The sequence below is a fragment of the Stegostoma tigrinum genome, chromosome 19 (assembly GCF_030684315.1).
Source record: "Stegostoma tigrinum isolate sSteTig4 chromosome 19, sSteTig4.hap1, whole genome shotgun sequence".
NCBI lineage: Eukaryota > Metazoa > Chordata > Chondrichthyes > Orectolobiformes > Stegostomatidae > Stegostoma > Stegostoma tigrinum.
This window is the reverse complement of record NC_081372.1, coordinates 51,683,951-51,828,129: the sequence shown is the minus strand read 5'-3', so window position 1 is coordinate 51,828,129 and position 144,179 is coordinate 51,683,951. Positions and strand designations below refer to the sequence as shown.

The 144,179-nt window shown below is 41.5% G+C and overlaps 3 protein-coding genes and 1 long non-coding RNA gene across 10 annotated transcripts; 1 reads left to right on the top strand and 3 right to left on the bottom strand.

The window, feature by feature from the left end:
* Positions 1-4,857: 4,857 nt before the first annotated feature.
* Positions 4,858-19,319, bottom strand: LOC125461509 (troponin C, skeletal muscle-like). 2 transcript variants are annotated; one of them, XM_048550369.2, is made up of 6 exons: positions 19,211-19,319; positions 10,893-10,950; positions 8,062-8,205; positions 7,828-7,942; positions 5,399-5,535; positions 4,858-5,289 (listed from the first exon to the last, which is right to left on the bottom strand). In XM_048550369.2, exons 1-6 carry the CDS (start codon positions 19,211-19,213, stop codon positions 5,258-5,260), a joined length of 489 nt encoding a protein of 162 aa, XP_048406326.1. In that variant the 5' UTR covers positions 19,214-19,319; the 3' UTR covers positions 4,858-5,257. The 2 variants fall into 2 exon arrangements, with proteins under 2 accessions (XP_048406326.1, XP_048406327.1); XM_048550370.2 differs by lacking the exon at positions 19,211-19,319 and adding an exon at positions 16,860-16,937.
* A 48,977-nt stretch (positions 19,320-68,296) lies between these two features.
* On the bottom strand, positions 68,297-76,617 carry LOC125461281 (uncharacterized). Of its 3 annotated transcripts, XR_009446947.1 has the most exons (4): positions 76,230-76,617; positions 72,224-72,283; positions 71,102-71,229; positions 68,297-70,504 (listed from the first exon to the last, which is right to left on the bottom strand). It is a non-coding gene; the product is annotated as an uncharacterized LOC125461281 (long non-coding RNA). The 3 variants fall into 3 exon arrangements; XR_007249462.1 differs by having other exon boundaries at positions 68,297-71,229; XR_007249463.1 differs by having other exon boundaries at positions 68,297-71,229; positions 76,234-76,617.
* Positions 76,469-114,911, top strand: snx21 (sorting nexin family member 21). Of its 4 annotated transcripts, none has more exons than XM_048549848.1 (4): positions 76,469-76,848; positions 77,686-77,951; positions 107,227-107,378; positions 114,019-114,911. In XM_048549848.1, the coding sequence occupies exons 2-4, from the start codon at positions 77,699-77,701 to the stop codon at positions 114,688-114,690; spliced, it is 1,077 nt and encodes a 358-aa protein (XP_048405805.1). In that variant the 5' UTR covers positions 76,469-76,848; positions 77,686-77,698; the 3' UTR covers positions 114,691-114,911. The 4 variants fall into 4 exon arrangements, with proteins under 4 accessions (XP_048405805.1, XP_048405806.1, XP_048405807.1 ...); XM_048549849.2 differs by lacking the exon at positions 76,469-76,848 and adding an exon at positions 77,152-77,304; XM_048549850.1 differs by lacking the exon at positions 76,469-76,848 and adding an exon at positions 77,400-77,490.
* A 5,023-nt stretch (positions 114,912-119,934) lies between these two features.
* Positions 119,935-142,730, bottom strand: acot8 (acyl-CoA thioesterase 8). Its single transcript, XM_048550069.2, has 6 exons — positions 142,543-142,730; positions 138,321-138,457; positions 136,004-136,229; positions 134,635-134,792; positions 129,234-129,425; positions 119,935-128,082 (listed from the first exon to the last, which is right to left on the bottom strand). Exons 1-6 carry the CDS (start codon positions 142,716-142,718, stop codon positions 127,964-127,966), a joined length of 1,008 nt encoding a protein of 335 aa, XP_048406026.1. The 5' UTR covers positions 142,719-142,730; the 3' UTR covers positions 119,935-127,963.
* Between the last annotated feature and the right edge of the window lie 1,449 nt (positions 142,731-144,179).

Below are 144,179 nucleotides of genomic sequence, written 5' to 3'. Positions count from 1 at the left end.
AGCTCATTGAAGGAAAAAACTGCACAGAGCAAAATTACAAACAACACAATTTGGAGTCTCCTAACATCGAGAAGACCAAACACACAGACTGGAAGACCATTTTGCTGAACACTTCAGCGCAGCTCACAAAAATGTCCATGAGCTTTCAGTGACATTTCATTCTAATGCCCTACCGTGCCCTGAGGCTGACATCGACTTGGCCTGCTGCACTGTTCCACGGAAGCTCAACGTAACAAACAGTGCCTTTTCTTCTAATTAGGCATTTTAAAGCCTTCTGGACTCAAATATTTCACGCCATTTTGCAGCGTCCTCTGTTTTGTTTCATTTGCTTTGTGTTTTTATTTTTTGCTTTAGGCAGCAGCACACTTGTTCTAGACACATTTTTGTTTCTTTTGTTTTCTTGCCCCATCTCAATTTACTTCGGTCTCCTGAGACTGACTGTTCTGTCATCAAGCTCCCCTGTCTTCCAATGTATCACAGGTCTTTCTTGAGTCCAAAAAGAGGACAGGGTGGAGTATGAAAGTGACAAGCCACTGAAAGTTCAGTGAGATGCTTGTGAACTGCGCTGAAATGTTCAGCATAATGGTCATCCAGTCTGTGTTTTTTTTCTCCAATGTACAGGAGACTCTATTTTGAAGACAAAATACAGTGGACTAGATTGAAAGAAGTATGTATAAATCAATCCTTCACCTGAATGAGATGTTACGGGTCTTGAACAGTGAGGATGGAGGAGATAAAAGGCTAGGTGTTATATCTGCTGCTTTTCTCTAGAAAGGACACATGGGATTCGAATGAGCTGTTGGAAGTGTCTATAGACATCCTTTACCCCACTTTTTGAAAAAGGCAGCAGTGTAAGCATTGTTTACAATGACTTTCAAGAACTTGATATTTAAAAGTGCAGAAATGTTTTCCACAGCTCTCAGCTGTGAAACAGTCCTTTCCCCAATTCAATCCACAAACAAATATAAACTACACTAAAAGATAACAAAATGTGTGGCAGGATGAACACAGCAGGTCAAGCAGCATCTCAGGAGCACAAAAGCCACACACTTTGTAATCTTGGATTCTCCAGCATCTGCAGTTCCCATTATCTCTAAACTAAAAGATACTGTCTTTACGACTTGTGCAACAAAGGTTCATAGAGGAAGCCCTGATGGACAAAAAAGCAGCAACTGAAGGAGTTCAGATAACAGCAGGCTACTCTGACCTCAGGCAGATTAGAAAATGAGCTTCAGAGAAGCATCTTTCTGGTCAAGAAGAGGCCAGAGGAGCAAAGTGAGAAAATGCCAGAGGAAAATGATTCCTTTTGATGGCAAATACATCACCATTTTGTCAGCTGTTTGCAAATGACCATTCCTTTTCTTTTGAATACTGCAGAATTCCAAGATGATGGTTGTGGAAATCTGTGTTCTGATGCAGGATGACTTAATGCCGCACAGATTCCATAGAAGTCTTCTTACTTGAGCCTCCAAGGTCATTAGTACCCTGAAGTTTTATGCAAACAGATTATTCCAAGCTTCGAGTGTGGACCTGGGTGGCATCTTGCAGTTGGTAGCTCATCACACCATTAGACAGGACACAGATGGCCTATTTTGGGGGATGAGGTTAATCGTAATAGTCATGGGTTTAGAAGGTTCAACCTAAGGAGCCTTGGTGAATTTCTGCAGTGCTTTTTGTAGAGGATGCACATTATCGCTATTAAGTTATAGATTGAGGGAATGAATATCTGTGGATGTGGTCCCTAGCAACAGACTGCTTTATTCTAGATTATGTGCTGCTCCCTGTGCATTGTTGGAGCTGCACTCATCAGGGCAATTGGAAAGTATTCCATCATGCCTATCTGCTATAAGGCAGGTTATGGAAGTTCTGGATTATTTAACTACTGCCAACATTTGACACCTAATATTTCAACAATAGCAGAATTACAATCCACATGAGGTTACAAACCACTGGGAACTGGCTTTGTAACAGAAGATGACAATGAGGCTCCCAGAGGACATAGTGACTGGGCAAGGGGGTCTCTGTCAGACTAGGTTGGATGGTTTGTAATGGAACTGTATAAGTGTTATGGACCAGACCAAACACCCCTAAAGTATAAACCTAGGTGCCAGATTTTCGAATTTTTTTTCTGAAAAGGCAAGTGAAAGGCACAATGTTCCAGATTTGATTTGATTAGTCCACCACTAAGCTTTAATCAAAACGCATTTTAATCTTACAACACATTTAAAATACAGCAAAAAGATGAATTGGCATAACTTTACTCAAGTGGACTACTTAATTAGATAAGATATTATTGATCCCCTATTCATCAGTTGGTCTAAAACAGGCAGCATCCCAAAAACACACCCATGTCAAAGGCAATCCATCAACGCAGTTATTATTCTCAGATGCTGCCTCTCTCCAGTCTACTAGAAAGAAATACTGAAAGAAACAAGTCAACACAGTGTGGAGCTGGAGGAACATGGCAGCTGAGCAGCATCAGAGGAACAGGAAAGTCGACGTTTTGGGTTGGGACCCTTCTTCAGAACTGAGGAGATGGAAGGCCGCTGGGAAATAAATAGAGGGAGGAGGGGTGAGGCTGGGGGAAGGTAGGTGAGATGGTAATAGGTTGATGTAGGTAGGGGTTATTGGGGATTGGTCAGTGGGAAGTGTGGGACAGATAGGTGGGAAAGAAGGTGGATGGGTTGTGTCAGGTCGAGGAGATGAGAGGGAAGAGAGATGGGGCTAGTGGAGCGGAGGTAGGATGGAGATAAGTGGATGCAGGTGGGGTGTAGTAGGCATTAGTCAGTGGGAAAGGTGAGCTGGGGAAGAAGATATACGAGTTGTGTCAGGTCAAGGAGACTGGGATGAGAGGGAAGTTTGGATACAGGATGAGATCAGGGGTGGGGTGATTTTAAAACTGGTCAATTCTATGTTCATGCCATCAGGCTGTCAGTTCTCCAGGCAGGAGATGAGATGTTGCTGCTCCAGTTTGCATGTGGCGTCATTGTGGCTCTGGGAGGAGGCTCAGGATGGACATGTCATCCAGGGAGTGGGAGAGAGAGTTAAAATGGTTAGCGGCTGGAAGGTGTTGTCGATTATTGCATCCAGAGCACAGATACTCCACAAAATGGTCCCTGCATCAGATACATTTTATGTTTTATTTTTATACCTCTAAGTAACCTGTTCTGACATGACATGATAATTCCACTAAACCCAGAAATATGGACATGTGCTACAAGAGCCCATGAATCCTGCTTTTTTTTAATGACCCTTCACCGAATTAACTAATTAAAACAACAAGTAACAAGCCAAAGCTCATCAAATGCCAAATCTCAACTTTTTTTCATTAATGAGTCCAGCCACGTTATTACATACATCTGGGGTATTTGTGACTTGAACCCTGGTCTTCTGGGTCAGAGTAAGGGACAGTACCACTGCTCCGGAAGTGCCCAGCTCTTGAAATTGTGAATCGACCTCTTTAGAAATGTTATGACACAATCTGGAGCAGATGGAATTGAATCTGGGCCTCCAGGCTCAGAGATAGGGATATCACCACTGTAGCCTGCCACCTCTTCTTTATTACAAACCTGAATCAAATTATCCATTTATTCTGGCTTATATTTTCTGAAGTAAAACAACACTAAATTACCCATGACATTAGTTAAAATAACAAGTTAGAAGCATTATTAGTAATCTCATGGTTAAAAATCACTGAAAAAAAAGTTTTGTAATGTAATTGAATTCCACCTTAAATTATTTTCATTCTTGTTTTGCCAATGTTCAACTGAAATGTTGAGTAAATGTGAGGGGCCACGTAGTTTATTGCTCCACCTAGGCTTTACATTTTTGCACTCATTAATGAACACACACCTTGTGGATAAAAGACTACTTTTCTGCTGATTTGCAATCAAATTTGTCCTTAGAAACATCATATAATTATGATTTTTTTTCCTTATAATTCTTGTTTTATAATTTCATGGATGAGATTCACACTATAAATTGGGTGAGGAATTGCCATGTTGTCTTTGCCGGCAACAATACGGACAGCACAACAGTTAGCACCACTGCCTCATCACTGCAGGGAGTTGGTTTCAATTTCATCCTTAGATGACTGTCCCTCTGTCTGTGTGAGCTTCCTCTGGGTGCTCTGGTTTGCATCCACGGTTCAAAGATGTGCAGGTTAGGTGGATTAGCTGTGGGAAATGCAGGGTTAGAGGGTAGGGGGTGAATGCTCTTCAGAGGGTTGGTGTGGACTTGATGGGATGAATAACCTGCTTCCACGCTGTAGGGATTCTATGATTAAACATCATTGCATAATTGTTAAATAAGTTGAGTGAACGTTCACCAACAGAAGCTTCCTGTACTGTAGGCTGAGCTGCGGCTCAGTTTGAAGCACTCTTGTCCGCGAATGAAAACTTGCATTTTCTAGTCTGACACGAGGGGCTACTGACAAATGGCCAGTGTAATACTGAGGGAATGTTGCACTCTCAGATACTTTGTCTTTTGGATGACAGCTGCCATAATGTGGATCCTGGGACATGATTTAAAAGAACAGCAGGAGAGGCCAATATTTATTCCTCATAATATCACAAGAATAGATTATCTAATTCTGTGGAATTTGCCGTGTGTAGGTTGACAACTATTTTTCATTCATGAAACACTGACTATACTTTAAAAATATACTTCAATTGCTATAATACCTATTGAGATATCCTGTGCTCATGAAAGATGTGCCATATAAATGTAAATAGTTTTGGTGCCAAGATATAAACCTCCTTTGAATGATGTAACTGAATGCTGTCGCCTGCTGAAAATAGAGAATAAAATGCCAAAGAATCCATATCATTCACCAAATGAAATGTAACATCAACTGGCTGAAAAAGATGACGTTAACTTTATTAGGAAAGGGTTTTGAATGAATTGTGCTGTGTTCTATGCTGGTAACAAAATCATTAAGAGTTTCATGGGAGGTTGCTTCTTCCTCACAAACAGAGAACTGTCGCAGCTACGAAGCTCTCAGCTTCTAGTCTAGTCCTGTCAAACAGATTTTGAGTTCTTTGCAACCAGCATGTATATTTCAGATGTCTGATCAGTTGGCTACAGACAGAGGGCAACAACACACTATTCATTAAATTGGTGAATGATTTATGCTTGCTGATCTTGGATGCAGGACCGAGCCTTAAGACAATAGGAGTGATCGATTTTGTATTGGAGAGGTGCAGGATGTTTCTTTCAGAAAGGAGAGGGTAATGGGTTGCTGAGGAATGTTGGTCACTTATTGGACATTCTCCATCATCTTCACCCATTCTGTAATAGAAAGAAGATATCTGATTTAAAATAAACTTATTTTAAATACTCAATAGTAAACCTTATAATATCACCAATGAAATTTATTCATTTTATTATTTGTACATACCATCAAAGTCAAGTTTGCCATCATTGTTCTTATCCCCCTCCCTTATAAGTTCATCAATTTCTTCCTCTGTAACATGCTCCCCAGAATACTTGATGGCCTGAATCAGCTCATCACGATCGATGAAACCGTCAGCATTGCTAGAGTCATCAAGAAAAGTATGAATGTCTCCAATCCAGCAATGCTATATACCTTATCAAAATAGAAGTTACTACATGAGAAAAGATCACATCCATCTTATTTTACTTTGTTTCTGCCTGGTTTCATTATACAATCTAACTTTAGTAGTTCATTTTAATCACAGGTGTGCAACAGACCTAAATATGATGCATGAACATCTCAGGAAAGAGCTTCAGACACCCTAATTCCAAACTAACCTGTTCCATCTATGCTTCCCACACAATGTCTCAAATTAACCAAGATCTGAATTGAATATTGTGTCCTCTAGTCTGAAAGCAATAAAAATAATCTGTTATTGTGACCTCCTATTCCACTCAGTCTTATTTAGCTTCCCTTTAATTGCAATCATAATCTTTAAGCATTCTCCCTGTTGTTCCACATTTTTGATCATGAAAGCTTTTCTAAATAGCTTCTATTTATAGTCTCTAGTTACGTTGCCCATAGCTTTCTACATGGTTTGGATGTTGATAACAAGGACTGCATTGTTGTCTATGCCTAATTGCTCTTGAACAGAGTTGCTTGTTCAGCCATTTCAGAGTGCAGTTAAGAATCAAACACATTTCTGTTGGTGGGGCATCACATTTAGGCCAGCTAAGTGAGGATGATACGTTTCTTCCTTAAAAGGACCCGAATGAACAAGATCAGTTTTCACAACTGACGTTCATCACTGGCACTAGTTTTGTGATTCCAGATTTATTAATTGAGTTATCTATTTCACCAACTGACAGGATGAGTTTTGAACATTTGTTCTTGGAGCATTGGCATGAGTCACTGGCGAGCTAGTCCAGTCACATTTACATTATGCCATCGTCTTCCCCAACTGTAAACATTGTCTGCCTACTCTATCAGGATGTGACAGGACTGCAGAGCTTAGGCCTGATCCATTGGTTATGGGATGGCTCAACACTGTGAATCACTTGCTGCTAATGGTGTTTGACATGTAAATAGTCCTGTCTGGTAGCTTCACCAGTCTGAGACCTCATTCTGGGACTGGATCTTTGGTTTAGGGGTAGGATTCTTGCTTAGGTTATTGTACAGTGTTGGCATGCAAGAGGTCCCAGATTCAACTCCCGGATGAGGCCAGGGTTTTTAAATCAGGGCAGCATGGTGGCTCAGAGGTTAGCACTACTGCCTTAGAGTGTCAGGAACTCAGGTTCAACTCCACCCTTGGGCAACTGTATGTGCAGAGTTTGCACATTCTGCATGTGTCTGTGTGGTTTCCTCCAGGTGCTCTGGTTTCCTCCCACAGTCTAAACATGTGCAGGTTAGGTGGACTGGCCAAACTAAATTGCCCATGTTGTCCAGGGATGTGTAAATTAGGTGGGATATAGGGGGATGGGTCTGGGTGGGATACTTTGAGGATCAGTGTGGACTTGTTGGGCTGAAGGGCATGTTTCCACACTGTTGGGATTTTACAATCTATCAAACAATTTCTTAATTTTACGTATGTCTATGGATCACCACTTAGTCTTTTTTGTTGAAAAGAATCTCGATGCAATTGTTTCTCCTTTCCTGATGAGCATACCCAGGAATTTCTGCTGCCTTCTTTGTAAATCCTCCAAGCACCATCTTTAGTGCCTCTATATTCTGTTCATAAAATCATGAAAGGTACTGCATGTAGATGAACCAAGGTTCAATGCATATTTGGCAGTTCTGCTTAAAATGTTTCTAGAGCAAAATATTTCAAAATTTCTACCTTTGTTTCTGGAGAAGTTATATTGGACTCAAAATGCCAGCTCTGTTTTATTCTCTCTATAAATGGTATTAAACCTATTGAGGTTTTTATTATTTCAGTTTACCAGCTTCTGCAGTATTTTGTTTGTATAATAGACGAGCTTCATTGCTAAAGGAGTTTAGTTACATTAGTTTAAGAGTAAAGTCACCATAGTCTCACCACTTCATAGGGCTGTTTTATCATTAGTCAGAGATGACTGGTGGTGAGTTTAGCCTATGAGTCACCATGCCTCAGTTGAGCATGCAGAAGGAGAGCCATTTATGGTAACCTGAGCTGGTGTAGGAATTAAACCCACACTGTCAGTGTCACTCCGCACTGCAAACCAGCTCTCCAGGCAACTGAGCTAGACAGTCCCCACCATACATTTAGCTTCAGGTAGGTGTGGTTTTCTGTTTGTTGTGCTGATCTTTGACCAAGTTCTTTCATGTCACAATGTGTACAATGTTGAAACTACTGCCACAAAATGGAATGTCTGCATAGTCATATTTGTACCAACATAGTAGAAGGTCAAACTCACCAATCAAATACACGAAAGAATTCTGCCAACTCTTCTTCAGATTTTCCTTTTGCCTCCTCTTTCATCTGCCTCACCATCATCACCAAGAACTCTTCAAAGTCAATGGTGCCGCTTCCTAAGTTAAGAGCACACCGAAGTATAAGCTCTGTCCATTGTTGACCATGAATATTTGAGAATGAAATGATGTTTGAAAAAAGTGAAATTGCTCAGTGTGATTGAGATATGTTTTCTTACCATCTTCATCCACTTCCTCAATGATGGCATCCAACTCTTCTCTGGTTGGGTTCTGACCCAGGATTCTCATTACTTGACCCAATTCCCTGGTGCTGATGTCACCACCACCATCAGCATCAAACATGTCAAACGCGGCCTTGAACTCTATTAAAGAAATTTAAGTAATTGCTGTCATGTTATCATTTAGTTTATTTTGTTTCAGAGGATTGTTGGCATCTGGTCAGTTAATGAATGCACATCTTTGCATTCACAAGTAGACTATGTGACGACAGTGCTGGTTTGGAGTTACAGTTTACTGTTTTTAAGATATACCCATTCAGTTCAACATCTCAATCCAAATGTGAGTGTTTTTTGACAACAGTTGCAGTCTAGATTTGACTACTATTAGGGAAACCCAAGACATCAATCATGAGTGCATTGGTAAACTATTGTGTACTAATTGATGAAGGTGTGATTTAATATCAGTGGAAGGGCTACTTTACCTACAGCACTTTACTTCACTGCTCCAGAAGGGCTAGTTGAAGAAATAACATCAGAGATTAAATCTACGTACAACACTCATTCACAAAATTCTGGATAACACTATCTTTAGGGAGATCCTGCCTTGGGTGCTCAAAAATCAATTGGTTGCGAATGACCTGATTAGCCACATGAAGACCCAAGGCAAAAGCTTCCAACTTCATATAAGTGTCATTCTCAAACTGAGGTATGACCAGCGATGATGCACTAGCCCAGATCTTTGTTCTCCAGCTAATATGAGATAGGTTGGCCTCTTGAGACAGGTCCTGCCTGGTTGTGTGGGACTCTAAACAAACAGTGTCATTCTGTGTATGTACTGTTGCTTAGTCATGTTACAAAGGTGGACCACATCAAGTAGAACTGTATCTAAGTTGTTGTAAAGTCATTGATATTCGGGCTAGTACCTTTAGATCAAAGAATTGATTTTACAGGGTGTAGTGAAGTTCATATTGTAATGATGCAACCAATTAAAGCTCAACAAAATCCAGCAATGAGACAATGTTCACATATCCACATTTAGAGATACTGATAGAGGGTAAATAGTGACCAGGACATTGGAAATTATAACCCTGCATTTTTGTGAGTAGTGCCATAGTAAATGTTTGCCAATATTTCATTTGACAGATATTCATTGCCTCAGTACTGACTGCAGTATTAACTCGGGTGATGAGCTCAATATCCGAGAGTAAAACTTATGACTCAGAGGTGAAAGTTTTGTCACTGATCATAACCAGAAACAATAAAAGGTATCAGGCTTGTGCATTAATTTCAACAAATCTAATGTCTGATACAAAAACAGAAAATGCTGGTTTAAAAAGAACCTCTGCAGGATAGGAGGCAGCATCAGTATAGAGAAAGAACTGAGATAACATTTCAGGCCTGTGACACTTCATTGGAAAGGAGAGACTAGAGATAAGGACAAAAGAAAGATCTGTGATACAACGGAAGAATAGAGATTGATGACAGAACAGTCAGTTTTACAGGGCCAAAGGAAATTGAGATGGGACATGAAAATAAACTAAGAAACACAAATGTTCCTGGAGCAAGTGTGCTGCTGACAAAAACAAAAATTACAAAAATGAAAGAAAAGGAAACAAAACAAGCAGCAATGTGAAATGGAGTGAAATGTTTGAGTCCAGAAGGATATAAAATGCCTAATTGGAAGATAAGACACTGTTTGTTATGTTGAGCTTCTTTAGGAAGTGCAGCAGGTCAAGTCAATGTCAGGCTAACTGCATAAAAAGGACAAGCCACTGAAGGCTCAGTGAGATGTTTGTGAGCTGCACTGAGGGTTCAGCAAAATGGTCATCCAGTCTGTGTTTGGTCTTCCCAATGTACAGGAGACTTTACTTTGAACAGTGGAAAAGATTGAACAAAGTACACATAAATCAATCCTTCACCTGGAGAAGGCAATTAGGGCCTTGAACAGTGAGGAGGGAAGAGATAAAAGGCTAGGGGTTACACCTGCTGCATTTGTCTGGAAAGAAGTCCTGGGAATGGAATGAGCTGTTGGGCATATTTGAGGTTGGATTATCATGAATAAAATCCCTTCAAAATGTTGAAAGAGGAAGCGAAGATGCATTTTGTGATGGCATCTTGCTGAAGGTACAACAAATTCTGGAGGATGATCCTTTGAAGTCAATGGGGTAGAATGAGAGGACCAGGGGAAATCCTACCATGGTTCTGAGAGGGAAGGAAAAGACCAGAGCAGAACTGCTGGAAACGTAGCAGAAGCAGTGGAGGGCCCAGTCAACCACAGCTGGTGGCAGGTTAAGGGGCTACCCTCAGTTGAGGAAAAAAGCAGAGGACATCTCAGAAGTGCTGTGGGAGACTACATCATCAACAGTGAACTGGAAAAATGGAACAGGGTCCTTACAGGATGCGAGCAAATATGGTACATGTACTGTGGATTTCAAATGTTGTTTAATTGATCTTAATACACCTCAAAAATTGTGAATGCTGAAAATCTGAAACTAAACCATAAAATATTGGACAAACCCAGCAGGTCTGGCAGCATCTGTAGAAAGAAAACAACAGGGTTTACATTTCCGGTGCAGTGACGCTTTGGATTCCTGGGCTGGACTCATAACATTTGTTCTGCTTTTCTCTCTTCAAATACTGCCAGATGTGCTGAATTTCTTCCAATGCTTTCTGATTTTGTTTTGACGAATCTTAGTTGGTAACCTACACTGAAACTGAAATCAAGGACTTTACAACAATCAACTCATTCCCTGAAAATGAGTAATATGTATTTTGAGCCTCCCCTGAGTCATACACAACTCCATCAACTGGAATAACCTTGCTGCACTCACCAGCGATCATTTCCTCGCTGAGGTAAGACCTCGCGTCTGCTTGTTGTTCTGTCATCGGCTGCAAGAGAAAAGGACTGGTTTAGTAAGTGGTCTACAGAGGTGACCAGGAAAATATAATTCAGGCTTTTCCTGCTGGGCAAATAAAAGACTGCATATACAGGGTGCTTCCCAGCAAGATGAAAGAACATAAACACACTTACAAAAATCACATACACTCTCGGCCATTTCAACCTTTACCTGCAGTCTGAAATCACACCGCTGTTTAAAGGGGCCAGATCAAAAATCACACAACACCAGATTATAGTCCCAGGGATAATGGGAACTGCAGATGCTGGAGAATCCGAGATAGCAAGGTGTAGAGCTGGATGAACACAGCAGGACAATTGTGCTCCTGAGATGCTGCTTGGCCTGTTGTGCTCATTCAGCTCTACACTTTGTTACACCAGATTATAGTCCAACAGGTTTATTTGAAAACGCAAGCTTTTGAAGCTCAGCTCCTTCCTCAGGCATAGTGTATGGAAGGAGCTGAGCTTCAAAAGCTTGCGTTTTCAAATAAGCTTGCTGGACTATAACATGGTGGCATGTGATTTTTGGCTTTGTCCACCCTGATCCAACACCGGCGCCTCCATGTCATAAAAGGGTTCATGCATCAGAGAAACAGACATTCTCCAGCTGTGGATAAGCTAATTTGAACATTAATGTTGTCTTTAGGCCTCTTGTGACAAAGTGATAATGTCCTTCTGTCTGAGCCAGGAGAACTGGCTTCAAGTCCCACCTACTTCAGATGTGTGTCTTAATGGAATTGAACAGGTTAACTAGAAAATATCAATGCTGTCTATAAAAGGCACACACTTTAGAGGCTGCACTGAAAATACGCTGTGTTGGCTTTGTGTCATGGCTGGTAGAAAAGTTGCCAATGTTGGCCAAGTCGGACATCACAGCTGTGGGTGAGGTGGCCTCCAGTACCTTCAGCCTATTATTGAATAACCAGTGCATTCTCTGTGTGCCTTCACCCCCAATGTCTGACAGACAGTGCGCCATGCAGCCTCAAACCAGTAATCAGATGAAGTTCAAATTCTGAACTGCACCCGTGGTATGCAATGGCGCCTTGGGTTTGAAAAGATAGTGATGAGGCCTGTTGTGGAGTCATGTTTGAAGGGTTTTTTTATATGTATATTTTAGATATCCAACAAAACAAAATCAGGAAGAGACTGTTCACGCTCTCAAGCACCTTGCTGTATTTGGTGTTCTCCTTTACCATAACTGATCCATAACTTAACTGCATCCAAGTTTACAGCATGTCTCATTTAGCAAGTGGACCCAGTGTTGTACCAATCCATTCCTATGCTTCTTTGGGGTTCATTTCCCTAGATAGTTCCGTTAACTGCTGCTGGGACAGCATTTAGATAAACACAGCATAATGCCCACTTGTTGGAAGTATTGCTCTTCTTGTCTTCCTTAGTTAGATAATGTTAACCAAGAGTAGCTATTTGGAAGCAAGGTGAACCCCTTAAAGTATTCAAACTATAGTTTCCCATCCAGACTGCAATCTATACTATCCAGTTAATTCATGATGGGAGAACTAGCCATCACATATCCTTTGACAGAATGCAATTCCCGACTAAAATTTAGTCAGAGTCAAACGTCCTCCTATTTTCACCATCTAACTTGTGTTTTCTTTTAAAACACAATCTTTCTTGGGAACTGAGTGTCCTTGAGACTGGTCATGTCTAATTGGTCCCAAGAAAGTCTTAAAGGAAACTTTTCAACTACATCTCTGACTTATGGTCGACATTTTTGTACTTCAAGGCAGTTTTGAACCCTAGCAAATATCTCAGCCAAAACCAGGATGTTACTCAGGCTAACAAGCAGGAAGACTGACCGAGATCAACTTGGAAGTTTCTGTACCCAGGGATGATGTTACTTTCATCGAGGTCTGATGTTTACAGTGTTAGCCCATTCCCCAATATGATGTAGTCTTATGTTGTAGCCTTCTCATTCATTTTCCACTTTACATAAACTTAAATGCTTTAGTTTCTTCTGAAGTGGATAGTTTTTAATTTTCTTTCCTTATTATTATTGGAATGATGCTTGACAAGCTCAACCAAGCAATGTTGTCCATATTCAAAGCAAGCTGAGAATTATCAAGGTTGGCCCTTAAGACCTCTTAAAATGTAACTCTTAAAGTTAGGTTTCCTGTCTAGGCAGTGGTCATACCTAAAATCAGAACATTAAAAATAGGGAAAAAAGTGGATGAAAGAAAAGGAAATCTTTTATTTCAGAACTGGGAGATCCTTTCTATGTGTTAATTATCTTGATATTATATTGAGAAGTACTTCAAGCAAGAAACAGGTTTAAGAATTGGGATGAAATGATGCTAATGCTCTTCACAGCTGTCAACTCCAAAATGAAAACAGAAACTGACTTTTGTATCTAAATCTAGTATGGATATGCAGCTCATCACCAAGCCATTCAGAAAGAACAGAGAATCATAAAGTCAGTGTCATACAGCATGGACAGTCCAAGCAGTCCATGTTGAACATAATCCCAAACTAAACTAGTCCCACCTGCCTGCTCCTGGTCTATATCCTCCAAAACTTATCCAAATGTCATTTAAATATTGTAATTGTGTCAACATCCACCACTTCCTCTGGAAATTCACACCACATGCTAACCACCCTCTGAGTAAAAAAAATGCCCATCATATCTTTTTAAAATCTCTCTGCACTCACCTTAAAAATATGCTCCCTAGTCTCAAAATACCCCATCCTGGGGAAAAGGCACTGACTATTAACCCTCCCTATACCCCTCATGATTTTATAAACTTCTGTAAGGCCACCTATCAACATCCTACGCTCCAGACAAAGGTCCCAATCTATCCAGCCTTTATTTAGTACTCAAACTTTCCATACCCGGCAACATCCTGGTAAACCTCTTCAGCACTCACTCCACGTTAATAATATCTTTCCCAACAGGCACAGAAGCAAAAGGTTGATATTCTGTTTATAAATGTGATTATATCAGTGAAATTCCTATCAGCTTGACACACAGGTTTACAAAAGTGAAAATAAGTCTAGGGTCAAAGCAAGCTACAGCCATAGCTGTTGGGCACATTGATGAAGGCCAGCAAAAGCCTTGTTGTCATGATATTTGAATCAGATGCATTGCTCTTGGCCAGATCTTGCAATGCTCCTCAACTGCTTTATAATTCCCAGCTATATTACTTTAAGAAATAATTCTGTCTTGTCTCCTAAAAATTCTAAACTCACTCACATGATTTATGATTGCACCGTGGTGCCAATGATCCCAACTTGTACAAAATCTAGAGCCTAGAACCAGCTTTCCAATTGATAAGACAGTGTTATTAAGGCTTAGTAGCAATAATAACCCTGATCCATTGAACTAGTAGCCTACTCTCATTTGCTTATGTACTGTATAACCAGAGTCAAAGAGACTATCTTTCTATAAATAGTTATTCCAACAGAGCAATCTTAAAAGGTTACTACTAAATTTAGCACAGGTCATTAAGTTGCATCTTGTAACCTTTTAAAGGTCTCAAACTTCTCTTTCTCTCCTTTAGGCAATCTTCTGACACAGCCAGCTGCTATGTATTACATTATGCTGGCTTAATTCCAGCATAATCCAAACTGTTCCCATCCTTGTTGAATTTCAGGTCAAAAAGCCGAATGAAAAGATAAATAAAGATAATACAGGAGTTTAACTGACAGCTTTATGTTACATCACCTCCAGTAATTAGATTTAAATAGTCATTTTAGGTAATATGTGTATTTCCAGACACATTAGATTTCATTGCCCAGCCCTAGTTGCATATGAAAAGATAATGTTCTTTGGCTGAGTGCATTTCCATAGTGTTGTTATGTAGGTGATTTCTGCTCATTTACCTGCCAATAATGAAGGACCAATGTTATATGTCTAAATTAGAATGGCATGATTTGGATGTGATACTGCGTCCATGTAATTGTTGTTGCTACCCTTCTGGCTAGTACAAGTTGCAGGTTTAGGAGACAATATGAGTGTCTACAGTGTACGCAATAGAGAGAGTATTATAGTAACATTCATCCAAGCAAGCGAAAAATATACCATCACACTCTTCTTTCCTATGTAGTGGAAAGGCTTTGCGGAGTTAGGACTTGAGTCACTTGCTGCAGCAAGAGCCATGGCATCTATGAAACTGAACTGTGTCTGTTGTCACTAGTAACTCTACTGTGTTCACCCATGCAAAAGAATGACCGCATTCATTCTTTCGTCAATTTAGTTAGTGGTAAGGATTTGATCCCTTACTACCTACTTTTAACATTGCTGCTTGTGGGCAATAGGTTGTCGAAATATAAACCCAGACAATCTTGTAGTACCTTTTTGAGGTGCACTATGCCGTGACAATTTTGTCTAACCGCTCAAAAATGAATGGACTGATTCTCCAATTTATGCACAATGTAAAGTGCACAAGAAAGGGGAAATTCCAATCATGTTTAACATCAAGAACAGCAAGTGGTCATTGTTAAGGAAGGGTAAAAAAGGCAGTGAATGTGTTGAATAATTGAATTATAAAAAACAGTGGGGCACCTTACAGGCCTTCATTCAGTTAGGTCTGCATCTCAACTTCTCAGATACTGAAGCAGTCTGTGTCCATATGCAGCAACATCTGGACAACAGTCCAACTTCAGCTGATGAAGTGGCAGATAACATTTACACCACAAATGTGCCAGCAATTACAATCTCCAATAAGACGGAATCTAATCATAACTTCTGGATTTTTAATGGAATAACCATCACTGAATTCACCAGTATCAACATCCAAAGAGTTACCAGTGACCAGAAGCTGAGCTAGATTAGCCAAGTATGCTCTGGGTCAAGTCAAGTTAGCTTGGAACTCTGCAGTGATTAATTCACATTCCATCTTCCCAAAACTCCCTTTATTATTTATAGGTCAGGAGTATGATGGAATACTCTACTTTGGCCTGGATGAGTGCAGCTCCACCAAGAAGCTTGACACCATCTAAGGCAAAGAAACCAGAGAGTCACCACATCTACCACTGTCACCATCAATACACACTGGCAGCAAAGGGTACCATCTTCAAAATGCACTTCATGATCTCACCAGCAGCACTTTCCAAATTCATGACCTCTACCACATAGAAGAACGAGGGCAGCAAATACATGGCAGCACCACATGCAAAGTCCCCTTCAAACAGTACCCGACTTGCAACAGTTCCATGTGAATGGGTCAAAATCCACGATTTTCTTTCAGCACTGGGGGGGGGGGGGGGGGCGTGCCTACGATCTCACGCTTGAAACCTCACCTTAAAGCGCGTTAACAGTTCATTTGGGAAAACAACGAATTCGAAGAAATGAATTACTGCCAGAAGAGAAATGGGGTGAATAAATGATATCAGAACATTTGAGCATTTTCGTTTCATCCTCTCATGTTTACCTCGTCTCGGGTCTCCAATTCTAAACAAACAAAGCAAAATGATTATATCACATATCCGCTTCTTTCAACTCGGATTTCAAGACGGTGGCCGAATTGAAATGGGTTGGAAAAGTTCTGTCTTGAAGCAAAGTCATAGTTGGAGTAACGGGCAGGTGGGGGCTTCTCGAGTCGGCACTGAAACCCAATGTATCTCAAGCAGTGGAGTAGCTCAGCTTCATCTTCGCTCAATTCACACCAGTTATAACGCACATTCACAGAAACGATCTGCACTACGACTGAAGTAGAACTTTGCAAGGCTTGCCACTTCTTGGCACTGATTTCAAATAGACAGAACATGTTAGAGATGTGCAATGACTTAGCTAGCTGCAGGAGAATGATGTGCTCCGCAGTGAAGTACAATGCAAATAGCCTCAAAAGGCAGAAAGAACGGTGCGCATTTGAGTTCCTGTGCCACTTTATTCCCACCCTAACTCGACTGATTTCGACGTACACGGATTGAAACGAACGGTTCTTACCTCGGCTTTTTTTTTGGACAACCTATACTCCTGACTTCAGCGGTGGCGACAGTATGGATGCCACTTGGTCTGTAAATTTACCTCGGGAATCCAGCCGACGTCGGCTTTCTCCAACAGCAAATCAGATTGCGGTAAGATAGGAAGGGGGGGTGGGGTTGTTGAGGGGAGGGAGAAGAATTTTGCTGAGAGCGCAAAAGAAAATGTTCAGGAAGTAAAAGGTGAAACGGAAAACATCGGGATCATCCAATGGGGGCGGCGGGGGCTGCGGGATGGTGGCTGGTGTGATTTTAACTTATTCTTCGGAAACTGACCAGATCCGGTGGAACGCCGATTTTACGCACCACCAGTTCCGTTCTATTGGTATAAATGGAGAGGAATATTGGGCGAGACTTACAACTCGAGTCTCGCCTGATTGTGCGGGTTCCTCGCCCATTGGCGAGTTGTCAAAATTACTGTTGAGTATCGCGTTGAACAGTTGAATCAAGTTTCGCTCGTCTGCAGGTTTATATCGAAAAAATCTTTGTGACTGTGAGATGCAGAACATTTGAAATTGGTTAACGTTTTGCAAACCACATGTAGCTCATTTGGAATGCTTAACTGCCATGTAAAATTTTAAAGCCAGAACTCCCAGAATATTGGACGAGAGAATTTTTTTTAAAAAAGGTCTCGTTTAAAATTCTATGTTTAAACGAACGCACGGCGTTTGTTTAACGTGCCCCGTTTTTATGATTGAGGTGAACGGATCAAAAACTAAATGTCTCCAATTAGATACAGACCAGATTTGAGGAATCAGTGGGTGGCAGTAGGTACCACGGAGAGAAGGTAAGTGATTGGCATAGACGAGAGATCTTATGATGGAACAGAAGATGAGATATTTTTAACTGCTTGAAGGGGTTCTTCCCAAAATGGGGAAATCAGTCTTGTCTGAAGACTCCTCCTGTCAGAGGTTTAAATTAGCCAGGAGAGAGTGTGGAGTTTGAAGACATCAGCAAGTTGAGATGGCTTGGCTGTACTCTTCGGTTCACTCGATACACTGTCACAGTGAGTGGTTCAAATATCTGACTGAACTCATTAAACAGAAACAACCAAACACCACGATGCAAATAATCATTTCACTGCGCATTCTACTTTCCCCTCTAATACAAATAAAGGCGATTGTCAACAGTTTTTAGTCGGAGTAGTGCACGCGCCTTGTCATCTAAAGTCGGCGACAGTTTGTTCGGAATTATTCCCGGGAGTTTGAGAGCTCCGGGTGACTCTGCACACGCTCCGTTGAAACACATACGTGTGTAACCTGGGAACGTGTGTCCGCGTTTCTCCTCGTGCTTTGCTGCAAGCATTTCCAAATCCGCCAGCCCATTAAAGGTCGAGAAGGCGGAAAACTCGGAGCTCCCTGATGAGCGACGGCCTTAATCCAGAAACTTTAGCCACAGGAATGTGCCTCGTAAGTGAAGAAGACCCCCTTTCACTCTATTTATAACGCGAATCTTCCGCTTTTTATCCGTTTCGTTCCCTCTTGCAGGTACTAGAGGTCGGCGAGAGCTCTTGAGGAACCGTGCTCACAATTCACGGAGAAATTCACAGAGAGAAACAAACAAAAACGGGAAGCGATCTCTTACTTTGTAACATCATTTTGCTTGTTTATTTTTGTTTGTGGCAGTTAAGGCGTCGACAGTAGCAACGTTGATTCGCGAGTTGTACTAATCTGAAGGTTTATTTTGTTTACTCTGGTGGCACCTGGCGTTTTCACGCTATAGCTGTCAAATGATGTTAGCAAAAGCATATCCTTAAAATAAATTTCCCTTTTTTATACCAGATAGCTACATCTCTGAATTTTTAATGTATTTTTTAAAGAAAAAGGTGGAAGGCACATTGTGCATTTTCTTCCCTTTGCAAACATTTTATATCATGACTATGTCCAATTGCAAGGTATTGTTTTTCCACCTCTAAAACAAAACCCCATAGCAATATCCAGGCTACTTTGTTGAATTCTCGCCGTGAGTCCCTGCTGTTTCCGCATTTGCTGGTTTTCCGGAACTCGCTAGCAGGTAATATGGTTTTGTTGTTGAAGACGCGCGACACCAAGTACCGTGTACCGTTACTTTTTGTTTTGCTTCGTTTGGCTATAATGTACTTTCCACCTTTTATTTTAAAGTAGCTGTTGAACTTTAAAAAAAGAAATTGGACATCTCGAATTGTGCACGGAGACACTGTTCGCCGATTTAAATATATATATATATCTTACTCTATCTTATTATATGCGCTACAGGAGCGAAGCGGGATGATATCAGCATGACGCTGGAATTAATGAAACAACACATTGGAAACATGAATTTAATGTGTATGCTTACCATTGTCCTGGCTTATTAGGGCGCCACAGAAACTCAGGTTAAATTGAAACGCCTCTCCTCCACAACTCCTACTAGAAAGCTAATCTTTTTTCTCCTCAGCTTTTAACTTGCCCTCTTTCTTTAATTGGCCGAATATCCAGTGAGATTTCAGCATCTCTGACCTGGCTTGTAGAAAAACCAATAGTGAGATTGCGAGGTGGGCACGTGTCCTCTTTTTACAACCGGGCGAGGGTGGGCTCTGTCCGAAACAAGCTATATAAAGGGACTGATCGAGGCCCCTCAGGTATGCGATAGATCCAGTTTGTTCGTTAACTGCCCGTCATTATTTAACTACAAAACATTTGATGATAATAGCTATTCTCGGGGCCACGTGGAGCACTGTACTCATCCTGAAATGACTCAGTATCTTGGTCATGTACAAAGATCGACCCCACTTCGGGCCCCGAGATCAACAGTGTCCCGGATCAATCGCTGGTGTTTGAACCAGATATCTCAATGATAGGCTTTTCTTCCCGTAACTAAATCCTGGAAGTAGCAGTGTTTGAATGGGCAAATCGACACTTCGATCTTTTTATTCCAATAACAATTTTGAAAGCTGGAGAGAGTCCTTTTCTAGGGGCCATTCCAGGTTAAACCTTTACTTTTCTGTTGGATCGTTCATACCCATGCAGCGGCCGTCTATGGCTGCGTTTAACAGTTGAAAGAATTTTAATAGGAATCCCTGCGATTACGTAAAGTCAAAATGCTGTGGCTGCTGGAAGCCAGGAACTGCTAGGAATTCTGAGCGGCTCTGGCCAAATGTTTGGACAATTGGAATGAGTTTCAGGTCCTGCTGTCACGAAATCGGCCTGTTTAACAAATCAAATCAGTCATCAGATTCAAAACGAGCCAAACAGTATCCAAATGCAAACGAAGCCCAATTCTTCCTCAGCATGGAATTCAGGGTGAGTAAGCGAGATTGGAACAAGTCCAATCCTATGAAAATGCCACGTCGGAGCTGGAAAGGCACCTTAATGGCGACGTTTAAATAATCATTTGCTATATTGCTGTATTTGCCTTCAACCAATAAACGTAGCATTTGCATCCATACAGCACATTGCTTGACTTCGCAAAATATATTGATGCACTGTACTTTGGAAGCACAGTTAGTGTTGTAATTTGGGAAAGTGGCTATCAGCTTGTAGAAATCCCACAAACAAGAAGATAGTGATATTGATAGTGGAATAAGGCTACTGGAACAAATCACAAACAAAAACAGAAATTTCTGGAAAAGCTTAGCAGATCTGGCAGTATTTGTGAAGAGAAATCAATTTTAGGCCATTCCTCAGAAAGGTCATCAGACCCGAAACGTTAACTCTGATTTCTCTTCACAGATGCTGCCAGACCTGCTGAGTTTATGCAGCAATTTCACTTTTCATTTCTGATTTATGGGATCCACAGGGTTTTTTTTGGTTTTTATTTACTGGAGCTAATTCCCCTGCTCTTCACAACAACAGTCAGAAGTCACACTACACCAGGTTGAAATCACAAGCTTTCAGAGCCTAGCCCCTTCATCAGGTGATGTGAGAGAGTAGCACACAGTCACAGAATTTATAGGCAGAGAGATCGAGGGTGGAGAGATCAAATAATCATATAAATGGCATGAGTGGAGGCTCGAGTAATAAGTCTCTGCAGATGATCAAAAGTGTCAGACAGTCTGAGTAATGTGTCAGCAGCTGAATAATAAGTGAAGGGATGACTTATAATCCAATTAAATGAGGCAGAGATATAATTACAAAAAAAAATTAATATCAGGTGGTGCTGGAGACAAACCAAATGACTGGAAAAACATGATAGGTATAAGAGTTGCATGCCGCGGGTGTAACCAAATTAATAAGTAATCCAAAACTGTACAGAATAATTAAGGTAGAGAGAACATAACAACTTATTAAGGTGATGGTGTCAAAACAGCAATAGGGTCACCAGGCCCAAATGTTAGCTCTGATTTCTCTTCACAGATGCTGCCAGACCTGCTGAGCTTTTCCAGAAACTTCTGTTTTTGTTTCCAGTAGGGTGTTATACATTCACTAGAGGTGGCAGCCAGATTCTCAGTGTAGAATCTCATCTGAAAGAAAGCAACCCCGTCACCACCTCCCAAACATTGCTCTGGGGTATCAAATTGATTTTGTGTTTTATATTAAGGATCTGAAATGAGATCTGAACCTTGAACCTTTGATGCAAAGGTGAATGTGCGACAAACTGAAGCTGAGCTAACACCAAAGCAATGAGGTTTTCCACAGAATAGTACTGAAAATTCAAACTGTCAGACATGTTGGGTGAAATGTAATTTTTTGTTTGTGTGGAGGAGTCGGGGAGGGCAGTTGGGGAAATGGCAGTTGTGGTGGTTAAGTATAGCATGCCCATCATATGATTGGTAAAAATGTTGCTCGTATTTATTTTACACATTATCATTTTATGTTTCAGAACCAAGCCAAAGTCTGTCTTTATATTGAACACATTTTTCTTACAAGATATCGACTCAATTCTTTAAATTTCAATACTGTTTATTTCATTTCAATCAGTAGTTCATGTCCCTTCACATACATGCCCACACTTTTATTAACTGTTTAAAAGATCAGAAGAAATCTTAGATAATTGTATCATTTTTGCATTTTGTGCATTGACATTTTCAAATCCAAATGAAGAAATCACCAACAGTCTCTCAGATAGAAATGATCCCATTACGGGTGTATTTGTATATATTTGGTGTATCCTATCTTTTCTTCTATGATGGGCAAACTTATATTTATCCATTGCATATCTGTATATTGCTGGGAATGTCTTATAAGGGTATATCTGTTTGATATATGATACTTATGCCTAAACTTGTCTTTGAGGAGTTTATTTGCACATTTTTATTAGGAATATACCTGCCCTTGAGCTTTTGTTCATTCATGGAATGAGGGCGTCACTGGCTAGGCAGCATTTATTGCCAATTCCTAATTGCCCAGAGGGCTGGTAAGAGTCACCTACATTGCTGTGGGTCTGGAGTCATGTGCAGGCAAGTCCAGGTAAGGATTGCAGTTTCCTTCCCTAAAAGACGTTGGTGAACCAAGGGGTTTTCTTTCAATGGATTCACAGTCATCATTAGTTTCTTAATTCCAGATATTTATTGAATTCAATTTCCACCATCTGCTGTGGCGAGATTCAAATCCAAGTCCCCAGAACATTATCTAAATCTCTGAATTAACAATCTAGCGATAATACCACTAGGCCATTGCCTCCCCTATGTGTGGCAAATATAACTAACTATATCTGGCTGTGAAGATTTTTTCTGCATTAGATAGTGACAGGTATATTTGTAATTGTAAGTAATAAGGATTTCAGTGCATACCTGTAATGGACAGTTTTAATAATTTTATGTGGAAGAATATATCTTTTTTTCTGTTATCTGTAAACTGTGTTTGTCTGATTTTGGGTATACGTTACCTCTCTAAGATTAGCATAATTTTACTTCTCTATGGCTAGTGTACCTGTGTATGTCTATGTTGTTTTTTGTTTCATGTCTTTACAGGTGTACCTGTATTTGGCTGTGATAGATATACCTACATTTGCTAACTGCAAGTCTACCTGTATATTTCTGTGATGTATATATAAGTATTTGTCTTTGACACAGGTACATGTTTGTGATGGGTATGTCTGTTTTATTTGTGACAGGGTAAACCTGTATTTATGCATGACATGTGTACCCCTAATGTTCATTATAGTCTGATCTATATTTGTCTGTAATGGGTTCCTGTATTTCTTGTAATAAATTATGTTCCCAGATCTGCCAGTTATGGGATCTATAGATGTGATGTGATGGGTATATTTGTATTAATATTGAGGTGGTACCTATGTTTTTCAGTGGTGTGCACATGTATTCGATTATGACATGCATACTACTTTCTGTCTTTGGCTATACTGCTAATTGCCTATGACCTGTTTGCTTGTATTTGATATTGCAGGTTATTTTGTATTTTTGTGTGAATTTTTACTTGTTATTATTCCTTAATTATATGCTTGTATTTGTCTATGACATGTATGCCAGTACAGGTGTATTTGCATTTTCCAACATGTTTGTATATATATATTTGCTGCTACGTTTGTATGGCTTTTTTTTGGCTGCATACCTGAATTTTCCTACTAATGGTGTGATTGTATATGCATCAAAACAATTATAATTGTACTTGTGGTCTGATTTTTAAAATAACATTACATTACAGCCAACGCAGAACAAGAGTAATCAGGTTGTTCCCACTCTTGAGTCTCAATCTTTACATTAGACAGATGTCAACTCAAACATTTCTGCATAACAAACAAAATAATCTTTCTGCAGAATATTGCCATAACTTTACCACTTAGCACACAAAACGATAATAAGTGAACAAACAATATCTTGACTTTCATCCTAAGACAGGAAATTTAGTCTTTAGTTTAATCAAATTAGATTACAATTTATGTATTTATTGATCCAGTACTTTCATGTGTGAACAAGATATCAGGAACTAAAGTCAATTTTCAAGCCTGGTTTCTTGTTACAAGCAGCTGCCATGCATTTTAGAGATACTTTTCAAAGGAGATAAGTCCGGAATGTTTGAGAGGACAGGCGGTGAGTGAAAGGGAATTCACTGCTGACAGTGTGATGGTTGATGACAGCTGGGCCATGAACAGTGAAGGAGATCAATGCCTGCTTTTCTCAGCCACATTCACAAAGTTCAGTTCATGTATCTTTTTTTTTCAAAGGTACCTATGTTGCATTCAAAAAATTTACAACAAAAAGATAAGAACAAGTTATGTTATATAAAACACATCATTAAACATCTTATTTTATTTTATTTATTCATGGGATGTGAGCATTTATAGCAAGTTCAGCATTTTTACCCATCCTGAATTGTGGTTGAGAAGACAAAGGTGAGCAGTTCCTTTTTGAATATCAAAGTACCTGTGGTTTAGCTAAATCCATGTACCCTTAGGAAGATAGTCCCAGGCCCTTGAGTGAAGATTAGTAAAATAACAGTGAGATATTTACACATCAATATCGTGCATGGCTGAGAATACAACCTGCATGTTGTGGTATTCTCATATGCTTCTTGTTCTTGTAGTAGTAGAAGTGATGGGTTTGGAAAATGTTGTTGAGCGAGCTGTGATAGTTTTTTTTTCTAAACTGATTCATGGGATATAGGTGTTGCTAGCTAGGCCAGCACGAGAGAACATCCCTGATTGCCCCATCAGAAGGTGACAGTGAGTTGCCTCCTTGAACTGTTGCAATCCATGTAGTGCAGGTACAACTAATAGATCTTTTTGGGGAGGAGTTCAAGATTTTGAGCCAGCAATAGTGAAGAAACAGTTATATGTTTCCAAGTCAAGATGATGCAGATAGTGGCACTCCCCTCACCCCTGTATCTGCTGCCCTTGGACTTCTAGATGATAGAGGACAGAACTGTGGAAGATGCTGCCCAGGGAGCTTTGATGAGTTGTTGAAGTGCATCTTGTAGATGGTACACACTGCTGCCACTATACATTAGTAGTGAAAGGAATGAATGTTGAAGTTGTTGGACACAGTGATAATCAAGTGGACTACAATGTCCTCGATTGTTGAGGTTCTTGAGTGTTGTTGGAGCTTCGTTCATCAATGATTGACCTCCAACAAGCACAACCATCTTCCTTTTGTGCCAAGTATGGCTCCAAATAGTAGTTGCTGGCCCCTGCCATGCTCCCTAATTCCCATTGACTTCAGATTTGCTAGGGCTTCATGATGCAACACTTGCTTAAATGCTGCCTTCATGTCAAAGTAATCACTGTCAGTTCTCTCCTTAATTTTAACTTTTGTTCATATTTGGACCAAGGCTGTATTGATGTTAGGATCTGAGAAGATCTAATAAAATCCAAAGTTATTATTGAGAAAGTGCTATTATACAACACTGTTGATGACAGCTTCCATCAACTTTCTCATGATTAAGAGTAGACTGATAGGTTATGTTTGGCTGTATTGGAACTATCCAGCTTTTTATGTAGCAGACATACTTAGGCTATTTTTCACACTGTGGAGTAGATGTTAGTGTTGTAGCTGGACTGGAATAACTTCACTGAATGAGTGGCTAATTTTGAAGAACACTTCAGTTCTATTGCTAGAATGTTGTCAGTGCCTTCAACTATTTTTTGATATCACATGAAGGTGACCACAGGAAGATGCTGAGATGGATTGTGAACTCGGTTTTCTAGTTCAAGATAAATATAAATGCTTCAGCCTTGTCATTTGTACTGATGTGCTGGGCTCCCAAACATTGGGGATGAGGATATTTAGGGAAGACCATCCTCCCCTTCCTCCAGTGATGTTGCTACAGTGTGTCAGGTAGATGATATAGACCGCTGCTAATGTGTCAGTGACAAAAGCAGTGAGTGGATGTGTTGATATATTGAATTATCCTGTTCAAGCAAGTTATGACACACCTCTGCTGCAGATAGGACTTGAACCCATACTTCCTGACCCAGAGGTAGGAACACTGCCACAGCACTAGAAGAGGCTTAGAGTGAATGTATACAATGGTGAATGGAGTGTTCATCATGTGGACTGCTTTTAATTGTCTGCCTTCTTGAGTGTTTTTTTTTAAATCAAGACGTATGAAGAATACACCATTACCATCCGAGACTGTGCCTTCTAAGTCATGGAATAGCTCTGGAAAATCAGAAAATGAGAGAAGGTGGGTTTCCTGCCACAGAATTTTCAGCCTCTGCTCTACTTTTGTAGACAAATAATGTATGTAAAGGCTAGAGACTTGTTTAGTGAATGGCGACCTCAGAATATTAATAGTTGGGGACTCAGTAACAGTAATACCATTACACATCAAGGGTTGACTCATTACCTGACAACTGTGTGGTGCAATTGTAATGTGCCACAACAATAATTGTTGCATGTGATCATCAATTGCTTCAGTATTTGAAGAGTTGTACATGGAAATTATAACTGTACAATCATCATCCCATCTCTAACCTTATGATTGAGGAAAGGTCATTGATGAAGCAGCTGAATATAATGTGACCTGGGATATTGCTCTCCTTCATCAGGATAACGTCCTTCTATTAAGATACCCCCAAAACTACAACCATCTTCCTTTGAGCTGGGCATAGCTACAACCAACAGAGAGTTGAATTCAGTTCCCTTGATGCCACACCCAGTTGAATACTGCTTGGGCGAACAAAGGATATACGCTCAAGATTCTGGAATTAAGCTTTTTTTGTGTGTGTCTTGGGAGTTAGAAGCCACATTTTAATGTAATGATGACAGAAAATGCTGGAGAAACTCAGTACATCTGTCACCGTCTATGGAGAGAGAAGAACAGAATTGACTTTTTGAGTCTAATAATTCTCCTTTGGCACCGAGAAACTCTAATGGGTCTGTTTTTATTTCAGATTTCCAACATTGGAAGTATTTTGTTTTCATTCACACACTTTAATGTGAATGATCTTGTATAGCAAATTTAATTGACGATGTGACTCCGTTTTCCACCACTAACTCTGATCTGGTGTCTTTGTTGCTGATAGTTCTTCTTTGCGGTGAGTGCCTTGTAAGAGGTAACTTTGGGCAAAACAGAACGACTTATTCCTCATATTTTTATCTGATGGTCCAGACCCGAAACGTCAGCTTTCCTGCTCCTCTGATGCTGCTTGGCCTGCTGTGTTCCTCCAGCTCTATGCCTTGTTATCTCTTATTCCTCATATAAGCCTTTCACTAGTGGCCTCACAACTAATCGTAGTTGTACTAATTTATGCTTTCTGGCTTTCTTAAATGTTGCCAGGACTTTGAATATTTGTAGATTTAGTCAAATGGCTTTGCCTAATAACAAAAAAGTTTCAAACTTCTCCAAACCGGCTCAGAACATGAAATGTTCACTGGCTTGGGATAATAAAATGTGAGGCTGGATGAACACAGCAGGCCAAGCAGCATCTCAGGAGCACAAAAGCTGACGTTTCGGGCCTAGACCCTTCAACAGAGAGGGGGATGGGGAGAGGGAACTGGAATAAATAGGGAGAGAGGGGGAGGTGGACCGAAGATGGAGAGTCTTCAGGACATGGTCTAGCAGTTTCAAGGCCGAAGAGATTACAAGAGAGTTGCAATGGGAGAGAGATTCCCTGAGGTTGGTCCGGACGGAGGAGGGTAACTTCTTCAGTTTAGGCATCCCTGGAAGAGGCTTCGCAGTGAGGTTAAAATAGTATCAGAGATAATGGGAACTGCAGATGCTGGAGAATCTGAGATAATAAAGTGTGAGGCTGGATGAACACAGCAGACCAAGCAGCATCTCAGGAGCACAAAAGCTGACGTTTCGGGCCTGGACCCTTCATCAGATAGGGGGATGGGGAGAGGGTTCTGGAATAAATAGGGAGAGAGGGGGAGGCGGACCGAAGATGGAGAGTCTTCAGGACATCTGGCTTGCTTCGCTGATTACTGAGGTTTCTAGAGACAACTCGGCAGCCGAGAGCCCGCCGTGTTCAGGGAAGGGATAAGTCTTGTGTAAATTACCTGGTACCATCACTTTCTCAATATTTCTTCAAATGTGCTGGGAAACATCGTTCGACATCACTTTTTCTTTCCTCTACAATACTTCCTAGAGTTCTTACGGTTTGCCTGTTTGGTCTGACCGGTTCGTTTACAGGTGGGAAAAACAAGGTCTTTTCAGGATGAAGCAAAACCTTTCTGTTCAAAAACAAAGCTGCTGGAAAAGCTCAGCAGGTCTGGCAGCGTCTGTGGAGGAGAAAACAGAGTTAACGTATCGGGTCCGGTGACCCTTCCTCAGACCGTTCTGTTGTTGGGAGCCAAAGCTGTTAGTTTCTCTAATATTGGAGTCGTTGTCAGCGTCTTCAGCAGATCCGTACGAAAAGACGGAGAAAGGATACAGAAAAGTTCACATCTTCAGTATTAAACTAGCCACGTGAGTATCCGCGACACAGCCAAATTAAAACATGCAGTCCATTGAGCTGTCTAGAAAGCGAAATGTATACGGAATCATCATTAATATATCCGAAATATGAACATAAAAGTACAAATCTACAGCAAAAAACGTATACAGGAATGCAGTGTAAACTGTGAATGGTATCTCCTTGGCTTTGAGATAAATCTTCGTGTAAATATATTCACAACATCCCTCGTGTTACCGGATTGCCTCCGGTGATTTAGTTCTGTATTCATGATCACTAGCAATGGTTAACTTGAAAGGAAATATATTTCAATTCCTCCAGATGGTTGAGAGAAAAAGAGACAGTTTGGCTTGAAATGAGGGGTGGGGAATATTTCTGGTATTTGGGGGCCAGTGGTACGTGGAAGAAACCAATTAACCCAACAGAAAAACCGCCAATTGAGATTTTATTTGGCGAGAAAACTGAAACATGCATCTCACGCTGTTTTAATGCGATGGTGGGGAGTGAGTAGTGAGGGAGCACCACGCTCTCTGAGGTCCTGTGCTTTGGATAAAACCCTAAGGAAACGCCAGTTTGGATGGTTGTATAAGGCCCCATGGCGCAATCTCACAAATAAATTGTGTCATGTTCAATATTCATCCCTTCAGCAACATCACAAAAAAAATCATTTGGTCATTATCACATTGTTAACCGCCGTCCATTTTTTTTAAAGTTGGTGAAATGTGAATGTTAGTCCGTGATGGGTCATTACCAAGGCAGAAGCAGAAGGAGTGGTTGTGAGACCATTCGCAGGTTTTGAGGCAGAGAGGGCACGTGGAATTCACCAAGACTTTTGACGGTCTCACGGGGCAGACTGGTTAGGGAGCTAAGACCTCATATGATCCAGGGCAATCTGGCAAATTGAATCCAAGATTAATTTAGTGGCAAGAAGCTGAGTGTAATGGTCAAAAGGTGTTTTTTTTGTGATCAGAAGCATGAGTCCAAGGGTAGACTGTGGGGTTAAGTCCTGAGCGCCTTGCTGTTCCTTGTATAAATTAATGATCTAGACAAGAATGCAGGAGGTTTGATCAGTAAGATAGATGACACAATAATTGGTGGTGTGATAAATACTTAGTTTACTGGATGATGTGTATGGGCTGGTCAGATAGGCTGAACAGTGACAAATAGAATTTAATCCTGAAAAGTGTGAGGTGATGCATTTTGGGAAGATTGAATGTGAGGATCACCGAAGAACAGAGATACCTTGATGTATATATCCATATGTCCTTTATGTCAATGGGATAAGTCGATAAGGTGGTTAAGAAGGCATAGAAGATACTTGCCTTTATCTGTGAAAGATGGGGGTAATGATTGTGTTGTATATCATGTGTGTTAGGTCATTGTTGAAGTACTGTGTGCTGTTCTGGTCGCTACACTATAGCAAGGATGTAACTGCACTTCATTTGTGCGAAGGAGATTCACTGGGATGTTGCCTGGGATGGAAAGGTTGTTTTTCTGAGAACAGAGAAGGCTGAGAGGAAGGTAATCAAGGCATGTAAAATTATGAGGGATGTAGACAGATGTAGACAGGGAGAAACATTTCCCACTAGTAGAGGGGGCAGTAACCAGGAGTACTCGAAAACCATAAGCACTTGAACATCATAGCATACAAGGCTAAAAACCAAAAATGGGATTATAATAGATAAAGCTTGATGATCTCTTGTGACATAATGGGCAAAACAGTCTTGTATATATTGTAAAAATGTCTGTGATTGTGCAACAAAGTATCATCTGTGAACATGAGAGAGCCATGGGAATCAGGGAAGGGAAGGATTAATGTTTCTAAGACTAAAGTCAAGAGCTACAGGACAGGGTAGACAGAAAATGTACAGTGGAATCTTACCTTGACAGCAGTGACCAGTTCTTTCACTTGGTCTCTATTCACTGCAGTAGGCTTTTGCAGATACTGCTGGTAGCTTTCACATTTTCCAACATCTCTCTTCACATGTATCCACTGATTTTTCATCATATGGTGCCCAAACTGTCCACAGTTCTTCAGCAGAGGTCTGTCAAGTGACTTGAACAGTTCACATCACTTTCTTGCTTTTCTATTCTATGCCCCATTTAATAAAGCCAAGAACACTGTCTGTTTTATTAACTACTCTCTCCATCTGTCCATCCCTCTTCAGTAGTCTTTGCACAAACACAAGCAGATTCCTCTGCTCCTGCACTCCCCTTAGAATTGTACCCTTTATTTTATACTTTCTCTCAGTATTCTTCTGAGCAAACTGCAACACCTTATTCTCCTCTACACTGAATTTCATCTGCCACCTATCCATTTAGTCCACCAACATGTCAATGTTCTTTTCAAATTCCACACTTTCCTCCTAACAGTTCTTCCAAGTTTAGTGTCATCGATAACCTTTGTTTTTTTTTCCATGCAAACCAAAATCCAGATCACTCATATATATCAGAAAAAGCAAGGATCCCAATACTGACCCCAAGGAACACAACTACACGCAGCTGGAAAATTGACCATTACTCTCTGCTCCCTAGAACTCAGCCAGTTTTGTACCCACTACTCTTTTATGTCATGAGCTATAACTTTCCTCGCAATTCTAACATATGCCACTCTATCAAACAATGTTAATATAAGGGTACTGCTGTAGATTGGCAAGCTAGACTAGATGCAGAAACAGGCCATAGCCTGAAGGCTGCAAAAACAGAAATTGCTGGAAAAGCTAAGCAGGCCTGGAGTCATCCATGGGGAAAAATATCAGTGTTAATGTTTTGGGTCCAGTGACTCTTCCTCAGAAGTTATCTCTGAAACATTAACTCTGATTTTTTTTCTTCACAGATGTTGCCAGCCCTGCTGAGCTTTTCCAGCAACTTACTTTTTGTTTCTGATTAACAGCATCCTCAGTTTTTTTTGGTTTTTATTTAGCCTGAAGGCTCCTCACCCCTGCTTCAAACAACTCAATCAGATTCCTAAAAAGTCACAGACTATTGTGTTAATTCAGAATTACAAAATAGGCTATGAACCTGCTTGTGATATCCACCTTTGGCATAGCTACAGAATGACAAGTTTACAGATGAAGTTCCCATTCTAAATTAGTTGTAGGGATTAATTTAAAATGGAAAAGGCTGACCCTGGAATGTAGCAGGAACGTAACAACAGTAATTAAAATTTCTAGATTTTGCTGAAAACCCTATTATAAATGGCTATCAATAAATTGGGTAATATAAACTGTTTATACCTGCGATTCTGAAACATTTTCCCATTGTGTGCCCCGTTTTTTCACTCGTTCATGGGACAAAGGCTTCACTGGCTAGGCAGCATTTATTGCCCAACCCTAAACATCCAGAGAGCAGATAAGAGTCAACCACATTACTGAGAGTCTGGAGTCACATGTAGGCCAGACCAGGCAAAGATGGCAGCTTCCTTCCCGAAAAAAGCATCAGTGAACCAGATGGGTTCTTCCAACAATCAACAATGGATTCACAGTCTCTTAATTCCAGATATTTATTGGATTCAAATTCCACATCTGCCCTGGCAGGATTTGGACTCAGGTCCCCAGAATGTTACCTGGATCTCTGGATTAATGGTCTAGCAAAATACCACTGGGCCATCGCCTCAGCATCATGGCCACTTGGTGAAAACTGGGAGGTGAAAGTAGGTGGGAGAGAAGTTCTACAAGAGCAAGTGCAGGGGGAGCAAAAACCTGAGAGACTGAGGGAGTGGTACTACCAATGCTGCCTTGGAGTTTATGGTCTTAAAATTTCATCTCACAACCGAAAGTGGGTCCGAAAGAATACTTTTTAATGTTCTGGTCAAATTATCACCTGTGATTAAAACAATGATAATTTTTAAAAAATATTCATTTAGGGGATATGAGCTTTGCTGTTTTTGCATATGTTTATTGCTCATTCATTTTGCCCTTGTGAAGATGGCAGTGAGCTGCTTTCTTAAACCACTGCTCTCCATTTAGTGCAGGTACATCCATAATACTTTTAGGGAGGGAGCTTCGGGATTTTGACCAGGCAAAAGAACGGTGATAATGGAAACATAAAAATGAGTGAAGGATGTATGATTTTCTAACGGATACTGGATTCTTAGTGTCTCAAAAATCAGTTATCCTGTTCTCTAACAGGGATTTGTCTAAAGGCTATGGTTGGCTTTGATTATGTGTGTGCAATGGATAAAATCTTACATCTGTGTGCAATTTTTACCTAAACAGCTTCTGCCCAGAATTTACTGAAGCCAATGAACAAATGGCACCAGCTGTTTACGAGGTTTGGCTTTGCCAATTATATTACACTTCACACTGTGTCTGCGCAGCTTTGTTGGTAGCTCCGTTGCTGGTGAGTCAGAAAATTAGGTTTAGATCCAACTCCAAAACATAACCATAAAAATCAAAGATAATGGGAACAGCAGATGCTGGAGAATTCCAAGATAATAAAATGTGAGGCTGGATGAACACAGCAGGGCAAGCAGCATCTCAGGAGCACAAAAGCTGACGTTTCGGGCCTAGACCCTTCATCAGAGAGAGGGATGGGGAGAGGGAACTGGAATAAATAGGGAGAGAGGGGGAGGTGGGCCGAAGATGGAGAGTAAAGAAGATAGGTGGAGAGAGTGTAGGTGGGGAGGTAGGGAGGGGATAGGTCAGTCCAGGGAAGACGGACAGGTCAAGGAGGTGGGATGAGGTTAGTAGGTAGCTGGGGGTGTGGTTTGGGGTGGGAGGAAGGGATGGGTGAGAGGAAGAACCGGTTAGGGAGGCAGAGACAGGTTGGACTGGTTTTGGGATGCAGTGGATGGGGGGGAAGAGCTGGGCTGGTTGTGTGGTGCAGTGGGGGGAGGGGACGAACTGGGCTGGTTTAGGAATGCAGTAGGGGAAGGGGAGATTTTGAAACTGGTGAAGTCCACATTGATACCATATGGCTGCAGGGTTCCCAGGCGGAATATGAGTTGCTGTTCCTGCAACCTTCGGGTGGCATCATTGTGGCACTGCAGGAGGCCCATGATGGACATGTCATCGAGAGAATGGGAGGGGGAGTGGAAATGGTTTGCGACTGGGAGGTGCAGTTGTTTGTTGCGAACTGAGCGGAGGTGTTCTGCAAAGCGGTCCCCAAGCCTCCGCTTGGTTTCCCCAATGTAGAGGAAGCCGCACCGGGTACAATGGATGCAGTATACCACATTGGCAGATGTGCAGGTGAACCTCTGCTTAATGTGGAATGTCATCTTGGGGCTTGGGATGGGGGTGAGGGAGGAGGTGTGGGGACAAGTGTAGCATTTCCTGCGGTTGCAGGGGAAGGTGCCGGGTGTGGTGGGGTTGGAGGGCAGTGTGGAGCGAACAAGGGAGTCACGGAGAGAGTGGTCTCTCCGGAAAGCTGACAGGGGAGGGGATGGAAAAATGTCTTGGGTGGTGGGGTCGGATTGTAAATGGCGGAAGTGTCGGAGGATAATGTGTTGTATCCGGAGGTTGGTAGGGTGGTGTGTGAGAACGAGGGGGATCCTCTTGGGGCGGTTGTGGCGGGGGCGGGGTGTGAGGGATGTCTTGCGGGAAATACGGAAGACGCGGTCAAGGGCGTTCTCGATCACTGTGGGGGGAAAGTTGCGGTCCTTAAAGAACTTGGACATCTGGGATGTGCGGGAGTGGAATGTCTTATCGTGGGAGCAGATGCGGCGGAGGCGGAGGAATTGGGAATAGGGGATGGAATTTTTGCAGGAGGGTGGGTGGGAGGAGGTGTATTCTAGGTAGCTGTGGGAGTCGGTGGGCTTGAAATGGACATCAGTTACAAGCTGGTTGCCTGAGATGGAGACTGAGAGGGCCAGGAAGGTGAGGGATGTGCTGGAGATGGCCCAGGTGAAGTGAAGGTTGGGGTGGAAGGTGTTGGTGAAGTGGATGAACTGTTCGAGCTCCTCTGGGGAGCAAGAGGCGGCGCCGATACAGTCATCAATGTACCGGAGGAAGAGGTGGGGTTTGGGGCCTGTGTAGGTGCGGAAGAGGGACTGTTCCACGTAACCTACAAAGAGGCAGGCATAGCTGGGGCCCATGCGGGTGCCCATGGCCACCCCCTTAGTCTGTAGGAAGTGGGAGGAGTCAAAAGAGAAGTTGTTGAGTGTGAGGACGAGTTCAGCTAGGCGGAAGAGAGTGTTGGTGGAGGGGGACTGGTCGGGCCTGCGGGACAGGAAGAAGCGGAGGGCCTTGAGGCCATCTCCATGCGGAATGCAGGTGTACAGGGACTGGACGTCCATGGTGAATATGAGGTGTTAGGGGTCAGGGAATTGGAAGTCCTGGAGGAGGTGGAGGGCGTGGGTGGTGTCACGGACGTAAGTGGGGAGTTCCTGGACCAAAGGGGAGAAAATGGAGTCCAGATAGGTGGAGATAATGGGAACTGCAGATGCTGGAGATTCCAAGATAACAAAATGTGAGGCTGGATGAACACAGCAGGCCAAGCAGCATCTCAGGAGCACAAAAGCTGACGTTTCGGGCCTGCGATAGGGTTAGGGTTAGATGGGTCTAGGCCCGAAACGTCAGCTTTTGTGCTCCTGAGATGCTGCTTGGCCTGCTGTGTTCATCCAGCCTCACATTTTGTTATCCAGATAGGTGGAGATGAGTTCGGTGGGGCAGGAGCAGGCTGAGACGATGGGTCGACCTAGGCAGACAGGTTTGTGGATTTTGGGAAGGAGATAGAAACGGGCCGTGCGGGGTTGGGGAACAATGAGGTTGGAGGCTGTGGGTGGGAGGTCCCCTGCGGTGATGAGGTCGTGAATGGTGTTGGAGATGATGGTTTGGTGCTCGGGTGTGGGGTCATGATCGAGGAGGCGGTAGGAGGTGGTGTCGGAGAGTTGGCGTCTGGCCTCGGCGATGTACCCCCTCGGAACCCCGCCCACGGCCGACGCTGGCGAAACCCCGCCCACGGCCGACTCCAACGGAACCCCGCCCACGGCTGACGGAAACCCGCCCACGGCCGACGGAACCCCGCCCACGGCCGACGACCTCATCGCTCCGCCCACAACCTCCACAGCCAGCAACCCCAGAGAAGACAGCCACACTGAGCCCTGCCGCATCTTCACCATCCCCCCAGACCTCCCACTGACTGAGGACGAACGGTCAGTCCTTAGCAAGGGGCTCACCTTTGTCCCCCTACAACCACACATCAACGAATACCAGTCACGGTTGGACATAGAGCAGTTTTTCCGCCGTCTTCGCCTCCATGCCTACTTCTTCAACCGGGAACCCAACCCTCCTTCCACTGACCCCTTCACCCGCTTCCAACACAAGTCCTCCTCCTGGACACCACCCCCAGGCCTCCTACCCTCCCTCGACCTCTTCATCTCCAACTGCCGTCGAGACATTAACCGCCTCAACCTCTCCACCCCTCTCACCCACTCCAACCTCTCCCCCGCAGAACGGGCAGCCCTCCGCTCCCTCCGCTCCAACCCCAACCTCACCATCAAACCCGCAGACAAGGGTGGCGCAGTGGTAGTATGGCGCACTGACCTCTACATCGCCGAGGCCAGACGCCAACTCTCCAACACCACCTCCTCCCGCCTCCTCGATCATCACCCCACACCCAAGCACCAAACCATCATCTCCAACACCATTCACGACCTCATCACCACAGGGGACCTCCCACCCACAGCCTCCAACCTCACTGTTCCCCAACCCCGCACGGCCCGTTTCTATCTCCTTCCCAAAATCCACAAACCTGCCTGCCCCGGTCGACCCATCGTCTCAGCCTGCTCCTGCCCCACTGAACTCATCTCCACCTATCTGGGCTCCATTTTCTCCCCTTTGGTCCAGGAACTCCCCACCTACGTCCGTGACACCACCCACGCCCTCCACCTCCTCCAGGACTTCCAATTCCCTGGCCCCCAACACCTCATATTCACCATGGACGTCCAGTCCCTGTACACCTGCATTCCGCATGGAGATGGCCTCAAGGCCCTCCGCTTCTTCCTGTCCCGCAGGCCCGACCAGTCCCCCTCCACCGACACTCTCATCCGCCTAGCTGAACTCGTACTCACACTCAACAACTTCTCTTTTGACTCCTCCCACTTCCTACAGACTAAGTGGGTGGCCATGGGCACCCGCATGGGCCCCAGCTATGCCTGCCTCTTTGTAGGTTACGTGGAACAGTCCCTCTTCCGCACCTACACAGGCCCCAAACCCCACCTCTTCCTCCGGTACATTGATGACTGTATCGGCGCCGCCTCTTGCTCCCCAGAGGAGCTCAAACAGTTCATCCACTTCACCAACACCTTCCACCCCAACCTTCAATTCACCTGGGCCATCTCCAGCACATTCCTCACCTTCCTGGCCCTCTCAGTCTCCATCTCAGGCAACCAGCTTGTAACTGATGTCCATTTCAAGCCCACCGACTCCCACAGCTACCTAGAATACACCTCCTCCCACCCACCCTCCTGCAAAAATTCCATCCCCTATTCCCAATTCCTCCGCCTCTGCCGCATCTGCTCCCATGATAAGACATTCCACTCCCGCACATCCCAGATGTCCAAGTTCTTTAAGGACCGCAAATTTCCCCCCACAGTGATCTAGAACGCCCTTGACCGCGTCTCCCGTATTTCACGCAACACATCCCTCACACCCCGCCCCCGCCACAACGGCCCCAAGAGGATCCCCCTCGTTCTCACACACCACCCTACCAACCTCCGGATACAACGCATTATCCTCCGACACTTCCGCCATTTACAATCCGACCCCACCACCCAAGACATTTTTCCATCCCCTCCCCTGTCTGCTTTCCGGTGAGACCACTCTCTCCGTGACTCCCGTGTTCGCTCCACACTGCCCTCCAACCCCACCACTCGGCACCTTCCCCTGCAACCGCAGGAAATGCTACACTTGTCCCCACACCTCCTCCTCACCCCCATCCCAGGCCCCAAGATGACATTCCACATTAAGCAGAGGTTCACCTGCACATCTGCCAATGTGGTATACTGCATCCACTGTACCCGGTGTGGCTTCCTCTACATTGGGGAAACCAAGCGGAGGCTTGGGGACCGCTTTGCAGAACACCTCCGCTCAGTTCGCAACAAACAACTGCACCTCCCAGTTGCAAACCATTTCCACTCCCCCTCCCATTCTCTAGATGACATGTCCATCATGGGCCTCCTGCAGTGCCACAATGATGCCACCCGAAGGTTGCAGGAACAGCAACTCATATTCCGCCTGGGAACCCTGCAGCCATATGGTATCAATGTGGACTTCACCAGTTTCAAAATCTCCCCTTCCCCTACTGCATCCCTAAACCAGCCCAGTTCGTCCCCTCCCCCCACTGCACCACACAACCAGCCCAGCTCTTCCCCCCCACCCACTGCATCCCAAAACCAGTCCAACCTGTCTCTGCCTCCCTAACTGGTTCTTCCTCTCACCCATCCCTTCCTCCCACCCCAAGCCGCACCCCCAGCTACCTACTAACCTCATCCCACCTCCTTGACCTGTCCGTCTTCCTTGGACTGACCTATCCCCTCCCTACCTCCCCGCCTACACTCTCTCCACCTATCTTCTTTACTCTCCATCTTCGGTCCGCCTCCCCCTCTCTCCCTATTTATTCCAGTTCCCTCTCCCCATCCCCCTCTCTGATGAAGGGTCTAGGCCCGAAACGTCAGCTTTTGTGCTCCTGAGATGCTGCTTGGCCTGCTGTGTTCATTCAGCCTCACATTTTATTACCATAAAAATCAAGACTGACTGCACTACTGAGGGAATGGTATACACCTGATTTAATAGAGCAACTAGCTAGGAAAGTAATTGGAGTTATATGACTAATTACGCAGGTAGCTATATGAGGTCCTGTGGCACTGTTTTGGTGCCTCTACATTTAACCCAGAAAAACTTGGTTCAAGTCTTATCTGCTCCAGAGGGATTTCTGAACAGGTTGTTTCAAACTATCACTAGATAGCTATAAAGGGCAAACATAAAATACTGGTGTGTGGAAGAGGCTGTAATACCGAGTAGTTAACAAAGTCGGAGGTAGAGGTTCTGGAGTCTGTTTCACCAACTAGTTTGGATTTCTCTGAAGGAGGATCTAAGCCCGAAACATCAGCCTTCCTGCTCCTCTGATTCTTCTTGGCCTGCTGTGTTCATCCAGCCCTACACCTTGTTACCTCCGATATGTTGAAAGTGCTGTCTTTTGGCGGAGAAGTTAAACTGAGGCTCTGTCTGCCTTCTCATGTGAAGGTATAAGATCCCATGGTATTATTCAAAAAAGTACCAGGACACATATCCTCGATAACCTGGCCCACATTTAACTACTAATTAACAACAGAAAGGCTGTTATCAAATTGGGTCTGTGGGAGCTTGCCATATAAACATTGGGTATCATGTTTGCCACATTCCAAAAGTCACTCATCTTCAAAAGTATTAATTGGTTATGAAGCGCTTTGGCGGCCTATAGTCATAAAAAGCATTGTATAAATGCAAAGACTTTGGAAGGAATTCCATGAGGAGGAGGAAATAGCACAACATCGTCAGCCGCATATCCCAGATAACAAAGTGTGGAGCCGGATGAACACAGCAGGCCAAGCAGGATCTTAGGACCACAAAAGATATCCCAGGTCTGTGTAACTCATTAATTAACCAACTTGAAATATTAAGAATTCTTCAGTATAAGTCTGTATGTGGAAGAATAAGTTAGATTCTGAAATTTAATGTTCAATATTCTACAGAACATGAAATAACTAGAAGAAAAATATGAGGAAATTGGGAAAGGAAAAATTGAAAGTAGTATTTTTTCAAAATTGTCCTCAATGAAGTGCTGAAGGAGTGAGACTTAGCCCACATAATATGTGATTTGCAGTGCCAGAGCGATTGTTTGGTAGCAACTAAAACAACACATTATAAACAGGACTTGGTCTCAAAATGGACAAACTTTAATATAAAGTGTTGAGTCTCATATATATCTCATATAGCAAGACACGTATTTTTTTGGAAGTAATGAGGAGAGCAGTACTTTTGTATTTAACCAATGTCTACTCTTGCTTGCAATTTCTCTGTAAGATGCCTTTAAGTAGCAGTGCCTTTACATAACTATTAGTCTCATCATTAAAGTTTAGCACTAACTTCTGACCCAGTGTTTTTCATATATTTTGTTTAAACACTAATATCTATCTTCCATCAATTGTATTTTACTGTTGCACTTTTTCAAGTTCAGCAAGTAATTTTTAATCTCTACAATTAAAAGGGTGTAGATTAGGAGACACCACATTATTCATACCATTGGTGGTATTAGATACACAAAAAGTGTTCCAAAAAGGAGGGAAACTGCTGTGATGTCAGCGATTCATGCATCTGATGAAAACTTTACTCTGATTTATACGAGCATAATCATTGACCTAACTAGTAGGTTACTGGTTTAAAAAACAGCTCACAAACTTGCCAATAATTTTCCCAATTCCATTTTCCAATCATGTTATGATTGTCCTCCACTCAGGGCAATATAACATCCTTGAACACAAATCAATCTTCCTCCTACAACAGAATGACCATACATGCCCATACCCTCCTCTTTAGAGCCACAGTTAGGCTCAATATAATGAAAGGTTGATGTGAAAAGTGAATCCAAGCATCCAGTTTACCAACTGCAGGAACATATTCATGACTTTCTGTCTCCCTGTACTTTAAGTATGAGTGTTGAAAATTCCAGGTTTTCACCACGTCCCTATTCTAAGATGCTGTGATCAAGCAACAATACAATCTTCCACTGGGTAACTTCTGCACCTAACACCGTAGTTATAACCTTACCTCTCACAGATCTGTTCCAGGCAGTTGCAGATCTACCATTGCGTCCAACATAGTTTTTGATCAAGGGAGACACTCGCAGTTGCTCATTGCTGCAAGGAAAGGATGCAGCTGGAAAAGGTTTATGTGTAACAAAACAGAAATGTGTAACAAGAAAACACAAAGGTAGGCAGTGATAAATTTAGGAAAGAAAAGAGGACCCCAAACCTCTCAGTATCTAGATTTATACTGAATGATTCAAAAGCAAAGAGACTGGTGAACTCTCCCTCAATTCTCCAACGTTCACAGGCCAGAAAACAAAGAAAAAACTGCCTACAAGCATTTCCATTATAAACAATGCTTTTGAAATGAATTTGATATTAATCTTTCAATCCTGAGGACCACCCTAACAATCTTGTATTTACACAGACTGATAAGCACCTGCATGTCATTGATAAGAAATAAAACAGCATCATTAGTCCATGATAAACAATGGTCAAAATCAATAGCAAATAAACAGTACCAGCTATTCATTGTACTTGCTATAGGATTTTGCAATTGACCATATTGTAATTTAGAGAGACAAAATATTGCAGTTTCCCCTATTGACAACCTGTGACTTCTATGAACAAGGCATCCATCTGTGTATTTTCTTAGCCATTGGATTGAGGATTTGTTAATGAGAGGCACGGAGAATGTGCTCAGAAGTGAAAAATGGAACATTGAATTCAACATCCAATCAGATACATTAAGCAAAATAAACAAAGGAAAATGAGACTAATAGGTGAACAATTAAATTATACAGATAAAAATATATTTTGTTTTTTTTCAGTTTTTAATAATAATGACAGTCTGAAGGATGAACCTTCACAATTGTAAAAAATCATTTTATGTGCCAGCAAGATTGTTTAATTACAGTGGAATGGATAACATCTATCATTTTCTTGTGAAGTTAACGAGTGCCTCGGAGTCTACAGCAACATCACACTCTTCCATGTATTCGAATGCTGAATTAGTTACTCAGTAGAATACAATTAAAGCACATATTCTGCAGAGAAAACTTTTCAGTAGGCATCACCTAACTTATTCCATGTTTAACGCCACATGTTTAGTCACCAGAAAATTTTGTCCTATTAGTAATTGAATAATTGTGAACACTGATAGCCACTTCATTAATGCTACAGCAAAATCTGCTCCAGTATACAAAGAACATAGTTTTCTATAACTTAAAACCACTCATTGCAATAATGTAGGAAATCCAGCACCAACGGATATATGTGAAGGCTTTTTTTCCCCCATAATACACCAAAGTATGATAATAGCTAGACGTATTATACTCCAGTCAAAATAGGCAGGTTGTACACTTCAGCTTTGCAGTAGTTGAATTTCTAAGCTGAACACAATATAAAATAAAATTGGAATACAGATTGTTACTAAGTTATAGAGTCGTGGAGTCATAGAGGTATACAACACACTTCAGCCCAACTCGTCCGTGCTGACTACGCTACCTGAACTGAACTAGTCCTATTTGCCTGTATTTTTCTTATATCCCTCTAAACCCTTCCTATCCATGTATTTGTTCAAATGTCTTTGAAATGTCATAATAGCACCCACCCTTACCATCTCCTCTGGCAGTTCAGTCTATCTACGCACCATGCCCTAAATGAAAAAGTTGCCCCTCTGGTCCCTTTTAAATCTTTCCCCTCTCACCTTAAACCTATGCCTCTTATTTTGGACTCCCCTACCATGGGGTAAAGAATTTATCTACACCCTTCGTGAATTTATAAAGATTTATAAAGTCACGTCTCAGCCTCTTACACTCCGGAGGAAGAAGTAGCAGCATTTCAAGTCTCAGTCACATCCTCCTTCTAAATCATTTTTACACCCTTCCTACTTTAAAAACGTATGAGATGACTGTTTTTTTTTGGCCACAAAACAGTTTGTAAATTGGTAATGAATTCAGAATGACAGATATTTTGCAGTGGCAACATAGGATTAACATGAAAGGAAACTCCCATGATATAGAACAATATAAACTGCCACATTAAATGAATAGGCCAAATTAATTAAATAGATTAATTTATTTCATTGTGGACTGTCATTTATATTTAATTACTTTACTATTGGAAATTATCCCAACATCATTACTGGGAGGTCTCAAAATAATGAAAATGAAAACCTTCTTTTCAATAATAATAAATATACTGCACTATTTTTCAAGCTGCATGACAGCACCAACTTTATAGAACATCTGCAATCACAACTTAGTTGTTCTTTTTAGCATTTTGAATACTTATATACTTAAATTTCAGCAGATGCTGAGTAATGGAAATCTTTAAAGTCAGAGGTTTACAGGTTCATGTACCACAGTAAATAACTAATGCTGATTGGAATATTAAATTGAAACTCAAATTATACTTTCAAACATATTCGTAAAGAGCCAATGACACTTTCTGAATTCTCCCTAAGGTGCTGGCCATTATTTATCACTCAACCAATATTATTTCAACAAACTATCTGAGCATTTTCTCAATTATGTATATAGGGTACATATTTTGAGCCAATTTATTTACTATTGCATGTAAAAAAAACTTGCCTGTGAAGTGCTTTGAAATGTTTTGTCGCACAAAAGGTATGACATATAAATGCAAGCGTTTTTTAAAAACTGTCAAAACTCAAAGTACATCAGAAGCTAACGTTTGCCTTGATTTTTGGATTTTATTTCCACAAAGGGCACTTGAAAGTGGAACCTTTGATCAAAGGAGAGCTCATGGATTTAAAACTAATACATTGGCATTGATGGAGATTGTGTATGATGGACAGGAACACAAGAGTGAGACAATGGCAATATTGTGGTAATAATATGGCAGCATAATGGCTCCATAGTTAGCATTGTTTCCTCACGGCGCCGGTGACCAGGATTAAATTCCACCCTCGGGTGACTGTGTGGAGTTTGCAGTAGGTTGGTTCTTGAAATGAGTGGTCCAACCTATGATGAGAGGCTGAGTGAATTGGACCTGTTTAGGAGAATGAGAGATGATCCCATTGAAACAAACAATTCTGAAGAGGCTGGACAGGATACTCTCTGAGAAGAGTTTAGAACATTAGGTAGCACGGTGGCTCAGCGGTTAGCACTGCTACCTCACAGCTCCAGGGATCGGGTTCAATTCCATTTTTGCGTGACTATCTGCGTGGAGTTTACACATTCACCCCATATTGGGGCAGCACAGGGACTCAGTGGTTAGCACTGCTGCCTCAAAACACCAGGAACCTGGGTTTAATTCCAGCCTCAGGCGACTGTATGGAGTTTAAACGTTCTGCTTTTGTCTGCGTGGGTTTCCTCCGGGTGCTCCAGTTTCCTCCCACAATCAAAAGATGTGCAGGCTAGGTGGATTAGCCATACTAAATTGCCTGTAGTGCTCAGGGATGTATAGATTAGGTGGGTCATAGGGGTATGGGATGCTGTAATGGTTGGTGTAGATTTCTTGGACCGAAGGGCCTGTTTCCACACTGCAGGGATTCTATGATTGGGAGAGCCACAGTTAATTTTTGGATTGAAACACGACAGTTCTCCACTGAGAATGTTGTGAATCTTTGAAACTCTCTATCCAAGAGAGTTCTTGGGTTCATCATCATCAAAGTTGAGCAAAGCAGATGTTCTTTGGGGGAATTAAGGGGTCTAGCAGAAGGCAGGATTGTGGAATTGAAAACAGAGGGTTAGTCATTGAAGGTATTGAATACTGGATTATTGCTGGACATTAGCCCTAAGGTCTGTGTCTGTTTATATTTGCTTCTTATTATCTTCAGAAAGAGAAAGAAGGAAAGGAAGAAGGAAAAGTAATACAGGAGAGTTTTAAAGTGCAACCTATTTTGGGCAGTCACTATATTTACAATTATCTAGGATTGAAAATAATGACACAAACAGAAGGTGTTGAGCATAGTTGAGTACGCATGGCAATATCCGTGGGGACTGAAACAGGCTTAACATGCTTCTGCTCAAGGATTTTTGACCTGAGTCATCAACCTGCTTTCTCTCTTCACCCATATTGTCAGGCTTCCAGCAATTTCTTTTTTAGATGTTCAAAAAGGCAGCTCACCACCACCTTCAAGCACAACTAGGAACGGGCAATGAAAGCTGGCCCAGCCAGGAATGCCCATATCCGACAAAATGAATAAATAAGAAAAATCACACTTCCAGCACACAAAGCATTTTTGATTTGTGAAAGTAATACAATTTACTCAAGATGGCCTATTCTCCAGCAAAATCCTCAGCAGGGAAAGGGAAAGTGAGCCTAACTCCACTGTTCCTTTATCTCCTGACGGATTTATCATTCCAGTTTGTGAGGTTTGTAATTTCCGGCTGACATTAGGTGTTCTATGTTTCATGTACCAGCTGCCCATTCAATAACTGGAGTGAAACTGTGAGCTTGCCACCCCTGCCGAAGCGAACACAAACCACCACACCGCGAGGACTACCACGAACTGCAAAGTCTGCCGTGTCCTTAATACTGGTTTCACCCTGTTTTAGGGAAAGGTACTTGTATTTTGATCGCTGGGACTTATTTCGCTGAAGTTCTACGGGGAACGTGTAACCGGCTGCATCTTACGTCTTTTAGCCTCGCTTCCCACAAACAACATTACTCGGCCCATTTGATTCCGTGGGTTCGCTCGACAGAAGGTGCTGCCTAAGCAGAAGCGATATATCTGGGTTATTTATTTTTAACTGAACGCTCCTCTCCGTGACCATATAGGGAAACAGGCAAGTGCCCCGTGCGATGACATCTGCAGCGGCTGAGCGCAGTCCTGAGATGCTGTGTAACACTCGAGACTCACAGAAGTCTTCGAGATCCTCAAATCTAATCATAGACGTTCCCAAAAAGGAAGGCATTTGGATCAGCGGCGTAACACACAATGATCCTCTGCAGTCTGGCTCCAATTGGCAGTCAATTTGTCCTGCAGCTACCAAGCAAATATGTAATTCCACCAATTATTTTTATTCTTTTGTAGGATGTGGATGTCGCTAGCGAGGCCAGCATTCCTTGCCTATCCCTAATTGCCCATGAAATGAGTAGCTTGCTAGACCATTTCAGGGGGCAGTTAAGAGTCAACAAACCACACTGCTGTGGGTCTGGATTCACATGTATACTAGTCTCGGGTCAGGATATCTGTGTGCCTTCCCCAAGTGCATTGCAGAACTAGATGTAGATAGAGATAACAATCATCATAGCAGAGGCTAGCTTTTAATTAGAGTTTTTAGCTCTTCTCATGTGTTATGACAAACTTCCACAGCACAGTTGGCTTGAAGAGAGTTGGCTAGAGGTAGTGGCACTACAGCTGCACCACAGCAGCCGTCAATTCCAGATCTTCTTAACCAGGATCCCGACAGTGTGGGAACAAGTCCACACCGACCCTCAGAGGATCCTACACAGATCCATCCCCCAAAGAACCCACCTAATCTACACATCTCTGAACACAACTGGCAATTTAGCATGGCCAATCCACCCAGACTGTGGGAGGAAGCCAGAGCACCCGAAGGAAACCTGCACAGACTTGGGGAGAATGTGCAAACTCCACACAGACAGTCGCCGGAGGGTGGAATCGAACCTGGCTCCCTGGCATTGTGTGGCAACAGTCCTCACTACTGTGCCACCCTTTATGAACTGAATTCAAATTTCTCCAGCTGCCTTGGAGATCTCTGAACATGTGTCTCCTGATCGTTAGCCTGGACCACCATCTCCTCTAATTTATCTGGATTCAGATTTAAAGCCTTCATTTTTGTAACTTGAATATTTGATTTTGTAAGACCTCTAACAGTCTATTGGTCAAACCTCCGTTCTTATGAGTCGATAGTAACCTTTTCCTAGAAGTTCCCAAAGACAGTAAATTATCACTCAGGACACAATACTCATCCATATGTTGTATTATGAATCCACAAGCTGGGATGCATCCTTGATGAGGAATGGATTAGTGTGGCTAGGATGAAGTAGTTCATTCATTGTCTGACACTTATCAACTGTCAAACCCCCATGGCTGCAAACCTGACAAAAAAATTACATAAACATCATTAAACTTATATTCATTTCACATTGCAAGATACTGTTAGGTATTGTATCGATTGAATTTGTCGTAAGGTCAAAGAAAGAGTAGGGCCGATCAGGGATAGCATAGGGAACTTGTGTGTGGAGCCTGAGGAGGTAGGGGAAGCCCTAAATGAGTTTTTTGCTTCTGTCTTTACGAAAGAAACCAAATTTGTAGTGAATGAAACCTTTGAAAAGCAGGTGTGCATGCTGGAATGGATAGAGATAGACGAAGCTGATGTGCTGAAAATTTTGTCAAACATTAAGATTGACAAGTCGCCAGGCCCGGATCAGATTTGTCCTCGGCTGCTTTGGGAAGCGAGAAATGCAATTGCTTCGCCACTTGCGAAGATCTTTGCATCCTCGCTCTCCACTGGAGTCGTACCTGAGGACTGGAGAGAGGCAAATGTAATTCCTCTCTTCAAGAAAGGAAATAGGGAAATCCCCGGCAATTATAGACTGGTAAGTCTCACGTCTGTCGTCTGCAAGGTGTGAGAAAGGATTCTGAGGGATAAGATTTATGACCATCTGGAAGAGCATGGCTTGATCAAATACAGTCAACACGGCTTTGTGAGGGGTAGGTCATGCCTTACAAACCTTATCGAGTTTTTTGAGGATGTGACTAGAAAGGTTGATGAGGGTCGAGCTGTGGATGTGGTGTATATGGACTTCAGTAAGGCATTTGATAAGGTTCCCCATGGTAGGCTCATTCAGAAGGTCAGGAGGAATGGGATACAGGGGAACTTAGCTGCTTGGATACAGAATTGGCTGGCCAACTGAAGACAGCGAGTGGTAGTAGAAGGAAAATATTCTGCCTGGAAGTCAGTGGTGAGTGGAGTTCCACAGGGCTCTGTCCTTGGGCCTCTACTGTTTGTAATTTTTATTAATGACTTGGACGAGGGAATTGAAGGATGGGTCAGCAAGTTTGCAGACGACACAAAGGTCGGAGGTGTCGTTGACAGTGTAGAGGGCTGTTGTAGGCTGCAGCGGGACATTGACAGGATGCAGAGATGGGCTGAGAGGTGGCAGATGGAGTTCAACCTGGATAAATGCGAGGTGATGCATGTTGGAAGGTCGAATTTGAAAGCTGAGTACAGGATTAAGGATAGGATTCTTGGCAGCGTGGAGGAACAGAGGGATCTTGGTGTGCAGATACATAGATCCCTTAAAATGGCCACCCAAGTGGACAGGGTTGTTAAGAAAGCATATGGTGTTTTGGCTTTCATTAACAGGGGGATTGAGTTTAAGAGTCGTGAGATCTTGTTGCAGCTCTATAAAACTTTGGTTAGACCGCACTTGGAATACTGCGTCCAGTTCTGGGCGCCCTATTATAGGAAAGATGTGGATGCTTTGGAGAGGGTTCAGAGGAGGTTTAGCAGGATGCTGCCTGGACTGGAGGGCTTATCTTATGAAGAGAGGTTGACTGAGCTCGGTCTCTTTTCGTTGGAGAAAAGGAGGAGGAGAGGGGACCTAATTGAGGTATACAAGATAATAAGAGGCATAGATAGAGTTGATAGCCAGAGACTATTTCCCAGGGCAGAAATGGCTAGCACGAGGGGTCATAGTTTTAAGCTGGTTGGTGGAAAGTATCGAGGGGATGTCAGAGGCAGGTTCTTTACGCAGAGAGTTGTGAGAGCATGGAATGCGTTGCCAGCAGCAGTTGTGGAAGCAAGGTCATTGGGGTCATTTAAGAGACTGCTGGACATGTATATGGTCACAGAAATTTGAGGGTGCATACATGAGGATCAATGGTCGGCACAACATTGTGGGCTGAAGGGCCTGTTCTGTGCTGTACTGTTCTATGTTCTATGTTCTATGTTCTATGTAATTTTGAATCTGAAATATTTTGCTCTCAGGTTGTATGCTTGACATGAAATATACATTGTACATATTAAGAATATTACAGAGATAGTAGGAACTGCAGACGATGGAGAATCTGAGATCGACAAGATGTAGAGCTGGATGAACACAACAGGCCAAGCAGCATCATAGGGGCATTTCTGAAGAAGGGTCTAGGCCTGAAACATCAACCTTCCTGCTCCTCTGATGCTGCTTGGCCTCTTTTGTTCATCCAGCTCTACACCTTATATATCTTAAGAGTATTACAATTGTTTTGAGTCACCTAACAGTGGACTGTGCTGTAATAGGACAAGTGGAATTTTATTGCACTTCCTGTATTTTCTAGTTCAAAATGTTACATTACGTGCTTTTACAAGTTTAATGAATAAACTATATTTTTGGGAACAAGACTGACAGCACATGGTATCAAACTCTCACATCAGAGTCCAAATAAAATTTTTTAAAAACCTACCTTCAATATTTCTTATGTCTAGATTGTGCAGATGGAACCATTAACAGCATCTAAGCATTGAAAATGCAGTTGTAACGAAATGAGGCTCTTTGCAGTTGTGCAAAAACAGAAGGGCAGATGTATCCTAGGCAGTTGAATTTCAGTTCCATCTGATCAGTGTGAACAAGGTGCTGAAAACAGAAAACACGGTAAATGATCTGGCAGCAATCATGAAGAGAGCAAGTTAACATTGCAGGGCAATGTTCTTTCACCGTTTCAAGAACAAACTATACTTTTCTAATCATCGCTGGAGTCTAAATGCAGCCACAGAATTTCAGAAGAAGACTGGTGTCGTACTGGTGTGCTTTACTCTACCCTGCTCAATCTCAATGTCTTTGCACATTCCATATGCATGAAATTTAAAAATCAACACTTATCGGTTGTGCAGTCTGCCCCAGATTGTTCTTTTGTTAAGATGCAGGTGCCATTTTCACCCAGTTTGCCTTGTGCTGTCATGTCTTTGTCATCCCTTTTTGTCATTTATTCACATATAACCTCCATTCTTTCAAATCCCTTTTTTTTGCAATTTTCTTTTCCAACTTTCACAGGCCTCTGTTTGTTGAAAAGCTGTTCTTCTCATTCCACTGGAATGTAATTACCCTGAAAAAGTTAATCTTGTTTCTTTCTGTAGGGATGTCACCTGAATAGCTGAGCATTTCCAAAATATCCTAGTTTCTTGTTCAGATTTTTAGCTTCTGCAGCATTTTGCTTTTATATTATTTGCCCTGAATATTATCAATATGTAATCAAAAACTTAACATTGTCGTGAAATTGCCATCCATTATAACTTATTAAATGTTAAACACTCTTGTCACAATATCTTGGATTTGGACGCAAAATGTCTTTGTTTTAATTTCAGGCAGAAGCTGAAAAACGAAACTGGAGACTTTAGGCAAAGCAGGCATGATGAACTGGAGATAACAAGGTGTAGAGCTGCATGAACACAGCAGGCCAAGCAGCATCAGAGAAGTGCGAAGGCTGACAGTTTGGGTCTAGACCCTTCTTCAGACGTGGGAGAGGGGAAGGGTGTTCTGAAATAAATAGGGAGGGGAGGGAGGCGATTAGAAGATGGATAGAGGAGAATATAGGTGGAGAGGAGACAGAAAGATCAAGTGAAGGCTGACAAATGTCATGCATAATGACAGAATAACATTCATGTCATAACTGATTAATCTTTGAATCCATCCCAACATTCCATTTGCTGTTGTTATCACTTCATGGAATGTTCCCATCTCTAAGAAACCTACATGCTAGAATGCTCAAAGCTCTTTATTCTCCCCTCCTACTGTCAAATCAATGGGTCAGAATTCCAAAGTGCTGTAGACATCTTTAGCACCTTAATTCCAAAATATTTTTTTCTTTAAAAATGGCCTGCTAAAGATGCAATGTAACTACAGGCATAAAAATTCTATCTGCGACAGATGCATTGTAACACCTAAGGGTGTCAAAGAAATATCAAATAGATTAGATTGTGAGCTGTCGGCAGTACAAAGATAATAAGGGGCTGATGACCCCTGCTCAATAGCAAATGCTGCATGTTATGTCCTATACTGCAGACATATTTTATGATTTGCCCATTGAAGAATACATAAGTACACATGTTATAAAAGACAGGTTCAAGTTTACTAGAATGGACCAGTGGGACTGAATACTTCCATGTGTACCATTCTGCATTCAAGGCTCAGTGTGCTGTGAAGGTCATAGTCAAAGAACTATCCTCTGGTCATCCAGTGTTAAAGGGGAAAGCAGACCTTCTCACACTTTGAATGCTGCAAACCAGTTTAAAGAAGTAAAATCGGAATAAAGGAATTTCCATCAACCTACAAAACTTAAGATCTCGACAACAGCCTGTGTCACTGCCACAGACATCGCTTCTAGTACAGCCCGATAACAGCTAAATCATCATCTCACCTGCTCTTCATAAAACAGTCCAAAGATTGATCTGTATGAAATATCATTTTTACTAGTGAGTTTTGAGAAGATTTGTAGCTCAGGTTGAGGTTCTGGATGTGAGTTTGCTCGCTGAGCTGGAAGGTTAGTGGATGACACCTTTGTCATCACTAAACAAAACAAATTAGAGGAAACCTTCAAGACCAGCAATAATACCCTTACTGGCATAATATTCACAAAAGAGGAGGAAAACCACAACAAACTGCCATTCCTAGATGTCACAGTAGAGCGAACAGTCAATGGGGAACTTCAAACCAACGTCTACAGGAAAACAACACATACGGACCAAATACTGAACTACAGGAGCAACCGTCCCAACGCCCACAAACGAAGCTGCATTAGAACATTATTCCAACGAGCCACCACACACTGCAGCACAGAGGAACTACGAAGAGCAGAGGAAAATCACCTATACAGCATATTCAAAAAGAATGGGTACCCTATGAACACAGTCCGCCGATTCCTCAGCAACAAACCCAAACAAACAGACAAAACGGGCTCAGAAACCATAACCACGCTCCCCTATATCAAAGACATTTCCGAAATGACTGCCAGACTACTCGGACCTCTTGGCATCAGGGTAGCCCACAAACCCACCAACACACTAAAACAGCAGCTAATGAACTTAAAAGACCCTATACAGACAACAAACAAAACAATCGTCATCTACAAAACACCTTGCAAGAACTGTGACAAACACTACATTGGACAAACAGGCAGAAAGCTAGCCACCAGGATACATGAACATCAACTAGCCACAAAACGACATGACCCACCATCACTCGTATCCTTACATACAGATGAGGAAGGACACCACTTTGATTGGGACAACACATCCATCCTAGGACAAGCCAAACAGAGACACGCTCAAGAATTCCTAGAAGCATGGCATTCCAACCGGAACTCCATCAACAAACACATTGATTTGGAGCCAATCTACCATCCTCTGAGAAAAAGAACAGGAAATGACATCACCAATGCAGGAAATGACATCACCAACCCAAGGAAACCTAAACACATAAATAGAAAGCGGGACATAACACCAGTGCTCCGTCGGAGGCTCACTGATGATGTTACCTAGAATGGTGACAAAACATCTGGGGACAAACCTTACAGCTCAGTGAACCAGCTTACATCTCGAACACAATAAAGACCCACTCTCTTGTGGACTGAGAGGACGAGAGTGCTGTCTTGGAGGTGAAAGGAGGACGTCGGGTTGGCTGTGCACCCTTACGACCAGTGGATCTTAATGCTGGCTTCGGCCTGACGCTGGTTCAGGGGAGCAGCCAACCTGCAACGATGGCTGCGGCAAGTGCTCGTGCCCCAGGTCAGGGGGTCCGGAACACCATCCGTGTTTCTGTAAAGAAGGTGGATGAAGGTGCACCTGTGGACCGCACCTTCTTTGTGAAGAGGGTCCTGTTGGACTGTTGTGGGTTCGCTGCTGCGGACATTTACTGCCTGCAGGATTTCCCCGGAGGAGGTTTTTACGACGTGACCTTCCGGAGTGCCAAGCTTTGCGAGCGCTTCCTGGAGGTTTTCAAGGAGAAAGGAGGTGAGGGCCCCCTCTCTGTATTGACCGCTGTCCCACTGTTTGTGATGCCAGCGCAGAGGAGCCGTATGGCGACTGTACACATGTACAACCCGCATGTGCCAGCAGTTGATGTCCTGACCTTCCTCGGAAGGTATGTGAAGGTGGAAGGGGACCTAACTGACATGGTGGACCCCTTTGGCATCTGGACGAGTAAGAGGCAGGTCAAGGTGACGCTGAGGATGGGCGCAGACGGGAACGTCGCACACCCACCGTCCAGCTTCGCGATCGGCGGAAGCAGGGGCTACCTGACCTATGCAGGGCAACCTAAAGTCTGCCATGCTTGTGGTAGGTCAGGTCACATGGCGGCCGACTGCAAAGTCACCATCTGCAGGAACTGCAGGGAGGAGGGACACCTTGCAAAGGATTGCCCACGAGAGAGAAGCTGCAACCTTTGCGGGGAAGCAGGCCACTTCTATAGGGCATGCCCGCAGCGGGGTACCACCTACGCCCAGGTCGCCGGCAGGGGAAATGCGGGGCCAGCCCCCCCGGAGGAGAGGAAGGCACCAGGGCCCAGCAAGGACCCCACTAATGTGCAGGAGGGCCAGGCCGTGCAGGAGGGCCCAGCCCTGCAGGATGGGCCCGAGGCCAGCAAAGCACCCCTGCAGGCTCCGATCCCCCCAAACAACCCGGAGCCAATGGAGGCGGCAACAGGCGACCCAGGGGAGTGGACTACAGTCCGGAAAGTGAGGAGGAAGGTGCGTCGACGGGCCCAGGAACCGCAACAATCAGGAGGGAAGAGGCAGCTACAGGGGGGCTATAAGAGCTCCTCTGACGAGGAGGATTCGGAGAGGGCCCACCCGAAGCAGAAGTTAAAGGTCTCGAGGGGGAAGGAAAGCAGCACCACGCTTCCAGGTGACGGGAGGCGTCCTGAGGCTCCCTCTGACACCCAGTCATGTGCCGCTGGGGCACTGGAGGGCCCCCCGGAACTTCCAGGCGGGAAGGAGGAAACAACGTGTCCCCAGCCTGACCCAGAGCTGGACTCTCCTGCCTCCGCACCCCTGACGGGGGGATGCCACCCGGAAGGCAGCACAGACGGTTTCCTGAGCCCAGAGAGCGTCCAGCAGTTAGCCCGGGCAATGGGCATGAAGGGACAGATGGAGGGGCTGGACCTTGGACTTGGGGAGGGTACTGCGGTCACTGCCCACAATGGGGGTACGAATTGCGAGCATTAATGTGCGCAGCGTCAAGTCAACCGCGAGATGTGTGTCCACGTTGGCCCTACCTGACCACCATCAAGGCGGACCTCCTGTTTCTGCAGGAGTGCGGGATACCGCACCTCGGCAGGTACGGGAAATGGTCCGGCGCCTGGACCTGTGGGCCTTCGATCTGGTCGGGGGGTAACGACTGTCGCTCCTCGGGCCTGGCTATTCTGCTGCGGGGGCGCAACTTCACCATCTCTCAAGTTCAGGAGGTGGTGGGGGGGGCGCCTCCTAGTGGCTGACATCACCTACAGGAACGCTCCCCTGAGGCTGATCAACGTGTACGCCCCAGCGGTACGGAGTGAGCGGTTGGCCGTCCTGCAGCGGCTTCCACCTCTGCTGGCTACGTCCAGGCCGGTCATCCTAGGCGGAGACTTCAACTGCATCATTGATGCAGATGGAAGATCCGGCGTGGGGACAGCGGGTGGGGGGATTCAACTGGACGTCACTTCCAGATTCCTGATGGGCACGGTGAAGGACGCCAAGCTGCTCGACGTCTTCAGCACCCCTGCAGACGGAGCGCAGCGGAGATACACCTGGTCGCGGCCAGACGGGTCTATCCGCTCAAGGATAGACTTCCTGTTTGTGTCACGGACGTTCTCGGTCAGATCCACTGGTGTCGAGCCGGTGTTCTTCTCTGACCACTGCCTCCTGTTGGCCGACTGTCACTTACAGTACGACCAGCCGGCCGGCAAGGGGACGTGGAAGCTCAACACGACTCTGTTGACCCCAGAGAACGTCGAGGAGCTTAAGAGGGAGTACACCGGTTGGAGAACCGTGAAACCCCTCTTTGAGTCTCCAGGCGACTGGTGGGAGACGGTGAAGGAGAACATCAAGAGGTTCTTTGTCCTCAAGGGTGTTCAGAAGGCAAGAGAGAGGCGGGGAAAGCTGTCGCGACTCCAGAAAAGGGTGCAGAACCTGCTCCTTCTGCAGTTGATGGGGGTCGATGTCACAGAGGACCTCCGCGAGGTGAGGGGCCAGCAAGCCTCGCTCTTCGCCGCGGAGGCCTCCAGGATAATCTTCCGGTCCAGGGTCCGCTCCGTGGAGCAGGACGAGACGTGCTCGCGTTTCTTCTTTCAGAAGGTGCACAAAGAGAGCTCTGTGCTTAGCCGGCTGAAGGAGGACGACGGCTCGGTGACGTCGTCTCGGCCCGACGTTTTGAGGATCAGCAGGTCCTTCTATGCCGGACTGTACGACACGAAGCCCACAGACAGCATGGCCTCCGAGTCGTTCCTGTCGTCTATCACGGAGGTCTTAGACGACAGCACGAGGGAGTGGCTGGACCGGCCGATATCCCTGGACGAGCTGGCCAGAGCCCTCAAGTCCTTGCAGAGGAATAGGACTCCCGGAAGTGATGGCTTACCGGTCGAGCTGTATTCCGCTCTGTGGGACCTGGTCGGCCAGGACCTGCTGGAGGTGTACGATAGTGCGCTTCGGGCAGGGGAAATGTGCAAGTCCATGAGGAAGGGCATCATCACCCTCATTTACAAGAGGAAGGGGGAGAGGGAAGAAATTAAGAATTGGCGTCCCATTTCACTTTTGAACGTGGATTACAAAATCCTGGCCAAGGTCATTGCCAACCGGGTCAGGTCTGTCCTGGAGTCAGTGATTCACCCTGACCAAACCTGTGCTGTGCCGGGCAGGAAGATCGCTGAGAGCCTCGCGCTCATCAGGGATACGATCGCCTACGTACAGGACAGGCGGGTGGACACCTGCCTCGTCAGCCTGGACCAGGAGAAGGCCTTCGACAGGGTCTCTCATGCTTACATGAGGGACGTCCTCTCCAAATTGGGGTTCGGGGAGGGCATCCGCAATTGGATCCGGCTGCTCTACGCCAACATCGTTAGCGCAGTCTCGATCAACGGGTGGGAATCAGACAGTTTTCCTGTTAGATCTGGAGTCAGGCAGGGCTGCCCGCTCTCTCCTGCCTTGTTCGTGCGCTGTGTGGAGCCCTTCGCCGCCTCCATCAGGAAGGACGTGAGCCTGAAGGGCGTGACTATCCCAGGCAGCGGAGGCCTTCAGGTCAAGACCTCCCTGTACACGGATGATGTCGCCGTCTTCTGCACCGATCGTCGGTTGGTGAGTAGGCTGTTGGACATCTGCGGCCAGTTTGAACTGGCCTCGGGTGCCAAAGTCAATAGGGGTAAGAGCGAGGTCATGTTCTTCGGGAACTGGGACGACCGCTCCTTCATCCCCTTCACCGTCAGGACAGACTACCTGAAGGTGCTGGGTGTTTGGTTTGGTGGAGCTGGGGCATGCACTAAGACTTGGGAGGAGCGTATCTCCAAATTTAAGCAGAAGCTGGGCAGGTGGACGCTCCGGTCCCTCTCCATCGCGGGTAAGAACCTGGTTGTCAGGTGCGAGGGGCTTTCGGTACTGTTGTATGTGGCGCAGGCCTGGCCTATTACCTGGACCTGCGCCGCTGCGGTCACCCGGGCCATCTTCCACTTCATTTGGGGGTCGAGGATGGACCGGGTCCGCAGAGATACCATGTACAAAGACCTGGGAAATGGGGGAAAGGGCGTACCGAACGCCACCCTCGCCCTGACGGCTACCTTTGTGTGTGGCTGCATCAAGCTGTGCGTAGATCCTCAGTACGCAAACACCAAGTGTCACTACTTACTGAGGTTCTACCTGTCCCTGGTGTTGCGAAGGATGGGCCTGGCCTCGTTGCCGCGGAACGCTCCGAGTAGTTGGACCGTTCCGTACCACCTGTCCTTCGTGGAGAAATTTTTGAAAGGAAACACCTTTGACCACAAGGCCGTCAGGCAGTGGTCAGCACATAGTATCCTCAGGACCCTTCGGGAAAAGGAGAGGGTGGATCCCGTCGTGTGGTTCCCCATGCAGACTGCCAAAGTCGTTTGGCAGAATGCCTCATCGCCAGAACTTTCAAACAAGCACAAGGACGTTGCTTGGCTGGCGGTGAGAGGGGCTCTGCCAGTGAGATCCTTTATGCATGCCCGGAATCTCTGCACCACCGCACGCTGCCCTCGAGGTGGCTGCGGGGGGGACGAGACTGTTGATCACCTCCTTCTGGAGTGTGCCTATGCGCAGGAGGTCTGGAGGGGGATGCAGTGGTATTTGTCGAGGTTCGTCCCGAGCAGCTCCGTGACGCGGGACTCCGTGCTCTACGGGCTGTTTCCGGGGACGCACACCGAGACCAACATCAACTGCGCCTGGAGGACCATCAATGCGGTGAAGGACGCTCTTTGGTCTGCCCGCAACTTGCTGGTCTGCCAGCTGAAAGAACTGACCCCGACCGAGTGTTGCAGACTGGCGCACTCCAAGGTCCAGGGCTACGTGCTGAGGGACGCGCTAAAGCTTGGGGCAGCCGCCGCCAAGGCGCGGTGGGGAAAGACCACCGTATGAGCCCCCTCGTCCAGAAAAGGGAAAAGAATCCTATCTGGTAACTGGGCCCAGCTGGCGCCTTCCCCAACTGGTCAGGGGGCCAACTGGGACTGTGCGGGGTGACGACTGCCGGGGCGGTTTCTTTGCTTTGTTTCTTTTTTCTCTGTTTTGTTTTTTTTTCCCTTTAGTTGGTGTACGTACCCCCGGGTAACCCGGAGTGGCTTGCATGACTGGGTAGGTGTATAAATGTTTTATTTTTTGTACATTCTATGAATAAAGTATATTTTTTCAAATTAAAAAGTAAGGTGATGAAACGTCTGAAAACTAAGCTTCCAGCTCAGCGAGCAAACTCACATCCAGAATCATTTTTACTTTTAAATTTTTGGACTGACCTCGTTTCTAACCATGTGTGTGTGTGTGTGTGTATGTGTGTGTGTGTGTGTGTTTTGCATTGGCATTTCTTTTTTAATGTGGTAATTCATAAACTCATTCTTTTTGTTAATTCAAGAAATGCTAGCTAAAATTTGGCTACTCTTGACCAGTATTTTTATTTGTGTCTGGAGAAAGGTATCCACCGTGGAAAGGATCTTCTGAAAATTAACTTTGTTGGATTCAAACATGGGAGTGAGTAAATAAAGATGGGGGCCATTGCATCCCTCTCCACCTTGTAGCTCGTCTATAACGATAAGGAATCAGGGAACCCAAACTGGGACTGGTTATATCACTACAATGCTTTTCCTTGAAGAGTATATGAACATGAGTTACACCAGTGCACCTTTGCAATGGATTTGTCCTTCCACAAACATTTAGATCTTTGGTTTTTCTGTTTCCATTTTTTATTGGAAGACATGAACTATGTTTTGTGAAAATTAAAATGGCAACCTTGAATTCCACTGAAATACTGGGAATCTTTTCAGTTGTGACTTTTACATGATTTAAGTTACACTAACTGATGCACGGTGGTCTCATGCAAGCTGCTCATGCACATAATCACTACATTGGGAGCAAACTCAAAACTTTATTGGCACAATAATATTCATGCCCAAGCCATCTCTTCCCGTTGTTGAGAAGGTAGTCACATAGCTGGCAAAAGGGACATTTTATGTGCACTTTAATGTCCACAGCATATAACAGATCAGTTTTCATCTCTGAGATATCTCAATGTATTCTGTAGCCAAGAAAATACTTTTGAAGAGCAGTCACTACTTTTTTTTTAAGAAACACAACAGCCAATTTTCAGCCAGTGACATCCCACAAACAACTATGAGTTTAATGACTTGTTACGCTATTTTAAGAAATACTGATTCATGGATAAGTGATACCAATGGAATGTTTCTGCTCCTCTCCTTATAGTATTAATGGATATACCTCCAACAAAATGGCACTCCTTTGAAACTGTGCTTATTGTATCAAACAACATTTCATGCTCAAATCCCTGTTTATTAACGCTGTATGATGTAGGAGCAGAAGTGGGCCATTCAGCCCATCAAGCCTGCTTCATCATTCAGTGAGCTCATAACTAACCTGATAATCCGCTTTTCTGCCTTGCCCCCATAAAACTTGATTCCTTTACTGATTAAAAATCTGTCGGTCTATCTCAACCTTGAATATTCTTAAGGATATAGCCTGAAAAGCCCACAGACTCACTACATTCTGGGACAAGAATATCCCTCTCTCTGTTTTAAATGCATGTATCCATATTCTGAGATTATGCCCTCCGATCATAGATTGTTCTACAAGGGGAAGCAACCTTTCCACATCTAGCTCGTCAAGTGTCCGAAGAATTTTGTATGTCCAGTAAGGTTTTTTGTCATTCTTCTAAATTCCAATGAGTACAGGCCTAAACTGTTCTACCAGTGACCCAGACAATGTTCTTGGGACCCAGTTCAAATCCTTCCACAGCAGATGATGGAATTTGGTTTCAATAAATATCTGGAATTAAGTATCTAATGATGACCGTGAATCTATTGTCAATTGTCAGAAAAACCCATCTGATTCAATTATGCCCTTCAGGGAAGGAAACTGCCATCCTTATTTGGTCTGGTCTACATGTGACTCCAGACCCATAGCAATGTGGTTGACTCTTAACTGCTCTCTGGGCAATTAGCGAAGGGCAATAAATGCTGCCTCGCCAGCAACGCCCTCATCCAGTGAATGAATCAAGAAAGAAAAACCTCTCCTCATAAGAGAGTCCCTCTGTACATGGTACCAGTTTAGTGAACCTTCTTTCAACTGCCTTCAACACCAGTATATCCCTCCTTACAAAAGGGGCCCACAATTGTCCACAGTATTCCAACAGTGAGCAGACTAATGCCTTATATAGTTTTAGCAAAGCCTTCCTACATGTATTTTGAAATAAAGGCCAAAATCTATTTGTATGCATATCACTCACTAAACTTCTATTCTGGTTTTCTATTATTCATGCATGAGGTCTCCAAATCCCCCTCTTCCACAACTTTCTTCAGTCTTTCTCCGTTTTAAATAATATTCAGCTCCTCTATTCTTGCTACTAAAGTAAATGGCTTCACATTTTTCCATAATTTACTCCATCTTCCAGTTAACTTTTCTATATCCATCTGCAGATCCTTTGTGTTATCCTCACCAGTTGCCATCCATCTATTTTGGTATCGTTGTCAAACTTGGCTATGGTATGCTCATATTGTCCCAGTAAAACTTGAACCCTCTAAAAGGCAAGAGTGACACCAGTGGGTCAATTTCATTCTGTCTAATGAGATAATAAAAACAAAAATTGTCAATTATTTTGTAGCATCAAGATGGAGAAGCTATACAGATAAATTCAATCACAATTAGTATTTCTGGAAATTGTGTTCTTTAAATTGATTCTATTTTGAAACCAGACTTAATTTTCCCATTACTATGACAATTCTTGGTGAGTCAAATATATCAATGATCCATTTCTTGCACTCAAAGTCAGCAAGGGGAAAGATATAAAAGGGACCTAAAGGCTGTTAGAGGAAGTTTTGGAGGCTGGTACAATTACAAAATATAAAAATAATCTAGATGGGCATATGAATAGGAAGGGTTTAGAGGAACATGGGCCAAATGCTGGCAAATGGGACTAGATTTACATAGGATATTAGGTTGGTGTAGACAAGTTGGACCTGTTTCCATGTTGTATATCTCTAGGCGTCTATGACTCAGTATTTATTTATTCCTTCTCCCATCATTCAGTGCAAGTGGTGGAAGATGTAAAGTTATCTTCTGTTTAATAAGTAAAGCAAAACTTGAGAAATGGCAGAAATGTATAAGGTTCACCATTGCAACAGCAGAATAACACGTGAAAATGCAGTAAAACTGTTTATGGTAGTGTAATAACACAAATTCATGGCACGTAACAAAGTAAAATTGAGACCATAGAATCATCGAGTGGTTAGTACTGCAGGTCAAATGCAACTAATTCAGGGACTTGAGTTAGTTTCAGTCAAAGGAATGGAGAGGGAAAGAATGCAACATGGTCAGTCCTGGGGATTTGAGCATTATCCATCCTGAAGAAAGTGGAAAATTCCAGATCTGGAATTGAGTGTATTGGAGGGAATGATTATAGTGAAAAGGCGCAATTCAAGATTGAGGGTGGGATCTCATAGAGCACAGGAGAACGTAAGCTGAGAAGGAGTGGGTGACTTTCACAAATCACAATGATTCTGGCCCTAAGTATTTAGAGAGAGTTATGGCCAAAAGGGACTTGGCAACTCACAAGGCCACGGGCTCTGGGGGTTACTTGTATACATTAGTCATATAGTATATATCAGTGATATAATGTGGTAGAAACAAGGGGAGGCTGAAAGTTCAAGGAGGATGCTAAGGCAGTAACATAAAAGTGAACATGAAGATGGAGGGATAATTGTTGAGAATGTGGAGCTCAAACCTTACAATCCATTTGTCAAATTCAGCTGCTCGACAAGGAGAATCCAAATACTCCCACTTCATGCAGTGAGCGTGGAGTGAGTTGCTGTTTTTCCTTCGGGGGGTGGGTCAGGAGTGGAGATGTTTGGAATACAAATCTTTACAGGTGAAGCCCTATCGGTGCAATTGTATCCAGTGTGCATCCACAAATTCATAAATTGTGTTATTTGTCGATCTCCAATTAATGTTGTCCATGGCATTTTCATTCTAATTTCCAACAGTTGATCTGTGGCCTTCTCTATGCACCATCACACCTCACCTCCACCAATCCATTCTGTGTTACAATAATGGCTGGTACTCACTTCTCACTAGTGATGCAATTCCTCATGATTACTTCTTTTTTTGGAAAACTCAGCATTTGGCCATTTTCTCTGATTGGAAAACCCGATTCCATTATTTCCTAACAAGAATGTAAATGTCTGGATGGGTTCAGCAAATCAAGTACTGTATGTGATTGATGTTTTACCATGAGCAATGCTGGAGAACTTTGAGTTGTTGAGCGGGTTGTGTTACAGTACATTGATAAAAATGGGATCAATCTTTTGGATCATGATCCTTGTTCTCAAGTTACCCTTAAGGACTATTTCATTATCTGAACAAAACTATCTGCCAAATCAGTTGTGACTCAGTAATAGGGAGCTGAATGCCTTTTTGCTTTATATGGTCTGTAAACTCTTGTGATATAAATCATGGACAATTATCATGAACAACTCATTCTGGATAGTCAAACCTCACAAATCTCACATGGCTCCCATTCATTCAATGATTTTCTGTGAAGGTGTCATCTTCGTGATAGTAACTTCAGGCCTGAAGTAATGTTAGTATATGTGTCATTCACTTTGATAAAGATTCAACCTTAAATGTCCAGAAGTAGTCAACATAGATTCTGTGTCATGGTCTTTCTGGCCATTGCTAATGGCACAAACGGAGGTAGGTTGTGCAAGAGTTCACAATCTGCACACATTCCCACCTTCTCCTCAATTATTGAGTCAAATCCTGACCACCAACAATAGCTTCTGGCTGTTACCTTCATTCTGGCAATGCCACAGTGACCTTCATGTAGGTGATTTAACACACATTTCATTGGCTATGGTGGAATGATGGCCCTCATTCTCTATAGGACATACCCTGTTTGTATGGATAGTTCATGTGACAAGTGGGTTCAGTTCTAGGCCCGTTTTTGTAATTTTGTCGTATTGTGCCGTGTCCATCACTGTTAATGGGAGTGGATCATTTTTCGTGTATTTCTTAACCTGACTGTTACTGGAGTGTTCTGTATTGGTTTCAAATAGAAAATGTCTACACAAGGCCTGTTTGTAGTTCTCATTTAGCAAAGATAATTGAGAAAAACGATCAGAATTCCCACATAAGTTGGATTGCCAGTACTTCATAGAATCCCTACAGTGTGGAAACAGGCCATTTGGCCCAACAAGTCCACATCGCCCCTCTGAAGACCATCCCACCCAGACCCATTGCCTTATATCCGATTTCCCATGTCTAATCCACGTAACCTAAACATCCCTGGGTACTATGGGCAATTTCACATAGCCATTTCATCTACTCTGCACATCTTTGGACTGTGGGAGATAACCAGAGCACCCGGAGGAAACCCACGCAGACACAGGGAGAATGTGCAAACTCCACACACACAATCACCTGAGGCTGGAATCAAACCTAGGTCCCTGGTGCTGTGAGGCAGCACTGCTAACCACTGGGCCACTTTCTTTCCCTCTTACTTTTGTTGATCACATTCATATGTTAGCGCATTTTATTTATTATGGCAAAGCCTACAGCACAAAGGCATTTAGCAGCCATATCCACAGCCTGCCCTGAACACACTACTCAACTCTGCAATGTGGCTCCCTCCTAGAATTGAATGGATCTCTGGTAGATGGTCTTGCTTTTTAAATGCCACCATCTCTGTATAAGTGCCACCTCAGTGCTTGTGAGCTTTGTGATTTTGCCTATTTATTTAATATAGTATAAATTAATGGCTTAACACCTGTGTTATATTTAATTCCTGGATAATTTTATACATCTGACATAAAGGGGAATTACCCCCTACCAGGATCTCATCTGCAAGCAATGTACACACTCAATGAATCTCTGACAACTTTTTAAATGAGTGAATCCACACAGCTTATTTCTAAACTGATCTGGAATTTGAAAGCAGAATTCTTTCCGGATCCCTGAGATTATCCTCCAATAATGAGAGCTAGGGACCACTTTGTGATCCGCCATAATGATGAAAGTAGCGCTGGCCATAAATTTTCAGCAAATTCAATTATAGTGAATTTGACAACCTTGCAAATCATGTAATGAAGCACCGCAAGGTTAACATGTTGGGTAGAAAACTTTATGTGGGATTGTAACATTTAGATGTAGATAGGTTGGCGACTTGGGCACAGAAATGGCGGGTGGAGTTTAATCCAGACAAATACAAGGTAATGCATTTTGGAGGATCGAACTTAGGTGTGAATTATACTGTAAATAGTAGAACCCTTAGCATACAAATGGATCTGGGCATGTAGGTCCACAGTCCCCTGAAAGTGGCAACACTGGTGGCCAAGGTGATTAAGACAGCATATGGCACATGGCACGCTTGCCTTCATCAGCCAGGTCATGGAGAACAAGAACTGGAAAACCATGTTGCAGCTATGGAAATATTTGTTAGGATGCATTTGGAGTATTGTGTGCAGTTTTGGTCACTAAAATACCAAAAGGACGTGGAAGAGAGTGCAGAGAAGGTGCACCAGGATGTTGTCCGATCTCGAGGGCATTGGCCATGAGGAAAGGTTAAAAAGACTAGGATTGATTTCACTGGAAAGATGGCAGCTGAGAGGAGATCTCAAAGATCTACAAAATTATGAGGGGCATGGATAGGGTGGATAGTTGGAGGCTTTTTCCCAGGGTTGAAGTAACAATTACACGGGGGCACAGGTTCAAAGTGAGCAAGGGAAAGTTGAAGGGAGATGTGTGAGGGAGGTTTTTCCATGCAGAGAGTAGTAGGAGCCTGGAACATACTGCTAGAAAAGGTGATGGAAGCAGGCGCATTGGCAACATTTAAGAGGCACCTGGGTGGTGACACGAGTAGGGAGGGAATAGAGGGATACCAACCGAATAAGGGCAAAAAGTTTGTTTTTTTTTAAGTTAGGGCATGATGATCGGCACAGGCTTGGAGGGCCAAAGGACCTTTTCCTGTTCTATACTTCTGTTTTGTTCTGTTGAAATTTTATGTGTCTTGACCTCGGCTGCATTTCTGACCCCTGGGATGTATTTGCTAAACATGAAGGCTGTGTAAAACCAAATCCTGTAATGTTTAAATGAAACTGTTTTGTAATGTTTTTGTTTGCAAATTTCATGAATAAAAGCATTTTTTTTTCAAAACAATCAAAATGTAAAGCAAAATACTGCAACTGCTGTAAGTTTGAAATCCATGTAGATGTTGTTGGAAACACATGGGCTCAAATTTAAAATTGCACTCTTGCGGTATATTTTAATTAGATGCTTAGGTCATGCTCCTTTTCAGAGAATAAATAGAGCAGAAGGTTTTGTAAGTTTTCACAGCATATATAAGTCTTCCTTTAACTTTATGTAGGTTTTCTGTTCCGTCTTCAGTAAAGGACAGCTGATCCCAGTCAAGCCGGTCTCCAATACTTTTTCCTCAATCTAGCCTCCATTTTCAGAGATGTTACTTCACACTTCTAGAAGAGACAGGAATTGAACCTGGACCTCCTGACCACTACTGCACCAAAAGAACCCTTATGTCATTTTGGCAGATTAAAATTCCACAATGTTATACAGTTGCATAGGAACAGTAAAAGAACGATTGGAGCTTTAATTGTCTGCCTATATTGTCTTTACATGTACATGTCTTTGAAAAATGCAGACCAGAATTATGTTATTTTCTCAGACCAGTTAAAGAATGGGAAGCAGTCCTGATGTAGATCATATGCCAGCACAAAATTTCAATTTGTAACTTTGTCATTCATTGCAAGATTGTTAACACTGAATCTAACTGATAACAAAGCATTATTTTAGATGTATAAAAATAAGCTGCATGCCGTAAAGTTTAAAGACAGATGATTATTACTGGGAAGCTTATGTATCATTGACGTCTTTTTTCAATCCACTCATATAAATAACAGGCTACTAAAATGTATTGTGGTTTAAATTAAAGGTCTGTTACTTCTTATTCCAGAGAGAGCAACCATGATGGTCAAAGGTGACACACCAATCATGTGATTGATCAGTTGAGTGTTGAAAACATTTGACTACAGATACAATTTCAAAGGCATAGTAAAAAAAATCAATCAACACTCGGGGTCAAGTTTCATCTATGAAATCAGACACATCTAGACACTATGTATATTGATGCTTAATTTTGTTCCATCCTTGAGTAAATGAACAAATGCAAATATGAATTGTATAAATTAATGTGTGTGCAGTGGGCTGGCACTCATTGAATAATTGCATAAGCGTTTATAAAGTGAAACTTAGGAACACTGGTGATACGTTAAACATTTATAATTCTTACTATTTGACTAAATCTAAATGTCAGCAGCAATTGACTACTGGTCCCCTCCATCAGCTAGTTGTCATAGGTTTATTGGCAAATATCTATTCAGTTTTCGTGTTGTATGATAAAGTAGCACATTTGGTGTGTGGAAGCACATTAGCTCACTCACAACAAAACAAATGCACTGGATTTTGAACACACTATGCTGCAAAGTGATAGCATTTGACATGTGTTCATGATGTCCCACACTTTGCTGTTGAACCTACTTAAGGGTAATTTGTCTCTGACTTTAAAGAGAGTGATCTTCAAACATCTAACAATGTCTGAAGCACATTGAAGTCACATCAGTGCTGATTTACAGGGTATTAATGAGAATTTGTGAAGTTTACTCCTTGAGGGAGAGGAAAAGAGTGTGTGACTACAGTAAGTGCTTGCATTACACCACAGATTTCTAAATTGCTTGAACTCTCACCTCTTAGAATCCCTACAGTGTAGAAGCAGGCTATTCAGCCCCTCGAGTTGACAATGACCCTCAAAGAGGGTCCCCTGTACCAGAGTTCCTAAGTTTCACTTTATATATGCTTATGTAATTATTCAATGAGTGCCAGCCCACTGCGCACACGGCATTAGTTCATACAATTCATATTTTTATTTGTTCATTTATGCAAGGGTGGAAAAAAATTAAGCATTAATATACACTGTGTCTAGATGTGTGTGATTTCATAGATGAAACTTTTGTTTTTCTGAAGAAGGGTGCAGACCAAAAACATCAGCCTTCCTGCTCCTCTGATGCTGCTTGGCCTGCTGTGTTCATCCAGCTGTACACCTTGTTATCTAACAATGTCTGTGGTGTGGAAACAGGGAAGTTAAAATGCTTCATTATTCTACACTGTTAACTGACATTTATTTTATTCAGAAACTTCACAAATGTGTGAAAGTACAAACTAAAAGTAAGAATAAGTAGAATTTTAAAAAGATTTTGTTTTAAAATGTGGAAATAAGAATTGAGAAATGATATTTCACAAATCTAAAAGTAGCTTTTTGGGGACAATAAGGATACTTCACAAGAATTATGCTATTAGCATATTATTAAAAAACCAACATACCAAGGCAAAACTTTGTCAAGGCTTTTACAGCAAGACCAACCATAGAAACAGAAGTCTTCTTCAACTCATGATTGCAATTGAGAATATTTTCTAGGAAGACTTCAACCATGCACATTAATGAAGGATATTGTCAGTTTGAGTGGTGTGATGACAAATGCTGACATTACCAAGCAATTATATGGGACAATTGTTTAACAGAGCACATTTAATGTGTGAACCAAGAAATTCTTCAAAAGAAAAGCTGACTTGAATACGTGAATGAACGAACCATTCTCATGCAGTTAGTGTTGGAAGGTTGGGAAAGATGTTCAGCAAGGACAATGAGATCAGAAAGAGAGACTTTTAACAAGTCAGCTAGTCTTACCCACAAACAGCCCTTTTCCTAAAGAAATGAGACCCCCCTTCACATTGCTTGAGAAATTCAGCAGGGTCTGGCAGCATTCTGTGATCGTTTCAGATCCCACTGTATTTTGTTTTTATTTTGAGATATGCTGTGCAAACAATTTGAATCTGCTTGCAGACAAATGTTTCACAATTTCTTTTGGCAGTACCAGGGTAATTCATTCCTGCTGAGTAGAGTAAAATCTTTCTCTGTAAAGGTGATTCATACATGCCACCTAAATATTACCATCTATATCCAACCATGCTGTGTATATATAGAACATTGTTAAAAAAAAATCTGCATTATGAACTCTTGTCGGCTGCGATTCATCGATAACATTCCTGATACTGAGTCAAACTATGGTGGGTTCAGGTCACTAATTCACTGAATAAAACACCTAACCTGACACTTAATGGATCAATGAAGAGCTGCTGCATCTCAGATTGAAACACCATCTACCCTCTCCATCTTTGTTTTAATTTTATTCGATCGGTACCTTAGCAGTTTCTTTTATACTCTTTGGTAAATCAACAAAACAATTAAAACAAATTCCCTAACTAACAGCCCAGTATATCTGAAGAAGAGTAGAGGCCCGAAACATCAGCTTTTGTGCTCCTGAGATGCTGCTTGGCCTGCTGTGTTCATCCAGCTCCACACTTTGTTAGCCCAGTATTGGAGCACTGTTTCGGATGTTAAATCTTTGACCAACAAGTCACTATATGGGACTAAAGCCCAATTTTCTCACGCAAAGATAGGAGTACTACCATTACCAGTAAACCTCTTGGCCTACCCTCTCCAGAGGATTAAACAATTTCATGCTACCATTTTGAAGCAGAATAGAGCAGTTACTCTGGTCCCATGATCAATATTTTTACCTCAACGAATAAAACAGACAGATATTGCTTGGTCATTTTCACACTTCTGTCTTTAGACGCATGCTCTGTGCAGGTTGGCTACCAATGTTCTTACATTATAGCACTGAATATATTTTAAAAGTGTTCCATTGGCGGCACACTTATGTGGGATGTGCTGAGGTCATGAAGGTGCTGTAGCAATGCAAGTCTTTATTTTGGTGCTGTTTCTGTCATCACATAATGCCTTACAGATCCTTCACAATTCAGAAGAATGTATTTTTCACGTATGTATTCATTTAACTGTATTATTCACGTACATTCAGCACCACTCTAATCAAGGAAATGCCGTGCACATGATGATCAAAAAGCAATCTTACAATCTGTTTTCCAGCTTATCATACACCAACAGGATGCAGAAAAGTTCGTGCGTATCATGTGAATATAAGTATTGAAATCAAATGCCCAATGATGGTGTCTCGGGTGCTCCTTTGTAACATGCTGATTAAAACTCAAACAGCCACTTCTCGACTCCCAATTTACCAAATGCGACTAATGCATTTGGTAACACGGTCGGTGCAGCAAAGTCATTGTCTTGCTGCAATAAAAACCACCACCGGGGGGCAGCAAAACAAATTTACATCTCCAAACTATTTTACGCTCTGATTCTTATTTTAATATTCGCAACGTTACTTGATAGGGTGTAATTTGTCAGCAAGTTCATAATATTTATACCTCTAGCCACATGCACACAACCAAGGTTTAAAAAACTAGGTCAGTGTTACATGTTACGTGGGGATCAATGGCACTTTTGACCACTTTAACACAAGATACCGTTATGGCCTGATCCGGGCGATTTATGACAGCAAGAAAAAAGATACTCCAAACTATTAAAGTCTCCGATGAGGGGGAAGATGAATTAGCCCCCTAGTTATCCCTCAGTATTCTCAGTTGGTTGCAGTAAGGCTAATTCAAAAACGATCCTTTTTCTTGTCGATATCCTTTTACCAGACCTAAATGAACTTTTGTTTAAGGACGCTGTTTAACCAAGCTTTCCTGAAATTACCAAAATAAAAGTGAATTTACTACACTGACACCTAGTAATCTTAAAAGTTCAACAGTTGGGGTTCATGTTACACCTGCTCCAGGGGCGTGTCATAACAGACTGATTAAAAATATCTAGTTTCAGTTTTGAATGCAGTCACAGTGCACTCCCAACAGGGTCAGAAATGATTTTCGTTGTCTTTCAAATTTCCAAACCAATTTATTTGCCAATCATTTGATGTAAAGTCTGCTATGAAAAGAGACAACTTGGCAGCATCTTAGAACACCATTTTTAGAAATGAGAAAATAAGTCGTAAATTTGTACAATTTTAACTATCTGAATATAGGCTTACTGTAAAAATAACCATTTTTAATCAGTGGTTAGGGCATCATTAGAAACCCAATTTCAAATAGCTGGTGTTATTTTAATACTTCACTGACTTATTTATAACTTGTACTAATCAAGTTCTTCATAATTTAAGACCTTTTAATTTCAAAAATATACATTACTCAAAATATATTTACATACGTATAATCACTAAAGCAGTTTGTTTCTTCATATGCTACTGTACAGAACCAAACGAAATATTTTAAAATAAACCTATTCTTACAATCTAAACATTACATTTTAAAGCCTTCGGTGAAGGCGACTGGCTTTCCAAGCAAGGTGACATGTTCTAGGCCAATACATAAAGACCGTAGAAACACGATTTGTGCAGGAAGTAATTTGTGCTAAAAATGTGGCGATCTTTTGCCTTGGCTGTGCTGATTTCGGTGAAATGGGCTGCCTGTTGAAATCTGTTGGATCACAAATCATGGGAAATAGAATCCACATTCAATTGTTTCGACTGGAGGAGGAAACGGAGCTAATATCTGAACAAGAAAGAAAGGAGTATGTCGCAAGTGATAAACTCAGCCCAATATTAACACTAGGCTAGAGGCTTTTCGATAATACCGCATTCTAGCGATTTGGGATAATCAGTCCCGAATGAACGCAGCACTGTTAGAGATGCTGTATTTCAGATGAGATGACAAAGCAAGTTGATACTTGTCCTAAAACAAACCAAAGCAGAAATAACGGAATGAACAAAGCAGCATCTGTGGAGAGAAAGCAGAGTTAATGTTTCAATCCTGCGACCCATCCTCCACAAGATTCTGAAGATGGTCACCGGTTTCGAAATGTAAACTCTGTTTTCTCTCCGCAGATGCCGTCAGACCTTGTTGTGCCTCTTCAGCAATTTCTGGGTTTTTTTGTACGTTTTAGATTTCCAGTATTCGCAAATCTGGTTTATTTCAGTGATATTTTAACTCTCACGTAAATGATCTCACAGCATGATTTGAAAAGTGGAAGTAAATTGGTGTCCTGATCATAATTTATATGCAAACACCTAATTATACATTGTATAGAGATGTTTGTTTTGATTTTGTAAGACTTTACAGCATGAAACTGGTTGCAGGATTTATAACTATGTTTGCTCTTCAAAAGTACTTAATTGGTTAGAAAGTACTTTGGGATATCCTGAAAGTCATGAAAGCTGCTAAACGAATAAATTACTACTTCCACTTCTGGGAAACACCTGCCAAATGCGTAGTCGGAAATGTGGCGCTAGGATCCAGCTCATCAGCCACCCGGACGCACAGAGCCCACGGCCATGGACTTCTACTGGTTAGCAAGTGAATGCTGACAATTGCTTACATACAGAATTTATTTATACACATGCAAAGGTGAACAGTATGAGCAGATTCAAAGGTTTTAAATGACCTTAGAATTTGTGCACTTCGAAGAGAAAGCATGTTAACAATGGCAACAGGAAGAGGATCTTTGGAATATCCACATTATTTTCAATCTGTGATGCTTGTGTATTGTAGCAGTGTAACAGTGATCTGTGTAATGGCTGGTCTTCTGCTAATTTCTCCATACCATGCGGTCTTTTTCTTTCCTTGTTTGTGAAAGCAGCCCATCAAGTCCGCACCGGCCCTCCAAAGAGCATCCCACCCAGACCTCCACATTTATCACGGCCAGTCCACTTAAACTGCGTATGTTTGAACTGTGGGAAGAAACCTCACAGACACAGGACAAACAATCAAAACATGGGGCAAACTCTACACAGACAATTACCCAAGGCTGGAATTGAACCTGGGTCCCTGGTACCATGAGGCAGCGGTGCTAACCACTGAGCAACTACGCTGTCCCAGTTGATCTCTCCAATTGATGTGTCCCATCCTTCTCTGGAGAGTCTGTGGAGGTCTTTTTGGCAGAGGGCTGTTGAGGCTGGGTTGTTAAGTCTATTCAAGTCTGAGATAGACCAATTTTTAGTCAGTAATGGAATGAAGTGTTATGGGGAAAAGACACAAAAGTAAAGTTGAGGATTGTCAAAGAAGTCATAATCTCATTGAATAGCAAAGTAGATTCGATGGACTAAATAGCCTACCTCTGCATCTACATCTTGTGAACGTAAAAAATCACATTTGACAACTTTCTAGACTATCTGCTTTTTCTTAAGGTCAACATTTCAGCCCCATGCAGAAAGGTACACAGCCTTGACAATTATTTTTCAGGATTGTTACTCATTCATGTGGTGTGCAATTCTGTGTTTGCAGAATGTATTCTTGCTAAAAATGTCGCAGCCCCCTTTCCTTAATGATGATCTGACAAGATGCTTCCCAATATTGATCCCAAATTGTTGACCATTTATCTTGATCACTGCTTTTCTACCGTTGTTCTTACAATATTCATGACAGTTCAGGCATACAGGTTAAATGGCCTGTGATTATCTTTTATACATTAATTTCAAACTGAAAACATTCCCTGATTTAGTTCTTCTGGATGAATCAATTGCAGACCACTAAAGGAAGAAAGCAGTGAAGCCCTAGCTTGAGATGGCATACTCACAATCATCAGGTGTTTAGTGCTAGTGGAGGGACACCAAGAAACCCGAAACAACAGAGATTTGCAAGAATGCCAAGCAGAATCAAAGTGAATTCTCAAGTGCTGTGGCACATCTTGGTTTAGTTCAGATCCTGAAAAAGATAGAGGAAGGCTTGAGTTGAATGTAAATAGAACATGGAAAGATCCTTTGATAATTTTAATTCATAATATTTAAGACCATAGTGTTAAGAACTTGGTATTTTCTTATTCCTGTCCAGAAACTTGTTTAAACATGTAAAATCTTGTTGAGTAATTCTTACAGTTAATAACTGGGAACCCAAGATAATAAAGTGTGAAGCTGGATGAAGACAGCAGGCCAAGCAGCATCTCAGGAGCACAAAAGCTAATGTTTCAGGCCTAGACCCTTCATCAGAGAAAAGGATGGGGAGAGGGTTCTGAAATAAATAGGGAGAGAGGGGGAGGGGGACCGAAGATGGATAGAGGAGAAGATAGGTGGAGAGGAGTGTATAGGTGGGGAGGGGATAGGTCAGTCCATGGAGGACGGACAGGTCAAGGAGGCGGGATGAGGTTAGTAGGTGGGAAATGGAGGTGCTGCTTGAGGTGGGAGGAGGGGATAGGTGAGAGGAAGAACAGGTTAGGGAGGCGGGGACGAGCTGGGCTGGTTTTGAGATGCAGTGGGGGAGGGGGAGATTTTGAAGCTTGTGGAGTCCACATTGATACCCAATTGCTTTTTAAAGCTAATGGTCTCCCTCAAGGTCATAAAACTGCAGATCTTCTGCTCTACTAGCCACAGAAAAAGATCCAGCTCTTACATTAAGAACTGCAATAAGTCCACCATACATGACAATAATTTGTACAAGAGTTTCATTATAGTCAGAAGAAAGGAATCACATTGTGACCATTGAGCCTTAAACAATGGTCTTATACAATGATGGGGAGGCGATGGCCTAATGATATTATTGCTATTGTATTAATCCAGAAACTCAGCTAATGTTCTAGGGATGCAGGTTCGAACCCCACCATGGCAAATAAAAATACCTGGAATTAAGAATCATTGTTGATTGTCAAGAAAAACCCTTCTGACTCACTAATATCTTTTCAGGGAAAGAATTCTGCCATCCTTACCTGGTCTTGTCCACATGTGACTCCAGACCCACACCAGTGTGGTTGACTCTCAACTGCCCTCTGAAAATAGCAAGTCAAGTATTAATCGCTGTGAAGTTCAAAGAAATGAAACCAGACATACCACTTCACATCGGCTTAAGTATTGGATGATGTTTGGCCTAATTCTAGAAATAGTTCTGTCAACTCTGCAAGTCCACCTTACTAATATTTAGGGGTCTGTGCCAAAATTGGGAGAGTGGTCTCACAGACTAGTTGAGTGACAGCCTGGCATAGTCATCTTCACAGAATCATATCTTACTGACAAGGTTCCAGACACCACTATCATCCCTGGATATAACCTGTCCCACAGACCCAAAGGTGGCAGCACAATGGTATGCAGTTGGGAAGGAGTCACCCGGGAAATCCTCAATATTGACTGTAGACACCATGAAGCCTCATGGCTTCAGATTAAACATGAGCAACGAAACCTCCTGCTGTTTACCACGTCCCAACCTCGCTCAGCTAATGAAATCAGTACTTTTCAATGTCAGGCAACACTTGGGAGGAAGCAAGGGTGACAAGGGCACAAAATGTACTCTGGGTGGGGGATCTTAATGTCCATCACTGAGAGTGGCTCAGCAGCAGTACTGCTGATCGAGCTGGTCGGGTCCTAAAGGACATAGCTGCTAGACTTGGTCTACAGCAGGTGGCGAGGGAACCAATGTGAGAAAAACATACATGATCTCATTTTTACCAATCTGTCGGCTGAACATGCATCTGTCCATGACACTATCGGCAAGAGCAACCACTGCACAGTCCTTGTGGAGACAAAATCCTGCCTTCACTTTCAGAATATCTTCCATTGTGTTGTGTGGCACTATCACCGTGCTAAATGGGATAGACTTCAAATAAACCTAGCAACTCAAGACTGGGCATCCATGAGGCGCTGTAGGCCATCAACGGCAGCAGAATTGTGCTCCAGCACAATCTGTAACCTCATGGCCCGGCATATCCCCCACCTTAACCATTACCATCAAGCCAGGGGATCAACTCCAGTTCAATGGAGAGTGCAGGAGAGCATGCCAAGAGCGGCACTAAGTGTACCTGAAAAGAGGTGTCAACCTGGTGAAGCTACCAAACAGGATGACTTGCAATGCCAACAGCGAAAGCAGAAAGCTATAGTCAAAACTAAGTCATTCCACAACAAATGGATAGATCTAAGCTCTTCAATCCTGCCACATCCAGTCATAAGTAGTGGTGGGCCTTTAGTCAGTTCACTGGAGGATGAGGTTCCACATGCATCACTATTCTCAATGATTGCGGACCCCAATACACCACTGCAAAAGATAAGGCTGAAGCATTTCCAGGAATCTTTAGCCAGAAATGCTGATTCGATGATCCACCTCAGACTCCTCCACTAGTCCCTAGTATCAAATATACCAGTCTTGAGACAATTACATTCACTCCAAATAATAACACTAGGTGCTGAGATTCTTGAATAGATTTGTAGCTTGGGTTGTGGATGTTGTGGTTGGTTTGTTCACTGAGCTGACTCGCTAGTTCGCAGATCTTGCATTACTCTGCTGGATATCATCAACAGTGCAGTCTCCAATGAAGCGTTGCTGTGTTTTCCTGCATTTCCTACCTACTAACCTCATCCCACCTCCTTGACCTGTCTGTCTTCCCTGGACTGACCTATCCCCTTCCTACCTCCCCACCTATACTCTCCTCTCCACCTATCTTCTCTTCTCTCCATCTTTGGTCCGCCTCTCCCTCTCTCCCTATTTATTCCAGAACCCTCACCCCATCCCCCTCTCTGATGAAGGGTCTAGGCCCGAAACGTCAGCTTTTGTGCTCCTGAGATGCTGCTTGGCCTGCTGTGTTCATCCAGCTTCATGCTTTGTTATCTTGGATTCTCCAGCATGTGCAGTTCCCATTATCGCTGTGTTTTCCTGACTGGTACTTAAACTCTGGGAGGCCATTGGAGTTGATTACCTCATTTCTGTTTTTACTTTGCAGTGGTGTATATGTATAATTTTATGTGTTTATCAATGGCCTTCTTGGGGGAGAACCAGGCCTCTGAAATTCCCATGCTTGTCCCTGTTTGGTCTGTCCTAGGATCCTGGTGTTACCCCTATCGAACTGGCGGTTCTCCTTAGCCGAGTGAATGGAGATGAGCGAGTATTGGCGGTATCTTTTTCTGGTTTTCATGTATTCTCATGGCTAGTTTCCTTCCTGTCTGTCCGAAGTAATGTTTGTCACAGTCCTTGCATGGAATCTTGCATATCATGTTGGTTCTGTCCATAGTGGGTAAGAGGTCTTTGGTTCAAGTTAATATTTGGCACAGGGTTGACATAGGTTTGTGTGCCACGCTGGTACCCAATGGTCATTGAAGTCTTGTCATCAGTTTGGATATGTTCTTGATGTATGGTAATGTGACAAGCCTGTCAATACGTACTGTAGCTTCCTGTTGTTGTTTGTGTGATGGGCATCTTTGGACCGAGCTGTTTGGGTATTGTTCTTAAATACTTGGTAGCGGTATTGTGCCTACTGCATATTGGATACTGTGAAGGCTATCGGCCTTGACAACATTATGGCAAAAGCCCTAAAGACCTGTGCTTGAGAACTTGCCATTCCCCTTAGCCAAACTCTTCTAGTGCTGTAACATTACAGGTATCTACAAACATATGGAAAATTGCCTAAGTACATCTTGTACACAAAAAGCAGGTCAAATCCAACTTGGAAAATTACTATTCATCAGTCCACCCTTGATCATCAATAACATGATGGAGGGTGTCATCAATCATGCTATTAACAGCACAGGCTCAGCAATGACCTGGCCAGTGACACCCAGTTTGGATTCCACCATGGCCACTCAGCTCCTGACCTCATTACTTGGTTCAAACATGGACAAAACACCAATTCCAGAGGTGAGATGAGAATGACAGCCCTTGACATCAAGGCTGCATTCGACCGAGGGTGGCATCAAGGTGTCCTGGCAAAAGTGGAATTAGAGTTTCGGGACACACTCTTCACGGGTTGGAGTAATACCTTGCATGTAGAAGGATGGTTGTGGCTGTTAGAGTTCACTCATGTAGGCTGCAGGGCATCTCTGCGGGAGTTCCTCAGGGTAGTAAGGTCTAGCCATCTCAGCTACTTCATTAACAACCTTCCCTCCATCATAAGATCCCTACAGCACACCACCTCTCAAGAGCAACAAGAGACGGGCATTAAATTCTGGCCCAGCCAGCAATACTCACAAGTGAATGAAATACAATCTAAAACTGTGAGCCCTGGTTCTCCCCAGTTTGTTTAAATTGAACCATCTGTCAACTAGAACAAACTTCAACTCGGTCAGTTCTAATTCTTGGAACAAATCCCGCCTCTCATTTTGGGACCAGTTTTGATGTTCCTTTTCTTTGCCCCCCGAAGTCTCCAACAGCATTCAATATGCGAGCAAGTCAAAATTGGACACAGTTCTCTACCTCAGGAGAGACCAATGTCTATTTATTGTGTTTCAAAACAGCATGCCGTGGGTTGGAAAGCACATAAAATCAAACGATGTTTTTACTGAACTGCTGTTAGCCTAGTCAATTACACCAGGATATGGTATTACACAGCGACAAAGTTACTGATGGGTTGGCCATACAGCACTTAGAATCTGTGCTGCAACGTTTAATTTGGTTTTACTTTTTGCTCGCGTTATTCGGATTCATGAGAGTAAGCCAGATTGCATCTGAAAAATCTGGTTTGAAAAACAACCAGTTGGTCGACTTCAATTGGTCTGGCAATCTCCGATCCAAATCACTTTCCCCTCCCTCAAAACCGAGCGCCTCCAAAGTCCTGCCTACGTGTCATGGGTAAAACCTGGAGCTCAGAGGCGTCCAGTCCACAGCCCCCTGCTTTGTATTAATCATTTGTACCGGTAATAATGCAAAGTTTACTAGCCCGTTCAAAGGTTTGGGGTTTGTTCACGTATCGCCAGGGCTGCTTTGCGATGGTCAAAGGGAGTCAAAACCAGTCCTACCTACATTGCACTTCATGTGAATAATGTCCAGGACCCGAGCTAATTGTTGTTCATTAATGCCTTCAGTCTCCCTCGCTCTCGTTCCAGTCGCTGCTCTGAATTGATTCTAAACTTCACCACGTCCAGCTTTCTCTCGTGTGAATCCGATGTCTCTCCCTCTCACAGGCTCTGCTCGGGTCTGATTCCTACCTCCGCCCCACCTGCCATGCTTCCCTCGGACCAGTTGGTGGCAGTGCGGACTCGGGGAGGGACTGAGTTCGGGGAACAACCCCATTCCCGAGAACTGGAAGGGACTGCCTTCAAAACTCACTGGGAAAATCTCCGCTCAGCGCCAGTGCAGGCGATTAAAGTTAAAAGTTGCGTTGCTGCAAGTTCTCCCACCCCTTTTTTTGTGATTTCCCATCCCCATTTATTCGTCGCTCCCCTGAGAATCTGAGTCCGGGAGGATTGCACAATTGCAAACGAGCCGTGAGGCTGAAAGTCGCCATCAGCAAACAGTGGGAGAGTCGCGATCTGAGTTGGCCCCCAAATTTCGGGCTCTTGCAGTAATTCACTGTTCAAGGGCCTTGCTGGTAGCAGGATGTTCGACAGCCACTTCTATATAGAGAGCTAAAACCAGGTAAAAAAAAACTGTTAATTGATTGACATATCCAATGTTAAAGACATATTACAGCCTTCCTAGCAATGCGTTGTTGGGTTTGGAGAGAGTCGCTGTTTTCTATTTACTGCTGTCAGCTGCCCCTCTGGGATTGTGGCACTTTGTTTGTTCACCTGTGGATGACAGATCAGACCAGTAACAGGCAGGGGGGGGGAGGAAGTTTCATTCCGCAGAGACCTAAAGGTTTCCTTTCAAACGAGGTGTTTGCGGCCCACTCCCGAAAGGAGTTTGTGGTTCACTCAGTCGCAGTAATTGCATCGTCCGGCAGCAAGCTCCCCCGTCACTGCCCTCAGCCGAGTCCAGTGAGAACTGTGCACTGAATGGATCGCTTTCCTGAGTGGTAACAGATTCTCCTGTTGGGACTGCTGTGATTTCTCCAGGGCGGCGCCGAGTATTACTCTAACCCCCTCCAGGATGGTATGATCTAACTCCTTTCTCACCCCATCCTGCACACATTGCTACTCTGATTCTCCCCAGAGGCTATTGTACGTAACTGATTAGTCTTCTCCCTTCTCCCCTCTCCCCTCTTCCGCTGCCGCTACCCCTACCCCTGCCAAGGGGGCTGCAGTACATTACTCCAGTCTTCCCAGCTGTTGCTCCTTGGTTAACACAGTACTACATTTCACTTGTGAAGTGGAATTTGTGATATCTTTCCATAGCTTTATTTCATACTACCTTTTTTCACCGGACAATGCCTTTTCCTCTGTGTGTGTGTTCGTAGTGTCGGGCTCATGTCATATTGTGCGATCAGTAACCTCAACAAAGCGTCTGACTTTTTGTTTCTGATGTAATTTTCAGAGTGTGGTGTGGTATGGCCTCGAAAATTCTCCACAAATTTAGAAGGAAGGTTAAAAAACACAACACGACCGAGGAAACGGCGGAAGATTTTCCGGAAAGATCCGAACTCGATGATGATGATACAGAGGGGTTGTCAGCGCGCCTGAGTGGGACGTTGAGTTTTGGAGATGTTGGTGTGCCAGATGAGGACTGTACCCAAACAGCTGCAGCGAACAGTGACTCTGATTTTACACAAAGTTTTGAAAGTGGTGGGATTGAATACACAGGTAAATATTGCTTTCAAACATGTCGGGATATATTCTTAAAATACTAATTTTGACGCTACTGTTATTCTTACTGCTGACGAATATGACTGCATGTACAATTTATGTCAATTTAATTCATTGTGTTCAAACTTACTGCTATGATTGAAACCACTAGCATGCTGCACTGTGTTAATTCTGAAAATAGCACTTTCGTAATCTCAGGGTTCACGTGCAAAAAGAAAGTGGAAATAGTGCAGTAAATATAGCTTCAGAAGATGCAACAGCAACAGATATTGCTGGAGAAACTCAACTGGTCTGGCAGCATTTGTGGGGAGAAAAGTCTTACGAGACCAGTGACCCTTGTTTTGAGCTTTTTGAGGTCACTGGACTGGAGTCATTAGCTGCTTTCTCTCCACAGATGCAGCCAGACCCATTGAGTTTCTCCAGCAATTTCACTGCTATTGTTTCAGATTTTCAGCATCTGCAGTTCATTGTTTCATTACAGAAATGTAGTTGATCTAAGTGACAAATTGAACTTTTGGCCCTGATTTCGCAGGGTGTATAATGAAATACTTCATGCTTACAACTCTCTGAAACAATTCAGACAATTTCTGGCATTTTGACATACGTGGTTCAATGTTGAAATCAAGACACTTCTGATCCAGCTTTTCTGCTCCTCCATATTTCTGCAACCTGTACGCTATCGCTTATCCCTGCTCAGCGATGTCCCAGAGCTTCAAAGATGAGAGCACTAATATGGTTCAATTAGCATAATCCATAGTACGAAAGCCCATTCAAATTCTGCTACTGAGAAATCCCAATCAATATACATTCTGGTTAAACAATGTTTGTAAAATTTGTAACCCCTGCGGTTGTTGAATTGAAATCATGGTATACTATCCATTGTCACTGCATAATCTACAGTGGTTTTATTTTGTGCCCTTGGTTATTTGTTTACATTGCGTGGTCATCTCTTGCAAGACCAGCATTTGCTGTCTATCTCTAATTGTTCCTGAACCAAGTGGTTTGTTAACCCTTTTGACATGGTAGTCAAGAGACACTGAGCAGTGCTTAGAGTACACAATCACATGTAGGCCAGACTGGGTAGGGATGGAAGATTTCCTTTCCTAAATTACATTAGTGAAGCAAATGGAACAATCAGTGATCATTGTAACAGTTACCATGACTGAGACTAACATTATGTTCTGGATTTATTCATTGAACTTTCCCAACTGCCAAGGTTGGGTAAACCCAGAGCATTTCCCTGGACCTCTGGATTGCTAACTCAGTAATAACATCACTATGCCACTGCTTCTTAAAAAAAGCAAAGTCTTATTTCAATTCTGTTAAGCAATGCAAATCTTATGTGAACACGGGGCAATAATGAAGTACCTACAGTAAAAGTTTCCTTCCAGGCAAACTGGGCTGAGGCATTGCTTTATAGTTATGGCGTGGACAAACATGACTTCTATACAGCCAAATTAATAGTTAACATTCTCCTAAGGGTGCGTCACACTGATGCCAGCTGCTGTTCAAGCTCCTTCAGCTATCAACACTTTTTAATTTATTCCCAAGATGTAGATGTTACTGGCTGGGTCTGTGTTTATTACCATCCGTAATTACCCAGAGGGCAATTAAGAGTCAACCACATTGCCGTAGATCGGGAGTCACATGTAGGCCAGACCAGGTAAGGATGACAGTTCGCTATCCTAAAGGACGGAAATGAACCTGATGAGTTTTTTCCCCTGACAATCTACAGTGTATTCATGGCCATCATTAAACTCCTCATTCTAAATTTTTATTAAATTGAAATTCCACCATCTGCCATGGTAGAATTTGATCCTGGGTCCTCAGAATATTATTTGGATCTCTGTTAATTGTCTAATGATAATACCACAAGGCCATCCTCTAGAACATGAGGCTTCTTGGAGTTCCCATGTAGAGCAGCATGTATGTGTGATGGGTCTGAAGTGATCTGCCATGTTCATAATAATACAGAATTGCAAACGAGGGATTCTGTTCAAACAGTAATTTGGCCTTTGACTGCTTCTTTGTATTATATCTGCAAAACACTCTAATTGCCAATCTGCAGCTTGTTTCTGAAAATTATCTGTCTGAGAGTCTGTGATTGACTAAAGAAAATATTGATAATAAGGATCAGTGAGTATGAGGCATTCAGTCTAAATGATACTTTACATGCGTAACTATGGAAGTGGCAATGTCAGGAAAATCATTCTTTAAATCAACACGGAAATGTTTACTCAATTATTCAAGAAAATAAATTTTTTTGTCATCTAAATACTTGAGGCATGAGCTGCAGCTATTTGAGTATGGTTAGCTGACAATATGAAGCTATTATGCTGATTGTAAGCTGCTGTATGTGCTTGAATTTTAAAAATAACAAAAAACTGGCAATATTTAGTTGTACAGTTAACAAATGGCAAGGCAGAAACAGAGTTAACGTTTCAAATCAATAACCTTTCATTGTAGTGCTTGCTGATAGGGTCATATCAAGTTTCCTCCAAAAGCTGGTGAAACAATGAGTGACCAGCTGACTGCCTGCTTGGCACTAACAGCAAGAACTTATTTTTGTTGAGCCATCTAAAATCTTTTGAACTTTTAAGTTTCCCTTCTTTATGTCAATGGTCCTGTATCTGGTGTCCAAAATAGATTAGCTGTGACTCGGTTGATGTTGGTGCATGGCCTAGATTTGTTCCCCACATCAAGATCTTGATAAAACAAGATGAAATCCTGCCTAGGGGAGTTAGGGAGAGTGTTTTTAAAATTTGTTACAACAATGTGTAGAGTTGGATGAATGCAGCAGGCCAAACAGCATCAGAGGAGCAGGAAAGCTGATGTTTCAGGCCTAGGCCCTTCTTCTGAAGATTTCATGAGTTCATTATAATGCATGTAATAGCAGAGAATTTTGAAATGCATAATATGATCAAACAGTGTCGACATGGCTTCACAAATTTGTTGCAGTCCTTTAAGGGAGTAACAATCAGGATACAGAAAATGGAAACAGTGGATGTAATGTATTTGGATTTTTAGAAGGCATTTGATATGGTGTCAGGTGTTAGGCTGCTTAAGAGCCAATGGAATTGGAGGCAGTATATTAGCATAGATAGAAGATTGGCTAACTAATAGGAGACAGAATTGGGATAAAGGGGGTATTTTCAGGTTTGCCACCTGTAACTAGTGGAGTCCCACACAGGTCAGTGCTGGGACCACATTTATTTTACAATACATATCAATGACTTGGATGAGGAATGTGAATGTACTGTCACCAGTTTTGAAGATGACCCAAAAATAGGTGAGAGCCAAATAGTGAAGATGACATAGAGGCTGCAGGGGAATGTAGACAAGTTGGTTGGTAAAAGCTTGGCACGTCAAATATAATCTGGGAACATGCAAAGTTATGCACTTTGTCAGGTAGAAATGAGGAGCTGAATATAATTTAAATTGCAAAGGACTGCAAAAAGTTACAGCACCAAGGGATTTGGGTGACCTTGTGGAGAAAACTGGAAAAAAAAACAGCATCCAGTTTCATTAGATAATGGGGATGACAGCTAAAATGTTGACCTTTGATTCAAAGGGAATGCAATACAAAAATAAAGAAATCTTTCTAAAACTAAAGAAGTGACTTATCACACCATAAATGTAACACTTAACTGAGGGAAGATATAGTAGCTTGAGGCAGTCTGGAGAAGGTTCACCAGGTTGATCTTCAGGACGGAGGGACTGTCTTTTATGGAGAGGTTCAGTAAGTTGTTTCTCCCTTACTGGAGAGTCTAGGCAAGAGGGCATAATCTCATAATAGGGGGTTTACCTACATTGAACAGCAAGACAGACTCAAACGGGCTGAATGGCCTGTTCCTGTATTGACATCTCCTGGTCCAATCAACTGAGACCTGTTCATTCTGAGAGCAGGATTCTTCCTTCTACATTTAGCTACAGAGGTCTAAAAATTGCACTGTCAAAAAGACGGAAACAATTTTGTACTTTGACTTCCTGTTATTTAAAATGAGCACAAATATGTTCGGTGAGTCAGTTTTTCATCCTCTTATCAGCAAATGCAAATATTGCTGGAGATAGGTTAATGGTTTTAGTCCTTAGATACAGAGTACGGAATTACCAAAATAATTACTGCATGGTATGTACAGACAACTGAAACTAAACAGAGTTTAAGCCAGAGAATTGACTGTCCATTGTTTACATCTTTTTGACACACATTCACTTTTTTTCCATTCAGCATTTCTAACTTGCATCATGTCACTGGCCAGTGTTCTTCTTGCAAGTCTGAGATTACTACCATCTTTGCCACAGATTGATGAACAAAATAATCTGCAGGATGATATGTGGTCATGATAAATATCACTAAATGATCTTGACTTTTATGAGATTATAAATAAAGAGTGGTAATCTCTAGTGGATTCCCTACCAAAAAAAAAGCTTGAATATAATCAACTCCCCTCATGGTCTTGAGACAGCACAACCAGTGAACTATTTTTGAAGTATGATCAATGTTGTAATGCAGGAAAAGGTAGCACAATCCCACATATAGCAATGAGATGGAATGTATCTCAGTAGTATTAGTTGAGGGATAAATATTCGCTACCTTTGCCAGAAATAATTTCATGGAATCCCCATGAGTGGGCTGTAGAATGTACAATAAGAAATAAAAAAGATCAGAGTGAAGAGGCCGATACTCCAGATAGTCGTCTCACACCACACAACAGGACCTGAAAACATCAGTGATGAAGAGTACCTGCCTACTGTCTGGTTGAGGATCACGTGGGAGAGAGATTTGGAAGGAAAGAGAAAACGCATCTCTAAAAATAAAGATTGTACAAATATTGCTCATCATTAGACGTGTAGATTTCTGATTTATGAACAAATGATGATAACTCTGCCCTGCCCAGAATGTAGCCAATTTTTATCCTGAGCATGGTAAAGTTGCTAATTTGCTACAGGTACAGATGATGAAGGTCATGTAAAAGGGTAATTAGTAAATACTGCCTGGTAGTTTCTCGACTGTATTTGAAATTGATGCACAATAACAAGGACCAGTTTGTTTGAAAATTTAGGCTTATAAAGAGGGTACATTTAAATATAGCTTTCTTAGGTGTGTATACACTCTGCCAAAGCTGTAGACAGCAAATGAGATGAATAACCAATCTATCTTTGATATTAATCAAGAAGGAAAATTTGGTTTGACTGTTGGGGGAACTGTTCTTTATGGGACGTTTAGCATTCACTAGAATTACAGGACTAGGCTTCGATGTAGCGTTTCATGTACAATGGACTTCACCAAGGTGTTCAACAAGGTGCAGCAGGGTAGACTGGTTAGCAAGGTTAGATCACATGGAATACAGGGAGAGCTAACCATTTGGACACACAATTGACTTGAAGATAGGATACGAAGTGTGGTTCTGGAGAGTTTTACAGACTGGAGGCATGTCGCAAGCAGTGTGCCACAAGGATTGCTGCTGGGTCCACTGCTTTTTGTCATTTATATAAATGGTCAATATAGGAGGTATGGTTAGTAAGTTTGCGGATGACACCAAAATTGTTGGTGAGGTGGACAGTGATGAAATTTATCTCAGAGAACAACAGGACCTTGATCTCATGGGCCAAGGAGAGGCAGATGGAGTTTAATTTAGATAAATATGAGGTGTTGCATTTTAGTAGAACAAATCAGGGCAAGATTTAAACACTTGATGGTAGGGTCCTGGTGAGCTTTGCTGAAAAAAAAAGACCTTGAAGTGAAGTTTTATAGTTCCTTGAAGGTGGAGTCACAGGTAGATAAGGTGGTGAAGAAGGCGTATGGTACACTTGCCTTTATTGGTCAATGCATTGAGTATAGGAGTTGGGAGGTCATGTTGTGATTGCATAGGACATTGATTAGGCCACTTTTGGGATACTGTGTTCAATTCTTGTCTCTCTGCTACAGGAAAAATGTTAATCTTGAAAGGGTTCAGCAAACATTTACAAAGGTGTTGCTGGGATTTGGGCGTTTGAGCTGTCAGGAGAGGCTGAATAAGCTGGGGCTATTTTCCCTGGAACGTGAAAGGTGAGGGGTGACCTTACAAAGGTTTATAAAATCATGAGGGGCATCGATACGCTAAATAGACAAGGTCTATTTTGCAGGGCAGGAAAGTCTAAAACTAGACGGCATAAGTTTAAGGTGAGAGAGGAGAGCTATAAAAGGGACCTAAGGTGCAACCTTTTCACGCAGACAGTGGTGCATGTATGGAATGAGCTGCCAAGGGAGGAGTGAAAACGGGTACAATTACAACATTTGAAAGGCATATGGATGGGTATGTTATTAGCAAGGGTTTAGGAGGATATGGGCCAAATGTTAGCAAATGGAACTAGATTAATTCGGGATATCTGGTTGGTATGGACGCACTGGAGTGAAAGGTCAGTTACTATGCTGTACAGCTCTGAATCTAGGTATAGACAGTAGGCATCGAATGAATCCCTTGAGGAGTAGGAGGACAGTAGGAGTATATTGAAGTGGGAAATCAGGAGAGTAAAAAGGAGGACATAATATAGCTTTGGCAAATAGGGTTAAGGAGAATCAAGTGTTTCTACAAATACATTAAGGACGAAAAAGTAACTAGGGAGAGAATAGGGCCTGGGTGGAACCGCAGAAGGTGGGACCAAATTGGTCCGAAGGATCTGTTTCCAGACAACTCTGGCTCTGACTCTAATATGTCACCCCCCTCAAAGCATGGCTCCTTGGAACTATACTGTATTGCTGACCAAGGCTTTGTGTTCCATTCTTAGAAGCAGGTTGGGACTTGAACGCATAGTCTATCAACCTAGGATTAAATTCTGCCATTGATCAAGCTCACAAGAAACCTCTGTTTTCTCCTCCACTGAAGCATTCAATATGTTTACAGCCAAGGAGAAAATATAACTGGATGACAGTGGAACACAATTCTAACGTGTGTTAAGATCCTTAATGAATTTTACCAGTGGAAAAATAGGGTAAATTTGAAAATTAAAGTACACCTATACTATGTTTTCATGCTATGCTGTGTTCATCCAGCTCTACACCTTGTATTCTATGTTTTCTGTCGTTGCCTTTTGGGAATATAAAAAAAGCTTTACCTATTTGTCACACTTTTACCAACTGACAATTATATACGCCTGAAAAAAAAACCTATGGAGTTTACGTTGAAATCTTTAAACCTTCTGTGGCTAATTTGAAGCTTAGAAAAAGAGACACAGAATTAATTCAGCTTTGATTTGCCCATATTTGAATGGTTGATAATGTTATATGTTATACTAGGCTTTGACTCCAAACTGGGAAATAATTAACTAGTCATAGATATGGATCGCTGTGCAACAGTTTTATTTGCAGGATCTTTATTATTTGCAATGTGGACATCTGTGGCAAGACCCATATTTATTGCCTATCTCTTATCGTTCCGGAGGAGATTGATGGTAAGCTGCTTGGTTGATTTTCTTTGGTGTAGATGCAACCAGGAAGTGCACACCAGCGTTTTGAGCCAGAAATAGTGAAAGAACAGTGATGTAGTTCTGAGTCAGGATGGTGTGTTCTGAACAGAAAATGGAATGTGGCTCTCAGATCTACTTTTCTTGTCCTTCGAAGTGGTGGAGGTCACAGCTTTTAAAGATACAGTCAAAGCAGGTCCCTAAATTACGACTATTTAAAACACCTTTCCCATGATGTACATATCTCTGGAAAGGCCAACACTTATTTACCATCCCTAGCTTCCTTTTGAAAGTAGTAGTCACCTGCTGCCTTGAACTGTTACAGTCCTTTGTGGGTGTAGATTTGAGCATAATGAGTTCCAGGAATTGAACCCATTTGATACCTGAGGATTGTGTGTACTTCAGAGGGAACTTGGAGGTAACAATGTTTCCATTCACCTGCGATTTTGTGTTTCATGGAATTGGAGAGTCACAAAATCACACAGCACAGAAACAGACCCTGTGGTCCAACTTGTCCATGCCAAACAAGTTCCCAAACTAAATAACCCCACTTTGGCAGTGTTTGGCCCTTATACCTCCAAACCTTCCCAATTCATGTACTTGTCCAAATGTCTTTTAAGTGTTGTAACTGTGCCTTCATCGATCACTTTAAAGTCTCTGGCAGTTCATTCCACATTGAACCACCCATTGTATGAAAAAAAGTTGCCCCTCAGGTTCTTTTTAAATATTTCTCCACTCACCTTAAAAATATGACCCCTAGTTTTGAACTCCCCCACCCTAGGGAAAATACCTTTGCGATTCACCTTATCTGTGCTCCTTATGATTTTATAAACCTCTACAAGGTGATCCCTCAGCCTCCTATGCTGCAGTGAGAAAAGTCCCAACCTATTCAGCCTCTCCTTTATAACTCAAACCCTCCAGACCAATCAACATCCTGCTAAGTTCTTTTTTTCTGAATTCTGTCCAATTTAATAATATCCTTCCCATAGCAGGGTGAACAGAACTGCACAAAGAACCCCAAAAGTGGCCTCACCAACATCCTGTACAACCTGAACATGACTCCTGTGCTCAGTAGCCTGAGCAATGAGGGCAAGCGTGCTAAATGCCTTCTTCCCCATCCTGTTTCTACCTGTTTGTAGATTTGGGAGTTGCTGTTGAAGATCCCGTGACCAATTTCTGTAGTACTTATTGCAACCATGCTGTACAATTGATTCTGGTGTTTGAGACTGTAGCTATCCAGGAAAATGAAGGGAATTCCATCATGCTTTTGACTTATGCTTTGTATCTGGATGCTCATGCTGTCAGTCACAATTTTGTTTTGTTCTGGATTCATGGTGACACAACCTTCTAGTTGTTATGGGGATTAACACATTTTGAATGTACTTCCAATGTATGCTCATTGAGTGGTATTTGCATTCTTGTGTTTGTGTTAAAACTCCACTGCATCGTCTTGCATTTAATTTAAGTTGACACTTTAATGCCGTAATGAGGAAGGGCTGAATTGTTACACGCTTTTTAAAAAAGTATTCAAGCAAAGGTCCTGCCAGTACTTCCAGAAGAATATGAAAGATCTTGTCACAATGCTTTAATATTAAAAGTAAACCATAAGTGTCTGGCTTCAAAATGATCAGGCTTGACGATGAGATGGGCCAAAGAAACACCTGAAAATCACTGATATGAACGTCTTCCTCCTTTTCAGTCTTGTGGGTTTTTTTTTCTCTACTTCTGCAAGGACTCAGTAAAATCTTGTGATAATGTTTTTTTTGAGGGATTGTGTGCTGTTCAGATCTGGCTACTGTGTTTTCCTCTGGTTAAAATGATCAGGTTTTACTGATTTAACGTTTCCATTTGCCTTCATGTGCACATGCCATTAGGATCATTAATCCAGTATAATATCATTGCTTGATGGGGATAAATTGAACCAAACAGTAAGGTTGTGTTCTAACTTTGGCACTGCATTCTAAGAACTGGCTGGGAAAAATTGATCCCAGATTCTCTCTTGTTTGCTAATACTGGTTAAATCTTACAATTTATGCAAGTATAGTGATTCATACCTAGGTAGTCTAGAGTGGCCAACCTGAAGTGCTCATAATCTGTTGAGAACTGATTAAGACGTGTGCGTGCACACAACAGGAACAATTGAGAGGTGGGGAAGAGAGAATGGCGAGAAGAATTGAGAAGGCAGTTCAGTGGTCCTGTCTCACTGGATTTGTTCAGATGTTTCTTGTGCTGATTGAGACTGCAGCTTCTTGGGTGTTCCTTCCCCGGATGCTTCCTGATGTTTGCAAGAGGCACAGGATAACTGGTTCACACTTAGAAAGATCTCTGATTTATTAATTGAAAGTCACAGCGACTGCAGGAGGAAAACGTAAATGGCTTTTCTTCAGGTATTTACTGTAGCAAACAGCTTCTGCACTTGCAGAGATCTGATGACCTCTTACTTATGTTTGGAAGCCAAGCTGCTCAGCTTCCTGGGAATCAATCACATAATTGTTGGTAGGTAGAAGGACATAGTTATTACTAGTTCACAGACCAATCACCTACTTCCTGCTGGCTGAATCTCTATTTGTACACAGCACTTCGCTCCAGCTCGTCTGCAAACCCTCTACAACTTGAACCAGCAGTTGTATAAATAGCAGTTGGAATGATTGTCCAGTTACTTTGTTTCTGCGAAGTGCAGAAATCCCTTAACAATCCCTCATTTTTAAAGCTGTTCTTTTCCCATTTCAATCCACAATCAAACATGCAGAAAAAATGTTTTTAAAAACTGTCCTTACAATTAGCAGAAAAAGGCATTGACAAGTGAAGCCAGTTTCGACCCCCATTTACATAAGTTGTTTTACAATTAAAAGCATTTAATTCTAAAGTGTAATCACAGTTGTACTGCTGAGCAACACAGCATTTACAATATTTGTTTTTTTCTATGGGTTTGCAGTTGTTTTATGAATGATACTTCCTACTAAGGGATATGGATAGCTTGTTTTCGCTGATCATCTTAGACGGTGCCAGGAGCAGCTGAGCAGAAGCTTTGTCTGCCCCTCAAGTCCTTTCACACAGCACAGTAACTGACATTAGAAATCTTAGTTTATTGGATTGTACAATGCCCCCCATTGTGCAATCAGATTTTGCCCTGTGTCGGGAAATTCTTAAGGCCATTCAGTGAAAATGACAGTTAATTTCAGCACCAACATAAGTAAAGCAATGGAACTTCAAATATTTTGTCAGTGAGAGTAAAAGTTTCTGCTGCTCAATTAAGGAAATTAACCTTTGATAACTTTGATCTTTATTGCATTTTAAAGTCTACTGCCTTGATGATGCAGAAAATGCTGAACACCCATATTATTTTCTGCATGAAACATTCTCAAAGCATGCTGCAAATGCATAGGTGTAGTAAAAGTAAATTGTTTTCTGTTCCTAGACCTGTAATGTACTTCTAACATTTATGTGAAATAGTAAATATATGTTGAGAGTAACTTCAGTACGAATTAGTGTATGCTATCAAAAAAATGCTTTTTGGAGTTAAAACTGGATTTTGCAACTCCAGATACAAAGGTAAAACTAGTGTGCAAGCAAAACTGGCAAGTCATTGAACATAAGACTGATGGACCTACTGTTTAATTTCTTGACCCTAAGTACCCACTGGACGAGTACAGTGTTGTAAAATTGTGCATGATTTAGTCGCATCTTACATTAAAGCCTTGAAAATTTTCTGGTTATTCAAATTAAATGCAGTTTAATTCAAAGGAGTGTATAATAAAATGTGAGGCTGGATGAACACAGCAGGCCAAGCAGCATCTCAGGAGCACAAAAGCTGACGTTTCGGGCCTAGACCCTTCATCAGAGAGCTCTGATGAAGGGTCTAGGCCTGAAACGTCAGCTTTTGTGCTCCTGAGATGCTGCTTGGCCTGCTGTGTTCATCCAGCCTCACATTTTATTATCTTGGAATCTCCAGCATCTGCAGTCCCCATTATCTCTAATTCAAAGGAGTGGTTGTGCTCTGTTATCTACTCGGGATGCATCTCTGCACTAAAGGATATATGGTGTTTTAACTATTGGTCCCAACTCCCCTTTTGCAAAAGTTGCTGTGCTGTTTGAATAACTAGATAATGTGTGTTGTGCTTCAACATGTGTGTAATGATCAAATATTTTGGCTCCTGCAGCACTGGCCCACCAACTGCTGCAGCAAACATGTGATTGGTAGCCCCTTTACGATACAGCTGGTAAATAAAAGTAGATCACTGTTGATTTTTTTTTTCTTCTTTAAAATTTAATGCCTTGGTTTTATTAAAGTTTATAGATTCCTCTTGTACTTTCATCTCTTTTTCACTTTCAGCATGATGTTTCAGTCAACCTGCATGAGTGGGACTAACATCCTCTTTTCCTCTTCCTCTTTCAAAAAATATTCATCTTCTCTGGCAATTGTTGATTGTTGTACATCTGTTTTGGGTTAACACCCATCCTATCCATCGTCCATAATATTCAGAATCAAAAGTTGGCACAGTCGGGGGCCTGGTTCCACTCATGAAAACTGCCTTTATGCTTGCTACAGCTGACTTACAACCTGTGAATGCACTGATACTTCTTTTAGATTGTGGAAAAGTTGAAATATTTATTGATTGTTGTTACAAAGAATAATTCGCTTCAAAATTTCTAATAAGAGGCTGAAACTTGCACTTGTTAAAAACTGTAATTTTTAAAACAGTGGCCAGCTCAGAGTGATGTCATATGTTTTCCAATTAATTATCCCATGCTCTGTACTTAAAACCGGCCACCTTTAACTGATGTTTTATACATATACCTTTTAAATGGATGTGCCATTAGCTGCATCTGAATTCTTTCCATTTTGCGTTTTACTTCTTTGGCTGGGATCTGTGCTGGATCCATGTTTGTTTGACATTTATATAAACAATTTGGATGACAGTTTAAGAGGCGTGGCTAGTATGTTTGCAGTTGACACCAACATTTGTGGTCAAGTCGATAGTGAAAAAGATTACCCAAGATCGCAAAGGGATGCTGATCAATTGGACCAATGGCTGAGGAGTGGTAGTTGGAGTTTAATTTGGATAAATGCAAGATATTGCATTTTGGGAAAACAAACAAGGGCAGGGCTTAATCAGTTAATCATAAGGCCCTGGATAGTGTTGTCGAACAGAGAGACCTAGAGGTTTAGGTACATAATTCTTTGCAAGTTGCATCACAGGAAGACAGGGTGGTTAAGAAGGCATTTAGCACTCTTGCCTTCACTGTTCAGACCACTGAATTTGGAGTTGGGGTATCATGTTGAGGTGTTACAGGACCTTGGTGAGGCCACTTTTAGAGTACCATGTGCAGTTGCGGTTGCCCTGCTATTGAAAGCATATTATTGAATTTGAGAGGATTCATGAAAGATTTACCAGGATGTTGCCAGAACTGAGGGTTTGAGTTATAAAACTAGGCTGGGACTTCTTTACTGAAGTGTAGGAAGTAGAGGGGTGACCTTTTATAGAGGTTTATAAAATCATGAGTTGAATAGATAGTGTGAATAGGGAAGGTCTTTTCTCTAGCTGGAGGATTTCAAAACTAGTGGGCACACTTCTAAGGTGTGAGGAGACAGATTTAAAAGGGATCTGAGGGGGAACTTCTTTCACACACAAATGGGTGGCTAGTGTGTGGAACGAACTGCCAGAGGAGGCAGTAGGTGCAGGTACAATTACAGCATTTAAAAGACATTTGGACAGTATGTGCATTGGGAAGGTTCCGAGGGATATGGGCCAAACAAGGCAAGTGGGACTAGTTTAGTTTGAGAACAGGGTTGGAGTGGATGAGTTAGACTGAAGGGTTTGTTTCCACGCTGTGTGACTATGAATCGCATTAAGTCATTATGTGGAGCTGCAATGGCTCAGTGAGTATATACAGAAGGCATCCGAGTGATGCAGATGAGCTCATTCTCTCAGGTCACCATGACTTGTTAAACAGTCTCTGATAGAGCGTCTAATGGAGGAACAGATTTGGCCTCTGTATTTAAATAGGAGAGTTCCTACTCTTGATTGGACACTGGTGATCCTTGTTGAGGTATGTGTTTCAAATTTAAAGGAGTTTGGTCAGACCACATCTGGAGACCTGTGTGCATTTTTGGTCTCCTTAGCTCAGGAAAGCTATTGTTACCATATAGAGTGTGTCATCAAACTTGTTCTTGGGATGACAGCACTGTCCTAAGAAGAGAGATTGAGCAAACTGGATGTGTATTCTCTAATGCTTCAAAGAATGAGAGGTGATTTCATTTAAACCTACCAATTACTTAAAGGGATAGACAGAGTAGATGAAAGTAAGATATTTCCCCAGTTTGGGAACCTAAAAGCAGAGCGTACAAATTAATAAGGGGTGGGTGAGATACCATTCGGGACTGAAATGAGCAGTAGTTTTTTACCAAGAGGTTGTGATTCTTGGGAATTCTGTATCCAGAGAACTGTACGAGTTGATTCTTTGTTAAAGTTAATCATAGAGGTTTGTTTGTAATCCAAAATTGAAGGGTTAAGTGGATAGTATGGGTAAAAGTCATTGAATTGTTTGATCAGCCAGCATTAAATATCAGAGCAGACATCGTCGAGCTAAATGGCCTACAAGTGTTCCTATGTACAAGTGGTCATTCTGGTTTCAGGATTCACTGCTGTTCACAGACCTCAGTTGCCTGTGTATTAGAGAGAATGTAGCACCAGAGAGGGCACTACTGAGCTCGGTTATGATTGGCCTCTCCTCTAGAATTCAAAAGTGTAGGTATTAACCTAAAATTAGCTGAGATTAAGTTGAATGAAGTGAGAAGGAGAAAACATATGAAACATTGTGATGACGAAGTGATTAGGAATGTTACTAGTTCTTAAAATACTTGTGTTAGGTCGAATTAATTTGTGTTTTTTAGATTGAAGCAGTGTGAGTCGGCAGTAATAGACTGAACTGTCACAGTACCTCTGGAAAAGTTGAAGTTTAGTTTGAAACAGACACTGAATCAGATGTGGCAATCAACATTCCCTATAAACTGAATATTTTGTGCATGCCAATTGGCCTCGGTCTGTTTAGCCATTAAGAAAGTTGGAAGGAACTCGTGATAATGTGGACTACTTATCAACTCAGTTTGTTTTTGTTATGGAATTGTACCACATAAATGTTGTGCAGTTGATTAGATAACATAAAAGTTGTCAACAGCAAAAGCAAGCCAGGTTTTATGTCAAAGTTCGTCAAGGCATAAGCATCTTTCCACGAGCAAATGTTGATATGAAATTGGTGTGGAAAACATGACATGTTTGTGATGTTTACCAGTGATCAAACTGATCATTTGCTGGAGACGGGATAACATCAAAATGCAAAGTTTCTTTTTATGGAAGGAGTAATAAACAGCTTGCCTCACAACAAATGTTTAGCTACCTCAGGGAAGAGGTTGATTTATCAATGACTGGAGTAGGCTGATCACCTGTTCTAGTTTGATGTTCAGACAAATCCATGTAAAAGGGTTTGCTTGTGATTGTAAGCATTGCATGTGTAAGATTTTTGCAGTGAACTTTGCTTTGTTAAAAGAGATTGAGTATATTCCTTTCTGGAGACAGCCTTTGGCTATTGCTGTACAGATTAAAACTAATAGACCAGCGAAAGTGAGAATAGGAGCCTAAAACAGCTTGTTGAAGCATAGTCAAACTGCATGCATAGTTGCTGGGAAGGACGTAATGAATGAGCTTTGTCTTTTGGAATGGTATTCCAGCATGGGACAGTGAGCTCAAGAAGGGGAAGAAAATAATCTGCTTTACTTCTTTAGAAAAGTTGCACAATTCATGACCAACAACTTGGTTTAGTTGCAAATGTAGTGATTGTAAAGAGATCAGCCAAGTGGACCTGGGGCTGCAAATCTGGTCCAATCAGGGATCCTTGGCTGACGGATATAAATGGGAGTGTCAGAGGTTCTGTTGATTCAGAGAGGTGGCTCTGAGGAAGCTGGATCAGTGTCAAGGACTTTCCGTGTATAAAGAAAGGGTGACTTGGTGATGGAATATTAGCCTGTCTGGAATTATTTTAGTAATAGAATTCTTTTGCTTTGATTGTGTCACAAGTCATTTTATTTGAAGCCATGACCAATAGTTGCAGCTGAATTGGAATTTTCAGTTTTGGTACTGCTCTTTGCAGAAAAGGGAAGAGAGATAACATCAACAGTGGTTAAAAAGTGAAGTGGTGTAGGGTTTTGTGCTCTACAGCCCATGACTGCTTTATAATACGGTAGTGCAGATATGTCCAGTTCTACTCAGTATTTGGCAGTGGGATGCACACTTTCCTCAGCAAAGGAGGAAGTCTTACAGCAAAGGAGGAAGTGGACTTAGCTTCATGAGATTGAATTATATTCTCTGGTCGTGTGTTGTTGACAAGATGCCTGTTTGGGCAAATGGGGATAATTTGTATTACATTCCAGCTGATGGAAGAAAATATGCTTTGTAACAGCATATCTACACCTTATCTTTGTACGTTTCTTTGTAATTGCAGAAATGGTTTCTTGAGGAATTGAGGAAAGATTTGTATTTGACTGTAAAGTGCTAACTTTGTTTTTCTACAAACTAAGCTAACTGTCTGCAAGTATTTGTTAATCATCTTGCAGGCAATTAAACTGTTATCCTTTCAAATGTTAGCATAAGATATAGTTCCTTCCAAGAAATCATTTGCATTTTAGGTTTTTAATTATCATGAGTGTTTACCGATGAGATTTAGCATCTTTGTATTTTTCAAATCATTTTCACATTTTTAGACTGTTCACATTTTTATGATTTGTGTTTTCAAGTGTTTGATTTCAGTTAGTAACTCTCTTGCCTCCAAATTACGTGGTTTTGGGTTCAAGAGTTAAGCACACATTCTGACTTAGAAAATCATATTTGAACAAGTACTGCTCTGTCAGCAGTCCCTTTTCAACATGAGCTGCTAAAATGAAGTCCTTCCTGCTTGCATGGATGGTTGTGAATGATTCCATGACATGATTTGAAGAAGGTGCCCAGGCCAAAATTTTGTTTTCAATGTAAACAAATGATCTAGTTGTTCAATAATGCAGCAGGCTGTTTGTGGAACTTAGTGTTTGTATTAGTTACTGCATTTGCTTACCTAATGGTGACTCCTTTTTAATCTGGTAATCTGGCCCAATATGTCCATTTGTTTGATAGCATCTGCAAAGCATCTTGGGATATTTTATTACATTAACGGCAGATGACATTAAGATTGGAGTAGCAGATAGTGAAGGGGACTGTCAGAGAATGCAGAATATAGATAGATTGGAGAGTCAGGCAGAGAAATGGCGGATGGAGCTCAATCCAGGCAAATGCGAGGTGATGCATTTTGGAAGATCCAATTCAAGACCAAACTATGTGGTAAATGGAAAAGCCCTGGGGAAAATTGATGCACAGAGAGATCTGGATATTCAGGGCCATTGTACCCTGAAGGTGGCAACACAGGTCTGTAGAGTGGTCAAAGAGGCATATGGCATGCTTTCATTCATCGGACAGTGTTTTGAGTACAAGAGTTGGCAGGTCATGTTACAGTTGTATGGGACTTTGGTTCAACCACATCTGGAATACTGTGTCCAGTTCTGGTCACCACATTACCAAAAGGATGTGGATGCTTTGGAGAGGGTGCAGAGGAGGTTCACCAGGATGTTCCCTGGTATGGAGGCCATGAGCTATGAAGAGAGGTTCAATAGATTAGGATTATTTGCATTAGAAAGCCGGAGGTTGAGGGGGGAACCTGATTAAGGTCTACAAAATCATGAGAGGTATAGACAGAGAGATAGCGAGAAGCTTTTTCCCAAAGTAGGGGATTCCATGACTAGGGGGGAAAAGTTTAAGGGAGATATGCATAGAAAGTTCTTGACACAGAGGGTGGTGGGTGCCTGGAACACGTTGCCAGCAGAGGTGGTAAAGGCGGGCACGATAGCATCATTTAAGATGGATCTAGACAGATACATGAATGGGCAGGGAGGAGAGGGATACAAATCCTTGGACAATAGGCGACAGGTTTAGATAGAGGTTCTGGATCAGCGCAGACTTGGGAGGGCCGAAGGGCCTGTACCTGTACTGTAATTTTTTCTGTTCTTTGTTCTTTTCACCTTTTCAACTCTTTTTATATGGTAACACTCTGATTTGCTTAGCAACTTTTCTAATGCAGTGTCTAAGACCTTTCTCTTTACAAGCTCACTGTAGAGTGGTGTCTTCTCTCACTATGTTCTGACATCTGTAATATTGTCATAATTTTCATGAATCTCAATAAACCACATCTTCTTCACATTGTGATCAGAGAGAATGGGAACTGCAGATGCTGGAGAATCTGAGATAACAAAGTGTGGAGCTGGATGAACATAGCAGGCCAAGCATACGTTGTCTGCTTAGTTTATATTATTACAATGGTTTTCTTTTACTTAGTTTTTTGTAGTCATTAACAACATTATTCCCATTCTCACTGATATTGGCATTATGTTTTAGCTTTTTGTCAAATTGTTATACACCCTCTTTATCTTGCGAGGTTATGCTTGGCTTGAAGTTGTGCTCCAAAACTAGTAAATCCCATTTTAAGCTCTTTCACAATTTAATAATTTCACTGTTGAGCAGCTGTAATTGAATGCTATCAGTATGTAACAAAATAGATTATTCTGGATTCTTGTGCAACAGTGATTTCACAATCTTGACTTCTTGCTGCTCTATTAAGAGTGGATAACATTTGATAGATGCGTGCCTTCAAAGTAAACTTCCTGAAATCATCATCCACAAATTGAGGTTTTTGTCCACTAATAATTCTTCTGGCAAACTGTACATTGGCAAGGTTTTTTTTTCTCATGCTCTGATCCCTGATCACTGATTCCGCTGTGGCTGAATGAAGTTTTGCCTTTTCAATTGATCTTAAGTAATAGTTGGCTAGGACTAGATAGATCTGTCTTCCAAAATAAAACAAATCCGTTGCTAGCACAGATTTGGTATGATGAAATGAAGTGTAATTTTGTGTATCTTGTGAAATGCTTGGCCATTGCACTGATTGTTGTGCATTTTGCGATATCTAGATGTCCCTGTTAAACTTCTGTAGGATTTCTATTTACGCCGACTTTGATATGTAACTATTCTATGCTCATATGTCTATAAATCTTGCACTGTTGACAAAATGCTGTTTTTTGCTGATATAACATTTTAAAACTTGATGCACCATATTTCAAACACCCTTGAAGACAGAGTTTTCTAACCTTGTGCACTCCTTGTTAGATTTTTGAGCTGCATGAATTTTGAGATTCCCTCAGTTGCCAGTAAGGTGTTAGATGTTGTCACATATTCTTTTAGAAATAGTAGAGATTAAGATCTTTTTCCACTCTATTCACTGCTGCCCTTTAGAGTGTATCTGTCACCACATGCTTCCTGCCTGGAACGTAGGCTAATGAGATATGACCACAGTGTAGTCTAGGCCTTTGAATGCATCAAGGCATTTTTGATATTTCCTCTGATCTTAATATTACTATAGAATTTCAGAGTTCATTTTTTACACCAAGTCAAGTATAATTATAGACTGAATTGAGAGAGTCAATCTAAAAGATCACTCTTTCTGCTTCATTACAAGACCCATTCCTTGTATAAGTGTGTTGTCAAACAGAATTCATTAAGTTTGTCTTCATAAATGTAAAAGAAATGATAATCAATAAGAGCAGTAATTTTCGTTCATTCCACTTTTGGACATCGGCCTGTGCTTTTGGCTGACTGGGCACATTGCCTCTTGTTTAGTTCTGTTCGCTAAAGTTCTCCATCTGCCTTTGGTGTCCTTTTTTGTGCACAAACCATGAAGAATCACTGGTAGGTATTTTCTAACTGACTTATTCAGCAATGTTATTGCAACACATCCTCAATCAAGTAGGAGTTGAACGGTTGTTGGCCTTTTTTCAAAATCTCAATTATGGATTGAGCAACACTGGTTAATTTGGACATAAACTTTCCCATTCATTTACCATGCTTAAGAAGCACTGTACTGCATTTACACATGCTGCAGAAAGCTCAGTGATGGTTCTAGGCTTCCACTGATCGACCTGTGATACTTTGTTCTTAGATATTGTGTGTTCTAGAAATATAACCATTCTGGAGAACTTATAATTCTCATTTAGAGTGAGGCCTGGGTTTTGAAGTGCCTTTAACATGTTCCTGACACTTTGATTTTGTGTCTTCTCCATTAACTCTGACGTCAAGCATATGGTAAAGGATTCCATATTTCCTTTCTAGGATTCTACACATTCACATTTAGAAAAAAATCTGTGGTGCAAATGAGATTCCCTATGGTAGACAGTTAAAGCAATACATTCTGGATGATGTAGTAAGTATAGTTAACAATCTTGATTCTTGGTCATGGTTTTTGCCAGAATCTACAGTTGGCATCCATTTTTGTGAATAACATACTTGTCATCAATTTTACCAAGCTGTACACAAAATAGAATGGCTTTTCCTACTTGACCGTTTGTTTTAAGTCAGTGAGATCCATGCACAGTCTTAATTCTCCATGTCTGTAGGGATCAGCAGCTAGTATTGAGTATTGTATTGGTTTTATCACTGATGCTGAAACCCTGCTTTCAATCATGCTGGCTGACTGACATTTTACATTGCTGATCTTCATCCTTTGATGGACAATGTACATGTTGATGGGTTAATGTTTTCTTGAAGAATAATACTGATGGGCACATCTGACTGACCTGATAAGTAGAGTTGTAGAGTCATAGACATGTTCAGCACAGACACAAGCCCTTGGGTCCAACTCGTCCCTGCCAACCAGATGTCATAGATTAATCTAATCCCATTTGCCAGCATTTGGCCTGTGTCCCTTTAAACCTTTCCTATTCATATACCCATCTGGATGACTTTTTAAATGTTGTCATTGTACCAACCTCCACCACTTCTTCTGGCAGCTCATTCTATACACGCACTCCCCTCTGTTTGCCACCTTTTTTAAATGTTTCCCCTGTAACCTTAAACATATGCATCTAGTTTTGGACTCACCCACTCTGGGTTAAAAGACCATGTCCACTTACCCAATCCATGCCCCTTATGACTCTATAAACCTCTATAAGGTCACCCCTCAACCTCGAATGCTCCAGGGAAAATAGCCTTAGCCCAATCAGCCTCTCCTGATAGCTCAAACCCTCCACCCCTGGCATCATCCTTGCAAATCTTTTGTGAACCCTTTCAAGTTTACTTGGATTTTTCTTACGAACTGTTGAAGTGCTCTAATCCCATTTGTTTCTTCTCCAGGATTTTGCAGACTTTTTGCTTTGCGTCAAATTCTACTGAGGTTCTGTTTTTCACCTTTGGAGGTTATCCAACGTTGTAGCCTCATAATCGAAGTCTTCCAAGGCTATTTTTTTCCTGCTTTTGGAAACTTCTCCTTTCCCAGCTTTTTCTCCTTTTGTGGCCTTGGCCTGCCTGTTGGGTCTTCCCTCTCTGCTGTATCCTTTTGGATTTTGTTTTAGCTTTAGGTCCAGGTTCTGGTTCTGGAAGTATTTCCCCTAAATGTCTAATCTTGTGCTTGAACCCAGTACTGCTAACTACATGTCGAGATGCAGTCTGGGAAATGTCTGACCAAGGGATGGCATGGTGGCTCAGTGGTTAGCACTGCTTCTTCACAGCACCCAGCACCCAGATTCTATTCCACTCTTGAGCGACTGTCTGTGTGGAGTTTGCACGTTCTCCCCGTGTCTGCATGGGTTTCCTCCACGTGCTCCAGTTTCCTCCCACAATCCAAAGATGTGCAGGTTGGGTGCATTGGCCATGCTAAATACCCCATTGTGTCCAGGGATGTGCAGATTAGATGGATTAGCCATGAGAAATGCAGGGTTACAGAGTTAGGGTAAAGGGTGAGATGCTCTTTTGGGCCAAATGGCCTGCTTACATACTGTAGTGATTTTATGAAATCAAGTCTACAAAATGGGTATCTGCTCTTACACAATGCTGAGGCTATTTGCTCCTTATCTCTAAGTGAAGCTCTTCAAACCTCCTTTATTTGCACTTGTATAGAGTGGATCCTCAAATACAGCTGCCTAATGGAAAGTCATACCCTTCACCTCTTATGCTCTTTCCAAACTAGCGTCTTCTGTCTTGGTGATATCAGTCATGTGATAAGTTACATCATCATGATCGAGATGTATCTCCTTATACTCGAAAGTGCCCTCAGAAGTTGAATTCAGAGCTTCTTGACTTGGGATTCCAGTCCACAAACAGCCTGATTGACAGATGTTTTCGGCAAGCAGCTTGCTTTGCAGAATACCCAAGCTGATGCAAGGAGGGGAGTCAGCGAGAACAGGGTGGAATTTTGATGAAGGGTCACTGGACTCAGAATGTTAAGAGACAACAAGGTGTAGAGCTGGATGAACACAGCAGGCCGAGGAGCAGGAAGGCTGATGTTTCGGGCCTATATCCCGAAACGTTTGCACCTCTGCTGCTTGGCCTGCTGTGTTCATCCAGCTGCATACCTTGTTATCTCAGATTCTCCAGCATCTGCAGTTCCTACCACCTCAAAATATTAACTCGGCTTTTCCCTCTACAGATGCTGCCAGACCTGCTGAGCTTCCCCAGCACTTCCTGTTTTTGTTCAGATCTCCAGCATCCACAATTCTTTGTTTTATTTTAGGAAACAAAAGTAGGTGCAGTTCCAGGGCTGGGATTGCTGGGTGCCCTGGGACAGCTCTATTGTTCTATAGCGTTGTCAGTTTGAGAGCATGTCTGATGCAGATCTATTTGTTTAAACCTGCTTAACCTGAAAATCTCTGCTAAAGAAACAGCAAGAATGATGGCTTAAATGTTATAAAGAAACAAAACACCCATTGGAAAGCTCTTCTGACTGTATCCTTTATGAATTTAGAAGCAGGGGATGAGAAGTGGAGTGTTCTGTGTGGCTGAGGATGAGAATACCATGTAGCTGATCATTAACTGCAAGATATAAGTCGTTCTGTACATGGTTAAGCCATGTTAGAATATGAAAGGAGATTGATCTGTGATGTTAGTTGATCAGTCCCACAGACTGAGTAACTGGGATAGATGGATATGGGTTTCAGGTAGGTGAGGCTTGCCACAACAAAGAGATGATAGAGTTGGGAGGTTATGGAGGGTGCGAAAGATGGAGGAAAGAATGAGTGCTTCCAGAGGAAAATATTAGCTGGTTGCAAGGATTAGAAGGTGAGATAAGTGGAAAGTCAGTAAAGACGTAGATGTTGCCAAGAAACCATTTTCAAGGATATGAAAGGACAAGACTCTGACTAAGAAATATTCTACAAAGATCGTGAGGCCACTCATTTCATCCTGGCCTCTACTGTTGTAGAATCTGAAATGTAATCTATGTGTGACTAAACTAAATTGTCTTCCCAAAGGAATGCTAAGATAGCAGCCTTGGCAGGGACTGTTTTTGTGGTAAACAGCATGACTGTTTTCCAGATTGCAACCCACTCATTAGCAATACCAGGGGAGGTCCCCTGATCATTTACTGAAAGGGAAAACATTTGTTCTTCGGATAAATAGAAACTTAGTCATTGATTGGAATTCTGCCAGTGGATCGTCACGTTGATCCCCAAATCTAAGGAAAATGTTCTCAGTTAGCATTTCTGAACAATGAATCAGCAAGCATTCTTTGTGAATGCAGATTAACGTGCTTACCAGTTCGGCAAGCAGATGGAAAAACATACAGTAAAAACATAATACAGGATTCTGACCAAAGGGTATGATATCCTCATTATTGACCTGTAAATCCTTTGTTATCATTGCTATAACCAATTCCTATCAATTTTTCCCATTAAGCAGAAACAGAAGTATTTTGTTGTGTGAAGATTATTCCTTAATGAGTATATAAGTTTAGTGCCAGTGTGATTTTAGTTATGCAGGCCATATCTTCCAAAGACAGGTAGTTTGTATCAACAGCATATCCCTTCAGCTGTTTGTAACACACAAGATAATGACCATGGTTCTGAAGAAGAGTCAATGGACGTGAAACGTTAACTCTGCTTTCTCTCCTCAGACACTGCCAGACCCACTGAGCTTTGGCAGCAATTTGTTTTTGTTTCAGATCTTCAGCATCTGCAGGTCTTTAGTTTGTTAAGATACTGTCTGTATCCAACCAGGCTGCACTAGCAAAATTCACAATACACTGTTCAACGTTAGATGTGGTGATGCACTTGGATTACGTTCGCAGTATCATCTGAAGTGGGTGGAGAATTACATTGACAATCAATTTAGGTTTTTTTTTGTAATTTCAAAATCTATTTTTCATTAAAAAAAATTCAGTCTCAAACACGGCTCAGTTATGTACATTTTCATATCAAGGAAACAACCAAAACATTGGATTTTGATTCTATCAACAAAACAATAGACCTTTCTCACATATACTGTACTATATGTACATGGATTGAGGCATTAGGAGGATCTGTTAACTCAAAAGACTTCAGCAGGAAGGCCTCAGATGGTGGTCTTCCCCCATTGTGCTTTGATGGCATGCCCCAAGCTTTAGTGAGTCCCTCAGCGCATAGTCCTGGACCTTGGAATGTGCCTGTCTGCAACACTTGAGCTGGCAGTCTGTTGCACTTGCGTGTACTGGAAGCTATGTAGCTATATGGGGCCCAGTACTTTGTAGACACACATTGAGTCTGTTTCAATTCAGTGAGATAGGTGACAGCCATTCTCTCATTCATTTCTCAGGGCAATGCCTTCAGTGAGCAGAGACATTGTGCCTTGTCTAAAATTTCAACAAAGTTTGGTGTTTTACTGTTAATCGTCATTAATTGCATTCACCATGGCAACATCTCAGAATCCACTTACCAACCAATCAGCTCTACTTTCATACAGTATAAATGTTACTTTCTTTTTACTTTAATTTTTCTTGCAAAGAGTGCAAGAGAAAAAAGTTTTGACAAAATATATCTCTGTCAACTTGCACAGTCAATTAGTCTTAGAACCATACAACACAGAAACAGACCCTCCTGTGTTGACCAGGCATCCCAATCTGACTTAGTCACATTTGCTAGCATTTAGCCCGGATATTAATTAGATTGCTCTGCATTTGATGTACGTTCTGCTCTAAATCCCTCTAAAACCCCCGTTCATATATCCATTCAGATGCTTTTTCACTGTTCTAGTTGTACACGCCACCAGCACTTACTCTGGCAGCTCGTTCTATACACACACCGCCCTCTGCATGAAAATGTTGCCCCTTAGGTCCATTTTAAATCTTCCCCCTCTCACATTAAACCTATGCCCTCTAGTTTTGGACTCCTGTATCCCAGGAAAAGACCATGTCTATATACTGTATCCATGCCTCTCATAGTGTTATAAACCTCTTATATGGTCACCCCTCAGCCTCCCATGCTCCAGGGAAAAAGAACCCAAGCCTATTCAGCCTCTTCCTTTAACTCAAAGCCTCCAGTCCAGGTAACATCCTTGTAAATCTTTTCTACACCCACCCCCACATAATGAAATATCATAACAATATAGGAAGAGAAATTTGAAACCAGTAGAATCCAACATTGTGGTTTCAGGTTGTTAGCAAAACAGGAATTGATTTGGATTCCTGACTAATTTTAAAACCATGATTAGTCAAATGTTAACTGAGAGATAACGGTCTTCACAATAGTTCTAACTCCTGCATTATAAATCATAAATAAATTATAAATGTTAGAACATGAAGGCTTCCCATTTCTCCTCTTCCTAACCCCCACACTCACCTTCCTTCAGTGTGGCCCAACGGGGCTGGGAGCAGCTTCTTGCAGATCAAACTATGTCAGAGCAGTTTTCTGACACAAGGATAGCAAGTCAAACCAAACCAGCTTCATTATCACTGAATTAACACAGCAAAATCAAAACATTCAGTGATCTTTAAAACTGCTCAGTTATTGCTAACCAAACCTTAAAAATAACAGATCTTGGACACAAATTTAATATGTTAAACTGTCAACTTTTGTTTATTATTAAGAACATCACCAAAACATAGATAAACTGTAGAATAATCCTAATTTATATCTGTGATGTAAGACCAAATGTCTTTGGTCGTAAACCCCCACTCTTACTTCCTAATTTGCCACATTTATCTGCCCACCCTCTCCATAGAGTCACAGAGACATACAGCATAGAGACAGACCCTTCAGTCCAGCCAGTCCATGCCGAACGTGCTCCCCAACTACACTAATCCCACCTGCCTGCTCCTGGCTCATATCTCTCCAAACCTTTTCTATTCCTATACTTATCCAAATGTCTTTTAAATGTTGTAATTGTACCCCCATCCACCACTTCCTCAGGACGTTCATTCCACACGCGAACAACCCTCTGCATTAAAAAATCTGCCACTTATGTTTCTTTTTAATCTCGCTCCTCTCACCTTAAAAATGTGCCCCCTAGTCTTGAAATCCCTCATCCTGGAGAAAAGACAACTCCTGTTAACTCTATCTATACCTCTCATTATTTCATAAACTTCAATCAAGTTCCCTCTCAACCTCCTATGCTCCACTGTAAAAAGTCAGTCTGTTTGGCCCTTCTTTATAACTCAATTGTTTCCGTCTTTTTGACAGTGCAATTTTTAGACCTCTGTTGCTAAATGTAGAATGAAGAATCCTGCTCTCAGAATTAACAGGTCTCAGTTGATTGGATCAGAAGATGTCACTGCAGAAACAGGCCATTCAGCCCATTTGAGTCTGTCTTGCTATTCAACGTAGGTTGAATATCTATCGATGCTAATTTACTGCCTCCAATTCCATGGGCTCTTAAGCAGCCTAACTCCTGACACCTTATCAAATGCGTTCTGAAAATCCAAATACATTACATCCACTGCTTCCGTTTTATGTATCTTGATTTGCAATCCTTTAAGGAAGTAAGAATAAATTTGTGAAGCCATGGCGACACTGTTTGATCACATTATACAGTTCAAAATTTTTTGCTATTATATGCATTATAATGAACTCATGAAATCTTCTGAAGGAGGGTCTAGGCCTGAAATGTCAGCCTTCCTGCTCCTCTGCTGCTGCTTGGCCTGGATGTGGATGTAATGTATTTGGATTTTCAGAACGCATTTGATAAGGTGTCAGGAGTTAGGCTGCTTAAGAGCCCATGGAATTGGAGGCAGTAAGGAGCAGGCAGAGTTCATTCAGCTCGACACCTTGTTATCACCAATCCTTGTCATTTTCTTTTGGGAAGTTTTCCAATATCCTTGTGCAGTTTACACTCTCCTTTCTTAAGATAGTGATCTGGAACTCTGCCTGTTCCTCAGTGTGAACTGACTGTGCTAATTTATCTACTTCAGGATCTGTCTTCTGTTCCTCAACTAGTGATGTAAAATACTCCCTCTGACATACCTTCACCTTTTCAGGATAATTTTACCTATCATTTCATTGTTTGTGGTGTTGCATCAACTATTCTCGAATTATTTTGTTGAATGTTGCTCTGGTTAATACACATGATGGGAAAAATAACGTAGAACTTGTTCCTATAGCTGTTCTATTTCTTGAATTGCCTTTAGGCATTCAGGAATTATGGGCAGGGCTATGATCTTTAGTCCTGCCAAATCATTACTCAGAAGTAAGTCTACAGTCTGGAAAGGTCATGTCTTTTGTACTCTGACAACTACTTCTCCTGATAGCAAGTTACCTTCCAGTTATACTTTGTATAATGGAACCAGAATATATTCTCTATCCATCCCAATTAGCACCTTTAGCTCCTGTCAAACTCTGCAGAGGGAAAACTAAGTCTTTCTCCAGTAAAAGTGATTAAGTTGCCCCTGTAGGGTTGTATGTTTATCTATTTCATCTAGAGAAAAAGGAATCACATTTCATTTCATCAAAAACTCTGCATACCTCGCATTTATCTGACATGTTTCTTTGTTAACAACAGAATTTACCTTTGTCTTTTGGTTATAGATAGAGGTATAACGTCGTCTGTAGTGTCATCTTGAGTTCACTTTTCTAACTCATTTTTATTAACTGCTGTACATCCCTTGGTTATAACTTGCAATTTCCAACCTTTCAAATCACCATTTTAATATTTCTGACTTCACCTCCACCTTCAACACTTAGCTTCCTTGTCTAAGGAGACTTCTTGGGACATTCCTTACTGTCCATTATCTGTTCAAGCTACCTGCCTTCCTTTCACTCTTGCACTTCTTAACTTTTACAAACTTCTGAGAGTGACAGAAAACAGGTTTACAGATCAGGTCATAATTACAAGCCATTATAACTGTTTCTCTTGCTTTTTGCTACCCTTTGGTCTTCTACATGAATTGTGAGGTAGGGAAATGTTCAGTTCTTCTAATCTGACAGCATCTTAATTGTTTTCAGTCTTTAATGCTCTGATCTATACAAAAATTGTTTTGTTTAACTTTCTCAAAACCATTGTAAAATTGTACAGCGGTATCTGTAAGTTCTGAAACCTCCATGTTTATTCCGTTCTCAAATACAATGAAAAATGCTTTCACGTCCTTTGTTTCAAATTTTCTGAGAATCTCCACAACTTGCAATATTACTTATTTAAACTACAGTTTATGATGTGGTCTCTCATCTTCCAAGGTCTCCCAAACCTCTGGTTTAGCTTTCTTAAGCTGTAGCATTTGGAATTAAAGTTCCCCTTCACTTTTTTCTGCACTTCTGATTCCATTATACAAAGTATAATGGAAGGTAACTCGCTATCAGGAGAAGTAGTTGTCAGTGTACAAAAGACATGACCTTTCCAGATTGTCAATGCCCTTTTGAAGTTCTACACTATCCTCCTCATATTTGCCAACTGTCTCAAGTTTTTTTCAGTCATCATTTGAACTTGTCCCCTGCACACCAAAATCCAAACCATTTATAAATTTTAGAAAAAACAAAAGTCCCAATATCAACCCTAGGGGAACCACCCTATAAATCTTCTCCATATTTTATCTCTGCTAATATTACATTCGTTACTACTGTTACTTTAAATGCATGACCTCCTATAACTAGCTCTTTCAATGAATGGAAGTCAAAGTCATCATATTGACCGTATTTCCCTCATAACCCTCTCTGTTTACTCTTCAACAAACTCCAGCAAGGTACTCAAACACAATTTTACCTTAACAAATCCATTCTGACTATCCCAAAGCAACATATAATTTTGCATGTGATGATTAATCCTATCCTATCTGAAATATGTGTAAAGGAAAATTGAAAGATTATTGTCAATGCCTCTGAAATTTCCAGTTTCGTATCCTTGAGTGCATCTGACGTGGCCCTAGTGTTGATCAGCTTCAAGTGGCAGCAGCTTATCCAATACCAACTGCTTAACAATTGTCCACCCTTCTATGCAAAGTACTCAAATAACATCTTGATCATGCCTATTGCTTACGTATGTAAATCCCCTTTTTGGTCCCTGATTAGCTCTGCTCCTTTTACAATTTGTGTGCTCATAGAATACTTTGGGATTTTCCCTGCCAATATTATTTTCATAATTCCTCTGTTTCACGTATTTCTTGCCTTGCTTCTGAATCTTCTGTATTAAGCTTGGTTCTTGATTGTACTTACTGCCTGACACGTCACAAGCACATTTTTTCTTCTTTCCCTTAATTTCTATTCTCTTTACATTTGTCGTCCAGCGAGCTCCAGTTTTGTTTGTCTTGCCTTTCTCTTTCAAGGGATTGTACCTTGACTATGCCTAAAGGTAGCCCTTTGTTCAAGTACTGTTTTACCTGTCAGTCAGCCTTTTAGTTTCAGTCCATCTGGCCCAGCGCCATTCATGGTTTACCAAAGTTGGCAGTCCAACAGTTGATTGCAATTATTTTAATTACATTGTCTGTTGTATTAGCTTTCTGGTAAAATTACCATTCACTTTGTGTTTTACAGAGAGCCTTTGGGGTGAGGTGAAGCACTGCAACGTGCTTACTAAACAGCTTCAGGAAAGTTGGAAGAAATCCAAAGGGAACTACATCGTTGAGAAACTGATTTTTGAGGTCACCAGTGCCAATGTCGTTCAGGACTCATCCTCCAAATATGTGGTGAGTATTTATTGTAGTTGAAGTTGATGAATAGATATTCCTTTTTTTTTCTTGGTGAAACACATTTATGTATAAAATAAAATCTCCAGTTTATTAAACTGTAGCTATTGAGATGAATGGCATAGAAAATCATGAAAGGGAAGGAATTGGACAGATTTGTTAAGGGTGAGGTAAGCTAAAGTGGATTGAGGTTTCTTTGGAAATTTTTCTATTTATTTATCGCCATATACCTTCGATCTGACATCGCCATAACATCACTGAAGTTAAATCTAGAATCTACCAATAAGCTTGAAGAATGAAGAACATCTGAATAGTTTCTTCTAACGTAGTAAGGTGGCAAACGTATCAAGACCCCCCAACCCAGGCTTGTTGGAACTGGGATTCTGCACTGAGGAAGAGTTTTGCTGTTCTGTCAAATGGAACTGTTGTGATTTAATTTCTTGATTTGATTTTATGGGAGACCCGAAACATGATCTTCCAACACGTTTGGATTTCACTTTGAACGTAAATAAACCAATGGTTGAACGTTCGGGTGTGGAATTCATTTACGTGTGGTGTGTATTCATGTTACAGCTGCTGCTCTTTATAGTTTGCACACCCACACACGTCCTTAGCTGGTCTGGCCTCACGTGACTTCAGACCCACAGCAATGTGGTCGGCTCTTAATGCCCTATGGGCAGTTAGGGATGGGCAACAAATAATAGTCTAACCAGCAAAGTCCTCATCCGGTGAATGATTTTTTTTAAAATGAAGTGCATTTGCTTTTGTTTCTCGTCTTCCACCTTTCTCGCACAAACATACTTGAGAGAAGGTTTTACTTTTATGAAAGTATTTTTTTGATGGAACATCTAAACTCATCAAACTTTATTCAGGTGCTTTTCTTTTTTGTTGGTGAAAACTGAAAGATAATTGTATTTACACCTTTTCATTGACTAATGTTCCTAAACTGTGAAATATATTGGTCATAGATTAAAAATTTAATTAAAAATTTAAGCAGTTTTTGGGAATCCATTTTATTCCTTTTTAAAATTCCGAATATATGTACCTTATGAATGACTGGAGTTTTTAAAACAATGTATAATTATGTCTTTAAAGAGTATCAGCAGAAGGAGGAATGTGTCAGTTACCATATTTCCATGTATCCTATTAATCTTTGAGTTGGATTATAGTAAAGATTCTTTTAAGTCATAGAATGCTACAGTTACTTGTACTCTGTAATTATATATTAAGTGCAAGTCATTATCTAAGCAGTCTCCTGTGCCAAAGCATTTTTTTTGTCCATGTTCCTCAAAGATCTAGGCAATAGTATTAATTGTTTGGGTCACAAATGACACATGGTGTAATCCTGTATCAATTTAACCTTCCCTTTAAAAATACAGACAGCTTCTTGCAATTTCTGACAAAGTTAAATTTGTTAATTAAAGCAGAGATAGAAATGACAGGCAGCAGCAATCTAATGTTACTTTAATTGATTCACGCTGTATGGTTTAATTAGGATGAAAGCTGGTAGTTCTCGTTATCAGGGCACTATGATTCTCAATTATAGTTGTCTCAACAACAGGGTGAGACAGTGGCTATTATTAGTGAATGAGAGAAATCTATTAATAGATGAAATGCCAGATCAGTGAGAAGTGCTCAGGAAAGATTTGAACATGCTACAAAAACAGTTTATACCTTTTAATGGACAAAAGCTTTACTTGGCAAAGTAAAACTGCCATGGATGAATAAAGAAGAAATATAGCAGAACAGATATTTCAAGAAAACAGGCAATAATATAGAAGATTGTGTAAGCTGTGGTAAAAAGTGCACAAAGAACAGCAAAGGACAACAAAACAGACAGTAAGTGCTCCAAAGAAGAGCTTGCAAAGAAATGTGCAAGGGATATCAAAATCAATACAATTATTCTGAAGTATTATTAGGGGAAAAGTCAAGAGCATTATTTAAGCTGACAGTAATGATGTTTCCTACTTCAAGTAAGGAAGGGATGGCATGTTGGTGAATTATGGTAGATGACGAGGATTTGCCGTTTCATCCAATAAAACTAATTTTGTATCAGAGACAAGGACTCACCATAATTCACATAAGCAAAATAATAGCAATGGAGAAAATAGTAAAGAGTGACAAATCATCATACTGATTCTTTGCTTCTCATTATATTTTAAAAGAAAATTTAACCATTGGAACTGCCCTAATTACAATTCTCCAAATTTCTCATCATTCAGAAGCTCTTCCTTTGAAGCAGGACATTGCAAATGCTATTCAGCTACTGAAAGGTTATAGAGAAACCAGGAGATTACAAGACATTTAGTCTAACCTCTGCTGTGGAGAAATTACTCATGTCTATTATTAACAATAGAATGACTGAACACATGAAATTTTTAGCTGCTTAGTAATAGAACTAGCCTATGATTGTAAAGGGTGGGTCATGCCTGAAGAACCTGATTGATTTTTTTTTGAAGAGGTAACAAACGGGTGAACAAAATTCTAACAAATGGTCTCCAATAAAGTTTAAGTTGAGACCAGAAAACAGATGAGAATATCTTCTTAATGGTGAAAGACTAGAATCAGTATCAGTTAATAGACAGAAAACAAAGAGTAGAAATAAACAAATCTTCTCCTGGTCAGCAGCCAGTGACCACCAGGGTGGCACAATGGCTCAGTGGTTAGCACTGCTGCATTATGGTGCCAGGGATCAGGAATCAGTTTCAGCCTTTGGAGTTTGCATGTGGTCACCGTGTCTGTCTGGGTTTCCTTCGGGTGCTCCAGTTCTGTCTCAGTCCAAAGATGTGCAGGTTAGGTTGGATTCACCATGCTAAGTTGTCCTACAGTGGCTAGGAGTGTGTAGGTTAAGTGGATTAGCCATGGTAATTGTGGGGTTATGGGGATAGTTTAGAGGGGTTTGAATTTGGATGCTCTTTGGAGGGTTGCCATGGGTTCAGTGGGCCAAATAGCATCTTTCTGTCTTGTAAGATTCTATGACTGCTGGTACCACGCAGTGCTCAGTGCTTGGATCCCAGCTATTCACAATAATGTTAACAATTTTGAGGGAACTAAACATTATATTTCCAAGTTTGCAGATGATGTAATGTTGGGTGGGAGGGTAAATTGTGAGGAGGATGCAGAGATGCCTCAATGTAATTTGGGGAAAAAATGAGTGACTGGACAAATGCAGGTGAAGTATCGTGTGAATAATTGAGACATGATTCATTTTGGTAGCAATAACAGGAAGGCAGATTCTGATCCGAACAGTGATAGACTGGAAAAGGGGTAAATGCAACAAGACTTGAATGTTCCTGAAAGTCAGCGTGCAGCGCAGCAGATGGTGATGTAGGCACAAGGTATGTTTGTCTTCATAGTGAAAACATTCAAGTACAAGAACAGGGACATTTGCAGCCATTGTACAGTTTTGGCCTCCTTCTCTGAAGAAGAATATTCTTGTTTTGGAGGGAGTGCAATGAAAGTTTACCAGATGGATCCTGGGATAGCACGACTGACGTAGAAAGAGAAAATGAATTGTTTACGACTATATTCACTGAAGTTTAGAAAAATGAGCAGAATCTCATTTAAACTGTTAAATTCTAACAGGACTAGACATGGTAAATGCAGCAAAGGTATTCCTGATTACCAGTGAGTCATAGTCTAAGGAGGCCGTTTTGGATCGAGATGAGGAGACATTTCATAATCCAGAGAGTGGTGAGGCTGTGGAATTGTCTGCCACAGAAAGTGGTTGAGGCCAAAATATTGAATGTTTCCAAGAAGGTGTTAAGTAGTTATTAGGGCTAAGAGGGTCAGAGTACAGGGACAAAGCGAGAACAGGGTACTGGGTTAGATGATCAGCTGCAAATACATTAAATGGTGGAGCAGGATCAAAGGCTGAATGGCCTACTCCTCCTGTTTCTCTTTCACTGTAAAATATATTCTTACTTTGATAATTCATAGAAGTGCAAACTATATTCATACTGTTAGGATATTGCACATTCTGAACTCTTCTTTGCAATTTCTCTCCAAATTTTAAATGTTCCCAGTGTGTAACTTTTAAGTTTAAAATTTACCTTACGATGGGTTTTTAATTCACAGAAAGGAACAGGCTGCAATACGTTGTGTCCATAGCTACGCTAATAAACTGTCCATGTGGCTTTTTCCTGCACTGTATTCAGTTGTTGAACGTCCTCTCTTTAGCAGAATTCAGGATGGTAATCTCTGTGCTCCAGCTGTACATTCCAATTAAAATTTCTCACGATTTTCATATTTTTGACTGTGCAGTTTAGGGTTATGTTGCCTTTGTTAATAACCACTCTACAGAGGTTGAGCCCACTAAGATTCCTAAGTCTCTTTTCAATCTGATCCTCGACTATTTGAACACATTCCCCATTTCACAACAATTTTCCTTTCAGCGTTTTGTTTATACTTTGACTAATTATATCCTGCTATTGCAATGCCCCTCCTTAGGTTGGCATCATCTGCAAATTGGATTAATCCTCATTGGGGATCCCCTCCAGTGAAGGGAGCCAGGTCAGATTGGCTCACTGATATTTGATTTGATTTGACTGTCACATGTATTCAAGTACAGGAGTACAGTGAAAAGTGTATTAAGTCACCGCACAAGGCACCATCTTAGGTATAAGTACCGAATTACAGAATCTTAAGAACGAGGTAGAAAAAAAGTTTAAAAATTAAACATAATTATAGTAAAGCATAAACCATATGTAATAATGTTAAAGGATACACACTGCAGACCTTCTCTGTTTTAAATAGAAAACACAGGCATAAGGTTGAAAGTTCAAACATTACAGTGTTTCTTAAGTGCTTAGCCATGTTGGGACAGCACTTCGTGGAAACATCGAGATGGGTTCAACTTGGAGAAAGCACTAGCTGATTTCTTTAATTCATGGTTATTTAAAGTGGCACCTGTAACGATGGGGCAAATTCCAGTTAGGGAGAGGTGCACTCCCAGCAGTAGTTTGAGCCAATGACAATACCATGACCAGGGAGTTCAGTTCCTGTGGCCGCCTTTGGATATCCCTGGAGTGATTTCCCTTTATGTTTATGGCTGTGTACACGTATAAAAGAAATTCTGGCTTCCCTGAATGTAAACCCAATGTTTCATACATTCCTCAGTGACAATGACCTCACCTATCGGCACTGTTGAAGATTTAGAGCTGTCCGCCCACGATGGGGCAGCCAATTAGGAGGGCGCTTGGGGTAAAATTGCTGAGTGGTTCTGCTGTTGGCAAGCGTGATTTAAATTTTCACCCTGATGTTGGGATCACAGTTCAGCTACTAAAATTCAGCCCCAAGTTTCTGAATTCAGGTCACTGATGTGGCTTAAAAGTGCTGGTAATTCCAACAGGAATCTTTGGGACACCTCAATTAGTATTGCCCCTACCAGCATCTTCTATTACCTCAGGTATTTTCCATTTTCCAGCCATTTGTCTTTAAGCTGAACTAGAAACCTATTTCAATGAAGTCTTTTGGAAGCCCACAATATTGTAGAATTTATTATAGTTGATTTAGGTTGTCACTTGCCTCAATTAAATCTGAACTTGGTCAAGAAGAATTGTTTTCTTCTACTGTTCACTAGATTTCTGGTCATTCCTGACCATCAATTTCATATCGGATAGAAGTAAAACTAACGTCTCTATGGCTGACTGTAATTATTTTCTCACCCTTTTTGAATTTATCATCAAATGATTGCCTGTTTGTAGTAAACGGATACTCCCTGCTGATAACAAATGCAACAATAATTTTATGTTTATCTGAAATTGGACATTTGGCATGGAAAAGGTCAGAAATCATACGACACCTGGTTATAGTCCAATGTGTTTACTTGAAATCACAGGCTTTTGAAACACTGCCTCTTCATCAGGTGATGTGAAGAAGGGCACACAGACACAGGATTTATCGGCAGGGAGATCACTGGGCAGAGAGATCAAAAGATCGCACAAATGGTGAGAGTGGAGTGTTGATAAATTGAACAGTAAGTCTCTACAGGTGGTCAAAGTGTCAGATGGTGTGAGTAAACTGTCAACGGCTGAATAGTGAATGAAGGGGATGAATTATAATATGATTAATTCAAACAGAAAGATAATTAGAAAAAAATTAAAAATAAGTTGGTGTTGGAGACAAACTAAACACATGGAAAAACATAAGGATTGCATGCCGAGGGTCTAACCAAAGTAACAAGCAATCTAAAACCATGCAAACTGATTTAAGGTGGGGAGATCATAAGTTATTGAAGTGACTGTGTTGAAGCAGGATAGTAAGGTAGATTTTACAGATACAGAACAGATTGGTGGGGTTACATGCAGCATGACATGGACCCAAGATCATGGTTGAATCTGTCTTCCATACTGTCTCATCAACGAAACTGCAGACGTGACACTCAGCACTGCTCCTTTAGTGTCAGTGTAGATGTTGTGTTAATGTCACTCAAATGTGAAATAAAACTACAGCATTTCAGAATTAGAAGAAAAAGTGTCACCAAGAGCAATGATGAGTGGCCAAAATGCCCATGTGTTTTGGACTGGGGTCATTGCAAATACAGTTTATACATATTATAACTTTCCATTATTCATTGTTAAAAATTGCAACAAATGCCTATAAGGAAGGCAGTTAACTGATCTTCTCCCTTTCCCCACAGGCCTATACCATACATATTATAAAATCAGGCAGCTTCGATGACCACAAGGCATTGATTATTCGGCGTTACACTGATTTTGCAAAACTGAATGAGAAACTCCACAAACATTTCAAGGAGGAGATGAGCAATGTGGTGTTTCCAAAGAAGATCATCCGGAAAAACTTCACACACGAAACCATAGCCAAACGCAGCCGAGCTTTTGAACAGTATCTCCAGCACATCCACTCAATCACAGACATTTGCAGGTCCAAAGTATTCCTAGACTTCTTTTATCTGCATGATTTAAAAGCAAGTCAGGGATTATTGCGGGGTGGTATGTGTGAGGATGCTATAGAAACACTGATGAATGCTCTTCACTTGCAACAGAAGCTGGGGTCCTGGGATGCTGAGCACTTACTTTTCACTCAAGCTTCTATTTCACTTTGTTACCAAGAACTGGATCGCTTGGAAGAGGCCCAGGCCTACTGTGAGCAGGCCTTACAGACAATAGACAACCAGAAGAATCATCCACTACTGGTACCTTTACTTCATTCCAACATCAGATTGTCCTGGAAAATAGCTAAAGACAAACGTCAGTCAGAAGCCAGACTCCAGCAACTTCAAGAATCAGGGATAGATGTTTTAAATCATCCTAGCCTTAAAGAATATCTTATTAAAGATTTTTTAGATTGAATAAGACAGTTTGATGCCACATGGGGGTTGGGGGGGAACCACTGTAGTTTCATTAAAATGATTGTTTTATATCTGCAAGAACTTTTGAAAGGAACCAAAATTTAGTAGGAATCTCCATTTTTCTGTGTAATGTATGCAGCATATTTCGCTTTTCCTATATCAGAAAGCAAAGGTTATGACACTTAAGATATAATGTTGTAAAATAAAACATTTTATATTTGCATCTATTTGTTTAGACGGAAGATTTGCTCGAGACTCATCTGATCATATTGTGATCCTAATCTTATTTCTTCTTGTTTCGAAGAACATATTTTGCACTGCACCAAGCCTGATTTAGATGTAGGCATGATGGAGACATCCATTAGCATTGGAAGTCACGTTAAGGTTATGATACTGGATGAATTGCTGATCTGATAGCTTCAGTACTATTGCAAAATTGGACTTAATGCATGTTACCGAACAGCTCCTAACTCTTCAATAACGAATGTGAAGGTCACAGTCCATCTGTTAATGTGCTTTCTATATAACCCCTGTCTCTAATTCTCAGAGCATTTGCTATATATTCTTTGCTCTTCACACTAAGCCAAACTAATCCAGCATAATTTTCAGAGAAGTTTTTTGTTTGGCTGATTGGACAGTAGAGAATGAAGAGTGCAATGCTATGGAGCTATGTTGATTCCAGAGGAAGGAAATAAAAGCAAGTACTTATACTCAACTATCTTAGACCAAGAGGGCACCAGGTTTCACTTTCCATCTGCATAGCAGTAACTGGAGTCATAATTAGCCTTCGTTTCAGCTGTGCTAACATTGGATAAAAATAGGAATGGATCTGCTAAAACCCTCTTTGCCATTTAACATTGATAGGATGTTCAACAATGGGCTCATGTGAACTTTACTTCACAAAGGGCAATGGAAAGCCTATGGCACTGTACCCTATTATGAGATGTTGGCCTTCCAGGAAAATTGAGAGTGTAAGGCAAAGAAATTTTTTGTCTATTTTTCAAGGTTAACTGAAGCTCCAATCTGCAAACTGGAAAGAGTCTCATGCATGTTTAAATATGTAGAACTGTACTGTACAGGCAGAAAGGAAGGACAGAAATTTCCCTTTGACTAAGCCTCCAGTGACTGTAAAAAGGAGCAGCCCTACGTGAGCATCACATTTGACTGCTGAAGCTGAACTTTCTATGAACAGAGCATCAGAAGAAGGATGTTTTCCTTATGGCAAGCAACATACAGCACTTTAATATTGGAGTATTATAGTGTTTATAGTGAGAGACCTGTCACTTGAATAATTGAAGAGAATTTGTAAATGTTTGTATGTTGACATTGCCATCTGTATGTTAGTTTCCTTTTTATTGCTAATGCATCACAAAACTGGTCATTTCCATTCTTTTGCAAGTTTTAAAGTACATTAGAGAGCTCAAGAAGGTACAAGTTAAAAATGTTTCTTCTTGACAGGCAGTATTCTGAACTGATATAACTGGATCCTGAGGGCAAGAACCAAAACCATCATAGATAAATGATTCTCAACCCTGTGCTAGTAAAGAGAATTCCTGTCCTATCATTGCTTGTCTGTACTACTTTCTCCTTTTTCAGTGTTCACCCAGTGTCTCAAAGATACTGGCTGGAAGCTCAGTACTCCCTTCCTCACTCTGCTCATCCAGGGGCAGGTTGTTATGTAGGATGAATGGGAAATTATAGTTGAGTGGCATGAAGGGGTACAAGTTTATTGCTAACACAGCTCTGATAAGATGTTGGGGAAGGTATGAATAGCCCACCATGTGGCCATGTTAAGGGTCTAGGATGCCTGTGTCATGTGGCGAGACACCTACTGAACCCCACTCCTATTCAGGCAATCTCACCCCCAGAGTACACCTTATCCTCTGTTTTGCCAATAGCAGTACTTAACTTGCTCATCAGAGCCTCTTAAACTATTCCCAGTAGACCTACCCTTACTTTGTTATCCAGCAATATACTTCACTGGGAGTGGTGTGCAGTTCCAGCAGTGGCCATTGCTCAGTGGTGCTTCTGGAACTGGAGATCTGTTGGCTGCTTCATTGGGTTGGCAACTTTCAAATGCAGGAACCTTCTCCCAGATGAGGTGGAGTCTAGTATAAACAAATTAATGGCCAATGATCTTGGAATCAATTTGGGGCTTCACAGACCGTGGTGGTGGGCTCACCCCTGAAATTTTGGCTGGGGAAGAAAAGAACCATTGTCTCAATGTAACTTTCTGACTAGTGACTTGCTTGATTATTATGCCCATTTTGTCATGAAAATGGCTTTATTTTCAGTGTTAGTCTGTAGGTTATTTAACAACAGGTGGCATCAGAAGCAAGCATAATTCCAGCCTGCACAAATGATGCTTTGTGACAGGAGCCATAAGATAGTTATCTGAAGTAAGGACAAGGATTGGCTTATTTTCTTCTTAACTCCTCATGCTGTGAGACTGTAGCCAGTTTGGGAAACTACATTGCCAAAATTGGCTAAATCAATGCAAACCAACAATTGGTCTGTGTTTTTTTGGAATGCATCAGATCATTCATTGGCATTGAGCAATTTTGCGTAAGTTATCATAGATTATAGAGTCATAGCATCCCTACAGTGTGGCAACATGTCCACAGCGAACCTCAAAGCATCCCACCCAGACCCAGCCAATTATAACCCACCTATTATGCACATCCCTGAACACTATGGGCAATTTAGCATAGCCAATCCATCTAGACTGCATATCTTTGGACTGTGGGAGGAAACCCATGCAGACACAGGGAGAGTGTGCAACTCCACACAAATAGTCGCTCAAAGGTGGAATCGAACCCAGGTTCCTGGTGCTGTAAGGCAGCAGTACTAGCCACTGAACTGACCCTTTTATAGTTCAGAACTGCTTTGCCCCTAGCCTGTACCAGTTCATTGGTGACAAGTGTGCAATCGGGAGGACACCACCTGGGAAATATCGGGTTTGGAGCTCCATTTTTATGAAAGATTCCTAGTCCATCTGCAATAAGTTACAGGTGCAGCTCTGACTTCCTTTGTGAAAGTGAACAAATTCAAAACTTAGCCTAAACTTAGCGTTCTATGCTAAGCATCAGTATATTATCAGCCAACTCTCTCAATCATATGTACTTCCAGGATATTAAAAAAAGGCTAGTTTAGAAATAAAAAACAACTCTGTTCACATACTAAATCTTTAGTCAGAAAAAAGATCTCAATCACTAAGCCCTTGAGCTCAATTTGTCAGACTACAGCTGTGCTCATGAAGATTGGGATTGGTATTGATTAAGTGCTAGGTGGTCTGAGTCACCCAAGTGTGTCACAAGTCTGGTTCTTGAAAGGGAATTCATGGAAAAAAATGAATGGTTCACATTAGAAAAGTAAGTAAAAGGCAGTAGGCCATGGCATTTTCTAAACAAAAATTGTCATTCATTCAAATTCTTTTTGATGGAATTTTTTGGAAGGCAATTTCCCTTTCCCACCTAAAACTGCAGTTGCTGCTTGCATTTATAGAGGCTGGGATGGAAGACAGTATAGACCTTCAGTTCTTTATGTCTAAAGCATTCTGTTTTGTATTCTAAGATCCGATAACTAAGTCTCAAAGGTCAGCATTGAGTGGGTTGACAAGTCTATTTTTTGGGTTCCAGACCTCATTTCTTTCAAACCAAACTGCTGCCTGCAGAATGCTCTACATATTTTATTCTGCTCAGCCAGGATCCACATTAAATTGTTTTGAGACACTATGTGTCCGTTATTATGGCCCACTCAACACTCAAGTAGTTACTTCTTGGGTTTAAAAGTGAACTACATTAGTAAATTCTTCAGTAGGGCTAGCTCATACCAGTAATTTGTTTCAGTTTTTTCAGATATACTATTTATTAATTGCAGGAATTTTTCTTGCTTCCTCCAGTTTTAGTGTTAGTGCTTTTAGCAAAAAAAAATTGAGACGGTTTATGTCTTCAGTTGGCCCTGAATGGTCATTATGTGAAGCTGTACTGTAAATTATTTACAAGTGAGCAGATCATGGCAAAGTCTATTACAACAGTGCCTTGAACCCAAATCCTACCCTGTGGGAAGAAAAGTAGGCTTCAACAAATGGTCTTTGGGGCCTAGCAACCTCTGGTCTTCAGTTGGCTAGTAACTTGTGCCAAAGCAAGCTAGCACAGTCAGGTCTGCAACAGGCCAAGAAATCTGCCCATATTCACCTGTCACATTGTGAACTGATAGGCACATTATCAGGCAAATTCTTTTGACAGTTCACAGAATCCCTAGCGTGGAAGCATGCCATTCAGCCCATTGTGTTCACAACATTCCAAACAGCATTCTATCCAGATCCACCATCCCCATTGTATGATGCTGCACTTTCCATGGCTAATCCACCTAGCCTGCACATCCGTGGACACTATGGAAATTTAGCATAGCCAACTCCCCTAATCTGCAGATGTTTAGACTTTGGCAGGAAACCACGGCAAAGACACGGCAAATGTGCAAACTGCACAAAGATAGTTGCGTGAGGGTGGAAGTGAACCCAGCTTCTGACGCTGTAAGGCAGCAGTGCTAACCTCTGAATCACCGTACCCATACTTGGTAAAATACATTAGTCACATAAACAACTATTAAATGAATAACAGAAAGCTATGCTGTATTTTACAAATCATTATGTTCTTCAGATTCATATAATTTTCAGTTTAATTCACAGTTAAAGAAGAAACCTATCAATTTAAACTTAGTGCCTAAAGGCCATTGTCCTGTTTTCTGACTGAAATGTATATGTTAATGGACAAACATTATTTTAAGTTAGTGTAGGTAACTAGCCTTGTTTTTGTGATGTTTTCCTATAATGAAAGCTTTTGAAAGATGCAATTCGTTTTCAGCATAGCAGCTAATACCAGACACTAAAATTCTATTATTGTGAAAATTTAACTTGGAAAATCATTTGTGGCCAATTCTTCTGCGATAACAGTCCAAATCTCATTTTGGAATAAGAAGATGACTCTTGTATAATACCCCAAATTCTTTTAGACACTTTAATGGTCAAGACTTTTCAAGCCCACATGTTCTTAATTTCAGCCTAAAGTATTTATGCATGATTCCGGGAACCTCTTGTCTCCTTTGCATGTTAAGGAAACAGACAAACATATATTCTGAAATTAGAGTAAAAGGAAATTGAACGTCTTGTTACAGACATTTTGTTTAAAAAAAAGTTCTGCAATGTGAAGTTTCTGATACTGACTAGGAGACCCTAGATTAGCAATAAATTTTCAAATAAGTGCTAATTAAACATATGGTTTGCTACATCTCAGCGTGATTAGACTGACCTGCACTAATGGTCCAATAGCACACTCGAGTCAGTGTGCAGTTTAGTTGCTGAAGAACTGTCACTGAACCAAAGTAAAGGATCTTTCAGAAATTCAGGTTTGTTATTTCTAGTGAAACACTGATTTTTTTTAAAATTAAGTCTCTTTAGCTAGTAATTATAGTTTTGTGTTTTAATTAACCTTATGTAACATTGTAACAGCAATAATAATGTATTTTTTGTGTAACAGTAAAGTTGGATTACAGTATCTTGCAGATTACACCACCAAACGCTTGATTGTCTCATCACTTTTTTTTTAAACACAGTCCCATCTGTGTTAAATGTTTAAATGATTTTTGATTTTTACTTTCTAGCACCGTTTTTCTAAAGTCTAGCTGATTAATTAACGAAATTCATTGAAGGGCATTACTGGGATGAGTTTCAAAATGTACCCACTGGGAAGTAACTACTTGACAAAGGAGTTCAGTGATCTGTATGTGTGTTAACCTCCAAATTTCACCCAATTTGTATCCCTAGGACTTTTACAAACTTTCTGTTCTTGTATTTGAGACACTAAATTTAATTGAAGCATGAGGCAGTTCCCTTGCTTTAAGCCTGTCCAGAAATTGAAATGTTGTCAGCTACTGTATAAAAGCAAAAGCACTATTTAGACCATCTATGGCCAATAGTCATTTACTTCAAAATGTTTTATTACAACCATTTTCTGACACTTCAGTTCACACCAATGTCAGTGACAATGCACTTCTTGGAACTTATCTGAATGCATATAAGATTTCACTTGCCAAATAGCAATCTTTTCATGCTTGCAGTGCACAGGCAAAGTTCTAAATTATTATAAACATGCTTTTCAAACTACCTGCAAACTTCAAAAATCTTCCCTCCTACTCAGGCATTTTTAAAAAAAAGGCTTTGCTAGAGATTGAATTCACATCATTGCATAATTGCAAAGTGCTGACTTAGCTTCCTGCAGAAGGCCTTACAATCTTTGGGTTTCATAAATGCCTTGATGTAGACCCATTTTCAATATTTCAAAACCAGTATTCAGGCCACTTTAACGTCTCTCAGACAAACTGAAAGTCAGGTGTCACATTTTCGAGCATTGTTGCATTACATTCAATGCAATAAGCATGGATTCAACAAAACTGCACTCTAATTTTCTGTCCATTGTTTAGATCATTTGATTTATTTAAATAATTGTTGGCACACAATTTGTTTTTGCTCTCCCAAGGATATTTCCTTTCCCTACATTCAACTTGTGTTCCAACTACTTTTTCTGTGCTGCTAGTTTCAGATCTCCTGGTTTTATTTTCTGGTTAAAGATCCTGATGCAGATGTTTCATTTAGCATCAACCAAGTATCTGAATTATTAACAGCAGGAATGATTTTTGGGTTTCTGAAAATGTTGCTTCAAACAAAACTGCAATTTTGCTGGGTGTTGGCAGTGAAGAGTTGCATATAAGTTCCCATTAGCACTGCTAGGGAAAATCTCCAACTTTCAACCAACAAAAAAAAATTCTTTATTTCATGGTTCGTTGGTTCTTGTTGTGTACAAACTCTATGTTTCCCTACAATTTTAAATTTGAGTGGTCAAGACGTGATGCATAAATGCAATTTTTTTCCTTCTATAAATAATATTTTGTGATTTTCAAGCAAGTGAGTTTTAAACATGTATGTTCTCCAGTCTGCTTTTAGTTTTATCACACTTGGTCATGTCTTATCAATGTATGCATGTTAAGGGAAATTCAAAACAGATCCCATTATAAAAGGCACTTTAATAAAATGCAGTAGAGTGATTATTTATGTAAAAGGGACTCAATGATATTTTGCTATATTAGACATGGCATAACTGATCAGTAACAATTAGTTCTATTTTATTGGAATATAAATAATTATGTTCTTCTTAAAACACAGTACAACTTGCTTCACTTTTTAATAAGGTACAAATTGGAACTTTGCAGTGTATTGATTTTCTGCTCAGTGCTAAATTTATTAGAGTCATACATCACGGAAACAGCACTTCCAGCCAACTAGTCCACACCTATCGTGTTCCCAAACTAAACTCGTCCCACCTGCCTGTGTTTGGCCTATATTCCTCCAAAACTTTCCTATTCATGCCTTTATCCAAATGTCTTTTAAATGTTGTAACCGTACCTGCATCCACCACTTCCGGTAGTTCATTCCACATGCTAACCACTGTGTAAAAAAGCTATCTCCATATCCTTTTTACATCTTCCTCCTCTCACGTTAGAAGTATACCCCTTAGGGAAGTGACCTTTGCTATTCACCTTATCTATGCCCCTCATGATTTTATATACCTCTGAAGTCAACCCAAACCTGTAACTAATCACCCCATATGCAGTATTTTCTGTACATTTATTTACTGTTTGTCAGTTTGTTTGGAATTTAATGTCTCCAACTATTAATTTATCTGGATATCTGCATTTTGAATAAATAGATTTATACACTATTCAATATCTGCATGGTGCTTTGTATAAAGGTGATAAAAATAAAGTGGATGAAGTTGTTCCAGGCCGTTAAATGTTCATTTAAGATAATTTTGTTTCCTATATTAATTCTGAATTTACTTTCTCAAGTATTGCAATTGTTAAATGTGGTCCCATTGCATAATTCTTAAATATCTCTACTCAATCACCCACAAATCTCTGATTCAATGACAGAGAAAGGCACAAACCTCTACATTGTGATTGCAAGAGTGTACAGGCTTTCTCAAACCAAAAGGAAAACAAATGTTGGGGAAGCAGATTTATTAACAACAACAACAAACCAGCCAGAGCTGTAACATAGCCAAAAGATGTGGTACAAACGTACCCCAAGCAATTGGCAAAAGTAGTAGCAACTTACAGAAGAGAATTTTGACTATACTTAAAAGGAAAATGTGTTGTGAAGGAAGAGGAGTGTAACTAATTAAATAACCCACCTAAAGAGCCAGTATAGGCAAGTGGGCAAAATAGACTCTTCCTGCACAGTACAATAGCTTCACACTGAAATTGAGGATAATGTTCAGACCCATTTCTGCCTCTTCTGCTGCAGGGCCAAGGTTAGGGAGGAGAGACAGAAGACACTCGTGTTTGAGGGAGTTGTGTCATAGTATTGAAGCTAGGCTAGTAATGCAGGATCCCAGGCTAACATTCTGGGGGCCATGGGTTTGAATCGCACCATAGCAGATGGTGAAATTTGAATTCAATAAGAAGTTGGAATTAAAATGAAAAAGTAGCCTAATGAACACCTAATGGTGAACATGTACCTACCATCTCTTGTTTCTAAGAAAGAAATAAAAACTTGTTTATTCATGTCCTTTTGAGAAGGCAATCTGTCATCTCCACTTAGTCTGATCTGCATGTAAATCCAGACCCACTGCAATGTGGTTGGCTCTTAATTGTCTTCCTGGCAACTGGGAAAGGTCAATAGATTTTCTTTTAAAAATTAATTCATGGGTTGTGGGCATCATTGGCTGGGTTAGCATTTATTGTACGTCCCTAGTTGCCATTCAGGTGGTAGTGAGCTGCTTTTTGAACCTCTGCAGTCAATCTGATAATAGGTACCCCCATAATACAGTTAAGGAGAGAGATTCAAAATTTTAATCCAGTGACCAAAGAAATAACATTATATTACCAAATCAGGATCCTGAGTGGCTTGGAAAGGAATACAGTTCTAGTCACATTCAAGTTCTGTTGCCCTTATCCTTCTTGATGGTAATGAGCACAAGTTTAGAAGGTGCAAGAGAGCTTTGGTGAATTTTTGCAGCATATCCTGTAGATGGTACTGCTGCTTCCAAGTGTAAAAGAAACAGGGGGTGGAGGTTGGTACCAATCAAGCAGGCTGCTTCATCCTGGATGGTTTGGATAAAGGACTGACTAACTAATAGAAGAGGGAATAAAGGACAGCAACTCATAACTACCGGATTGGCACAGGATCATTATCATGGACACAATTAAGAACAATGTGTATTTATGACTTAGACGACAGAAGTGAAAGGATTGTTGCCAAGTTTACAGATGACAATAAATAGGTGGGAAGGCAAGTGGTGAGAAATAGCCTACAGAGGGAAATAGACAGCCTGTTTAACCGAGTGGGCAGAATCTTAGCAGATGGAATATAACGTAGGAAAATGTGAGGTTACATAACTGACTGGAAGACAAAAGAACTAAATATTATTTAATTAGAGAAAGACTGCAGAAAGCTGCAGAACAAAGATTTGTAGGTCCTTATGCATGAACCATAAAAAGCTAGCTTCTAAGTTCAATGGGTAATAAGGAAGGCAAGTGGAATATTTCCCTTTTGATAGAAAAACCGTGGAGTATGAAAATAGAAGGATTATGCTAAAACTATATAAAACACATCATGGAATACAGTGAACAGTTTTTGGTCCCTTTATCCAAGCAAAGACATACTAGGTTTGGAGGTAGTCAAGAAGTTCAAGAGGTTGATCTTGGGTATAGAAGGACAGTCTTATGAGAGGCTGAGTAGGTTAGGCTCATAATCATTGACATTTAGATGAGTGAGAGGCAAAAATATTGAAACATAAAAGAGTCTAAAGTGTCTTGACAGAACAGATGCAGAAAGGTTGTTTCCCCCTGTGGGGATGCTGGAAATGAATAGCATAATCAAGATTAAGGGGGCACACATTTAAGGCATGATTTTTTTTTCTTCCTACCCTCTAATCACTGCAGGGTGCTTTAAAAAATGTGTTGGTCAATATATTCAAGGCTGCAATACATCTATGTTTCAGTAGTACAGGAAGCAAGGGTCGAGGACTTAGGGGTTGAGATTGAGATTATCAGGTCAGCCATGAACTTATTGATTGGAAGAGAAGAATCATAGAATTGTACACCACAGAAAGAGGCTCTTTGGTCCAACTCATCAGCACCAACCAGACATCCTAACCTGATCTAATCCCACTTGCCAACATTTGGCCCATCTCACTCTAAACATTTCCTATTCATGTGCCAATCAAGATGTCTTTTAAATGTTGCAGTTGTACCCACCTCCACCGCCTCCTCTGGCAGCTCGTTCCATACACAGTTGCCCTTCAGGGCTCTCTTAATCTTTTTCCCTCTCAACTTCAACCCATATCCTCCAGTTTTGGATTTGCCTACCTTGGGAAAAGGTGAATGAGTTGGAAGGCCTACTTCTATTCCTATATCTTTTAACATGGAAGTAAGACCATTGGTTCAAAGCCAGCATTATGGTTGCATTGGAACAGCTTGGTTAGACCTTTTGTGGAGCACAATCTTCTCTCCTATTGCTGGAAAATTGTTAGGTCCCAGAGTCTTTACAGTATCCACTGTATTCAAACTGTTGTGGATAGCTCATGGAATGAATCTAAATCGGATGAAGCCTGGTATCTGTGACGCTGGTACCACAAGGAGGTGGCCAATATGGATCATCCACTTGGCACTCCTCGCTAAAAATTGTTGTGAATGCTTCAAAAGAATCTTTTGCCCACCTTGTACTGGGCTCTCACATCATTCAGGATGGTGATAATGTATAGAACATCCCATAAACATAGTAAAATCCTATGGTCACGAAAGTTGTACTTCAACCTTGGACATGGAGAGTAATGAATGAAAGTGAAAACTAAATATCTTCTCCGCTTCCTCCATTCAATCCAGAAAATAGAAGGGAGGAAATTGATACATAGTTTTCAAATTCTAGAAGGGTTTTGAAAGGTTTTAAAAGTGCAAACAAAAGATTGTTTCCATACCAGAGGGCAAATGGTAATGTGGATAATGAGGATTACAACAAAAAGAGGAAGGCAGAGGTATTATCCCTCAATCGCAACATTAAAATAATTATTGAAGTATTATAAAGGGATTAGTAGTTTAATAAGCTAGCACCAGCACATTAAAAAAAAAGTGCTGTTGTCATTGCCTCTAGGGTATTTCAGACTATGCTAAGGTCTGGCCTGGATGACATTTGTGGCTACAGCATCTGATTCAGATCAATAACATTGGTCTGAGATGAACTGGCTGATTTTTCTTTGTCCACTGTGATCATTTCTGCCATCTGGTCTTACCCTCAGCATTTTCTACTCTTCCTGACTATAGGATACAGGCACTCGGACAGTAGGAAAGATTTCCAATGCAGCAACTCTGATCCCATTTAACTTAAGTCCTCGCTTGCAGATGTTCTTGTATCATGCCAATAACAAGCTCACCATTGAGCATGCAAAACATGCCTTGTGAGAACAGCAGCACTCGGCGTCATGCAAAAAACAAAAGAGGGTCTGTGCAGAAAATAAATATTCTCTGTGCCAACAGCTATCTAATAGAAACTGCATATATCAGAAACAGGCTGTATACATGATATAATCTAAGCATTCAGATTTGACACAGCACATTGACTGTTTATAAAAAGTACAAAAACCACAACCACCACAGGCATGATTCAATAAAATAATTTAAAAATTGAATTGTGTAACATTGGGATTTTGTTTTAAATACACTGGAATATGCAAGTATATGATATCCATGCTGCCTAAATCCTCTGGAAGTGAAAGACTTTGATTCTTATTTTAAATTTGACTTTTTTAAAAATTCTATCATTGTTGAATCGTGTCTATCAATGCATTAACATAAAATAAACATGCTATAACATCTGACAAAATGAAATACCCCATAGCATAACTGGTGGAGGCTTATTAATGTATGCACGTTAAGTCATACTCACTGTGCGGAGCAAACTTCACTTCTTGGCCTGTGCAAAGTTGGCAGGTCTCAGCCAAGGTCAGTTGGGGTCTTATGTTAAGGGATCAAATAACAACAAAAAGGCATGGAAAGAAAATACAGGATTCCTATCTTCCCTGTGATGCCAGCTGTAAAATATGCATGTGATTATTAGAAGGAACAGGTTTGGTTTGGACATGACATTTTCCACAGCAAACTAGCTTAGAGAAACACAAAGAACCAGTAATTTAACAGGTACAGGAGGGCAAACTGCTTGCCATAACACTGTAAGCTAACACCTTCAAAAGTATAGATTATAGTAAAATATGACAATTGCATTTTGCATAATTCTTGGATTTTTTTCTTACACTGGAATGTACAAGTGCATTACATGCTGCCCAAATCATCTGATTACTTTAATTGTTAGTTGACTGCACATGGCAATAAAAGTTGGAAATCCCATGTAGACAATTGCCTGTAAAATGGCATGGGAGGCACAGATGTAATAAGTTTGTTACTTAAAGTCAAAAAATTTACATGTTTAACTCCAGAGCAAGTGCTAGATTTGAGAAAGCTCTTCTGGATTGTGTAGTTTGGGGAAGGTTTCTTCATTTACAAAGCACTGACAGTCTCACATTTCAGCAATGCATCCGAGAACTGGTAAAGGCTCAGCACTTGACGTATGCAACTGTTCCAGCTGCATTGAAATGTTGCAAGACTGACTGGCCCTTGGTGATAACAGTTTGCATTTATTTGGACCCTTAACATAATGAAACATCCCAAGTACTTCACAGGGAACACAAAACAAGAGACAACACCAAGTTACATTTGAGATGCCTGGGCAGATGGCCAAAATCTCAATCAGAGGTAGGTAAAAGCAAAAAATGCTGGGCATCTACCAAAAAAAATTCAACAGATGCAAACTCAACAGGTTTGCCAGAATCTAAGATGTGGTGGTGTGTGTGTGTGTGTGTGTGTGTGCGCGCGCGCGCAGAGAGACAGGCAGACGGAAGATTTACCATTGAGCCCTGCATGTTGTTCTTTGGAACTCCAAAGAAGACAACAGAGCTGCTGAGTCTCTCCGGTCTGTTACTTCTATTTTATAAAACTATTTTACATAGATTTTTTTCTTGTATGTATAGGAATTACTGGAAAATCTTCAGACAATAAATAGGGTTTACCATATTACAGGTATTATCTCTTGACAAATTAGACAAAATGTTGGCAAATACATGCTAAAAAAGTTGCAGGTAGGTTAACTGGCAATTAGCCATTTTAGTCACAACTTGCTTCTGTTGGCTGCTGGCTTCACATAAAATACTCCCTCTTGAGCACAAGAAACAGCTAAGACTCCATTCTGCTTCCAGAGACGACCCTGTACCAGACCTCTGCAGTCACCTATAGACAAAGCGAGATCATGAGCTGTAAGATTACAAAAATAACCTGATGCCACTATTATTAGAATTTCAAGCACCAAAAGATAAATTCCTCTGTCTCGTCACCATCCTATACTCTCCCACAGGGAGCTCTGGATGTCAGAAGGTATAGAATTTGTGACCTAATCTCAATCAAAATTTTTGGTTGCTAATGTGTCCACTATTTTGTATTCTGCACTGTTATCCTGTACGACATGCCACTGATGATCAGAGATTAGGACAGGCCTCCCTGTGAATGCCTTCATATAGTTGTCCTTGCAGCTCCAACAAGGAAAAGCTGAAAATCACAGCCACATTTAGATTGCACAGCAAACAGGTTGGACAAATCCCTGCTCCAGTCTATTTCTAAGGAGCAATTGCTAGGAGAAGCAAAAGTAATGTTCAGCCTTCAATCTATGTGGCAAAGGAATCATCCAGCCTCTGTGTAGCACTTGTCTCAGCTAGATAATCTCCTGCCACTGCACTGCATGAGAAAGTCAATCACTAATGTCATTGCTGTGTCCCAATTTTTGCTGCCTTACTCCTTCCCCTTAATGACCCCCTTGTCACTTCATCCCAGACATAGGTCAATGAGGCTCAAGGGCTGGATGCAAGATGGTGAAATGAGACACAAATTGGGTGGTGAGCAAAACATCATGTGAGGCAGAGTACGGCAGCAATCAACTAGCATGCAATGAAAATTAAAAATCTCACGTGGAGGGCAACAATTGAAACAGTCATTTCTTTTTAAAACTGGGTGGTGACAGAACTGTAGGTGAGATTAAAATTGGTAATGTGGGTAACTGAAGTAGCTGTTTGTGAAAAAAGAGAGATACTACAGACTACTACTGCATATTCAATGGGCATGCCCCCAACAGTTGAAATGTCAGCAAATGCAGCCTTTCTTAACAACATGGTTAAGGAAGATTAAGAACTAATCCTGTAAAGGAACTGTGCGCGCAAAGCTGGTCTCAATTCACTAAAGTTGGTAATGTTCTTGCACATGTGAAGTGCATTCACTGCTATTTTACACCCACCCCCAGAAGATTATTTTGATAAACTTTAAGTAGTTAATGAATCATTCCCATCCAGCTCTGTGAAAATGAAATGATAAAATAAAACATGGAAACTCACCAGACCAAGGACTCTCACATTCGTATAACATCCACTCGTCAGACCGGAATGGGGCATGAAACCACATGGAGTGGTCCAGGGATGCCATGAACTTTACCCTATAGTTCAGATGAGGCAGTAATGCAGTTGTCAGGAAGGAATAGTCAGAAATGTAGGCAGCAACGCAACAATGTAATTTCATGTTCCCGTCACCTGTTAAACAGTTAAAACAACTATGTATTTTTGTATCAGTGAGTTGGCGTTTTAGAAAGCATACAAAGTAGAAACAGTTTACACTTAAACAGAATCTTTCACATGCTCACAGTACTAAACAACCAACTACTTTTCAAAAGCTTGTTCTGTAGGCAAAGATGGAAGTCAATTTATGCAGCAAAATCTCACAAGCAAAGAGAAGAATAAAAGTTAAATTGTTATCTTGGTTTTGGTTGAGGGAAGAAAATTGGCCCGAACAGGAGGAGAACTCTGGAGCTCTTGTTCAGATGGATCTTTGGGATCTTTAACGTTCAGCTGAGCACCCTTTATTGATGATCAAGAGTAAACTGATGGGAGTGGTTCTTGGCTGGGTCAGATTTATTCTGCTTTTTGTGTACAAGGCATTCCTGGGCAATACTGTCACGTAGATAGCGGTATTGTGGCTATACTGGACAGCTTAGCTGAGGGTGCTAGAATGTTACCAGAGTCCACTGCCTTTGTGATATCCAGTGTCCAGCCCTTTCTTGAAATCACATGGAGTAAATCAGAATTGGTTGCATTTATGATGCTGGGGGCTGCAGAAGACAGAGGCACATCACCATTTGGCTCTTGTGGCTGAAGATTGCTGCAAATGCTTCAGCCTTATTTTTTTGCACGTATGTGCTGGGTTTCCCCATCATTGAGGATGAGAATATAAGTGGAGTTATGTCTTGTCATTAGTTAATTGTCCACCTCTATCCATGACTGATGTTGTAGGACGTTATAACAATCCTGTCTACCTGAACGCTCTTTTGTTTTGCTTCGCAATGAGTGTTTAAAAAAGTTTATTATTTTCATTTTGTGTTCTGTTCACAGTGGATATTGGGTCGGTGGCTCCAACAGTAGCTATCAGTGAGCACAAAAACAACTTTGAGGAGGATTATGGGCTTGACATTTGTCATTAAAACATGGCCTGTTGTCACAGCAAACACAGACTGATGTTGCAGTCTGCCAGTCTCCCACTTTGTCCATTTCCATTGCTACCTTACAGCCACCTCCGAAACATATGGTCAAGGTATCTCACTCACTCACACACACAAACACACACACCTCCCTGCTGCCTCAAAAACACAATGCTACAGCTGACAGGCTTTATTTTTGGAAGGTGGTGAGCCTGCGGGATCTCAACTCAACCCTCACATCTTTACTACAAACATCTAGCTCAAAATCTGAACATCTCATTTAAAGATGAAGCAGCTCCACCAATGTACCACTCCTTCACTATCCCAGTGACCAACTAGAATTACACACAACTCTCTGGTTTGTGATTTGAGAAATACTATGTGCCTAAAGGTGAGACAATATTATTCCAAACAGGCAACAAATCTAATGCAGTCTCAGTAACTGTGCAACTCTGTGGAATGCAAATTGATAGCTTTAACCTATTCAGACAAAAAAGAAAAAAGAGAAGATCATTTGATCTACAGTGCATACTCTACCTCTTTGTTGGAATTGTCTAATTAGTGTCACACCCATGCAGTCTCCCCACAACACTTTTGTTTTGTCCCCTTCAAGCACTTATCTAATTCTCTTTCCAAAGCTGTTGTTACAGAATCTGTATCCACGTACCTTACAGAGAGCACAAACGTTTGAAAAATGCAGTACCACCTTTACAACTACCTCAAGGTAAACCTGCTCAAAATCAGAGCACCTCACATGTAAGACAGTGGGCAAATCACAAGGTGCTTTTCTGGCAATGGCAATGAAACCAGAGACATTGTTGTCTTGCCCATGGGATAGGGTTTTTGAGAGCACCAGCATGGCCAATATTTAATACATCCCAGTCATGTCACAACAGCATTGCCTGGAACTCAACAGCTCCCAACACATCACAAAACAATGCACATTCTGGTTGGCCAATTTTGTCTCAAAGGGGAGGAGGACATTTATCCCTTCCCCTTTTCTATTTGCATTCAGTTTCACTGAGGCACTATACTTGTTAATATTTAAAGCCACTTTAGTGTAATTTCAATTCCAAAAGATAAAAGATTTCACAAACACTATTTTTTTTCATTATTCACTCATGTGATGTGGCTAGGCTAGCATGTGTGCTGAGCTTTTATAGATACATGTCACCAGATTTATGCTGCTACCTGCTCTTTAAAATTGTACAATTTAGTTTATGTTGCCTCTCCTTACAGTTTTTAATCACAATATATCACTTTGCAATCTCTGCACGAATCAGTCATCCTATTGTCTATCAGAGATAGCAAGAACGGCAGATGCCACAGTATGGAGCTGGAGGAACACGGCAGGCCAGGCAGCAGAGAAGCTGATATTTTGGGTTGGGACCCTTTTTTAGAAACGGGAGGGGGGAAGGGAGCTGGGAAATTAAGAAGAGGGAGGAGTGGGGCTGGGGAAGGTGACGCTTCACTCATTTCTGAAGGGTCCTGACCCAAAATTTCAACTTTCCTGCTCCTCTGATGCCACCTGGCCTGCCGTGTTCCTCCAGCTCCATACTGAGTTGTCTCATCCTATAGTCTATTACTGATTTTCAACCTTTGAAATTATCTTCAAGCTCAGGTTATTAACCCACGTCAAAATGAACAATGATACTAATACCATCTCTGATTGAGCATTACAACGTGCTTCCCTCAAATTTGAAAAATGACCAATTGCAATTATAAGGATGTCGCTAGGATTGGAGGGTTTGAGCAGTCGGGACAGGCTGAACAGTCTGGAGCTATTTTCTGGGGAGAAGTGATCTTTTGGAGGGTTATAAAATCACAAAGGGCAAGGATAAACCAAAGTCTTTTTCTCAGGGTAAGGGCGTCCAAACCCAAATGACATAGGTTTAAGATTTAAAAAGGACCCAATGGGCAACATTTCCACACAGAGTGCGGTGCATGTACAGAATGAACGGTCAGAGGAAGTGGTGGAGGCTGGTACAACATTTAAAAGACATCTGGATGCATACATGAATAGGAAGGACTTAGAGAGATACAGGCCAAATGCTGGCAAACAGAACTAGATCAATTTAAGACAACTGGTCAGCATGGACAAGTTGGACCGAAGGGTCCGTTTCCGTGCTGTATGACTCTAAAACAGTGTTTCTTAATCAATTCTGCATCCATTCCTTTAATTGAAGGAGTTTTTTTGCCAATACTATGCAATTACATACTGTGGTAATCAAAACACTGGCTAAATTCAGAAACTTAGAACATCAAGCTGTTCTATCTAGTGCACTAAAGTTATAGTACTTAGTCTGCACAAGCATTCACCAGTAAGACAACAATAGCACCCCCTCTTGGCAAAATCCATCCTGAAATTGTCATATCGCACTGCACAGAATCAGTTCAGATTTCTCATTGTCACAAGTGGATTTCATCCCAGCCTTTCCACAGACCAAGGACAAAATCAAGTATATTTTGATAAAGTCCCCCACAAGAGACTGGTTTAACAAAAGAACTAAAAGCACACAGGTGAGGAGGTGTTATACTGGCATAGATTAACAGTGAGCTAACAGACAGAAGCAATAGGAATAAATGAGGCATTCCCTCATTGGAAGGCTGTGACGAGTGGGTTACTGCAAGTATCAATACTTGGGCCCCAGCTGTTCACAGTTTATTTCTATGACTTGAATCTGAGGACTAAAGGGGTTGCAAAGACAATTTAAAACATTTCAGGAGAATTTGGATAGGCTTAATGTCTGGTCAAGAACATGGCAGGTGGAATATAAGCATGGGAAAAAATGAGAGATTATCCATTTTAGTGGAAGAGAAACAACGGTAAGAAGTTGAAAAGTTTAAGAGACCCAGGTGTCCTTATCAGCCAAGTCAATGAAAGCTTACAGGTAAGTGTAGCAAGCTATTACGAAGGCTACAGAATATTAGCCTTTATTGAAACAGGATATGAGTACAGCAGTGTTGCATCTTGCCCTAATTATATAGCAGCATGACTAGACTGCACCTGGAGTACAATGTGCAGTTTTAGTCACCTTATCCCAAGTAAAATATCATTGCACTCCCTCAATTACATTTAAGGTTCACCAAACTTGCTCTCAGATAGTAGGAGAAAATGTGTGCTAACTGGGCCTGTATGCTCTAGAAAATCTGAAGAATGCCGGTGTCCTCACTGAAACCTACCAAATATTTAGAAGGGATAGACAGAGTAATAGCATTTTCTCTCCTCGTGGGCTGGGCATCTAAAATCCACGGGCAAAATATAAAAAAGGGAATGCCACTTAGGTCCAAGATGAAGAGAAATTTTTTACTCAGTGTTGTGAATCTTTGCAATTCTCTGCCAGCGGGGGCTGTGGAAGCTCAATTTGAGTAGGTTTGCAGTACAGATTGATAGGTTTCTGATTACCAGTGACATACAGGGGTATGGGAGTGGTGTGTGTAAAAGGCATTGAACTGTCCAATCAGGCACAGCCATACTGAATGGTGAGATAGACTTAACAGGCTGAATGTCTTTCTCTGGTTCCTAAGTCAATAGTGGTAGAGCAGTGATCTCAGAGACAGGTAGGAGACCCTGTGATCAGAATGCCTCACGAATGAGTAATATGGATTGCCAGAGGGGAAATGCGACTCAAGAGACCCAGGTGTCCTTATCAGCCAAGTCAATGAAAGCTTACAGGTAAGTGTAGCAAGCTATTACGAAGGCTACGGAATATTAGCCTTTATTGAAACAGGATATGAGTACAGCAGTGTTGCATCTTGCCCTAATTATATAGACACATCAGTTAAGATGCTGAATCAACTAGTCAAACTACTGGTCTAGGAAGAAAGAAAATTCTATAATAGATACATAGGTGGTGATCCTCAAACTTAACCAAGACAGTTTCCATACGACAATAGTTTAAAGTGGATCAGTAATGAGAAGCAGACTCATTTACTACAAGAGAATCAGAGTGATAATTAAATCATGGATTCTGACTGTATTCGGTTTTTCAATGCTGTATAGTTTTTATGGGTATACATGATACCGCTTCATGTCCTGCCTCATTGTTGATGATTTTCATTAACTGCACCTCATACAGATGGGCCTCATGACACAGCGAGAAGCATCACTCAATCTCACCATCTGACTTTCACTCAAATTTGGTATCCAGCAAATTAGACTTCTTACAAACAACTCGAATATAAGCACATTTTAAAAGAAAAAGTCCATTTTACCCTTCCAACTCATGCAAGCAGAAAACACTTCGAAAGTAAATTTTGAATCCTACCTATGTAGCCACGTGCTCGGACCCAAAACCTCTGTACAGGCTCCGTGGGTATACGTCTGTAGTAATCTGGTGGATTTATGGGTTTGATTTCAATTGGAACCTCTTCAGCTAACATTTTCGTCAGACCTATTTTATAATTTCCTGTTAAATCTGGATCTCTAAAAATGAGGAAAACAAATCAAAACAAAATAAAAGAAAACAATGCAGTCACAAGGCATTCCTAAAATAAGGAGAACATGATAGGAAGTCATTCAGTTTGCACTGCTTTCATCAAAAATAAAATAAAATACAAAATGCAGATCTATTAACAGTAGAGCAGCACAATAATTGGTTTAACTTATAATACTTAATGGCACTGACCCTGATTCAGTAGCAGCATCTTCAAGTCAGAAAGTTGTTGAATCATGCCTAAATCTAGCAATATAAGCAAATAACCTATACTAATAATTCAGTGCAAAGTGACTGAGTGGTGTGTTGCCGTTTGGAGATTTTCCTGACTGATGTGAAATCAGAGTCCACTTTGTTCTCCAAGTGAACACACATGGCACTTTTCGGAATGCAGGCCATTCTCCTCGTGGCCAGGCTAACAAATACTCTTCAGATACCAAGAACCAAAAAATTCCATCATTTACTGACCAACCACCATCCCATCTCCCTACCTACACTCGCCTTTACTGGCTCCATCCCCACCTCCTTGACCTGTCGATCTTCTCTCCACCTATCTGCTCCTTTATCCAGCTTCCATCATTGTCTCCCCCTCTCTCTACTTATTTCAGAGTCCCCTTTGCCTCCCCTATTTCTGAAGGAGGGTCCAGGCCCCAAATATCAGCATTCCTGCTCATCCAGCCTGGCCTGCTGTGTTCATCCAGCTCTACAACTTGTTATCTTAGACTCCAGCATCCGCAGTTCCTACTACCCCACCAGTTACTTGTTGCTTTTGTGATTGAGCTGCATTTATACAGCAACTTGTCATATATTTCCAGTGTCTCAAAACACTTCACATTCTGCAGATTACACTGCAATGCAGTATTTGTATTTGTGAATAACTATTATGATGCATAACAAAAAACATTTTTATAAGACATTACTTGAAACAAATTGAAATGCCTTCCTGATAAACTGCATCAATTTGCAGTAAGCTGAAACGCTATATGAAAACACAACTGTCACCAGTGCAAAGAAAAACTACTTTAGAACAGCTTTACATACAGATAAAGGTTTTGGAAGAGCTCGTAAAATGCTGTCTACCTAACATAAATTCTCTTTAAAACACTGTACTTTGGGCTGTACAAAGCACGTTATAGATTTGACAGGATATTCTGAAATAATAATGCACACGCCTTATCTCAATTCTAGTCAACTACTATACCTCAAGTATTTTTCAATGAGTTCCTCTTGGGTCAATACATTTTCAGGGACAGGAACCACCGGCATGGTAAACTGGTGCTGAATTGGGCTCTCCATTTTCTTCTGGAAAGAAGCCTGGCAAATTAGAATTGGGTGCCCATGCTGGATGGCTTTCACTGAACGAACAGAAAAGCTTTTCCCGTCTCGAGTACGATCCACTCTGTATACAACTGGCACATCGGGATCACCTGCAGTGAGATCAAAACACAACGCTAGGGGCTATGGCCACATTGTTTGATGCATTACAGTAAAATACAAGAGGTACAAAAAAATGTCAACTCTCTTGACATAACTGATTACTACACTTGGGTGCAATTTGCAGTGGATAGATTCACCAATACGTTTAAAACTTGTCTTCTTTATGATTCTGTTAAAATAGTAAATGAGGGTATGTTTGAGAGAACAGCCCCCATCTGAAATCCTAGCCTGTTTTCCCCTTTCAATTATCAATAGACTTGTGTGCACTTTCAAAATCTGTTTTATTTTACACATATGATGTTCAGTAACAAAGTCTTCATGTGCAATATGGGGCATTACTTAATCATGATATGATGTTTCAGCACCACTTACTTGCAGGTGAAAAGTGGTTAAAATGTTTTTTTTAGACCAGGCAAGGAAGGATAGGGCTTCTAATACCAACACAGAAATACTCAAAGATAATTTTAGTCATGTCGTACACACCACTTACAACAAACAAAAAGGTTCAAAATAACCACGCTTAGGTGAAAATTACCACTTGTTTTGGATAGTACCTTTCAGATGACTGACAATTTCAATCACTACGTGACATAGCTATCAAATGCCAAGAGAAGATGGAGACATTTGTATTATCCCCATCCAGTGTTCTATGTTACAGTTTGCATGCAAATCCTAAATAATGTGAAAAGGAGACTTGAAGTTGAAACGTTTCATCTTGCACGCATCATAATTAGGATGCAAAAAACAGACTCCATTTCATACAGCATGAGTATATTTGGCTTTAAGTGAGGGAAGGGAAAAAGGAAGAGCAATAGTGCAAGGGAATTTGTCAGTTACAGGAACAGATGAGCATTTGTGGCCTCTGATGTAACTCTAGGATGGAATGCTCCCTCTCTGGTCAAGGATGCCACAGATCAGGGCAGGATATCTGGAGGGGATAACCAGCCGGGAGGGCAGGAATGGTTAATTTAGTCCTCCACCCAGAATTTAGGGAATCTGGTAGAAAGTTAGCAAGTCAGACCTCAAATGTAGTCATCTCTGGACTAACCCCAATGCAACATGCAAGTGAATATAAAAATAGAATGATAAATCAAATGAATGAGTGGCTACAAAGTTCATTCAGGAGGATGGGCTTTACATTCCTGCAACACTAGGATTGGTTCTGGGGAAAACAGCACCTGTACAAGCCAAGATAACAAAGTGTGAAGCTGGATGAACACAGCAGGCCAAGCAGCATCTCAGGAGCACCCTCCTCACCTGTACAAGCCAGACAGGTTACACAAGAACAGAAATGGGACGTAGATAGTAGGAACTCCCAATGCTGGAGAATCTGATATAACAGGGTGTACAGCTGGATGAACACGACAGGCTTAGCAGCATCAGAGGAGCAGGAAAGCTGACGTTTCGGGTCTAGACCCAAAACCTCAGCTTTCCTGCTCCTCTGATGCTGCTTGGCCTGCTGTATTCATCCAGCTGTACACCTTGTTATATCAGAAATGAGACATAGTTCCTTGTAGAACATTTGCTAGTGCTTTGGGAAGGCTTTAAATTAACTTGGCAGGAGTGTAGAAACCAAGGAAAAATATTAGAGAATACTAGAGTTCAGAAAATGCTTGGACAGACAGATAACACCAGTAGAGAATAGTAAATTAATCGGAAAAGTCAGAGTTAGAACAGCACTTACACTGAGCATCAGGTAACTTTTCTAAAACAAAAAATGTGTTAACCATTTTCAAAACCTTTGTTTTTAGAGCAGTCTTTTTCCTATTTCAGTCCAAAATCAAAAACTTACAAAACTAAATTGATCTACAAAATCAAAAACATTGGAATCTGAATTTCAATGAAGAAGTGAACTAAAGTGCAAATCTCTCTCTTCATGACACCAATAATATGAAATAGGCCACTGCTCACATTATAGGAGAAGGTAACATCTGTACAAATGATCTGCATATCTGTTCAAAAAGAATTTTCATATAAATGCAGCCAATTAGGGGGCTGAGTTTCTGATGCAACATAAAATGCTACAAAAGTTGAAGCTCAAGAGGAAACAAAACCAAGCAGTGCAAAAATTTACATCTTACCTGCTCGAACAAAGTAACAGTGCAATGAATGAGCAAAAACATTTTCAGGTACAGACATTGCAGCAGCTACCAGTGCCTGACCAACAATCTGTCCACCAAATAACATGCGAGTCCTCGGGATCCATTGGTGTGTTCCTCTTTTGAAAAAAAAGATGCTATGTATGTGATTCAATCAGAATTTTAAATATAAAATAATGAAACAATTTTTGGCTTTTGAAAAGATCATGGCATACCGCAATTTACAATTCACCACAGACACATTATTTTGTGGTAATAAGGATATTTCCACAAGCTACCTTTTTAAAAAAAGTTTGGGCAATTCAATCATAGCTTAAATTGTATCAGACTTCAGGCCCAAACAGTTTGATTCACAGCCCTGTCAAAAATGAACTGTAAGAAATCTGCATCAATTTCAATTGTATTTTTCTCTACCAGATTTTTCATTTTCATTCGCCACTGATTTTAATTTTTTTTCAGCTTCCTCAGTTTATAAAATTATTCTCATTTTTAATAACTTATCATCGAAAATCTCATCTGTCTACTTGACTTGCATTTTTCTTCACCCTGCATTCCTTTAAACCTCAACGTTGATAGGGTGCGCAATGTTTGAGCAGCTCAAGACCTCTGTGACATCTGCCCAGGTATCCATCCTGGAGAGGCACTTTAGTTGCACTGACAGGAAGCTACCAAGGCACAAAGGCATCCTACCAACTCACAGGATGAAATGCTGCCAGAAAAGCACCAGTCCAACTTCCAATGTGTTTCACTGGTTGTTTTTTGAAAACATTAATTTCTTTGCAGGTGATTTGGAAATTCAATAAACAAAACAATTATGGTTTGGCAAACTGAACTATAACTTGTTCAATTTACCCTACTATATAATTTGCCTTATCCTACAATTTTGATGGCCTTAATCAGGTGTGAACCAAATGTCTGCAGAGTTAATAATAGCCATTGACTGCAAAATTGCTGAAAACAGCAAGATAAAATAAAACTGCCTAATTCCTTCATTCAAAAATGTAATTTCCCAATTCTGGCACATGTAACTTAGGTCAACAACTCTCAAGTCATGGCTAAGCCAACAGATTCAGAGTTAACTTCTGGCTGACATGATTTCAATGTTTGAAAATCATCCTTTCCTACACACAATGCATTTCTCTTTCCTCGTATTCTGTACTTAATAATACAGGTCTCCCTCCTCTTTCAATCTTCATGACATGCTTGCTTACCTCTAAACAAAATACAGTACAATCATATTGGTATTGTATTGTACTATCAGTTTACCCATTCATTTAACAAAATCCTCATTTCTTTAGTTTATGAATTCACAATTTATTCAGCACAATTTAAGGATAGCACAACTGGTAACATAGCCTTGACTTAGATGTTCTCTCAGCCTGGATACCTAGAAGCTTTGCCTATACTCAATGAGAGATACAACTGTACTAGGCAACACTATCTCAGAATAATCAACTACATTTTAGATTTTTGGGAGTGGGGTGGATGGTGGTTGCAAATAGGTACAGAAGAACTACCATTCAATCTAGAAGTAGTACAAATGTAGTCAAGATTCAAAGGAGCATGTCCCTATAAAAGGGAACTGTGGGAACAACAGGTGCAGAGAACCTGGATGACAAAGGATGTACAGGATTAGAGTCCTGGTCCTCTGATGCTGCTTGGCATGCTGTGTTCATCCAGCTCTGCACCTTTGTTATCTATGCACAGGATTGGATAAGGGTTAAAAGAAAAGGAAGCTTGTTGCAGATACCAGGGTTCAAACAGTGGATAGGGGTATAAAAAGTGCAGGGGATTGCTTAAAAAAAATTTGGATTGAAAAAGATTCATGAAATAACACTGGCAAATAACATTTAAGAAAACGCAAAGAAATTTTGTAAATATTTTAAGGTCAAGAGGCTAACCAAAGAATAGGATTCAGCAGGTGCCAAAGTAGCAATGGGTGTGTGGAGCCAGAAGACATACCTAATGTTTTAAATGAGTACTTAACACCTCCATTCACTGTACAGAATGTTGATGTAAGTCCAGAAATCAGGGAGGGGACAGTGATATATTTGAGCAACTTAGCATCAGGAGGGAGGAGATATTAGCAGTTTTAGCAGGCTTGAATGTGAATATATCCCGAGGTTATTCATTACCACAGAAGGCTGGGGAGGAGATTGTTGGGACACTGGCAGAATTCTCAAATCCACTGGAGGGATACCAGAAGACTGTAGCACAGCCAATGCGGTACTGATATTCAAGAAGTGTAGCATGGATAAACCAGAAAACTACAGGTCAGTGAGTCTAACATCAGTGGCAAAGAAACTATTGGAAAAAAAAACTAAGATACAGAATTATTCTTCACTTGAAGCAGGATGGATTAATCAGGCAAATTCAGCATTGTTTTGTTACAGGGAGATCATGACACCATCTTTGAATTTTGTGGACTGACTAGGTGCTTAGATAAGGGTTGTGCCTTTTGTGTAATTTACACGAACTTCAGTAAGGCTTTTGAAAAAGTTTAAACATGGCAGACTGGGGTTTTAAATCCAAGACCCCATGGGATCCAGTACAATTTGGCAAATTACAGCCAAAATTGGATAAGTAGCAGGAAATAGAGAATGATGATCAAAGGGTATTGTTGCGTCTGGTAGCCCGTGTGCAACAGCAAATCACAGGGTTTGGTGCCGAGTTTCTGCTGTTTGCAGTGTGGTGATCAGATTAGTGATCTAGACATGAATGTCGATGGTAATGATCAGCAAGTTCAGAGGTGATACAAAAATTGGTGGTGTGAAAATAACGAGGAAATTCTTAGGCTCAGTTTGATATAGATTAGATTAGATTGCCTTTAGTGTGGAAACAGGCCCTTTGGCCCAACAAGTCCACGCTGCCTCTTGAAGCATCCCACCCAGGCCCATCCCCCGATAATCCACACACCCCTGAATACTACGGGCAATTTAGCATGGCCAATCCACCTAGGCTGCACATCCTTTGGACTGTCGGAGGAAATCAGAGCACCCGGACGAAACCCACGCAGACACAGGGAGAATGTGCAAACTCCGCATGGGCAGTTACCTGAGGCTGGACTTGAACCCAGGTCCCTGGTGCTGTCAGGCTGCAGTGCTAACCACCCTGCTGCCCTAGACAGGCTGAATAAAGGCAAATGGAATTTAATCTTGAAAGAGGTAATGCATTTTGAGAGGCCTAACAATGCAAAGAAGTCCATGTTTAATTGTAAAAGACGAGATGGACCTTGGTATACATATTCTTAGATCCTTGAAGGCAGCAGATCACACAAATCAGGTGGTTAAGGCAGCATTCTTGTCTTTATTTGTCAAGGCATTGAAGTCAAGGAGGTTTTGATGGAACTGTAGAAACATTTAGGCCAGGGCTTAAAAAAGTGGTCATCCCACCAGAACAAGAGAGCATCTGATGCTGCTTGGCCCGGTGTTCATCCAGCTTCACACCGTGTTATCTCAGATTCTCCAGCATCAGCAGTTCCTACTATCTCCCCCACCAGAACAAAGTTGTGATTTCAACAAAGAGGATGTATAGGAGATTCACCCAGCTGGCCCAAAACGTTAACTCTGATTTTTTTTTCCCCTTCAAAGATGCTACCACACCTGCTGAGCTTATCCAGCAACTTCTGTTTTTGATCACCCAGCTGTTGCCTGGCTGGAGTGATTCAGCATCAGGGAGAGACTGGGACAAAAACAAAGTTGCTGGAAAAACTCAGCAGGTCTGGAGCTGGTAGCATCTATGAAGGAAAGAAGAGTTAACGTTTCAGGTCTGGTGACCTTTCCTCAGAGCTTGTTTTTCCTGGTTAGGCCGGGGTTGTTTTCCTTACAGCAGAGGTGGGACCCCCCGATTGAGGTATACAAAGTTCTGAGGGGCTTAACGAGGAAGAGATCTTTTCCCCTCAGTAGAGGTTTCTACAACCAGGAAGAGCAGCTGTCAGATGAGGAGCAAGGTGTTGAAAGGCGTTTGCGGATTTTCACCCAGAGGGTTGGGAGTGTCTAGAACTCACTGCCTGAGAAGGTAGTAGAGGCATTGACCCACAATACACCTGAGAACTGTTCAGATGAGCACTTGAAAAGCCGTAGCACAAGAGGCGTAGTCCACATGGACTCTTTCTATACTGCAGAAACGCCAGGACTCAATGGTACTGGCTAGGAATTGACCAACAGATCAGGTTATTGATGAACACACGTACGGCCTGACCTACCTGTACAGGTCCACCTCCAGCCTCTCCAAATTCAGGACACTAGTGACCAACACACTTTGCAAATCCGCTTTGATAGGGGGCGATCTCCTGCCGCCAGCGGGCAGAATGGCACCATCGTCCCCCTGGGACCCGCTCTCCGGAACCGGTTTCCCTCCCCCTCGACCCTTGGACGCCATCTCACCGCTCCGGTAGAGTGACCAATCAGAACAGAAGGCTGCTGAGTGACGGCTTTCGTCACAAAGGTCTCTTGCTGCGCCCCACTAAGGGAAGATGACGGTGTAGTGGGCGGGGCTAACATGGAGCTGTGACCCCGGGCTGACCCTGACACGAACAAATGCTGAGGAGCCAGTGAGAATGAAATAAAACCAGAAATTGCCAGAGAAACTCAGCAAGTTTGGCAGCATCTATGGAGTCAGAAACAGAGTTAACGTTTCGAATTCAGTATAGCTCCACTTTAGAACTGGACTTGACCAGTACTCAATCCTAATTGGACAATCATTTTCTCTACTGGTAGATATTGGAATTAGGGGCAGGAGATGATCATTCAGTCGTTTAGCCTCTGAATAGACTGCACTCCAAGCTTGATTTTGTTATCAAGACTGCCATCAATGCTGTGGTGCTGTTGTTGCTTGACGTACAGACCTCTCCATTTGTGGAAACTAAGCACCAGCTCTTAAGACACCTCCTCCTATCTCCTCCTGCTGTCAAGCATCAGGCCGTTGGGTCCACAATCTCACTCCCAACAGCTTCCCAGGGGGGTCCCCCAAAACTGTACAGTCCACTCTACCTTCTCCCCAAAATGCATTGGCAGGACTGTACATGTGGATCCATTGTTTTTGCCTGTTCCTGCCCCATGGCACTTAATTCTTAATAAATCTACTCAATTCATTTTCTCCCCTTGTCTAGTCTCATTCCGCTTACATCTGTGATTCTTTGAATGTTTTATGTTGATTTCAAAATTTCCTGTTCACAGGCTCCAGCAGCCTCCTCTTCAACTTGGCAAGCAATCTCTTTTGCACATCTAACCCCTTCAGGATGGTCTCAGGGCTCTCCCCTTCTTCCTGGGAAAATAGCCTGAACTATCTCAGTTCACCACCACTCTTTTCTGCCTGGATGAGCTTGTCCTCACCTTAAACTACTTCCTTTTTTTAACCCTCATTACATTCTTCATGTCAAAGTTGTGGCCATGGATACCAGCATGGGCCCCAGTAATTCCTATCTCTTTGTGGGATACGTGGAACATTCCTTGTTTGAATCCAATTGGGGGCCCCTTCCCACAACTCTTTCTCCAACAGATCAACGACGTCATTGGTGCTGCTTCCCTCTCATTCTAAACTGCAAAATATTTATCAAGTTTTCATCCAATTTCCATCCTACCCTCACATTCACTTGGTCCACCTCTGTTCCTCCCTTCCCTTCCTTGACATCTCCATTTCCATTTCTGGGGATAGACTGGCAGTTGACTTCCATTATGAACCCACCAACTTGCACAGTTACCTGGACTATATACCCTCACACCCTGCTTTCTGTAAAGATTATATTACATTCTCCCAGTTTCGTCATCTCCATTACATCTGATCTGACAATGCCACCTTCACAGGGGGACCTCAGAATTGTTCACAGTTTTCCCTTTTGAT

Coding starts and splice junctions, on each gene's coding strand:
- snx21 (XM_048549848.1), top strand. CDS start 77,699: ATGGCCTCGAAAATTCTCCACAAATTTAGAAGGAAGGTTAAAAAACAC. Junction 77,952..107,226: donor TGGTGGGATTGAATACACAG/GTAAATATTGCT, acceptor TGTGTTTTACAG/AGAGCCTTTGGGGTGAGGTG. Junction 107,379..114,018: donor ACTCATCCTCCAAATATGTG/GTGAGTATTTAT, acceptor CTTTCCCCACAG/GCCTATACCATACATATTAT.
- acot8 (XM_048550069.2), bottom strand. CDS start 142,718: ATGGCGTCCAAGGGTCGAGGGGGAGGGAAACCGGTTCCGGAGAGCGGG. Junction 138,458..142,542: donor CTGGAGGTGGACCTGTACAG/GTAGGTCAGGCC, acceptor TTTTTTCAAAAG/AGGAACACACCAATGGATCC. Junction 136,230..138,320: donor CTGTTACTTTGTTCGAGCAG/GTAAGATGTAAA, acceptor ATCTCACTGCAG/GTGATCCCGATGTGCCAGTT.
- LOC125461509 (XM_048550369.2), bottom strand. Junction 7,943..8,061: donor TGAGGAAGTGGATGAAGATG/GTAAGAAAACAT, acceptor CTCTTAACTTAG/GAAGCGGCACCATTGACTTT. Junction 5,536..7,827: donor TTCTTTCGTGTATTTGATTG/GTGAGTTTGACC, acceptor TGATGACTCTAG/CAATGCTGACGGTTTCATCG.